Source organism: Panthera pardus, unplaced genomic scaffold (assembly GCF_024362965.1).
Source record: "Panthera pardus isolate Hobbes unplaced genomic scaffold, ASM2436296v1 HiC_scaffold_12, whole genome shotgun sequence".
Classification (NCBI taxonomy): domain Eukaryota; kingdom Metazoa; phylum Chordata; class Mammalia; order Carnivora; family Felidae; genus Panthera; species Panthera pardus.
Genome location: NW_026526677.1, coordinates 23,252,568 through 23,396,746, shown reverse-complemented (window position 1 = coordinate 23,396,746; position 144,179 = coordinate 23,252,568). Strand labels below are relative to the sequence as shown.

At 35.5% G+C, this 144,179-nt stretch overlaps 1 pseudogene; it reads right to left on the bottom strand.

Annotated features, from left to right (window-relative positions):
• Positions 1-40,186: 40,186 nt before the first annotated feature.
• Positions 40,187-94,018, bottom strand: LOC109245152 (60S ribosomal protein L28-like; annotated as a pseudogene).
• Positions 94,019-144,179: the final 50,161 nt, after the last annotated feature.

Genomic DNA, 144,179 nt, shown 5'->3' with positions numbered 1-144,179 from the left:
ACAAACTAGGCTCAATAAATGATTCCAATTTCATTTCCCATCTTTCTATAAATGAACAAACCCACAACACTAGTTAACATAAATTAAAAAAAAAATGTTTAGGCTTTCCTTTTAATTAAAAAAAAATGTTTAGGCCAGCAGCTTGAAAATTGGTAGTTGTGTTATAACCACAGGGCTTACATCCATCATATTTCTCCCACCTATTCACTAAGAAACTTTAGTCTCCCACATTTTTCAATCAACATAAAACATTCCCATGGCATCAACCTCATATCATTTCATAAGCCTAACTAGTTCTGGGCTCATACTTTGCTGAGGAATCAAGGAACAATATTTACTAGAACAAATGTTCTTCGTGCATAGAGCAACTGATTTACTGTTGGAAGTAGACATCCATCCACATTCTATCTCAGAAAGAGTAGGAGAAAAGAATATAAATTCGAAGGAATCAGCAGAAAGTACATGAGAGCCCAGAATCTTGGCAAGAGAGGCAGGAGATGGGTTGGAGAATAAATTTTCACATAGCACAAATTTGAGAATCTTTGAGTCACTCTCTTCTGCTTTCTCTAATTTTATTTCTGAAAGAATGGAGACTATGTGGGAAGTAAAACCTTGGCATCAAGAATAACTTATGAATCCCTCAGGGTACTATAGAAAAATTGACATTACAGCTATATTTGAAGTAAAAAGAAAATTAGGAAATGAATCACCTTGTATGATTATAGTGTATTCTGACAAATTTGCTCTTTTTTAGCTTTCTTCTGCATCATCACTTATTTTGATATCTATATCACATTTTTGCTGTAAGGTGCCCTACAAAAGAGCAAGGTGATTCAGGAATGAGAGATAAGATCACATAGCTGACTCTTTGAGGGACTTTAGAATTGGTAGTTTCATAAAAACTAGCTGGATAAGACCAATTAAGATCAAAAATACATTTGATATAAATGGTCAGTTTGAAGTACCATATGATCCAGTCGTGGTGTTCTTAGGTATATCTCCAGCTGATTTGAAAACATATGTCCTTATAAAACCTTGCACATGACTATTTAAAACAGCTGCTTTATTAATAATCCCAAACTGGAAACAACTAATATGCCCTTTAATGCACTAATGAATATACAAACTATAGTACACCCAAACATTTTTAAGCAATAAAACTAGAGAAGAGGAAAAATGTGTGTAACTTTACAGTCGTGAACTCTGGCAAACATTACCTCTTTCAGATGATCAAGGTCAGTATCAAAAGTGCTAAATCATGTTGAAAGCATGTAACTCTGATATGGTGTGATAAATATGGCATTTCACCTCTGTAGTCTTTCTACCAAAAACTCCACAACTTTAATATAGTCAGGAGAACAACATCAGACAAATTGCTTATTGAAAGGCATTCTAGAAAATACCTGAGTACTCCTTAAAACCGCCAAGGTCATCAAAAACAAGAAAAGTCTGAGAAACTGTCACAACCAAGAGGAGCCTTAGGAGACATGACAGCTGAATGTAATGTGTTCCTATCTTTGTGATTACTCATTAAAACTATTTGAACCTTGTGGCAAAATTACCTTTGTATCAAATCCATTTATTCTTTGTGTTTTTTTTTTTACTTCTTTTTTTAATTTTGGCAGCCTTGCCACATCTACTTTATTCTCTTTCTCTCTCTTTAATTCCATTATGCTTAACACATACTGCTGTATTACTTTCAAGTGCACAATATAGTGATTCAACAATTCTATATGTTGCTCAGTGCTCAAGATTCTCTGTTTCTTAAATTCCACGTATGCGTGAAATAATTTGGTATTCGTCTTTCTCTGACTTCTCTCACGTAGCATTATACCCTCTAGATCCATTTACGTTGTTGCAAATGGCAAGACTTCATTATGTTTTATGACTAATATTCCATTGTGTGGACATATGCACCACATCTTTTTTATCCATCCATCTATTGATGGACGCTTGGGTTGCTTCCATAATTTGGCTACAGTAAATACTGCAATAAACATAGGGCTGCATATATCTGTTCAAATTAGTGTCCTGTATGCTCTTGGCAAACACCCAATCATGTGGAAGTTCTGTTTTTAATTTTTTGAGGAATCACCACATTCTTTCCCACAGTGGTTGCACCACTTTGCATTCCCAACAGTAGGGAAGGTGGGTTCCTTTTTCTCCATGTGCTTACTTGTTTCTTCTGTTTTTGATTTTAGCCATTCTGGCAGGTATGAGATGATATCTCATTGTGGTTTTGATTTGCATTTCCCCTAATGCAAATCTGGTTTTTAAAAATTTTTTTTTAACGTTTATTTATTTTCAAGACAGAGAGAGACAGAGCATGAACAGGGGAGGAGCAGAGAGAGAGGGAGACACAGAATCTGAAACAGGCTCCAGGCTCTGAGCTGTCAGCACAGAGACCGACACGGGGCTCGAACTCACGGACCGTGAGATCATGACCTGAGCCGAAGTCGGATGCTTAACCGACCAAGCCACCCAGGCACCCCAAATCTGTTTATTCTTATGATCACAGACGCACAACAATTTGATGATTTTTGGCAATATTACCCATTTGTCCAAAATATTCTGATGTTATTTTTGTGTATCCTTTGTGATAGATTCAACCACAGGCACCTTTTTTTTTTTTTTTTAAACCTCTCTTTCCATGACCTTCTCTATTACTTTCCATTAAAAGGATGAAGGATAAATTGTAGGCCACTGAGATTTTGTTAGGAAGCAATGGTTAGCTGACACACCCTGTAAAAAAATCTATATATAAATAATTCAATATTATCCACTTTCCAACTTAAAAAGCTAATACTCTTTTCAGGGTTTTAGACTTGGAAAACACTGTCAAGGGTACAGGTTGTGGATTTGTAGTGACAGCCTCTATTCACAGGCTTTACATAAAACCTATGGTATTTTTTAGAAGGGCACTGCATCTTATTGTGTGAAATAAATCATCTTTAAAAAAGTAAATAAGAGCTCATATGTCCACTTGTACCTTCTTTTATGCAGATTAAAAAAAAACAAGTTTACAACCAAATAAGCCAAATTTTATAAAATATTTTTTTCATTTTGTGGGGAATCAAATGTTTATTATAGCCTTTCTGAAAGAAGTGGTATGCATTTCTATTTAGATTTCAAGTCAAAACATCCTTCTTTTTCTTTGCTTACCAATAATTTAAACTGCACTTAGCATGCAATCACTAGGTTGTTGTTTTATAAACTACATCATCATTTTGCTATACACTAAAATGCATAATTTTGGAAAATTACTGATTTAAATTTAATGAGAGAATAAAATATCATTCCTCTTTTCTCTTATTTTAACTAGCCCGTTTATATCTAATGATTTTCCAACATCTTTGTTTATATATTACCATATTTTCAGATTACGAATTGGCAAAAACCATTTTAGACCATCATTTTCAAATTTAATTTCTTTATTTGTTTGTATTTTTTAGCATTTGCTTTTTTATTTATTTATTTTTTTTATTTAAAAAAAATTTTTTTTAACGTTTATTTATTTTTGAGACAGAGAGAGACAGAGCATGAACGGGGGAGGGGCAGAGAGAGAGGGAGACACAGAATCGGAAGCAGGCTCCAGGCTCCAAGCCATCAGCCCAGAGCCTGATGCGGGGCTCGAACTCACCGACCGACCGTGAGATCGTGACCTGAGCTGAAGTCGGAGGCCCAACTGACCGAGCCACCCAGGCGCCCCAGCATTTGCTTTTTTAAAGGGATATTTTACTCCCCCTGAGACACCAAAATTTGCTGTGATCATGCTTTGTACCATGCTTGGTGATAAACAGTGTTTATACTGCTAGATAAAAAATAATGTCTGTTTTTGACCTTATCATTTGAACTTTAGAAAGTATCTAATTAGCTGAGAACCCTTTCCTTTCTTCTGAAATAAAGGGGAAATGTTTCATGTAACCTTTAGAGTCCTTATAGAATAAAACCATTAATAATCAATGTCCACATTTTAAATCATCACTTAAAAACTAGGGATGAAAAAGGTAAGAGCAAAAGCAGCGGAGACATTATGAGAATATGGAACAGAAATGGTTGATCAATAATTTAACTCTGTGGCTTAAATCTGTTTTATATATATGTGTAAAGACATATGCCATATATATATTTGTAAAAAATAGCCTCATTAGTTAATTTCTTGGAAACCTATTCTGATGGGGTAAATGTGTGGAGTGAGGAGAGGATCATAAAAACTGCTATTATGTGATGGAAAAGGGGAAAATATTGGATTTTCTCCAACTACCATCTGCTGTCAGTTTCAGCTTCATCTATAAAACATATTTAAACAGCTAGGCGATGTGAAGGTTATATGTAACTTTTCTGTTTGCAAACAGCATTCAGGGAAGACTGAGGTAGAGGCATTTAAAATGTAGTGATTCCAAAGTGTTCAAGAGAAATAATGGAACAATTGTAGAGAAAACCAGGCTTATTAACCTCTGTGTATGTCAGTTATTTATCCATAAAGTGGGGTGATGAAAATGGCAGTCTTTTAGTATTTCTTGGAGGCTTAAATGAGTTAAAATATGGGAAGGGCTTAGAAGAGCTCTTGTCAGGTAGTAAGTACATTACTATGTGTTGTCCTACTCTGTAGGGTAGCTTCACTCTCTAAGGAAGACAAACATGAAGTTCACTCTTGAGAGAAAAGCTAAAACCATACAATTTTCCCCGTAACTCAGAGTATTCTCTGCCTCAGTGGTAAATGTGAAGAAGTTAATACTACTCTACAGTGTAGAATACATATATCTACTTAAGCTATAAATGCCACCTTGCAATTACGTGAACAGTATTATAGTCTTATATACATCTTTCACAAATCTGGACTTGTTCTCCACAAAATTTGAAATCTTTTATATTTCTATGTAGCTGTAGTTTGCCGCATAAACATTGCCCATACATCTAGCTTTTTGCATTTCAAAACACTTAAAATGAACTCCTTTTCTAATTCTAAATAATAGTGATATAATATATAATTCTATATTATAGTTATATCCCAAAAGAGTAGAATGACAAAAATAATGAATGAAGATGTATTAGACAACTCATCACAATTCAAATTTAAGCCGAAGGACGTGTAAGAGACAATTTACTGGAGGCATTTTTTATAAGTTGTGTATGATTATAACATAAATAATGTTCTGGTCACCCAAAATTAACTCTCCATATTAGCTAAACATTGTATATATATTTTTTAAAGTGTAAGAATATTTAAATCTACCTTATATCAAACAAGAATTATTAATTTTAAAATAATTTTCCCTTCTTCCTATCAAATCTTGAGTAAGTCCGTTACCTCCTCAAGCATCACTTTACCTAGAAATTAAAGTTCTGTACAAGTTTAACGCTTTCTAGCTATGGGCTTCTTAGGTTTTATATACTCGTCATTTAAATTCACTATGTTAAGGTGTCAAAGTAAATAAATGAGAAGTAGATATTCACCTATATGCACAATCTTGGCATGCTTACTACTAATTGCTTGATTGGATTTCAAGTACACAAATAAAATTATTTTAACTTTGTAGCATTTTTGGTGGAATGAGACATTTAATAATTACCTTTCCCTGAAGAAGAGCATTATTTTACTCATCTATTTACCTTCCTATTCCTGTACAAAGACATGGTTTTACTAGTCCGTAAAGCTGTTGTTTCATAATATAGATGATTGCATAATATACTGTTGTTACAATAAATTGAGAGCTAATAAGTATTAGAATAGATATCTGTTATTTGTTCAGAGTAAGGAAACCTTTTTTTTTTTTTTAATCTCGGCTGCTATCTGCATCATCATGTGGATTTCTGTGTTAAATTGATTGAGCCACGAATGAGCACTTCCCTCAGCCTTCAGAATTGCAGATTATTAGATCTGAGGTTCAGAAATAATTGCTTTCAGAGAGAGAATTTAGTTTGTCATCTATTCAATTCCATATTTTTATGACAGCCTGTTTACTTTGGTTTAGAATCAAGATATCCTTATTACCTCCACCGTCACTGTTTGTCACTTAATGTGTCTGGCTGGGGATAAGGACTACCAAGAATGCAATAAAAAAGAAGAAAGCCTAAACCTCTGAGTTTATTGACCTACTCACTTTTCATAGATGAATGAGACAAGATCAAGTTCAGAAAATATGTGCAGTGAAGGGAGGACTGGGAAAATAAAGAGAAAAAAAAGATATTTCATTAGATTTTCAGAGACCATCATCTATGTAGAAGGAACAACAGAAAAAAAGATGTTTTGCCAATGGCATTTTGTGCACAGACAGTGAGGAAGGAACACCAATGCCACTCTGAAGCCTGGGGTATCATTTCTCAGGTAATGCTCCATGGATATGAGGGGACATTGCTTAGTACCCTCTGGCTTCAATGATGGGAATTATTTCTTAAGAAACGTGTGTCATTGATGACAAACTTGAACGTCATTGGCTTCGATCCAGCATTATTGCTCTACTCATTGTTCCCTGAATCTGCCAAGGTCTCTGGCCTCATATATCCATGCTTGGCATCTAAGTTGCATCAACTCACAAGAAGCAATTAAGAAATTGATCCAGCTACCCCAAGCCCCAAACAGATGAATTGTGTGTCAGACAAAGCAAATCACTTATTTACACTGACAAATAAACTTGTGTGATGAGTTAGAAAGAAGTGTCACTTACATAAACACACATTCTATCTGTGGCAGGAAAGCCTACTTTGAAGCAAATAGTAATAGAAACTTGGATTACAAGCAAGAGAGCTGGATGTATAGTTAGAACCAATGGTTGATATTAATCAAGAGTAAAATCAAATTGTTACCACCTGATATACCCTTGTTTCACCAATGATTCACTTGTTTTACCAAGCAACTTAGAATTAGGTGCCAGTACATCCTAAGTTGCCCATGAGAGTCCTGCTGTATATTTGTTTTCCTATAAAACATTCACTCTCAAATCTTTCCCAGTTTGGATGCTTAAAGTTTCATCTTTGTAGAGCTTTGTCAGTAATGTAATAAATGATACTCCTTATAATTATTTTTGTTTATATGGATGAGGGGATCCAAGCAAGCCTCTCATTTTTTTTTTCCAAAAGTGTCAGGATTATTGTCAAATATTTTGAGTTTTTCTGCATTAGTAGTTTTTTTTAGTCCTTTATCTTCTATAAAGAGAGAGACTGATGGGTCTCAGAAAGACACTAAATTTTAACCTACAACATGGAGATGACCTATGTTATTATTCTTTGCTTGAGACTCATACCTTATAACCTCTAACATCATAGGTATTTCATACATGAATATTGGCTGGTCAATTAAATCTTAAACATCCATCTGTTGACCATTTATGTCTCTATGGAAGGTGTTTCTTGTGAAATTTTCTTCTCCATCTACATTCTTAAGCTTGTCTTCTCAGTGTTATTTCTGCCTCTCTGTGTGCAAAAATATTTTCCCTAAGTATTTAGTCAGTAATTCCAATGTCTTGGGAACACCTCTTATTGTATATCTCATCGATATCTAAACTCAACATGCTCATATCAAATTATTTGATTTATATGAAGGACTTTCTCCATTACTTTTGAAAAATGTAAAAAATTACACAAGCTGGTTGTAGGGGTTTCCCTAAATGTATTGCAACAACAACAACAACAAAAAACTACAAAACAAAACAAAATAAAACTCAAGAAGCAGGGAAAGAAAGTAGGACTAATTAAATCAAGTAGAGTTGATATATTTGCATGAAATAGTTGGGGAGGCATAGGAGAAGAGGTAGTTTGCAGTGAAAGCTACCATGTTGTACTAATCTCACTGGGGTGGGGAGAAATTATGAGCTGTGGAACAAAAAAATATATAAAGAAGTGAAAACAAAACACACTAAAATAGGTAATTTAAGAAAATTAAGAGATTTGAATAAGTTTGAGAGTGTACCACAGCCCACAGAAAAGGAGCAAAGAACAGTTTACTAGATCTGTTGCATAAAATGATCAGACATCTAAGATAAAGAAAAATATTTTGTGCACCTGGATAAAATAATTACATTATTTTATATAAAAATGGTAGAATTGCCCATGAAGGACTTACAATAATTAATGTGTATGCACCAAATTTTATAGGCCAGTGTTTATATGTTAAAAAATAAACTATAACAATATAAGGAAAATAGAAACATAATATCTATCATATGATTTAATTAACCTCTTTCAGGTCATGATTGATCAAATGGACCAAAAATAAATATATAGGAGACCTAGGAAAATGATGGTTTCCTATAAACAGAATATATCATTTTTTAAGTATGCATGTGTTATTTATAAAAATCAATTCCATATATTAAGCAAGAAATAAAACTTTAAAACATTTCCAAACAATACCCATAAATATTTAGTGTCACTATTTAGTAAACTAAAAGCTAATAATAGAAAACTCCCCCAATATAGGTCCATGTAATTTTACACAACACTACCCAACCTTTAAAACATAGATAATTCTAAATATGTCCATTGCATAGTATAAAAAAATAATAAAAGAAACACAAAGAAACTTTTCAAAATAGTTACATTTAAGGTTTTAATTCATGCAAAACCTGTCATGAAGATCATACACACAGGGAAAATAAATAGAATTAAAGAAACACACCTATGGATAATAATGCAAAAGGCTAAAATAAATATTAAGAAACATAATTCAGTATCACAGTGAAGAAAAACAGATTGCCTTGTGAAATTACAGAAATGCGAAGATGGTTCAATGTAAATAAGTCCTTTAATACAGTTTATTGTTATTGTTATATGTCAAAAGCAAAAAATCATCTTAGAGAAAATTATGGTCATTTGCAGTAATATTCATATGACATTTGTTAAATTTAATTAATTATAATCAAGAATATTATACTGAAATGAAAACATATTGTTACAAGTTCTTAATAAATTAAGGATTAACTATTTACATATACCCATCATCAGACTTGATACTGTTTCCATGGAAACAATATAAATGGATTATTTATTTTATCCTATACCTAAACAGATTTCAACAGGAAAAGTTTTAAATATTTTATAAAGCTGCTAAGAATGAGTCAAATTTTGTACCGACATTAGGAAATTACTCAGAATATTGAGCAAATAGAGAGAGATGCAGAACCACTTATGCACGATATTCCCAATCACACATTTCAAAAAGCACTCAGTAGATATACTTAAGAATGATATTTGTAAACTTTGATATGTAGACTATTTCTGGACATATTCAAAGATTCAAGGTCACTGGTTTTTGAGGAGTAAGGGTAGGCACAGGACCTGAAACTAACCTTTTCTTTATACATCTTATCTCATGAAATTTTACCATGAGCACATGTTGCTTTATGTTACGTTATTCTTTATTTTTTCGTATGTGTAGGATAAACAAGTGGAAGAGAACTGTGAAAACGTAAAATGGCACAAGCTCTTATTTGAGTTTTTTCGTACAGTAAACATAGTCTCTGCTTCCAATATATACCAAGTTATCACAAAAACCACTCAGCTGAAGGTGGTACTTTCCAGAGTAATACAGAAAATGCATACCACATACATGCATACATACATACATGCATTTCATCTTCCGTCCCTTAGCCAGTTTACCAGTATGTATTATCGTTCAAGTATATGTGGTGAAATTCTCCTGAATTTGCATTTTCTCTTCATGAGACTATTTAAAACATTACTCCAAATTTAAAGGACCTGATTACAAAAGTCCAAGAATACACCCAAATTGGAACACAAGAATTACATTTAGAAATGCTTGAAACAGCAGGGTTTTGAAATAAATGAGAGAATATATTATCAGAAGAACAGAAACTGGAAAAAAAAAGTTTACTTTGAGTGCCATCAGATGCATAGCTGATAAGAGAAATTAGAGTTTAATGTGTCATCATTGCCATGTCGTGAGTAGGATGGAAAAGTGCTTTCTGTGTACTAGGACAACTGAAAGACTGAAACACTTGGAACAACACTTGGTAGCATCAGGGGTCATTAACAGCAAAAGCAGCTTCATTGTAAAAGGGGGAGATGAGTGGAACGAACACAGCAGGACTCCTTTTTTTCTTTCCGTTTTCCTCCTTTGTATACAAAAAGTAGAAAATCACATACACCTTCTTAAAAATAGTGAAAAAGAAAGAAAAATCACAACGATCTCCAAACACCTGTTTCTTTGATGTAACATTTTGTCCTGAGAATGATGACGTTCTGTTTCTAATCTCTTCCTTGACACTCAAAAGCTCTAAGGACATTATCATACTGAATCCCACAAAGGAAACCTCAGGTCTTTTTGCAAGTAAAGTGCTATATTTGTGAGGTATTTCTGTAGTAAAATTTTAATGTACATAAAACTAAGGTAGTAGCTCCCTTCCTTCCTCCCTCCATTCCTCCCTTCCTTCCTTCCCATGAGATCTTTAGTTTTAAGAATTTGATCAGAAACCTTCTCCCCTCCCACAACCTCTGCTATTTTATCACATGAAAATCAATGTTACAAATAAATGTAAACCATTATAAGGGAAATGCCTATTATATGTTTAAAAACTAGTTTAAAAAAATAAAGTGTTATTAAATGCAGGTATGTTTATTTCCCCCCAATATTAAAAACATCTTGACTCCATTTCCACTATTGAAAAAAAGCCCACTTTAATTGGCAAACAAAACCCTTCACATCCTGGCCCCACATATGTTTCTAGTATGCTCCTCATTTCTTCCCTACTTCCTATAAACAGAACTTTGTTGTGATTCCTTAACATGTTATGCTTTTTGCAAGCTGCTCCCTAGTCCTAGAATATCCTGATTCACTGTTTTCTGTCTGGCAAAGGCATGGTTATAGCTCAAGGCTCAAGGTCGAGTTAAAATACCACTCCGTGCACCAAAAAAAAAAAAAAAAAAAAAAAAGTCTCAAGGAGTAATTACTATCCTCCTTTTGACTGTCATGTAGTAATTTAGTAATCTGTATACAGTTATGCAAAAGTACTTAACACAGTGTGTTGATTTCTTGCACTGTTGGGTTGTCTGCTTCAGTGCATGGAGAGGCAATGTTCTAACTCAAAGCATAAAGGTTTTGTGGTTAAGGCAGACCTGTTCCAAATATTTATTAGCCACTTGCAGATTAGGTACCTTAGATCATTTAATCAACCATCTGTGAATTCTCTTTCTACCACTGTAAAATGATAATATAGTCAAATTCATGAGGTTGATATAAAGATTAAAAAACAATGTATGTAAAGTACTCAGGTTAGTGTTTAATTTTTCCAGTAAATTCTAGCTGTCTGATTATTTCCTTCTCGAGAAGAAGATACATGTTTTATTAATTTCTGCTCCTTGCCACAGAGTGAGTACATGATAAATATTGAATAAATACTGGCATGATGATATTTTGTTACAAGCCTGTTGCATTACTAGATGCTGGACACCAGAGACACCTGAATGTTTGCCGTTTGAACTCCTTTTATCCATTTGATTTTATGTTATGCTGAGTTGAGTTTCGTGACATCTCATACTGTGAATGAGGCAAGGTTTATGCCAAGATATACAATGTCAAAACACTGTTGCTCTCTTCAATTCCAATATTCCCCTAGCTTTTCTGACCTGAATTTAAAACAAACTGCAGAAAGGAAAATATCTAAAGAGCTCAGATACTCTGAATCCTTCTGCAAACAGCTTTTGTATCTTTCAATACCCGGAGTGAAGCAAAGTGAAAATGTTTTAGAAAATTGTATGCACTTTTCCATCACAATGGCGAAACTTTGGGTGGTGCCCGCATCATAGACTGTAAAGGTAGAAGCATAAAGTGGCCTCTCCATTTGACTAGCGCGTGTATATGGGTTAGAAAGCATATTTGGTACTACTAGTGATTTATAAGCTAAAATAACAAATAAGAAACAAATGCAAAAGATACAGTTAACTCAGTGAATTGCCGTCCTGAGAAGTAAGGCATATCAAAATTTCATTTGAACCCCCTCTTTATTCCTACTTTGAAAATCTTAATGTTGGATTCTTGCATTTTCTTTGCATTTCTGTTTTGTGTTGCTTTACCATAGAGGATTTTCCTCTCTTTAGGAAATTACTTAGTGACTTAAAGGTAAAATAGAAACATCATTTTGCTGGCAATTTGTCAATAGTATTTTAAATTCTGAGATATGAATTATACATTTATGCATGTACATGTGTGTATGTGCGGTGTGCATGGTGTGTATATGTGAATATATATATACATATATATTCACACACACATATATACACATACACACCCCACATATACATAAAAATCTGTGTGTTTATGTTGTATTATATATATGTATATATACATACACACATATATATGTATATATATATACACATATACATATATATACATATATACACATGTATATTATTATTATATACATGTGTATATACAGATGTATATACACATATATATATATGTGTGTGTACATATATATGTATATATATGTGTATATATACATACACACACATATATATACACATATATATACATATATATATACACACACACACATATATATATATATATATATATATATATATATATATATATATACATACACACACATGTCTGGGGTGTCTGGGTGGCTCAGTCGGTTGGGTGCCTGATTCTTAGTTTGGACTGAGGTCATGATCTCACAGTTCATGTGTTTGAGCCCCACATCAGGATCGTGGAGCCTGCTTGGGATTCTGTCTCCCTCTCTCTCTGCCCCTCCCCTGTTTGGTCTCTATCTCTCACTCAAGAATAAATAAGTAAACATTTTAAAATATTTTTAAAACGTCTTTCTGAGAATTTTACATTAACTACTGACTTTCATTTCTGTGTCACAGCTTATAATTTGTAGTAAAATACACATGAATATTCTGGTAAAATAGAAATGTGCTTAAGAAATACTGTGGTAAGACTATGGTCAACATGTTTCTCATTACTGTCTATTTGGTGCTGATGCATTGAAATATCTCTTGTAATTTTAGGGAAATAATTTAATTTAGTATCACCCCAATAATTATACATTTATGCACTTTGGGTAAATAACATGGCCAATACTTTAATTCTTGCCTAGTTTGGAGAATGCTTCCGTTTACCTTTGGCCATATTTACTGGTAAATATGCTTCCATTTTTCATGTTACACTTCAAGTGTTTGTCTTTCAAAGTCTGTGAAAGGAAAAAAATAAACAACAAAATATAACTGAAAGGATATGTGCACTCATTAAGTTTATGCCCCTTCTCCCCAACTCTTGGAGTCCTCTCCCTCTCCCCTTTTATCTTTACTTGTAGGCAAAGATAATGTAATGATTAATTGCATAGCCACTAGAGTCAGCCTGCCTGGGTTTGAATCTTACTTCTATCAATTTCTAACTTCATTCCTTAATATTGCTATTTAACCTGTAAGTAAGGATATTAATATCATTTACCTCAAGAGAATATTTAGGGGCCTGGAGTTACATGTTCACTGAATTTAGAACAGACCTATCTCATTGCAGGTATGCAGTATGTATACATCTTACAGGACTGTTCACATTAGCCTTATTTTGTTTCTTTACAATCTGAGTTCCTTCTCTCATTTAAGAAAGGCCTAGCATAGGATACTTAGTGATTGTGTATAAGAGAACAATACATAAGCATAACTGAGACACAGGCTTCTTAACAGAGGAGATATAAAATAAACATAAGATAAACATAATACTGCACAATAAACATTCAACCAGCTTTGAAAATTGGGAACATTGCCTAACTGTATTAGGGGGAAAAGAAAAATCTCATTATGACAAAGCAAATCTCTGCTAAATATTTAAATATAAAAAAATGCAAACATAAAAGAACTAGAAAATACAGAAAGAGATGGAGATATTTAATTAAATTGTGGTGAAATCTTTTCCAAACATACATGAAAAGTTCAAAGCATTTGCAAGCTTGACTATATTAAATATAAATCATCTGATTATAAAATTAATTACAAAGATAAAAGGCCAAAACTGGAGGCAGAGGCAAGCATACACAGAAAAGGTTTTCCATATATGAAAGCTCTTTTTTAAAAAAAGAAGCTGAAAATCCCAATAGATAAATAGACACAAATAAATTAGTCTGTTATAAAAGAAGATATACAAAAACCAGTAAGCCAGTGAAAGCATTTCCAACATCATCAAAAATCAAAGAAATGCCAATTAAATCTCTGAGAATTAAATCTCTGAGATAATATTTTTTCACATAAAACCGGCAAAGCTTTTCTTTTATGCAAAGTTTTTGTTTTTAATCTAGTTTTAGCAATAATATGGATGGGCCCATGGGCACATATGAAAGAATATCCTATTTTTAAGAATCTAGACAGGCAAAAATTTGGGGAGAGTAATTTAGCAACATATCAGTAAATTGAGAAATGTATATCCTTTCAAATGAACAAATTTCTTTCTGGGAATTTATTACAAGAAACTAATTAGAGATATGTACACAGTGGTGGCTGCAAGCTTGTTCATCAAAGCACTGTTGATAATAAAAGTTAGGAATGACAAATATCCAACAATGGATAAATAGTTCAATAAATAAATCTTTTTATGAGTCCATTAAAATAATGATGTAGGTAGGATATTATTGGCATGTGAAAATGTCCACAAAAGGGAGAAAGTATGTTGTAAACAGGGATATACAGAGTGCTTCTAAGTTAGTGAAAGTAAAAACGCATACACATAGAAATGGATTAGTAGAAACTGCATATAACAAGTAGTAGATAGGTTGGAAATATTTGTTTAGTTTTGATTGAAATTCTTTATTTTCCATTTTCCCTTGAAAGGACATTTATCATTTTGAAATCAGAATTTTCAAAAGTCTATGTTTGTCATGTTAGACCTAAAAGTGGTAGGCAACTGAACACATGGGAAAACATGTTGGTATGTAAGCCAGGAACACCTGAGTGTTAATAATAATTCTGCCACTTATTAGCATTGAGACACCGAATATTAACTTAACGTATGTGAACTTCAATAATAAAATTCACCCAAAATTTTCAACGGCCTTGCATAAAATATATCTGTTAGTTCACTCCTCCCTTCTTTTATTTACACAATAAATTAATTACCTCTGCAATGTTCACCCATGGGCAATAAATCTTTGTAAATATTGCCAGATGGACACTGGTCATGATGAGCACAATGTACAACATGTTCTAAATCTTGTCTGAGAGAAAATTATACATGTACGGAGTATCATAACATTTCAAATAAGACAGTTTGTAAAGCTGCTTATGGTTTTTGTTCTCTGTCTTACATTGCCCCTTATCATTTACTTTTGGCAGGATCTCACCTGGGAAAAATGCCATTTTTTTCAATGGATTTTTACTATTAATCTATCCCACTTCAGAAATTATATTTGCATTTGTGCATATATGTTATTTACATATGTGTGCATATATACATCTATTTATTCATTCCAGACTGAACAGACTTAGTTGACGTAAGCCATATGTAGTTCCAAATATTTCTAAGTATTTCGAGTGAAATATTCATACTAGACAAGCCTTTATAAAAGATTATTTTGCTAGGCAGAGTTCTTTCCAAAAATTTTTTCAGAAAGGAAAATGTATTTCAGTGAAGGCCTTTAGATTTGAATGATTTCCATCAGCCACAAAGACATATTCCTTATTTTGGAAGTAAACTTTGTCACAAATGTCAAAACTCTCTCTAGGTTTATGATTTCAATTTCCAATATAAAAATCTTTGTAGGGGGACACCTGGGTGGCTCAGTTGGTTAAGCGGCCAACTTTGGCTCAGGTCATGATCTCGCAGTTTGTGGTTTTGAGCCCTGCATCAGGCTCTGTGCTGACAGCTCAGAGCCTGGAGCCTGCTTCAGATTCTGTGTCTCCCTCTCTCTCTGCCCCTCCCCTGCTCCTGCTTTGTCTCTCTGTCTCAAAATTAAATAAACATTAATTTTTTTTAAAAAAAATCTTTGTACATGTAGCCTCTTCAAGCGGAAAATTTTGAAAATAAAACCTAATGTTTGTCCAGTATCCTGTTCTTCTGGAATTTTAATGCTTGACTTTTATTTCATGAGTTAATTATTGATTTCCTGATATAGACCAACTAAGTTCTCAGATCTTCTTCACCTAAATACTATTGAAGGTAATGTTTTATAGTCTATACTGAGTTGCAAAGTCAAATGCTTACATTGCATAGCAGGAAAATAAGTGGATGAATCAAAATGTTTTTTTTTCCTCCTGGGCAATTTAAATATTTGTGTGATATAGATAGACAGATATAAATGTTTAAAAAGGTGTGTGGGGAGAGTGATCAAAGGAGAATTGGAAAGAACATGTCTCTTTAAAGACTGTTAAGTTGACCCACTCTTGATCTTGGCTCAGGTCGTAATCTCACCCAGTTGCTGAGTTCCAGCCCCACTTTGGGCTCTGAGCTGATGGAGTGGAGCCTGCTTGGGATTCTGTCTCTGCTTCTCTCTGCCCCTCCCCTGCTTGTGTGTGTGTTCTCTCTCTCTCTCTCCCTCTCAAAATAAATAAAAGTAAAAAAATTTTTAAAAGGCTGTTAAATTGAAAAGTTTTATAGGGGCGCCTGGGTGGGTCAGTCAGTTGAGCATCTGACTTCTGCTCAGGTCATGATCTCAGTGTCTGTGGGTTCCAGCCCCGCATCAGGCTCTCTGCTGACTGCTCGGAGCCTGGAGCCTGCTTCAGACTCTGTGTCTCCCTCTCTCTCTCCCCCTCCCCTGCTCATACTCTGCCTCTATCTCGCTCTCTCAAAAATAAATAAACATTAAAAAAAAAAAAAAACTTAGGGGCAACTGCACAGTGCAGCCATTCTGGAAAACAGTGTGGAGGTTCCTCAAAAAATTAAAAATAGATTTCCCCTACGACCCAGCAATAGCACTGCTAGGAATTTACCCAAGGGATACAGGAATGCTGATGCATAGGGGCACTGGTACCGCAATGTTTATAGCAGCACTTTCAACAATAGCCAAATTATGGAAAGAGCCTAACTGTCCATCAACTGATGAATGGATAAAGAAGATGTGGTTTATATATACAATGGAATACTACTTGGCAACGAGAAAGAATGAAATCTGGCCATTTGCAGCAATGTGGATGGAACAGGAGGGTATTATGATGAGTGAAATAAGTCCATTGCCATGTTTTCCTCTGCTGGCAATTTTTAAATTGCTGAACGAAAACTAACAAAATACATGAACTCCAATAAGATCCTTAAAAACTATTCTTTAAAGATGACATTGCTTCACAAAAAAAATTCAGTGATACCTGGCTTCTTTATAAGTTCCAAATCCTTAGCTTTTAGATGAGCTTCATACAATCTGATCTTAATTTCTGAGCTACCACCCTTCACAGACTGAAGCATGAATTTGGCATCTTTGATTCTGAACCACTTACAATGTGCCCTTGGCTTCTGTTCTCAACCTCTCACACTGGAATTTTCCAAGTCAACGATTCTTGGAGTTTTCCTCTTTCTCAACTGTTTACTCCCACTGAGCCCAGACTTACATCATTGGTTCTCTGAGTCCTGTTATGAGCTTTTGTCCTGTATCATATATTATTTCCTTAACAACTAATATATAGTTGCTAAGCTGATCTTAAACTTGCCTCTCATTCATGGTCCTTTTATATCTTTAGAATTGAGTACAAATACCGTGTGACTCAGTGAAGCATATTGACTGGTCAGTCTCTAGACTCCTTATATGTGTATGGAGGGTGAACCAATCAGGTTCTGATGCTCCTGTAGTGTGTACAGAATTATGGTAACATGTCTTTTCTGGACCACTTGTTTGTGTCACATTGTCACACTCTCTCACATTTTGTATAAACACATGAATATGCTCCCTGTATAGAGTCTAGGCTCTTTGATGTCAGGAAACTTATCTAACACTTCTCACAATGGAATTCTCTCTCTCTCTCTCTCTCTCTCTCTCTCTCTCCATGTACACACACACACACACACACACACACACACACACACACACACCTGTAATAGCTTATTCATCTCTCCTATTCACCAGTTTTGTAAAAGATAGAGATATAAGGGGAAGGTAGAAAGTCAATAATTTTAAAGCATGGTGGAGTAAAAATGGGCAATATTTGGAATATAAATAGAATTAGCTTTCCATTCTTTTCTGTTTATAAGTTCAGTAACCTTGTACAAATTACCTAACTCCAGTAAATATCATCATTCTGATCACTGACGGGGGAGGGGGTGGTCTCTAATTAAAAAGCGTTGTTAAAATGAAACAATAAGGATGTTATCACCTTGAAAATCTATTTCAAGTATTCCTTGATTATGTACTTAGAACCTCAGTTTCCTGATATGTAAAATAAGGGACATCTGGGTGGCTCAGTGGTTAGGCATCGGACTTTGGCTCAGGTCATGATCTCATGGTTCGTGAGTTCAAGCCCTGCATCAGGCTCTGTGCTGGCAGCTCGGAGCCTGGAGCCTGCTTCCAATTCTGTGTCTCGCTCTCTCTGCCCCACCCCTGCTTGCCCTCAGTCTCTCTCTGACTCTCAAAAATGAATAAACATTAAACATTTTTTTAAATAATCTGTAAAACAAGCATAATATATGTCAAACCAATATGTGAAATAGGTAATTAGAATAATGCATATAATGCCCTCGGAATAGTCCCTGTTTAAGATGAAGGTATTTAATAAAACTTAATTCATTCTTCCCATATAGCAAAATCTTAAATCATTTTTTTTTTATTTTAGAGAGGCAGAGAGCATGAGCAGAGGAGAGGGGCAGAGGGAGAGAGAAAGGGAGAGATAGAGAAAATCTTAGGCAGGCTCCATACTCAGTATGGGGCTCAATCCCAAGACCATAAATCATGTTTATATCACAATGACAGATAGTTATTACAACTAAATTAGGTCTATTGTACAGGGTTTTTATTTTGCCCCCAAAGTCTCCTGGACTATTTTTACATTACAAAGATCTAAATAGGGTTGTTAACTGAAACTTCCTGGTTAAGTTAATTATTTTACCTATCTGTAAAGATGATACCTAAAAAAATAAAATTAAGCCTGGTTTGCTCCAAAATACCCACATATAATAGTGTGAAAATGAGGAATTCTCTCCATAGGTCTTCTTAAATTATATTCACAAAATACTTCATACATATTTATTAGAAAAAAATGTGAAAAAAAAGAAAAAAAGAGAAATATTTGGAGAATGACAGTTTATGAAATGTCAATTCTGGGTGTTAAATCATTTCATCATAAATTTCATTGCCCTAGTTCTGTGACTTTTCACTTCTTCTTGAATGTTACAAATCTCAGAAATGGGAAATTTTATGGGGTTTATAATGTTGGAAATATTTATCAGTACCATACTGGCCAAAAATAATTAAATAAAATCAATCTGTATTCACAGAACAAGATCCTTCATTTTACAGTCAACAATGCTGAAATTCTGAGAGATTTAATAGCTTTCTCAAGGTCATACAGATAGCAGATTTTGCATTAGTTTTTTTTTTTTCATTTTTTATATCCTCCCTGAAAAACATATTGAAATTGAAAATGGACAGTCAGATGTAAAATATCAATATATTATAACAGCAAAAATAATATCAATCACTATAGGATTAATAGAAACCTGTTTCAAGGAGAGCTGTCTTAATTGAGTGGATTATTTTATAAAATGTACCTAGGCATGAAGCAAGATATTTCTATTAATTTTGCAAACATTAATGGCTATTTATTTTAACGTCAACCTTGATCCATGTAGGATCTCAATCAAATAGGGATAATAACCTCACTCATTGAGAGTCAGTAGAGAACACACACACATACGCATACACATGCACCTGCCCCACTGCACATGGAAATATTCTTCACAACATGGAGGAAGTAATTATGCTATCCATGAATGTGAACTATTGTCTTCATAATAATGTCTTCCATACATGTGTAAAGTGTGTCAGAAGCCTCTTGCCTTCAGAAAGGATTGGGTCATAGGTACCTAGGTTTCAAACCATTACGTTTTCAAAATCCCTGCGTCTCCCATTATACAGTATCCCCTCTGTAAATAGATAACATAAGCCCATTGTCTTTTACTATGTTGGGCTTTGTGTATTCCTTCTCCCATATTCCAGCCCCTTTATTGGTTTACATACTGATTCTGTCCCAAGCTGTTCCCTACTCGTCCCATTAAATTTACTTTGGCAGCAACTATATTTCCACTTCATCCCTTCCCCATAAAAGTGGACTCTGGTTGATAAAACCGAAGAAAAGGATGAAATAGATATGGGGTTGTTTTAAAAATGAATTTGAGGGCTTAACAATCATGCTCAAGGCCACGCTTCTAGCAGCAAATCTGGAAACTACAGTCTAGCACTAAAGAGGAAGCAGTGAAGAAAAAAAATTTAAAAAAACAAAACAACAACAACAACAACAACAACAACAACAAAAATAAAAGAGGAAGCAGCATCCATTGCTGAAGGGCTGAGAACAGTCCCACTTTGGTCTGGCCCCTCTTCTGCTTCAAGAATGTGGCTTTGCAACTATGGTTACCATCCTCACAGAAAGAAAAAGCTTCTCACTCCTTCCTCCTCTGGTGTCACCCTCATAGGCCCCATGATTGTGCCCATCTGTAGGGATGCTGAAAAGCAGGGAGCGCACATTTCTCAGGGTGTGTGAGGAGATGGTCTTTGCCAACCAGTAGGATTCCCGGGAGGAGGAACTTCCCACCCACAGACTGGCTCTCAGATGTGAGCAGCCATACTGAGTGAAAATGTTTACCCCATATGTTATTCATTATTATTTTCAATTTTCTATGAACTAAAATATATTTTCTCTTAAATAATTTTAAAGTAGAGAAAATTAGAGAGATTAACATAATTAACACCCCATTACAAACCTACTCAACTTCATCAAAACTTAATTGTTTGCCTCTTTTATTTTTTTCCCCCATAAGAAATAGAAGTTGAAAGATGGTGGTAAGTTCTTGCTTGGAACTTGTCACTTAGCCCATTCTTTTTCTATTCTTTCTCTTTCCATCTTACTAATGTTCATATATGTCATTTTCATGCAGGTTTTTCTAGTTGTAGTGCGTGTGTATGTAACAGGTCAACAAAAGAAGGAGCCCAGGGGCCAAATGATCATGTGAACTTCTCAAACTATTCACCTCCATACTTATTTTCATAAAAGAAAAATAAACTATCTTGCACAGGGTACTGCAATTCTGAATTAATACAAAGTAGATATTTGACTTTAGTAGATATTACCAAATCCCTTTACATGGTGTCTATAAAATTTGCATTCCCTTCTTGTAGCTTAAGAGGGTTCCTGTCAGTATACTTTCTTGTCAACATTTAACGTTGTCAGACTTTTAATTTGTTCTGAGCTAATAGATAGGAAATAATATTCAATTTTTCTAAATTTTCTCTCTTTGATTACTAGTGTGGTTAAAGATTTTTTTTCCTAATTCTCTATATGATTTACTGTATGAATTGCCAGGTTATGTTCTTTGTCCTGTAAAGGTGAGCTGAGTATCTTTTCAGTATAGATTTATGAGACATATATAGTATGATTTTATATTAGAAAGTTTTTTTCTAACTTTAATGTAGAAAATTTCCCTCTATGTATCTCGCTTCTGTATACATTTCCCCACATCATATTCATTTTAAAAAATTGATATACCTGGGGCAGCTGGGTGGCTCAGTCATGTGTATGAGTCTTCTTTCAGCTCAAGTCATGATCTCAGACTTTGTGAGATCAAGCCCTGGGTAGGGCTCTGCACTGTCAGTGCAGAACCTGCTTGGGATTCTCTCTCTCCCTTTCTCTCCCTCTTGTCCCCCTCCCTGACTTGCTTTCTCTCAGAATAAATAAACTTAAAAAATAAAATCTGATATGCATAAACATATGTATGTATTTATATACATATATATTCCCACTCATTAACATGTGTACAGATATGTGTGTATATATACGTATTTATAAATATTTTAAAGTATATTTATTTTTTATTGAGGCATATCATTCCCCAGACTATTGGTTTGTGTGTAAGTTGAGGTAGGATTTAATACATTTTTTTTTCCAAAAGCCTCTTTCTCATAGTGCCATTTATTGAATAGTTTACTTATACCTCTGAATCTATTATATACCTAATTTCAATATGTTAGCGGATTTGTTCTTGAACTCTCCACCAAAATGGTTTATTTATCTGTTTTGACACCAATATTTTACCAGTTGATTTAATTACTGTAGATTTAAAATAAAATTGGTATTTGATAATTAGAGTGATCTAATTTCAAAATACTTTTCATTGCTTTGATTCTGTGTGTTTTCATAATGTTTTAAAGCCAAATTTCCAAAAAAATAAAATACTCTTGGAAATTGATTTGAATGCAAGGAATTTAAAGATATGCTTGGGAAAATGTCCTCTATTGTTTTGAATCTTCCCATTTATAAACATAATGTATCAAATTTGTTTAGGATCTCATTTGTACCATTCAAAAATGTTTTATAAAGTTTTCTCTATAAAGGTATATTTGATATTTGTTATACTTCTAGAAGCCCTGTTCTGTTTGTGGCTTTTATGGCTATTTTATTGAATATTATGGGTTTTTAAAAAAATTTTTTTAATGTTTATTTCTTTTTGAGACAGAGAGAGACAGAGTGTGAGCTGGGGAAGGGGCAGAAAGAGAGTGAGACACAGAATCTGAAGCAGGCTCCAGACCCTTAGCTATGAGCACAGAGCCCGACACAGGGCTCGAACTCACAAACCGTGAGATGTGACCTGAGCCGAAGTCGGACGATTAACCAACTGAGCCAGCCAGCCTCCCCGTTGAATATCATGTTTTCAAATAAGCTATTGCTGATTTGTAGAAAAAACATTTAATTTTTATATGAATCTATCATATAAAATCAGAATTTCTAGGCCAAATTGCTAATGTGGAACATATTTTTGTTATAGTGAATGAAAAATATTATCGTATATTATCCATCAGTATGAAATCTCAAACCTATATCAAAAAATATAACTGGAAAGCATACACAAAAATGACTATATGTGACTTAGTCTTGTTTTAAGATACAGAATGTTAAAAAATAATTACTGTTTATCAGTCAATTTGGATGTTGAGAAAGTTATTTTATGTGTGGTAATTTATAAAGTTTACATGCCATTTACAAGATGATGCAATAAATCATAGAGAGAGCCAGATTCATTTTCTTATAAAGAACACAGAGCCAAAACTTATAATGAAATATCAAAAAATTTTCTGAAATAAACTTGTTCACCAAGAGAAGTAATGATTTGGGTCTTAAAGAATATCGAGCAAAAAGGAAGGAATGAAACTTAGAGAAGTTTTTGTTGCTGTTTGGGAAGGAGATAGCATCAACAAGTAAGATGAATAAGGAGCAATTTCAGGCAAATGCCAGATATTGGGAAATAACGTGGATTTTTTAAAATCAGTTTTGGTCTAATATAGAGACTCTGTAGTAGAAAGGATTTCAGGGGAGGTAGTTTGGGCTTATAATGAATGCTATTATCTATTATCTATCTATCTATCTATCCATCATCTATCTATCTATCCATCTATCATCTATCTGTCATTTAATGACTCTCTGTTTTCACTCTTACATGAGCGTCTTTGAATGACACTAAAAAGAATCATTAGGCAAAATCAAGGATTCTCATTATATGTGACATATTTGTAGAATATATTTATCATTACATTGGCAAATCCCATAACTGTTTTTGAAGTTAAAAGTGTCTGGGGGATGAAGTCAAGACTGCATTATCACCATCTTATTGAAGATAACCCTTTGTGGTAGTGATAGCAATTGTGGGTGATTGGGTGGGGTTTTGGTTATGACTTAAAAGTTATCATTGAAAACATTCATATATTTATTTTTGCAACCCAAGAATTATATATTGATGTTTCATTATCCAAGACTTTTATGTAAACTTATGTGTGCCACAGCTTTAGTATTCTTGCCTTCAGGAATAGACAGTGCTTTTATGAATTCTCTGCCATTATTTGATATTTGTTGTAGGAGGATACAATATACAACTGATATTGATAATGATCATTTGATCTTTTAAATTGTATTTATATAATTGTTTTTTAGCTTACTATTTTTTTTAATGTTTATTTATTCTTGAGAGAGAAAGAGGCAGAGAATCTCAGGCAGGCCCTGTACTGTCAACATAGAGCCTGATACAGAGCTCAAGTACACGAACAGTGAGATCATGACCTGAGCTGAAATCAAGAGCTGGATGCCTAAACAATAGAACCACCCAGGCACTTCAAAGTTTATTATTTTTATTCAAAAATATTTTCATGTAGATTAAAGAGTCAAACAATAAAAATGATCTGATTTATAATGAGAAAAACACAGTCTCCTATTTCACATTCCCTATCCTTAATTTCGTTCCCCCATACTATTTCTTAATTTTTCTGGTTTAGGTATTATTGTGATGGTTAATTTTATGCGTCGTCTTGGCTAGGCCACATTACCCTGATATTTGGTCAACTGTTTTTTCTGGATGTTTCTGCGATGGTATTTGTTAGATGAAGTTAACATTTAGAGCAGTAGATTTTGTATAAAGCAGATCACCCTCCATAATACAGTGGGCCTCTTTCAATCAGTTGAAGGCCTTTGATCTCAACTCTTCCCTGGGTCTCCAGCCTGCTGGCTGGCCCATCTGCAGTGTTTAGACTTGTCAAACCTCCACATTTATGTGAATTAATTCTTTCAAATAAGTCTCTTTCACCCCACCCCCATCTCTCTACCTCTATCTATTTATGTACATGTATGCACATCCTGTTTATTCTATTTCTCTGGAAAATCTTGACTAATATGGATATTGCCTTCCAAATTTGGAAGATGAATCTCTACCTTTTCTTACCTTCTACCACTTCCTTTCTCCTCATCTTTGTAGTATAATCACATCCTAATTTTTACTTAAATCAATATTTTTTGTGAGTGCATTTTTAGAACTATATCATTATTGTTCACTGCTGTACCATATAATGAACCATAAACATGTCTTCATTCTAATACAACATTTTCTTTCTCCTAATGTTAATCACTGTCTCAGTTCTTCATTTGCATGCTTTTTTTTCCTAAGTGTTTTATTAATGCTACAGGACACTTCTCAATATGCTCATATACTACTCCCTCTGAAAACTAAATGTATTTATTACTGATTCTCTCGTCCTTGCCAGCCTAGTACCCCAGCTAATCTGAATCTCAGGTTTATAATTCCAGGTCTGGGCTACGTACAACTGATTGGTTAAGTCAGAGTCAATAATTCATGTTCTAGGTGCAAGAGGGGACTGGTAAGACAGAATTCTAGCTTTACAGCTTCTGTTGTAAGAGGAGGATTATGTTTCACCTGGCTGGGGATTTCCATAACACTGGAAGGGGCTTCACTTTCTGAGTGGACAAGTTGAATTGTAAATGGCTGCTGTATCCTGACACTGACTTACTGCTCGGCCTTGATTATCAACTGCATTCATTCATCAAGATTCATATACAGACACAGAATAGATAAGTGAAAAGAAATTGGGAAATTAGATTTTAATCCCATGTCTAATATTTATAGAGTAGGGATTGATCTAGATTGTTGTACATAATGAAAGATTGCTATTTCTAGTGAAAGTCGAGATCAGGTTTTGATTTTCACTTAGAAAGTCACCAGATAATTTCTTTTAATTATCAGTATTTTACAAGCTTTTTTTTTTAATGTTTATTTATTTTTGCGACAGAGAGAGACAGAGCATGAACGGCTGAGGGTCAGAGAGAGAGGGAGACACAGAATTTGAAACAGGCTCCAGGCTCTGAGCGGTCAGCACAGAGCCCGACGCGGGGCTCGACGCGGGGCTCGAACTCACGGAGCTCGAGATCATGATCTGAGCCGAAGTTGGACACTTAACTGACTGAGCCACCCAGGCGCCCCTTTTACAAGCTTTAAGATATAGGTTCTATCTCAAAAAATGAGGCCAAAACCTCAGAAAAATATCTTGAGATGGATTTTTGCTGTTTTGTCTTCAATTCCAGTAAGATATGGAAGGGGGAAATATTTGGACAAAATGAAGGAAATAATGAGGAGAATGGAATTAAAAGATTGATTTTTTTAATATTCAAACTGAAGGAGTTTTAAAAGTTTTGAGTTGAGTATTAGTAGATTCTAAAATATATACCACCGTAATGTACCTACCCATATTTTTAAGACATGGGAAGTCTTAAATTTCTCAGACTCTCATCCATAAGTGACTAAATGAGGCCGATGATAACAGTCTTAATTTAGGAGTAGGGAAAATGTTTTGGTCTCTGAGGAATGAGATTTTATTTATAATGTGTGCTTCATAATTCTAAATTGTTTCCAATGTAATTATTTTATGAGTAAAAGTTTTATTTCTTTATGATGTCAGCTGAAAGAACTGTCTGAAAATCAAAAGGGAAATTTTGGCATCATACTTACCAACACATTTTTTATTACATTGCATAATTTTTTAAACATATTTTTAATGTTTATTTATTTTTGAAGGAGAGAGAGACAGAGTGTGAGTGGGGGAGGGGCAGAGAGAGAGAGAGACATAGAATCTGAAGCAGGCCCCAGGCTCTAAGCTGTCAGCACAGAGCCCGACGTGGGTCTTGAACTCACAAACCACGAGATCATGACCTGAGCCACCCAGGCGCCCCTACATTGCATAATTTTAAGAAAATTCCCATTGGTAGTAAATAGACAAAAATTATAGATGTGTTGATTACCTTCAAGTTACCTATTAGTTATTTAAGAGTTAGATGTCAAATTGGAACTTTTTTACTCATGTTTTGAATACTGGATTGAAACAATTGAATGCTGGGAAAAGTCATATGTAGGAAATTAGTAAGGATGTAATTGATCACATACAACTCTTTTCCTTTGAAAAAACATGGAATGTGTTACAATATGAAACAATTTGTGTGTGTGTGAGTGTGGAATATACCTCAAACAAAATTGTTTTTAGAAAGAAAAATACCTTAATCACTAATTTATAAAAATAAATTATTGACTTGTAGAGTAGATTCATTTATTCATCCAACAAATATTTTGAATTTTAATTTTACATTGTGAAAAATGCATGCATGATACTCTGCTTACACTCTTTTTATCTAATATTATAATAAAAACATAATATATAATATGAGTTTAACTATCTCAGGTAATATTTTGAACAGGTGTTGCTTTTTTCCAACATAGAAGTCCTAATTCTTTTTTTCTGCAAAGGGAAATAAAGATATCCATAATAATCTGTCATAGATTTGGTGTGATTTGTATTCAATTTGGGAAGAAGTGTTCTATGACCAGGTAATATTTCCTATACCTGGGATACAAATTCAGATTGAAAGAGGAGCCCTATGCAGTGATGTTTTGTTAAACTCTAAGGTGATGTGGGCCATGGATTGCAGGTAAAGGACGACTGTTATGAAGTGATTTCCTGTAAGGAAAAGATCTTTGAGAAAACTACTTACATTCACTCAAGTATGTCAAAATATTACATAAATGCTGCACCTTGTATTGACAGCATCTGTTCCTTGTCCTGGCCTAAAGGGTGTCAAACTAGGTATAAATTCAAAAATGCAAATTTTATTGCTTCCTTTCAAAGCTAAATTTTCACATTATACCTCAAACCATGAATAAATTCTGCAGATTTACACTTTCTTCCCCTTCACCTCATCATCAGTCCTCTTTATTCATGAAAAATATGCTTGACTCTCCATGTATATATTCTTTTAATTTCCATCCTGCCAAAGGACTGAACAGAAGTATGTTTGTAATTCTAATACTGATGATGTTGATGATGGCAGTGATCACAGTGATGATAATGTTAAAGAAAATGATTTTGATAATAATGATTAACATGATGATGATGATGTTATTTTTTTCAAGTTTTTATTAAATTTCCAGTTAGTGAACATACAGTGTAATATGAGATTTAGGTATAGAATTTAGTGATTCATCACGTACATACGACACCCAGTGCTCGATGATGATATTATTTCTGATAGCAGTTCCAAGTTCTTACTCATTTCTGCATTGTTGATTGTAGGGAAGAAGAAGAAAACCATTAGTATTTTCAGACAATTATGGAGAATTAGTCTATCAGGAAGAAGACACTATCATAAATATACTTTATATCCATTCTTTCCATTTGCACTGCCAGCATTAATCTCTCTACTCATTGATTCATTCATTCATCTATTCAATACATGCTTATTAGGTATAACTAAGGTACTAGAATACCACAGAGAGCAAACATAGACACAGCTATTACCTCCATGGACCCTCAATCTAGTAGAATACATGAAGGTTAGTTCCATAAAACTAATTGAAAAATTGCAACTGTAATAAGTGCCATGATTGAAAGTGACATAATGCTACTACAGCGTATAAAAGAGGGCTTTGATATAAATTATGAGCAAGGAATTAATGAGCCTTAGGAGTTAAGGGAAGACAGGAAAAAAAAAAGTATCCCAGGAACAGCAGTCAAGAGAAGCACGATAAGAATATTAGTGATTGAAAGGCATTTTGTCTGAATTAGAGAAAGCTAGGGGAATGTGGTTCAAGATATAGCTAGAAAAATAGGTAGGACCATACCAAGCTGAATCCTGTTCTCTTGTGTTACATAAAAGGGGAAGTTTGATCAAAATATTTTAAGTTGGAGGATGCCCTGATAAGATTTGCATTTTGAAAAGGTCACTCTGACTTGGCTGCTGTCTGAAGGTAGTTGGAAGGGAGCATACTGACTGGATAACAAGTCATAGATTTAAAAGAAAAAAAAAAGTAACCTGGTATTTGGCATGGCCAATACTCTGTTTTAATAAGAAAGAAATGAATGTCTAAGAGATACAATAACTTTTATAATTAGTACCAGAACCTGATTTAAAAGAAACAGAATTTAGATTATTTGTTCTAAATATTTTTTCAGTGATACTCTGACATGTAGTTATTAAGTATTAGAGCCAAACTTGCTTAACTGTTTGTGCTCTTAGATCAATTTCTGTCACCTTTACTTTGCCGTTTCTTCCAGAGTTCTCATTCATTTTCAATACTTTTTGCTATTTTCTCTCTCCTGCCAAACAAATACATCATCTTGTAATTCTGAACTACAAAAAAATCTGTGATACCCTAAGGCTCTTCTCGCACATTTCCAATGATGTAATAACTTATTCATAAACATACTATTTTCCCAATAAATTGCATGTTTTCTGAGGGTAGAGGCAATAATTTGATCTGTTTTCCTTCCACTGATTCTGATTTGATGTCTTGTATGTAATGGGTGTGTCAACAAGGATATTACTTTGAAACCATTAATATTCTTTATGAATACATTACATTGTATTACCATATATTTCTGAAGAACATTTTGTCATTTAAGAATAACAAAAATATATAACCATAGTTTTATTCATGCGCATTTCACCAAGTACTAAGGCTGACATGGCGAAACTTGACAATCCTAGAGGGAAGAAGTAGGAACTGCCTTTTTACCAAGTCTTTCTTCGGGTCAGAAAGATTTGCCAACATGGTTGTGTATGTTTGTGACCATTTTGTAATTTTTATAATCCAGCCCCTAAAATCAATTATTCTGAAAGCCAAAATAGCTGTTTTAAAGGTGAGTAAAAAAATACTACAGACCTCCCTAAAACTCTTCAATAAATTCTCACTGCACTTAAAATACAGTCCAGACTCCTACTACATATGAAGTGATCCTATGTGATGAAGCCATGTGGGGGCCTCCCATCTCAGGTCCTTTCACTCTGCCCTCAGTCACTGTGCTCCAGCCACGACGTCTTTTCTCAACGCTTCAAATAGTGCAGGCTCACCTCAGCCTGGTGGCCTTTGCACTGGTTCTTTCCTGCTCTCAAGGTTTCTTCCTACACAGTCTCCTAGGTCTCATTTCTTATCACATAGATCTCAGCTGCAGCATAAGCCTCTCAGAGAGAACTTCTCTGACCATGTCTCCAGTACCACTCACCCTCTGTCACATCACACTGCTGTATATTCTCCCCAGGACTTCTCATGGTTTGACATTTTCATAGATACGCGCTTGCATATGATCTGTCTTCTATAACTACACGTTCCATGAAAACAGAAACTGTGTCTGTCTGGTTCACTATTTTATTTCTAGAAAACAGAATATCACCTGTCACTTGGAAAGTACTCAATAAATATTTGTTAGAAAAGAAAATAATTCAATGAGTAGCTAAAGAAATCATGCTATTTTTTTTTAAATGTTTATTTATTTTTGAGAGAGAGAAAGAGCGAGAGAGAGCAAGCGGGGGAGAGGCAGAGAGAGAAGGAGACACAGAATCCAAAGCAGGCTCCAGGCTCTGAGCTGTGAGTACCAGAGCCCAATGCGGGGCTCGAACCCATGAACCGTGAGATCATGACCTGAGCTGAAGTCGGATGCTTAACCGGCTGAGTAGCCCAGGCGCCCTGAAATCATGCTATTCTAAGGCTTCCTCTGGACCACTACCTCAAAGCAGCTATAGGCACAGGGTTCCAGATCTTTCTTTCATTGACAGAATTCATGACACCTATATTACCTTCCAATTTACTATGAGATGTGTTCAGAGAGAAACATAGAGAGTTTTATGGCATTGAGTGTAAAGAAAAAGAATCCAAGAACTTGGAATAATAACTGGTTTCCTTCATTGGGAGTTAAATTTAAACCAGTATGCTTTAGAAAATTGAACTCTTTGGTAAACCATGCCTTTATAGAACTACAGAGAGCAGCTATTAAAAATAATGTAAGCTTGTATATATTAGCAAGTGTAAAGTAAGAGGGATTGAGCGAATGAAACATTCAGAGAATAATTTAACTACCTGTTATACTATATTAAATTAATATATATTAGGTGTGATTCATCAGGACAGTTTAAAAAAAAAGTGGTGACCTGAAATTGTGTCAGAAATAAAATTAATTCTGACAATCTATTCATACTATTCTGATGATTTGGATCTCAAAGGAACCTCATACTATTCTAGCTGTACATTCACTAGACACCCAGCAAATAATCTTTACACACTGGGCTTCATTAACAGAACAATAGTAAATGTTTATATAACATTTATCATATCCCAGTTACTGTTATATGTACTTCACATATGTTAACAAGTGTGATCTTTATGATGGTCCTTCAGAGTGACTAATTATCCTACTTAATAGAGAAGACTAAGTAACTTGACCAAGATGAAACTTGTCAGAGCTAACATGTGAACATAAGCAGTCTGTCTATAGGTCCACACTCTTGATTACCGTACGATGCCACTTCTCACACAATCCTCTTCTGGCCGAAAAACAATTATGTGTGTGTCAATAGAGTCAAACGTAGCTAACAGAGCTGGGGAATGAAGTCACATATAATAAGTCTGAGCAGTGAGAAACTGAGAACTAAGAGGAATTACAGAAACTTTTAAATGATTCAAAAAAAATTTATTTGGATTCAAAGGGATTGTCTTAGCTTAGGCTGCTATATCAAAACACCAGAGAGGAGTGGATTAGAGTCAACAGAAATTTATTTCTCACAGTTCTGCAGGCCAGGAAGACCATGATCAAGGCAGCAGCACATTTGGCATCTGGTGAGGTGTCCTGGGGCCTCACATAAAAGAAGGGGGCAGGTAGCTCTCTGGAGTCTCTTTTACAAGAGCACTAATCTCATTCGTGAGGGCTGTAACCTCATGACCTAATTGCCTCTCAAAGGCTCTACCTCCAAACACCATTACATTGGAGATTAGGTCTCAACATATGAATTTTGGGGGAGACACATTCAGTCTGGTGAGGGAAAGATTTTGGTTGCTTTCTCTCCAGTTAATTTTGCCTGGTATAACCTAGAGTTGTAAGCAAATTTCTTAAATTCTGAAAAGGATAGTTTATAACTTTAGAATAACTAGTGGACTCTACTGTACCTGTTACCTTAGAAAAACTCCTTATTTGTGAATTCCAAATCGTTTTAGGTACATTACAGCAGTCTAAACACATTTCTGAAACTTACTTTTGACGAAACCACGTAGTCTGTTTTAGTTGCTTTTATACATATTTACAAATTCTTTGTCCATTAAAAAAAATTGCTTGGGGGTGCCTGGGTGGCTCAGTCAGTTAAGCATCCGACTTTGGCTCAGGTCATGATCTCACAGTGAGTTCGAGCCCCACGTCAGGCTCTGTGCTGACAGCTCAGAGCCTGGAACCTCCTCCAGATTCTGTGTCTCCCCCTCTCTCTGCCTCTCCCCTGCTCGTGCTCTGTCTCTCTCTCTCTCAAAAGTAAATAAACATAAGAAAAACTGCTTGTATTGAAGACATATTCAAAATTACATAGTGGCATATGAAATATATATATATATATATATATATATATATATATATATATATATATAAAGATAGTGGAGATAGGGGTACACGCCCCAGCTGTACTACCTACCACAAATAAAACTTTTTGCCAAAATGCTTCTTTTGGACTCATTTCCTTATTTTTACTCTTGTTTCCTTACTCATTTCCTTTACTTTTACAGCAAGAAGTATGCTTCCATTGCTTTTATCTGCTCAGTAGTTTTATGAGGGGATTTTCCCTCTATTCTTTTGATTCTGATTATTATTTTTTAATAAATATTTATTTGTTTGGAGAGAGAGACAGAGAGAGCATGAGGAGGGGAGGGGCAGAGAGAGGCGAAGAGAAAGAATCCCAAGAAATCTCCACTTAACAGACTGAACCACCCAGGCACCCCATCTGATGATTCTTATACTCTTGATATCCCCATATTTTACAACAAACAGACCTTATTAAGAGACAATCAAACATATAGACTCTGTCTGTCTGAATCTCTTTGCTAGGCATTTTATTCTATTAATACTTATTTATTTTTGAGAGAGAGAGTGTGAGCAGGGGAGGGGCAAAGAGAGAGGGAGACACAGAATCTGAAGCAGGATCCAGGCTCCAATGAAGCAGGATCCAGGCTCCAAGCTGTCAGCACAGAGTCTGATGTGAGACTTGAACTCACGAATGGTGAGATCATGACCTGAGCCAAAGTCGGACACTCAACTGACTGAGCCACACAGGCGCCCCTTTTATTTTTTTAATGTTTATATATTTTGAGAAAGAAAGAGAGAGAGAGAGAGAGAGAGAGAGAGTGTGTGTGTGTGTGTGTGTGTGTGAAAATGTGAGGAAGGAAGGGGGGAGAGAGAGAGACAGACAGAGAGAGACAGAGATCCCAAGCAGGTTCTATGCTCTCAGTACAGATTCCAACACAGGGATCGAACTCACAAACCATGAGATCATGACCTGAGCCAAAATCAAGAGTCAAATGCTTAATGGACTGAGCCACCCAGGTGCCCCTCTTTGCTAGGGATTTTAATCTTTTGGGATATACCCAGGGTAGGAAGGCAGCTGGAAATGGGTAGCACTATATATTAAGGTGTACTAATTCCCGATTCTTTAATCTCTGAAGTTGTGCTGTCTCCTGTCTTTACCAAAGATTGGGTGATTCCTCCACTATTGTGATTTAATCCACATCCTTTCAAAAAGTTGCTGTATGCATGCTCAAGTCAATAAAGTTCCTCTTCTACTTACTATCAAGGAAACTAAATGATACTTGGGAAATAATTCCTATTCTAATGATCATCAGAATTGTTAGCCTGGGCCATATGAATTGATAGCTATGAAAAGGATTAACTAGAAAATTCTACATAAGTAATCTTTACAGACCACCTAGACAATTTGCAGTACCCAGTGCAAAATGAAAATGCAGGCCTCTTGTTCAAAATTATTTAGACTTTCATATGATGACTGCCATTTTGCATTCCCCCAAATTCACATTAGATGCTTAATACCCAATGCAATCATAGTAGGAGATGCGACCTTTGGGAAGTGATTGGTGTACTGCCCACCTGAATTGGAATAATGCCCTTATAAAAGAGTCCCCAGACAGTTCCATTGCCCCTTCCTCTATGTGAGGACATGAGAAGTCGGTACCCCGAAGAGCGCCCTTATCCAATTATGTGGCACCCTGATCTTGGACTCTCAGCCTCCAGAACTGTGAGAAATAAATTTCAGTTTTTTATAAACTACTTAGTCTGTGGTATATTGTTACAGCAGCCCTATAAGACCAAAACAGTGACAACAGAGCATTAAACCAAGTATGGAGTCCACACATTGCATACCTGTGAAGCTGGCCCTTGCATACTTATTATAATGGACTTAAAATCCGATATTCCTGGGGCACCTAGGTGGCCCAGTGGGATAAGCATCCTACTCTTGGTTTGGGCTCAGGTCATTATCTCACAGTCTCATGAGCTCAAGCCCATATCGGGCTCTGAACTGACAGCGAGGAGCTTGTTTGGGATTCTCTCTCTCTTTCTCTGTCCCTCCGCCACTCACATGGTCTCTGTCTCTCTCAAATAAATAAATAATCTTTATAAATAAAATAAAATTAAATCAGGATGTTCCTTAGACATCCTGGTATTTTTTAAACCTAATGTCATTGTTAATACCTCTCTTCTTTCTTTATTAACTATTAACAAGAAATAAATGAAAAGGAATGTAATTCCAGTAATCCCAGGACTGGCAGTGGTATTTACTATGGGCAAACTATAATAAGACTAGAAAAAATTAGATGTATATTTTACTATCAATTAAGATAAATATAAATATTCTGATTATTGGACTGAAGACTAAGCTGTAGTATAATCTGTAAAAAGTTGTTAATATTTGTACCATGGAAATAATCTTTATTTTTGTAAAGTTTACCCGTTAGAATATTTGGATGCATTTCATTTACAATTATAAAGTAATGAGATAAATAATGCTAAAAGTATTTTTTTAATTTATGATTTCTTAATAACTAGCTGTATGATCCTGAAAAAGTTAAAATATTTTTGTACATCTTTTTTCTCATTCTCAAAAAACTTCAATTTTTCTTCTTTTATCTCACTGGGTCATGGTGAGCATAGAACATGAATTCCCTGAAAATGGGGACAAAACACACACAAATAAAGTAATAGCAATACTACTGCACTTATTAATATTGTCATTATATTATGTCACTTCCTAGCTATTAAATATCCAAGATGGAGCAGGCAAGCTAAACTTGTGGTATTTGAAGTTTTCTCTAAGGCACTTTTAATTAACTTAAAGAATAAGAGGGAAATTTTTTTGACTGATTTATAAGTTCTAAATAATGTGACATATCTTTCTGACCGAAGATTGTGTTTCGATCATGTGGCCCTATCCGTGGTGCCTAGCACAGTTTCAGACGTGTAGTACTTAGTATAATCTGTAAAACTTTGCCCTGTGGTGTCTCCATAATCTAACTTTAAGGTTAGATTCCCTTTGCTAAGGGAATGGGTTAATTTATTTTCAAATAGGTATTGATTCCTTCTGGCATATGATTTTAATAATCAAAGGACTTAATAACTTTGAGTTCCACTCACCATGCATGTTTCCCATTGTTACATTTTGATTTGCCAAGCTTTTGCCATTTCTCTGTTTCTGTATTCCTTGAAATGACAGTTTAAGCCTCCTAATTTTTCAAAGTATAGATAGTTATAAAAGAGCATTGCAGGTTCAAATTTTTCATATGTTGAGTTAACACCATTAGATACTGCCATGAAAGCAGGTGAATCGGCATAAATCATACAATCATACAGCTGGAAGAAAACTCCAAAGGTCACACAGTTAATTCTCTAGAATCCACATAGACTGCCTTGAAATTAACCTAGACAAATAGGTGTCTGTCCAAGAACGTAAAGGTCAAATGGCACCATGAATGTATGAACACCCATAGCCAAGTGGAGTATGAGGTGATTATTTTAGGTAATACAAGCACAATATCTTCTTATTAGTTTAATCATCTGAACATAGGAATATTTCCATTTATATAGTAGTGCTGTTAGCAGAAGAAAGTGATTGGAAGTCTGAAAGATGGTATTAGAAGGATTTTGTTGAAACTGAAAAAAGAAACTACATACAAAATGCCCGTATCAGTTATCTAACGCTATGTAACAAACCACCACGAAGCTTAATGACTTAAAACAATAATAACAATTTATTGCCCATGATTACAAAACTTGGGCAAGGCTCAGTGGGAATTGATCATCTTTACCCATATGGTGTTGACGGGAGCATGTTGACTTGGTTTGTAGGATACAAGAGAGGCTCTCTCACATGTCTGGCAAAACAGATAGGGATTGCTAGAACGCATGGAGAATGCTGAAATTCTGAAAAAGAAGAGTCTTAATTTTTTTTTTTTTACATGGAGACTTACTCTTCAAAGACAAAAATGGAAGATCCATATCTTTTAATAACCAGGGATATTGCTCATAGAGTGTCACATCTGCTGTATTTCGTTGATCAAGCAAGTCACAAGGCCAGTGGGCACTGCTAAGAGAGGTAGAATAAGTCTTGATATGAGAAAGGCAAGGATGTACAAGGAAGGATCAAATTTCTAGAAACAAATCTCAGTAAAATCTAGCATGATAAATCATGCCTCCTCCGGTGAGAAATATATCCACCCCCTGCAACACCTCCCCAAACACATCTCATCATAGGATCAGACTTGAAGTCCAGTATCTTTTGCTCTGCATCAGGGCTGACTTTGAATGGTACTTCCTGGGTTCAAGTCCAGTTCTTCTGGAGAATTGAACATTTAAAAGGCTGGTTATCAGGGCACCTGGGTGGCTCAGTTGGTTAAGTGTCAGACTCTTAGTTTCAGCTCAGGTCATGATCTCATGGTTTCGTGAGTTCAAGCCCCACATCGGGCTCTGTGCTGGAGCCTGCTTGGGATTCACTGTCTCTGTCTCTCTCAAAGTAAATAAATAAACTTAAAAAATAATTAAAAGGCTGACTATCTGCCCCTAGTATTATTCATGAGTCAGGGATGGGATAGTAGAGACTAGAAGGGAAGGGGAGAAAATAGGTACAAGCAGAGAGGAAGGCAAACCATAAGAGACTCTTAAATACAGAGAACAAACTGAGAGTGATGGACATTGAGAGGGCACTTGTTGGGATGAGCACTGGGTGTTGTATGTAAGCGATGAATCACGAGAATCTATCCCCCAAAACAAGAGCACACTGTATACACTGTATGTTAGCTAACTTGACAATAAATTATATATAAAAAAATAAAAATAAAGAGTGGAAGAATATGCATCACATAGCAGTCTCTGCTCTGTAGCTCTTCTGAAATCCAGCTGTTGCTTGCTTTCAGAGCCTCCTAATTACGCAGAGAAGGAAGGTCTTCTGAATAGAAACCGGTTCTGGCCTGTGAGAACACATTCACTGTCCCATGGCTAGCCTTGGCCCCTGGCTCTATCTTCTGAGCTATCAGCTTTGTTCTGAGAGGCCATTCCCTTATCATAAGAAATAACTATTTGTTGCTAACTTTTCTTCCTGATACTAAACACGTGGTGGCCAAAGCCTCTTTTCATTAGGAAATATATTAACCCCTATTAGCCCAAGTCTGTACATATTTCTAATAACTTTGTATTAAATTGATGTATGAAATTATAGTTCATTTTATTAGACAAAAGCCATACCCACAATGTCTTCAAGATAAGCCCTTCTCAACTTTTGGCTGCAAGCCATGGTTGTACTGGACATTGCCTTAATATTCTTAGAATAGTTTGTTTTGTTTTGGGTTTTTGTTTGTTTGTTTTTTTTTTTTTTTTCATGCTGGGGGAATACAGGATAAACCTCCTTAAGTCCTTCTGAGCTTTTAAAAAGAGGTCTTATAAAACACCCTGGATTTGATCTTTTAACTGGCAGTGCCCTGAATTTGATCTTTGCCTGAGGCTATTTTGACTTTGAGGCTGGGATTAGAAAAAAAAAATTGCAACCTGGAAAGTCCTCAGATAGGAATATTTCCTCTATATTTTGTTTCAAAATGGAATATTTTCTCCTTTAGCTCATCACCCATCTTCTATTTTATCATACCCAGTAAAGAAAGTCAACTGGTACTTTAGACATTCGGCCTGGGTACCTTCTTATTCAGATATATTTTCTACATTTTATGGTAACCCAGTCAGCACTTTTGCCAATTTTCCCATCAATGGAACAACACTGGTTTTCTTTCCTTCGGTCTTCTACCAACAGTGTCCTCACTGCCCATCCAGCCCAGGACCACTTGGTTATAAGCCAAGACAACTTATTTTAAGTTTCTGTCATGTAGCACGCCATTTCCACATATCAACAGCTATCCTATTTACATATTACTGAGTAAATAATCACTAAACACTTAGCTACTTGAAACAACCATAATTTTCTACTTCCCACAATTTTATAAGAAAGTAAGACTCTGATGGATACGTCTACTGCTCAATGTCGTGTTGGTTGTGGTCACTTAGCTATTTAGTGACTGCTGCATCTAGCTGGGAGCAAAGTTGATTCTGGAAGATCTCAGATAGTTTTAGTCACATACCCACTACTTTAGTAGGGGTAGATAGAATGTCTGCTATCAGACTGGGCCTGCCTGCATATTTTCTCTCATTATTCAGTAGTCTGATCTGAACGTCTTTGCACAGCAGCTAGATCCCAAAAAATTAAAGCAGAGGCTATTAGTCCTCTGGAGACATAAGTGTGGATTTGGTGGTACATCTTCTTCACTACATTCTATTGGCAAAAGACAGCCACAAGGCTAGCTCAGACTCTAGAGGAAGATACCACATCCATGTATCGATGGGACTGTGGTATGTATGGACATGTCAAGACTGAAGAAATTCTTCGAAGTTATGCTTAAACATAATCTATCACTTCCTAGGATAATTCTGGACCTATAGTGAGTGATTAATAAATGTCAGTGGTCTTTCATTGACACCCATCAGATGATGTATATGTTACTCCTTAATAATGAATGTATTTATTCAATAATAATTTGAAAAATGAAATGAATTTTACTCTCACTACAGTAATCTGGTTTTCAGTTTTAAATTTCTCCTTTTGTAAAAAATATTTTTTAAGTTTATTTATTTATTTATTTTTTGAGAGAGAGAGAGAGAGAGAGAGAGCGAGCAGGGGAAGGGCAGAGAGAGAGGGAGAGAGAGAATCCTAAGGAGGCTCCACACTTTCAGCAAAGAGCATGACACAGGGCTTCATCTCATGAACTGAGAAATCACGCCCTGAGCTGAAATCAAGAGTTGGACGCTTAACCAACTGAGCCACCAGGTGCCCCTTAAATTTCTCCTTTTTAAATAAAGAAGGAATATTTTCAGTGACAAATGATTTTGAGAGATCACGTAGTATCGTGACTACAATAGATTTGGCAACTCCAAGGTCATCGGTGCCCTTGTCTTTTTATATGTCCTGAAGACTTTTCCACTACATTGAGGATTACAAGAGGATGAGAGAGAGTAGAATCTGTGAATAAGAACTATTCAAACTTTACTGCTTAAAATATTATAGGATGTGGGGAAGAGAGAGATTGTCGTGAAGAGATGTGTTTCCACTACCTCAGCCTTATCTACTTCTATGTAAGGAATTTAAATTTAACAATTTAAAACTTATGTGAACTTCCCACGCTCTCTTTCTTCAATCTTTGATTGCATTGCTTGTTCCAGCCCATGAAAGTATGTGCTGTGTAGGTGAGATGCAGTCATCTAAGCAATGATGTAGGTGTGCTGAAGTCATCGTCTATATTTTCTATAGATACAAAGTGGAATATTAGATTAATATCATGTGGCCTGATTTTTACCCCCCCCCCCCGTTTTTTATACACAGATTTTTTTTTTTTTTTTTTTTTTTTTTTTTTTTTGCTTCTGAACAGTTCCCTTGGAGTATAGGACAAACAATTTCTAGCTAAGTGCATTCAGGAGTGTTGACATCTTATTTGTTCGGTGTCAGGCTTCAGAGAAGGAGTTTAAAAGGCCCTGGAAGCCCTGATGATTAGGAGACTCAGGTGACACATCGGCTGTGACATAAGCCGCCGTATGTGGTGTCACTGGCCAAGGCCACTGGGTTCTGGCAGAGCAGCCTCTACCACCGGCTGAGGAAAAGACATACTTTCATCTTCATGAGTGTGACAGACATGTCAGAGAGTCTTTTCAAAGCTCTGCGTTGGCCACGCTGAGAAAGAGCATTGAAATATGTTTGCAGCAATGAGGCGGAGAGCCCTCTGTCCCCCAAAATCTCTGCAGGGAGCAGCAAGAGAGCCTTGTGTTTTTGTCATTTCCCCATGTGCATCGCTCAGTCTACACAACGGTGTTCACAGAGTGAAGAGGAAAGAGAAGGGGCTGAAAGGGATCTGAGGGTAGGGGCCAGGGTAGTGACTCGTGCCAACTCCAGTCTTCAGTGAGTCCCACTCCCGCACAAAGATCAGAAGAAACTGAGAAAGATGGCAATAGACAGTGCAGTGCAGGTGATCGAAGAGCAAAGGCTGAACCCCATTCCCATAGAGCTGAGGGGAGCCAGAGAATGAGGCCGGAGGTACAGATCATCAGAGAGGAAGAAAAGTTTTACAAACTGGCCTCTGGGTTTCTACAAGTGACACGCTAAAGCCCAAAGGGAAGGCTCGATGAAGGGAGTGGTGAGAAACTTCTGGAATACAATGTGCAGTGACTGAGGAAAAAAAAAAAGAGAAAATTTTGGGAATGCTGAAAAATAAAATTGTGTGAAGGCTCTTAAACACTTCATTCAGGAGAAAAATCCATTAAGTTCTTTCTTCACATCAGACACTGTACTAAGTATAAAAAAAAGAAAGGCTCTAAATTTTGAGATAATCATTTTTCATATTGTAAAAATAGGCATACAAACAAATAATTAGGATTCAATGCCCAGAATACTAAAATACATAAAATTATAAACTATCTCCACCTTCCATCCACAGCATTGTCTCATTTTTTTTTTTCTTTTTACCAGATGAGACTCTATTTGCAAAGGTAAAAATGTCAGTAAGAAAATGAAATTTGGCCAGTATTTGTGAATTTTTATCTTCTAGTATGGGGAGATTTCAAACTTCCCTTTGTTTTTAATGTGCGGAAGAGTTGTTGGTAGTTCTGTCTTGTCCATGGAGTCTTTAATCTGGGACTGATTTTTTTTTTTTAATTGCCTATTTATGCTATACATTTCTACTCTTATAAATAACTCACTTCCACCAGGCCAATGTTTTTTTAGTTTGCATATAAATTTAATTCTGCTGTCCATGCTCTTGAATCTTCCTGAAGCTTTCCTCTCCATTCTTAGATCCAGTCTAATTTTAAAACATTTACAGTTAAAGGCACGAAGGAAAGAACATGGCAAGTTATATAATTATAATAATATTAGCATTTTTATTTACTATGTAATTTGCTGACAAATTCACATGAATCATCACGTCTAATATTTTCAGTAATTTGTAAGTTCAATACTACTTTTTTGTTTGTTGTTTGTATAAGGCATTATAAATTAGATGAAAGAAAGCAACTTGACCAATGTTAAAGGTTCAATAAAGGGCACATTAAATTTGGGGACCTATACACTATGTCATAAAATCTTACCTATTTTGCCAAGCTTAAAATTTTGTCACATAAAATCAAAAATATAGGAAAGGATTTTTTATACATTACAGAACAGTATTTGGGATTTATGAAAGATACTACGTGATGCTTGGAACAGCACAATTCAGGTCAGTGAAGAGAAGTAGTTTTGCCTTCTAAACCAACGTGTTTATTGAAGACAATAAGAACTATTAAAATAAAAATATATTAGGGGCACCTGGGTGGCTCAGTCGGTTGAGTGTCCGACTTTGGCTCAGGTCACGATCTCACTGCTTGTGAGTTCGAGTCCCATGTCAGGCTCTGTGCTGACAGTTCAGAGCCTGGAGCCTGCTTCAGATTCTGTCTCTGTGTCTCTCCCCCTCCCCTGCTCTCTCTCTCTCTCTCTCTCTCTCCGTCTGTCTCTCTCTCTGAAATATAAAATAAAACATAAAAGAATTATATTATATTTCGGCTTCCAGGAATATGGGGCAGACATATGTGTTCCAATTTCTCCCCCTGAATAATCTTTAGTTTTATTCCAATTAAAAGCCCTGGACGTTATATTAAAAAAAGAAAACAGAAAACAGAAAAAGAAAAGTAGAGATAAGAAAGACCAGCTAGAAACCCAAAAAGGACCCCAAAACAACGTGGTGGTGGTGAGTTCCTGGGTTTTCCTTTTGCCTCATATCACACACTTGGAGTTTAAAAAATTACCCACCTGGGAACACCAACGGACACAGATAATGCCCAACAAAAGCTTGCTCTCTCTAGCCAAAGGGCTAGGAAAGAATCTTTAGACCACCAATGCTCAACTTAGCCATACAGCACCAAAAGATCTGGCTCCACTCCTATGTCAGCAAGGCCTGAATGTATAGCCCATACTTGTACCTCTGTCAGGCTGTCAGCAGGCTCCCTCCTCCCCCACCAGGCTGGAGTCAGGGACAGCTAGGTGGGGAGCCTGCACTTTTATCCCTGCTGAGCAGTAACAGATCCCCACACTATACAATGCCAATGGAGTCCATATGGCAAACCTGGACTTGCACCTCGGCAAGCATCAACAAATCGGGCCTACCCCCAAGCGCTGTGTCAGTGTGGACCACATGTGGAGACAGTCTCCCACTCTGCTCAGCAGAGATGGAGAGCCATTCCCCTGCCCCGCCACCACCCCCGTGAGTGTCAGGAAGCTGTCTGGGGGAATCTAGACTTCTGTTTCCACCAGGCAATAATTCAGTGGGACCCCTACCTTTTGCCCTGCTAGGGCCATGTCAGAAAAAGCCAGTGACAGAGATGGCCTCAACATTTCCCTCGGCATGACCCAACTTGTGACAGGTTTCTTCCTGCCTCTAGGTCTCTGACCATCCTTTCCTTAGAGCATTTACTTGAGAAAAGTTGTAATTGCAAAATCTTCTTCTGCCCCTTTGAGATGTAATATTTTTAGAAGCTTCTTGCCAGTTTTTGTTTGTTTGTTTGTTTTGTTTGTTTATTCTCAATAATCTGGGCCAGTCATTCTCAACTTTGGGAGCCATCCCTTTGAAATCTACTCATCAAGGAAGACAGAGCTCCTATCCCCCAGTCTCTGTGGGTGGATAGAAATTTCACTTAGGTGGGTAGATGGGTACCTCACTCCAAATTGTACAGCAGTCTCCTATTAGAAAGATTCCAGGAAGTTTGCTTCACTTTTGTGTAAAGCTGAATAGTGAACACAAACTGCCTAAGATCCACCTCCAACCCAGCTCTTAAAGACTCCCTAGTCCTTCCTTTACTGCAGTTGAGTTTAGACTGTATTTTAGTCTGTCTCTTCTATTGCCTGTTTAACTTGGTGCAATTTTTGCTTTAACGCTGGCTCAAACAGGCTGTCTCATAACATACTACAGAAATGTTTAGGTTTTAAACAAAAATCACACGTTATACCGAGAGCCAGATGGATCTGAAGCGAATGGTAAAGAAGATAATCAATAAGTGCTAGCAACAAGATAATAGAAATATTAGAAGTTTCTGATAAATATTTTAAAGTAAGCATGATAAACAAAAATAGCGCTTCAATGGACAATTAGGACTGTGCTTGAAGCCAAAGGAAAAAAAAAAAAGGAAAGATTTAGCAAAGAAGTTGAAGTTATCAGCCAAGATCAATCAAAAGGAAATTTTAGAACTGAAAACAACAATAATCAAAATACAAATTCAGTGGATTGTCTCATCATCAGAATGGAGGTGTGGTATTTTTATATATTTAGAAACTTTGTGCTGTCTGTCTTTATTTTATTTGACCAAATGGTTGAAAGAGAAATACTATAATCGGCCTATGAAAGTAATTAGAGAATTTGTTAAAATAAAAATAAATTGTTCTGGTAGTCGGCCTCACCTGTATGAATTTGCTCCATTTAATTGGATTGATGAAGGTTTCTAATTTGGTAAAACTACCATTTTAGGTTTGTATAATTGCCATAATGTATTGGCAGGTTCTGTGTTAAGTATTTTATGTTTATCATTTTAATATTTCACAAAATATGGGGCACAAAAAATTGTTGTTACAGAAGATAATTAGATAGTCTATGGTCTTAACGTTAAATAACATTGTGTTACAGAGAGACAAAGATACTCCTCTTTGTTTTATCTCTGGCCTCCCTACTGCTCAGAAAGGACATATCTGTTGAATATCACAATTTCTTTACAATCTCTCTGTCTTTTTACAAATATAAAGCTTCAGGCTCAGAATCTTCGGCTGGCACAATATTTAGATACCTAGGTAGGAGTTTGTAGCATTGCTTTGTTTTCACAGTGTTTGCTTTATGGTTATCTGTTATTTATGAAAAACATCCTTGTTTTCCATTATAGTGGTGATATAAAATTTCCTTTTAAAAATACATTTAATGTTTTTTTGATTTTTCAATTTAAATGAAAATAATAATAAGAACACATACGAGATGAAAACAGCAAATGATAATGGCATTATGCTAATGCAGAATATTAATTATTACACATTAGTTCATTGGGTCTTCCATTAATTATGAGATTAATATCCCAGTTTCACAAGTGCAGGGACTGAAGCTAAGTGATTTATTCCAGGTTCCACAGATAGTTACAGTTAGATCTTACATAGTATACATTCAGCTCCTGGGTGAGTGCCCCTCCTTTAAAACAAATTAAGAAGTCACTCTTCTTCTCTATAGGAATTCTAGTCCAGGTTATGTGGTTCACTGTCTCCAGCGCTGATAAAATACTTGTGGAAATCTTAAGTTGTTTCCTCTAGCAAGAATATGCAATTTTTAGTAGTAAACACAACTGAGATTATTTAAAAAATGGAAATAAGTCATTATAATCTCTTTAAAGGATACCTCAGATGAACTTATTTTATTGATTTTTTTCAGTATATGATGTTTATTGTCAAATTGGTTTCCATACAACACACAGTGCTCATCCCAAAAGGTGCCCTCCTCAATACCCATCACCCACCCTCCCCTCCTTCCCACCCCCCATCAACCCTCAGTTTGTTCTCAGTTTTTAAGAGTCTCTTATGCTTTGGCTGTCTTCCACTGTAACCTCTTTTTTTCCTTCCCCTCCCCCATGAGTTTCTGTTAAGTTTCTCAGGATCCACATAAGAGTGAAACCATATGGTATCTGTCTTTCTCTGTATGGCTTATTTCACTTAGCATCACACTCTCCAGTTCCATCCACGTTGCTACAAAGGGCCATACTTCGTTCTTTCTCATTGCCACGTAGTACTCCATTGTGTATATAAACCACAATTTCTTAATCCATTCATCAGTTGATGGACATTTAGGCTCTTTCCATAATTTGGCTATTGTTGAGAGTGCTGCTATAAACATTGGGGTACAAGTGCCCCTATGCATCAGTACTCCTGTATCCCCTGGGTAAATTCCTAGCAGTGCTATTGCTGGGTCATAGGGTAGGTCTATTTTTAATTTTCTGAGGAACCTCCACACTGCTTTCCAGAGTGGCTGCACCAATTTGCATTCCCACCAACAGTGCAAGAGGGTTCCCGTTTCTCCACATCCTCTCCAGCATCTATAGTCTCCTGATTTGTTCATTTTGGACACTCTGACTGGAGTGAGGTGATATCTGAGTGTGGTTTTGATTTGTATTTCCCTGATGAGGAGCAACATTGAGCATCTTTTCCTGTGCCTGTTGGCCATCCGGATGTCTTCTTTAGAGAAGTGTCTATTCATGTTTTCTGCCCATTTCTTCACTGGGTTATTTGTTTTTTGGGTGTGGAGTTTGGTGAACTCTTTATAGATTTTGGACACTAGCCCTTTGTCCGATGTCATTTGCAAATATCTTTTCCCATTCCTTTGGTTACCTTTTAGTTTTGTTGGTTGTTTCCCTTGCTGTGCAGAAGTTTTTTTTTATTTTTATAAGGTCCCAGTAGTTCATTTTTGCTTTTAATTCCCTTGCCTTTGGGGATGTGTCAAGTAAGAAATTGCTACGGCTGAGGTCAGAGAGGTCTTTTCCTGCTTTCTCCTCTAGGGTTTTGATGGTTTCCTGTCTCACATTCAGGTCCTTTATCCATTTTGAGTTTATTTTTATGAATGGTGTGAGAAAGTGGTCTAGTTTCAACCTTCTGCATGTTGCTGTCCAGTTCTCCCAGCACCATTTGTTAAAGAGACTGTCTTTTTTCCATTGGATATTCTTTCCTGCTTTGTCAAAGATTAGTTGGTCATACATTTGTGGGTCTAGTTCTGGGGTTTCTATTTTATTCCATTGGTCGATGTGTCTATTTTTGTGCCAATACCATGCTGTCTTGATGATTACAGCTTTGTAGTAGAGGCTAAAGTCTAGGATTGTGATGCCTCCTGCTTTGGTCTTCTTCTTCAAAATTACTTTGGCTATTTGGGGCCTTTTGTGGTTCCATATGAATTTTAGGATTGCTTGTTCTAGTTTCGAGAAGAATGCTGGTGCAATTTTGATTGGGATTGCATTGAATGTGTAGATAGCTTTGAATAGTATTGACATTTTGACAATATTTATTCTTCCAATCCATGAGCACAGAATGTTTTTCCATTTCTTTATATCTTCTTTAATTTCCTTCATAAGCTTTCTATAGTTTTCAGCATACAGACCTTTTACAACTTTGGTTAGATTTATTCCTAGGTATTTATGCTTCTTGGTGCAATTGTGAATGGGATCAGTTTCTTTATTTGTCTTTCTGTTGCTTCATTGTTAGTGTATAAGAATGCAATTGATTTCTGTACATTGATTTTGTATCCTGCAACTTTGCGGAATTCATGTATCAGTTGTAGCAGACTTTTGGTGGAGTCTATCGGATTTTCCATGTATAATATCATGTCATCTGCAAAAAGCGAAAGCTTGACTTCATCTTTGCCAATTTTGATGCCTTTGATTTCCTTTTGTTGTGTGATTGCTGATGCTAGAACTTCCAACACTATGTTAAACAACAGCGGTGAGAGTGGACATCCCTGTCGTGTTCCTGATCTCAGGGAAAAAGCTCTCAATTTTCCCCCATTGACTATGATGTTAGCTGTGGGCTTTTCATAAATGGCTTTTATGATGTTTAAGTATGTTCCTTCTATCCTGACTTGCTCGAGGGTTTTTATTAAGAAAGGTTGCTGAATTTTGTCAAAGGCCTTTTCTGCGTCAATTGACAGGATCATATGGTTCTTATCTTTTCTTTTATTAATGTGATGTATCACATAGATTGATTTGCGAATGTTGAACCAGCCCTGCATCCCAGGAATGAATCCCACTTGATCATGGTGAATAATTCTTTTTATATGCTGTTGAATTCGATTTGCTAATATCTTATTGAGAATTTTTGCATCCATATTCATCAGGGATATTGGCCTGTAGTTCTCTTTTTTTACTGGGTCTCTGTCTGGTTTAGGAATCAAAGTAATACTGGCTTCATAGAATGAGTCTGCAAGTTTTCCTTCCCTTTCTATTTCTTGGAATAGCTTGAGAAGGATAGGTATTATCTCTGCTTTAAACGTCTGGTAGAACTCCCCTGGGAAGCCATCTGGTCCTGGACTCTTATTTGTTGGGAGATTTTTGATAACGGATTCAATTTCTTCACTGGTTATGGGTCTGTTCAAGCTTTCTATTTCCTCCTGATTGAGTTTTGGAAGGGTGTGGGTGTTTAAGAATTTGTCCATTTCTTCCAGGTTGTCCAATTTGTTGACATATAATTTTTCATAGTATTCCCTGATAACTGCTTGTATTTCTGAGGGATTGGTTGTAATAATTCCATTTCATTCATGATTTTATCTATTTCGGTCATCTCCCTTTTCTTTTTGAGAAGCCTGGCTAGAGGTTTATCAATTTTGTTTATTTTTTTCAAAAAACCAACTCTTGGTTTCGTTGATCTGCCCTACAGTTTTTTTTAGATTCTATATTGTTTATTTCTGCTCTGATCTTTATTATTTCTCTTCTTCTGCTGGATTTAGGCTGTCTTTGCTGTTCTGCTTCTATTTCCTTTAGGTGTGCTGTTAGATTTTGTATTTGGGATTTTTCTTGTTTCTTGAGATAGGCCTGGGTTGCAATGTATTTTCCTCTCAGGACTGCCTTCGCTGCATCCCAAAGCATTTGGATGGTTGTATTTTCATTTTCATTTGTTTCTGTATATTTTTTAATTTCTTCTCTAATTGCCTGGTTGACCCACTCATTCGATAGTAGGGTGTTCTTTAACCTCCATGCTTTTGGAGGTTTTCCAGACTTTCTCCTGTGGTTGATTTCAAGCTTCATAGCATTGTGGTCTGAAAGTATGCATGGTATGATTTCAATTCTTGGAAACTTATGAAGGGCTGTTTTGTGATCCAGTTTGTGATCTATCTTGGAGAATGTTCCATGTGCACTCGAGAAGAAAGTATATTCTGTTGCTATGGGATGCAGAGTTCTAAATATATCTGTCAAGTCCATCTGATCCAATGTATCATTCAGGGCCCTTGTTTCTTTATTGACCGTGTGTCTAGATGATCTATCCATTTCTGTAAGTGGAGTGTTAAAGTCCCCTGCAATTACCACATTCTTATCAATAAGGTTGCTTATGTTTGTGAGTAATTGTTTTATATATTTGGGGGCTCCTGTATTCGGCACATAGACATTTATAATTGTTAGCTCTTCCTAATGGATAGACCCTGTGATTATTTTATAATGTCCTTCTTCATCTCTTGTTACAGCCTTTAATTTAAAGTCTAGTTTGTCTGACATAAGTATGGCTACTCCAGCTTTCTTTTGACTCCCAGTGGCATGATAAATAGTTCTCCATCTCCTCACTCTCAATCTGAAGGTGTCCTCAGGTCTAAAATGAGTCTCTTGTAGACAGCAAATAGATGGGTCTTGTTTCTTTATCCATTCTGATACCCTATGTCTTTTGGTTGGCGCATTTAGTCCATTTACATTCAGTGTTATTATAGAAAGATATGGGTTTAGAGTCATTGTGATGTCCGTAGGTTTCATGCTTGTAGCGATGTCTCTGGTACTTTGTCTCACAGGATCCCCCTTAGGATCTCTTGTAGGGCTGGTTAGTGGTGAGGAATTCCTTCAGTTTTTGTTTGGGAAGACCTTTATCTCTCCTTCTATTCTACATGACAGACTTGCTGGATAAAGGATTCTCGGCTGCATATTTTTCCTGTTCATCACATTGATGATTTCCTGCCATTCCTTTCTGGCCTGCCAAGTTTCAGTAGAGAGATTGGTCACGAGTCTTATAGGTCTCCCTTTATGTGTTAGAGCACGTTTATCTCTAGCTGCCTTCAGAATTTTCTCTTTATCCTTGTATTTTGCCAGTTTCACTATGATATGTCGTGCAGAAGATCGATTCATGTTACATCTAAAGGGAGTTCTCTGTGCCTCTTGGATTTCAATGCCTTTTCCTTCCCCATATCAAGAAGTTCTCAACTATGATTTCTTCAAGTACCCCTTCAGCACCTTTCCCTCTCTCTTCCTCCTCTGGGATACCAATTATGCATATATTATTTCTCTTTAGTGCATCACTTAGTTCTCTAATTTTCCCCTCATACTCCTGGATTTTTTTATCTCTCTTTTTCTCAGCTTCTTCTTTTTCCATAATTTTATCTTCTAGTTCACCTATTCTCTCCTCTGCCTCTTCAATGTGAGCCGTAGTTGTCTCCATTTTATTTTGCAGCTCATTGATAGCATTCTTTAGCTTCTCCTGGCTGTTCCTTAGTCCCTTGATCTCTGTAGCAAGAGAATCTCTGCTGTCCTTTATACTGTTTTCAAGCCCAGCAATTAATTTTGTGACTATTATTCTAAATTCACTTTCTGTTATATTGTTTAAATCATTTTTGATCAGTTCGTTAGCTGTTGTTATTTCCTGGATGTTTTTCTGAGGGGAATTTTTCTGTTTTGTCATTTTGGATAGTCCCTGGAGTGGTGTGGGATTATGGGGCACTTCCCCTGTGCTGTCTTGAATAACTTGTGGGCAGGGCCGCAGTCAGACCTGATGTCTGCCCCCAGCCCACCGCTGGGGCCACAGTCAGACTGGTGTATGCCTTCTCTTCCCCTCTCCTAGGGGCGGGATTCACTGTGGTGTGGCGTGGCCCGTCTGGGCTACTTGCACACTGCCAGGCTTGTGGTGCTGGGAATCTTGCATATTAGCTGAGGTGGATTGGCAGGGTGCACAGGGGCAGGAAGGGTAGGCTCAGCTCGCTTTTCCTTCGTAGATCCCCTTCGGGAGGGGCCCTGCGGCACCGGGAGGGAGTCAGACCCGCCGGAGGAATGGATATGCAGAAGCACAGCGTTGGGTGTTTGCATGCTGCAAGCAGTTTCCCTGGCAGGAACTGGTTCCCTTTGGGATTTTGTCTGGGGGATGGGCGAGGGAGATGGCGCTGGTGAGCACCTTTGTTCCCCGCCAAGCTGAGGTCTGTCGTCTGGGGCTCAACAACTCTCCCTCCCGTTGTCCTCCAGTCCTCCCGTTCTCTGAGCAGAGCTGTTAGCTTATAACCTTCCAGATGTCAAGTCCCGCTTGCTGTTGGAACACACTCCGTCTGGCCCCTCCACTTTTGCAAGCCAGACTCAGGGGCTGTGCTTGGCCAGTGGGCCGCCCCTTCGCCCAGCTCCCTCCTGCCAGTGCATGGAGCACACACTGCCTCTCCGCCCTTCCTACCCTGTTCCGTGGGCCTCTCGTCTGCGCTTGGCTCTGGAGACTCTGTTCTGCTAGTCTTCTGGTGGTTTTCTGGGTTATTTAGGCAGGTGTAGGTGGAATCTAAGTGATCAGCAGGACGCACGGTGAGCCCAGCATCCTCCTACACCGCCATCTTCCCAGGATTCCTATTTTATTGATTATTACAACATGGATCATTTGTTGAAAAGCATGGCAGGCAAATAAGACAAGGGAGTCTTATGTTTCTCCTTTGGATGTCATCTATTTGTAAAGAACCTAACTCAAAAAAAAAAAAAAAAGGAAAAAGAAAATGAAGAACTATTAAATTAAAAGAGAAGCTGTAGGGGCGCCTGGGTGGCGCAGTCGGTTAAGCGTCCGACTTCAGCCAGGTCACGATCTCGCGGTACGTGAGTTCGAGCCCCGCGTCAGGCTCTGGGCTGATGGCTCAGAGCCTGGAGCCTGTTTCTGATTCTGTGTCTCCCTCTCTCTCTGTCCCTCCCCCGTTCATGCTCTGTCTCTCTCTGTCCCAAAAATAAATAAACGTTGAAAAAAAAAAAATTAAAAAAAAAAAAAAAAGAAGCTGTAAATTAAAACTTTGCATTTAATAAGTGTCTCAATGAAATGTACAAGATTGAAAAGCTCGGGCTGGATGGGTGGATGGGTTAGGAGAGAAAGCAAAAGAGTGTATTTGCATAAGTTTTACTCTAGAATTGAATTAAATGTTACAACTTCTCAAGATTCAGTGCAAAAATCACATATGTAGCTATGATCAGGGAATTGAAATAGATAGCTTTTATTATTCAAAGAAGTAGACTATGATATTAATCAAAAGAAACCAAAGAGAATCCATTTCACTTATTTGATGAGCATATTTGGACAGATTTTAATGTACACAATGGAGACAACTATAGAAAAAAAATCTCAGTTCCTTCTTTCCTGACTCTATTGATGCATAAATCATTTTTGGTTGAGATATTCATTTAAGATATTAAAGCCTTTACATTTTTTTATAAAGTTGTAGAATTCTATGTAAAAGGATGTTTCTAATGGACTGACTTTTATCAAACTTCCAAATCCTATTTTCTGAAACTAGTCTTTTGGACCCTTTTTTAGAAAGTCATATAGACAAAATAAAAATGCAAAAAAAAAAAGGTATCTGTAATACATATTTCATCAACATTTTTTTAGATTTCTTGCTTTAAAATGACAAAAAACTGGAGTGCCTGGGTGGCTCAGTCGGTTAAACGTCTGACTTCAGTTCAGGTCACATTATCACAGTTTGTGGGTACAAGCCCTGTGTCGGGCTATGTGCTGACAGCTCAGAGCCTGGAGCCTGCTTCAGGTTCTGTGTTTCCCTCTCTCTTCCCCTACCCCTATCAAAAATAAGTAAATATTAAAAAAAAATTTTAAATGACAAAAAGCTCTGCCCAGATGATGAAAATAACTAGCCTATTGCCCCAAAAGGACAGAGAAAGAAAGACAGTTAGTCATTAGATTTCAGTAACTAGAGTAAAGATTTCCCGAATTTTTACTCTTTTGAACTCTGGTGATGGACTTAGGATGCATACTATATTATTAACTTCTGAACATATAGACTAAAACAGGCATGGGTTACAGCTTTGGGTAAATTTATTTATATATTTTTTAATGTTTATTTTTGAGAGAGGGAGAGAGATTGTGAGCAGGGGAGGGGCAGAGAGAGGGAGAGACACAGAATCTGAAACAGGCTCCAGGCTCTGAGCTGTCAGCACAGAGCCCCACACGGGGCTCGAACTCAGGAACAGCGAGATCATGACCTGAACTGAAGTTGGCTGCTTAACCGACTGAGCCACCCAGACACCCAGCTTTGGGTAAGTTTAGTAAATTAGTAAAACCCATCTGAAGTCATTGGCCAGTATAGTGGATCCACTTTACTTAGAAGTCCGTATTAATAATTGCTTTGGACATAATGTCAAATCCCATCTATATAATGTGAGACTCATAAATATGAGACTCCATGGCCTTAAAATCAAATTAATGTTGACTACTGACACTCTATAAATCTTTAGACAATTCTAGAACAACTATAAGCTCAAGGTGTTTATATTGTTTTTAATTATTACAAAATGATTTATTTTGTAACGATTAATTGTACTGTCAAGATAAAAAGCAGTTCTGCTAAAATGAAAAATTGCAACTGATTGGTAAAAACATCAGAAGAAATTCTAGAAGATACCTCAGTCCATAGATGTGCTCATAGCCACACAAAGAAGATTGGGATGCACTGCTGACACCTTGCGTTCAAGTTGCCGCAATCAGATTCATTATTTTCCCCCCTTTCTGCCCCCTTCCTTGGTTAATTTCTTTGCTATCTTTTTAGTCACCAATGTATAAACTTTGAACTCCTTCCTCCTCTTCACTAAGTTCTGGTCATTAAGTTCTATGGTTTTACCTCTGAAATGCCTCTTGACTCAGTCTTCTCCGTTCCCTGTTTATTTCCTTGATTCAGAGCTTTACTGAGCTATCGCATTATGCTACCAACTGGTCTTCCAATCTCTCTAGCCTCCCAAGGTACTTTAGGAACCTTTGATTTTTTTGTACTTTTCAAGATCAAAATCTAACTTTTTGATGGTACCATTAAGGTCCTTCCTTGCCTCAGTATTGTTATTACTAATGGGTAAAACTAAGGCTTTAGGGTCATACAGACCTGGATACAGATTTCATCATTATCACTTTCTGTGTGTTTTGCTCAAACAGGTTTCTTAACTTTCCTAAGAATAGTTTCCATATCAATAAGTTAGTAATGATAAGAGCAATAATAATTTACAACACCTAGAATTTTTGTGAGGGTTAAATTTGTTATAGTCTACTACAAGTGCTCAATGTGTGATAAGCATTCAACATGTTAGTTTTCATTTTTGTCTCTCATCATTTTAGCCACCGTGCCGATTACTTGCTATGCTGTTTTCAGATTCCATCTATCTGCTTGGGCTTCTCTATCTGATGAACTCCTACTTGCTCTTCAAAGCTCTATTTAAATGCTACTTCTTCCGTGAAGATTTCATTGGCTGAACTGAATTAATCACTCTCTCTTCTGAGAGTCACATTTGCGTGAGTTTAATGTGTTTAGCTGACTAGTAGAGATGTGTAAACAATTGAAGTCTATTATGCTCCCACAGCAAACTTTGTGATAAAGATATGATGCCTCTGATTTTCAGAAATAATTTCAGTATAAGCAACTACATGGAGAAGGCATGTGTGTGTTTTAAGAGACCACACCCCCAAATGTTTCCACTACCTTAATTATGGTGAATCCTTCTGAGAAGCGCTGATCTGCTCTGTGGTGTAACCTATGTACAGGATTAAATGTTTGATGATGTCAGACAACATTTCAGAACAAAGTAAGGATAGAATTAGAATGGGGATTTTAGACACATAAGAAAAATGTTCTTATTAATAGCCAAATTTAGGGCAAATCAGCCAAATTTCACCCCAATATGAATAAATTGGAAGACTTACACATTACATTAAAATCATTGGTATACGTAGTCAGTTTGAATCATTAGGCCAGAAACACAAATAAGCTGTCTTAGCCACATCTTTATTTACTTATTTTTTTCACTCACATCTTTAATTCAAAATTCTTCCTATCACCATTCAACAATGATAAACAATTTTAAGTTTTGCATCTGTCCTGATAAGGCACATATGTCTTGGGACACCAAAAGAGTCATTTTTCCCATGAAGTAGTATGGAGAATCTCTGATTTGATCTGTAATTGATTAGAGGGACTCAGATTATGATTCAACAAGGCAGACAGTGAGAGATGAACTGCATGAAATCTAGCCCTAGGCACAGATTTATACCACAGAAGGCTACGATTTTACCTTTTAAATATTTCCAGGGAATCTTACCTAGAGTTAAATAAAATAACTGAATTACCATAAAAACATGCACTATTTTCCAGCTTCTTTATAAAATCCTCCAAAAAGTATTGGAAGCTATGAAATAAAGCATCATTTGAAGCAGAGTTGTCTTGGTTACAGATGAAAAAAGAAATGCTCAGAAACATATGTCATAAATGGTAAAACTGTTCATCAGCAAACAATTTATTGTCTGCATTAAAAGATATTATACATTGATAAGGGATAAGTTGCAATATGGAATAACCTTGCAGTAATAACATCATCGTTTAACACATTTATGTGTTATATGACCTGAGTTGAAGTCAGATGTTTAACCAACTGAACCACTGAGGCACCTGTGTAGTTACCACTTTGTTTTCAAAAACATTGTGATTACATATGTATGAATCTTAAAGTATTTTTTAACTTGTTTTAGATCTTTATACAAATGACATCAAACTATAGTCTGTAAACTGGGACTTTTTTCCTCAAAAGTATCTTTATAAGATTTTTGTTATTGTTTTGGGTTGTAGTTCACTTTTCATGATAATATTCCATGAAATAATTTGCCATAATTTACCATTACATTTTGCTTACAGTTTTTAAGTTTGTTATTTCAAGTATTTGCTTTAATAAACTGTCCTTCTAAGAACTGTCCAGTGCATGTTCCTTGGTGCTCATATGCCAGAATTTCTCTAAAATAAATGTATAAGACATCGGTGGCTTATAGGATATATTACCACCTGATTTAACAAGAGATTGTCAAATTATTTTCCAAACTGTCCTTGCTTACCTATCATCCACATTGCAAAAGAGTTCCCTTTGATTTACAATGTGAAGTATTTTTTTTTTTATTCTTTCATTTCCTTCATGGTGCATTGTGATGAAAATCTTCATATAATTGGATTTATCAATCTTTTTTTTTTTGTGATTAGCTTTTATTCTCTATTGTTAAAGAAATGAATTTGTTACCACACTTCCGGGGTGCCTGGGGTGGCTCAGTCCGTTAAGTGGCTGCCTTCAGCTCAGGTCATGATCTCGCAGATTGTGAGTTTGAATGCCACCTGTGCTAACAGCTCAGAGCCTTGAGCCTGCTTCAGATCCTGTCTCCCTTGATCTCTTCCCCTCCCCTACTCACAATCTGTCTCTGTCTCTCTCCCTCTCTCTCAAAAATAAACAAAACATTAAAAAAAGTTCAAAAATAATTTCTTTTTGTCTTTAACTTTTAATAGATTTTCTGTGATGACCCAAGGTGTGGTTTTCTTTGCTTATATTTTGCTGGGCATTCAGAATTGTTATAAATCCCTAGCATGGCATTTCATCAGTGTTGAAAAGTCTGTCATTTTTTTCTTTAAATGTTGTTCAGCCTCTTCTCTTTTTCTTTAGTTTCTCTCTCAAAATGAATAGACTTAAAAAAAATTATCTGAATTGCCATAAATACCCATTCACATGTCTTAGAACAATTATCTTCAATAGTCTTGTATACATATGCATTATCCCTTATTATTAACAATTTGCAATAGGGTGATACGTTTGTTAAAGTTGATGAGCCAACTTTGATACATTGTTATTAACTAAAGTCCGTAGTTTGCATTAAGGTTCACTCATTGTGTTGTACGTTCTATAGATTGTGACAAATGTTTAATGACATCTATCTACCATTATAGTATCGTGCAGGATAAATTCACTGCCCTATAAGCCCCTATGCTCCACCTAGTGATTCTTCCCTCTTTGTTCCTGAACTCTGGGCAACCACTGATCTTTTTTACTGTATCTATAGTTTTGCCTTTTCTAGAATGTCGTATAGTTAGAATCCTACAATATGTAACCTTTGCAGATTGGCTTCATTCACTTAGCAACATGCATTAGGGTTACAACCATGACTTTCATTCCACCATCTCATTTTTTTTTAATTGCTGAATAATATTCCACTGTAAGGATATACCACAGTTTGTTTATCCATTTGCCTACTGATAGACATCTTGGTTGCTTCCATGTTTTGGCAGCTATGAATAAAGCTGTTAAAAACATTAGAATGTCAGTTTTTGTGTACATAGGTTTTCAACTAATTTAAGTAAATGCCAAGTAAGCATGATTGCTGGATAAAAACATTAGAATGTCAGTTTTTGTGTACATAGGTTTTCAACTAATTTAGGTAAATGCCAAGTAAGCATGATTGCTGGATCATATGGTAAGAGTTTGTTCAGTTTGTTAAAAAAAAATGCCAAGCTGTCATCCAAAATGGCTGAACTGTTTTGCATTCCCATGAACAGTGAATGAGAGTTCTTGTTTCACAATCTTACCAACATTTGGTGTTTTCAGTGTTTTGGATTCTGGCCATTCTAACAGGTGTGTAGTGGTATATTGTTGTTTTAATTTGCAATTCCCTAATGATATATGATGTTGAGCTTTTTTCATACGTGTATGCCATCTGTATGACTTCTTTGATGAGGTATCTATTCAGAACTTTGGTGAATTTTTAATTTTTTAGTTAGATTGCTTGTTTACTTCTTGTTGGGATTTAAGACTTCTTTGCATGTTTTTGGTGCCAATCCTTTATCAGATTTGTGGTTTGCTAATACTTTCTCTCAGTCTGTGGCTCATGTTTTAATTCTCTTAAAGTATGATTTTTTAATCACATAAATGGATTTTATCATTGTTATCATTTTATATCAATCACTATTTATGTCTGTGTTTACCTTTTTAGTAACCATTCATTCTTTCCCTTTGGACTGTCCTGTGATTATTTTTTTATTTACCTTTTCTCTTGAAATGAATTCTTTAGACTCCATTGTCAAAAAGTCAGTTTGTGGTAATCTGTCTAAATTTTGCTTATCTGAAAATGATTTTTTTTGCCCGACTTCTCCTTTTTAAATGTATTGATTTGAAGCCATTACCAACATGAATGAGCTATTCTGAATTTCTTTGTCCAAGATCCTAGATACAACTGTTTTTAAAGATTCATGTTACCTCATTTTTCTGTCTCCTAAATCTCATGTGCGTTCTTCTCACTGGTTAAATATAATCTAGAACTGTCTGGGGAAGGTAATTCTTTAAAACATAGTCTTTGTGGGGCGCCTGGGTGGCTCAGTCGGTTGAGCGGCCGACTTCGGCTCAGGTCATGATCTTGCGATCCGTGAGTTCGAGCCCCGCGTCGGGCTCTGTGCTGACAGCTCAGAGCCTGGAGCCTGTTTCAGATTCTGTGTCTCCCTCTCTCTGACCCTCCCCCATTCATGCTCTGTCTCTCTCTGTCTCAAAAATAAATAAACGTTAAAAAAAAAAATTAAAAAAAAAAACAAAAAACAAAAAAAAAAAAAACATAGTCTTTGTTGTTCCTGTGCCATGCCAAAGAAACTTAGACTAAGCAAAAGATAGGGTATCATGTAAACTCACACATGTAAGGATAAGCCTCACTGAGAGGTGACATTTGAGCAAAGCTTTGAGTGATATAAAGAAAAAGAATTAAGCTGTCTGGTGAAAGAGCATTCCAGGCATTGTGCAAGGACCCTGAGATGAGAGCATTCTTAGTATGTTCTAACAGAAGCCAAGAAGTCATGATGGTTGGAACAGAGTAGGCAAGGGTGAGAGTAGCATCAGACATGTTCAAAGAGATCATGGGAACCACATCTTCTAGAGTCTTGTATGCTTTATTTTGTTTCTTACTCTTAGTAAGATGGGAACCCAATGGGAGATTTTGAGCAAAGGAGAGACCTCACTGAAATAATAAAGTTGATTTTCCTTAATTTGTAAACAGAAATTCATCTTCACATAGGCTGTAAGAATAAGATGTCAGAAAACAATTCTAACAGTCAAAGCATGAGTTAAAGGCTTTGATAAACAAAAAGATAAATATTTAACATGTTGAAGTCTATTTGGATTATATTTCCACTCAGTAAACAACATATAGGCTCACGTGTGGTCTATATGTGTACCATGCTGACTTGCTGTAATAAATGATAAGAACGATGAGAAAGATGATGATGCTAATAATATACCAAGTGTCACTACTATCACATACTAGTTACTTATTTCCTGCTATATATATATTAATATCTATATCTATACCCATATCTATATCATCTATATCTATATCTAATCTATATCTACATCTATATCCATTTATCCTCTATCCATGCCTTTATAATGAGTGCAATTGGCTTATAATAATAAATCAGTAACCAGCCTGCCATGGTAAATAATAATCTCATATATCACAAACACGCACATATTTAATTTAAGAGCATAAATGTGACATATACACTTTCAAATATGATGTAATAAAGTAACATATCCTATAGGTGGTGGACTTAGAATAAGACAGTCTGCATCCTGCTTCCTGAGTTACTTGTGATTACAATAAATTTCCTTCATTTACCTACTTCAACATGCTCCACATATTACTTTTCCCCTTGAGATTATGACTCTACATTATATAGGCCAAATAAGATTCTTTTAAGAAACACTGGAAATCTCATCAGCATATTTACATACTCATCACAGAGGATTTGCTACATTGCCTAAAGTTTTAAAAATAATGCATACTACTTAGCTAATACAGTCTGAAAGCTTTGTATTTCTATATAGTCAGTTTCATTTTAATAGCATTCCATTTATGGAATGGAATTAAATAAGTACAAATTGTCTAAAAGTTCAAGAATAAAATACTATTTAAGGGAAATAGAATTTTAGTAACAATTTCAGCTATATTGAGCCAACATTAATCTGATTGCTAAAAAATTATTCTTAGAATTTTTTTGTAATTAGATAAAACTTTCTAATTCCAACACTCTCAGAAGAAGAAATTGCTCCTATGTAATTTTGAGAAGTATTGTAACTATTTTATAGTTTTCTGTAATTAAAAAAAAAATGAGAAGGGTATCTAGAGAAGATATGTTTCTTTACATCTAAATATTTGATGGCACATATTTATTAAGTAATAATATCTACCACATTGTCTATCCTCTATTGAATCACTCATGATTGATATCAATAACTTGTTTAGTATAGGCCATAATTTCTGTTTTTTTGGTAGTGATAAACGATAGACTGATAAGAGAAAGGCTATTTACAAGTTTTGGTATCTCATTACAGTTAGTTGATAACACCTTGTTATGGTATTAAGGCAGTTACTAAACATCAATAGGAGCTGGGCCCCTTAGAACCTTTTTTTTAAGTTTATTTATTTATTCTGAGAGAGAGAGAGAGAGCACCCGAACAGGGGAAGTTGCTCCCCTAGGAGCAGCTGAAGCTTCCTCTGTGTCTCTGTTCCTCTGGTCATTAACTACCAATAGAGAGAAAAAAAAAGACTAGAAGAAATGAAATAACTGTATTATTAACAACAAATAAAATCTACCTCGATATTAATTAAATTAAAATGCTACCTAAAACATTACTTGATAGGCTGAATTTTAGTTCTTACGTTTATTGATGATTGTGTGGATATGTATACATGGCACTAAGAAAATTTTGCATTGATTCATTATGACTCTTATAGGTGAGTATCAGAATGAAACATTTAAACATGTTTAGCATTGAACCGGGCCTTATAGAATGTAGATTATGAATAAATATATGCTGAATGAAGAAATTTAAAAATATAAAAGTTTGACTTTAAATACTAAGACTTTTGAACAAACTTTTATAAGCATTTACAGCACCCAATGTAATAAACAAGATTGATGTGGCTTTCATATATGTATTGAAATTTCACAATTTTTACAATTCTGTGAGTGGGATTTATGAATCCTGTATTTATAATAAAAGAAACTGAGACTTGTAGAATTAAGGAGATTTTAGTTAAGGGTATTTAATATCTATTCTTTGAAAATCAGTTTTTTTGGGGGCACCTGGGTGGCTCAATCGGTAGAGCATCCAACTTCGGCTTAGGTCATGATCTTGCAGTTCATGAGTTTGAGACCCACGTCAGGCTCTGTGCTGACAACTCAGAGCCTGGAGCCTGCTTCATATTCTTAGTGTGTGTGTGTGTCTCTCTCTGCCCCTTCCCCACTCACTCTCTGTCTCTCTCTGTCTTTCAAAAATAAATACATGTTAATAAAATTTAAAAAAAAAGAAAGTAAGTTTGTTTAGAAACCAGTATGAAAGCCAAACTAGGGAAGTAACTTATATAGGGACGTATCTTCTTATAGTCAAGCTGTAAAATGGACTTTAAGGATATCTGGGTATTTTTGAAATATAGGTTCAACTTGTTAAATTTCTGAACATACCGAATTACCAAAAATTCATTTATCTATTGTCTATGATACCATTTTTGTTTCTAAAACTCAGAGTAGAAAAATATCATGCATCGTGAACATTTCTTATAAATCTAGACATTTCCTCATGGCTTTCAAGTCAATCACAGACCTGGCCTAACCTTCTAAGTCACTGAACTTGAGAGATTATGACCCAAGGAAGCCTCGCTCTGTGAAGACATCAAAAAAAAAGAAACTTTTGAAGAAAATTGGAATTTAGTTACTTGATCTTCATGAGATTGAGATCTAATCCTTTCCTTTGCCAGAGTCAATGGGCAGTTGTCTAAACTCCAACTTATTTTTGGAGTGATATATAGCAGAGATGTGAAACCCCATGAAAAGATGTTTTAAAAGACACAGAACTGAAACTTCATATCCAAAAAGAAGATGCTATTGTCATTTTATCACTGCCTAAACTCAACTTTATAAAGGCAAAGAGGACACCAGTAGACTATTATAACATCAGGTATTGGAAACTATTTCTCTAATGATGCCAATAAAATTAGGCCAAAAACATACATATAATAATCATTTTCAAGTAAGTACATGACAATTAAGTTCAAAATGACTTTGACTTTATAATAATACATACATATAGAAGACCTTGAATAGTACATTTAAATAGCACCAGAAATAATATAAGTACTGGTATAAGGAGAATTGTCTTTGAAACTTGATGGGTTTTGATAGTGATAAAAACACACTAGTTAATAATTTCAAGTCTATATATTCCAGGCTCTGTGAATCATTATTTCATAGAAACCTCAGGCAAATCCCATATGGCAGGTATTTTGCCATATGGCAGGTAATATTTCCATGCCCCATTCATAAATGAGTATAATAAGGGTGAGAGAGATGTTTAAAATTGCCCAAGTTCTCAGAGTCTATAACAGAGGTAGTGCTGGAACCAGATCTCACAGAAGGGCCCAAGTTCTTAACTATGCCACTATAAAATAATACCTCATATATAAGTATCTTATTTATTATTTGTTTCAGCTATATTAACTTCAAAAATTGATACATGTAATATTTTTTACAGAGATCATTTCCTTGCCAATTTTTTTTAAGTCATAAAATAATCAATATAAAAGAAATTTAGTTTGCGGTGGGGGGAGGAAAGTAATTGACAGGAGATAAGGGATATAAAAAAATACAAAATCCAAGGCAACTAAGTATTCAATATTTAAATATTTATATTTACACTAAAAAAATGTATATACAAAGAATACATCAGGTCATGAGATCATGACCTGATCTGAAATCAGGAGTCTGACATTTTAACAGGTTGAGCCACCCAAGTGCCCCACAATGACCTATTTTATATGGAAATGCGAAGTTTATTTGTTCCCAAAGTATTGAACCAATGGTCTGAATATTTAATACAAGACTGCCCTCCCCCCAAACAATGAAGTATAAAAGCAGAAAGATTGGCCATAGGATAATTTATATTGATTATCTTCATGAAACATAAACTTGAGTTTTGCATGTATACCAAGTGTTAGAAACCATAATAAATCTCATTATAAAGAATATAGTCAACTCATCCATGTATATGATGCTGATTATGCAGCAAATCTACCACACTCTTTAAAATTATGGACATTCATTACCTGGGTTCTGACATAAGCCTTTTGTCAAAACGTCAACTAGTTACATTATATAAGCATAAATTGAATGACTATTTATCCACACACTCTAAAGAGGAAGGAGGCAAAGATTTTATCATTCCTTATTATAGACCTTGTCCACCATTGGTGTCTGTTGTGTGATCATCTATTCTATTAATGATCCTACACGTTTCCATCAGAGTCAATTGGATGAATAACTAACTACTGTTTAAACAAGGTCATTCCCCACTACGGAGTGCCTTAGCCTCATTAATGATAATGGGAGGGAGGGCAGCTGGCCTGCATCAGCATGAAATAGGCTTAGTAGGAAACATTCAAAGATCAACAAGAAAATTACAGCTTTTTAAAAGTTATTATTAAAGAACTCATTCTCTCTAAGAAGGAAAAGTCAAAGCAATTAAATGGCCTGTTTTTATTGGCTATCAAAATATACATATTCACTGGATGGTACCACATTTGAAAGTTCAAAATAAATAGCGTGGCCCTTTTATTTTTATTGCTGCCTGTGTGATACATGGGAAGGAAGAAATGGTTCCTTCCCCTCCATCTTCCAACCCTATTTATGTTTTTGCTTTTTAATTCAAGGTTGTATATTTTGAGTCTTAAGATACTATTAAACTTGGGTGAGCTTTGTTTCTGGCCTAAGGCTCTTCCATGTTAAGTGTTTTATTTTTAAGTCTGGATGTGAACTGAACAGACACAGATGGGGGTTAATGGATTGCAAGTCCTCATTGTGTGAAACTAAAAGCTTCTTTTAATAAGGTGCCTATTAAACATTTGCCAGTTGCTGCATGTTTATGATAATTCAATCTAGCTGAATGTTAATTTTACCTTAGAAGATTGAAGCACTAGTTCTCAAACAAAATACGTTAGAATCACCTGGGGTGCTTGTTCTACTTCTGGGGCTCAAGCTCAGCGATTTTGATTTTTAGTGGGGCCTGAGATCAAGAAAACTTAAAGTACCTCAGAGGAGGACTACATTTTGAGAAATACTGGTTTAAACTTAGAGTTGTTAATTTCCATGGTGTATTTAGTGAAATCAAGAATGGCTAATAGTTTCATTTTTTTTAAGATCTAATTTCTCACATCACCTTCCTTTTCTTGTCCCCTCCCAAACTTTATTTTTTATAATGTGTTTGCCAACAGAAGACAAGTATTGCTAAACTTAGCTAATTTTTGCTAGGAAAAAAAAAATCATAGTCCTGATAAAAATCAACAAAGCAATAAAGTCACACATAATATTTTGAAAGAAATGACGTTCACAGGTTTTGCCTCATAAAGTTCAGCCTAAAGCATCTTTTTTTAACAAGACGTAAAATTGGATTCTTAATTATCCAGGTGTTCATTTTCCTTTCTTATATTATCATGCATACATAGGTAGCCTGCTCTTATAGTTTCTAATAAAAATTAGTCATTTCTAATAATTAGAAAAATTTTAGGCAATTCCAGAACCCTGGTTCTGTCACTTACTAACGTATCTTATTTATTTAACTTTTAATCAATTCTTTCAAAAAATAGTTTATAATAGCTCTTATAGGATTGCTGTTACTCTAGCTGAGCTATTGTATGTAAAACATTTAGCACAATTACTAGCACATGTGAAATACTCAGCACCACCTTGAATTAATAGTATTGTCATCTTCCTAATTATTAGTAAAATATGCTTTTGTGATTATAATGAAACTGTTTATAATACATAGATCATTTAAAGGAACTAAACATTTTCCCTTAATATAATAAGAGATTTCTTTTTTACCGAATGATCCATCTGCTGTAAAACAGGTGTGTGTGCTGCTTTTAGATCCAAACGAGGGTGAATAAGGCAATGACAGATCAATGCATAAACCAATGGCATTCTAACATGACAGTTAAATAGGTTCAAGACAAACAATTTTGTGTTGTCAGGGTTGTCTTTATAGTAAATTCAAAAATGACTGTGGAAACAATGAATTCTGCATTTGTATTACTTAAGATGTAACATGATGAAGGCAGAGTAAGAATGTAAGAGACTATAGTGTCCAAGAATGATACAATGTAGTAGAATGGTCTGTTCCTATTGAAATTTGTACCTGTTACAGAATGGAGGCTGTTGGACCAAGTAACTAAAAAGCACAACTGGCTTTCAAGTGATACTTGTAGCAATTTGAAAAGAAATCAAAAGTGAATCAGAAATTATTGAAAACAAGAAGATTCAAACTATTCACTTTGGAAAAGATTAAAAGCCAAGAGAACACTACTAGAAATGCCATCAAGTAAAGTGACCTTTCCTAGTAGTCAACACAAATTAAACTAGAAACGGAATCAAGAGGATATTTACTTTGAAACTTGCTATTTCAATTTTCTTCCTTGATCTTGTGGTTGATACAAGTACTCAAACAGGTACACACACGGCATTTGTCGTTGTCTCTTTTCTTGAGTACCCTTAGACACACATGGACTTTTAGAAATGCAATGTGCTGCCATCATTTGTAAATATCATTTTTGAATACTTTAGCCAGTGGAAAAAGTGGACAATGCATTATAGTCTCATCTAATACATTCTCACCGCAGACCTGTAATTCAGCCACTTCCCTAGAAAGCCTACTTATGTATGGTGGGGGAAAAAAACATCCTTAAGTGTTAAAAAATAATGGCGATTTTGCAAAGGGTAATTTAGAGAACAAACAGAACACTTAAAGGAGGAAGGGCTCTATGACCAAATAGTTCATCATAGAGCCCAACTAAGCCTGATGAGGAATAGCTGTCCATTCCTCCCTACTGTTCCAGAGGAGCAGCATTTTAACTGAAAGATGCATCTGGACAAGAGGTTCTCAGACACTGGTACCCAGAAGAATCTCCACAGGAGCATCTTGAAAATACAGAGATTCTAAGCTTGTGTGTCTGTGTAGGCATCTGACAATCCAAAATTTAACCAATATCCCCGGGGAATTCTGATGGCTGTGATCCATACTTAGGAAATTATGTAGGAAAGCTTTTGGTGTGTGAGCAACAGCCAGGCAGCTCATAGACTAATAGACCCCATTCTGCTGTCACTTCTCAAGCCTGTAGAGCTCACTATTCTTCATGATTACTATCTGTGTACCTCTTCACGGACATAGATGACCACAGGGTTGTAAGTCATCTTCCTTGCTTCACCATCTATTCTAGGCAATCTAAGCTGCAAGATTACCTGTGGGTCCAATCATCTCCTTCATCTCCCAAGCTGGGAATTCCAGTTATATTAGCATAAGCATAATTTACACAACAAGATGTAAACTTAGGTCCAATGACTAAAGAATTACTCTGCACCATATTTGTTAAGAAATGCTATTTTTGAGGGCCATGAAAAGAGGTTGGAGATGGGCATGAGGGGAATGTCAGTAAATAAGGAAGAAGAGAAGAATCACTAAAATGCATTGGCTGCTTATTTTTTGCCAGGTACTGCATTAAGATATTTATATACTTTCATCCTAAGAAAAACTCAGTTAGGTTGTCTCTATATTTATATGAGTACATATATATGTAATATATGTATAGTATTACACATTAAACATTATTTTATTTTATATTATAATATTAGAAGTAAAGGTATAAAGCTTAGACTGATAAAATAATTTTATAGGGAACAAGCTAAGATGCAGGAAAACAGAAATTTGAAGTCAGGTTAGTCTGCCTGATTTTATAAAAAGTATGAGAGTCTGAAAAGGAAGCATAAAATAAAAGAAATCTTATCAAATTCTAAGGAGATAGATTTTAGTCTCCACAACAGAGAAATTGGTTTAACTACAGCACAGAGAATAAAATTGAAAATGTATTACAGCAAAAGAGATTCGGCTTTAACATTAAAATCGTATATTTTGGAATCTTGTACCTATAAACATGGTGCTGGAAATCTAGAATAATGATACTCTTTGATATTTTACCTATACTTACTGGTATATTTTGGAATGAGATGCAACCCTCCCAAAACCTTTATAGAGAAGCATCTTTCAGGCTGCATGATGAAATTTCACTTTCAAGTAAGAAAGAAGATAAGGCAGTGAAACTCAAAGCATATCTAACCACTGTTCAGATCCTTCCATAAAGCCAGAAAAAGCAGGGTGGTTCCAAAGCTAGTGTAGAATTGCTCCATAATCTAGCTCAGAGAGAATTCAGCTTTATAGAAAATACTTTCAGAATCTCCTTGTGAATTTCCTTGCCAACTCCAGAACCCAAGAAGCCCAGCCTTAATGACATTTCCTTGATATATTTTCCTTCTTTCTCAAGGTCAGCAATGTTGAACTCAGTCAAACCCAAGACAGAAGAAGAATGCATACAATATGTGATGTTTGTTAATTGCTTCTTTTCTGATTTGATTGAAGTGTAATTTTACATAAAATGAGTCATTAAATAGTGCAATTTTAATCTTCTTAAATTTAAAAATTTACTTGGAATTTTTCCTGGCATCTCTGACAACCAAGGTTAAGCATTATTAACGTATTTTTCCTATCTCATACATACACATTGTGTTATACTGTTTAATTGTACAGTGTGTTGTGTTAGAAATTGAAAATCAACTAAAGGGAGTAATGGTGAATTTATTTTTAATTATTTTTTTATCAAAATGATGATTCACTGTAGTTTAGGTAAGATAATGATGCTTTTGTCTGATGATAGACATAATCATAATGTAAACCAAAGTAAAAACAAGAGAGAGCTTGAATAATCTAAGTAATACTATATTAAAATGTCAATAATTGGAATGATAATTATGAGTATAAAATGCTTCTCTAGATTATCAATGATATAATAAGTCAAAGTAAAAGTACCACTAATATCAGCATAATATAGCACAGTAAACTCTAATAGAAAAATGCAGACTTTAGCCTTAGTTACAATTTCTCACTACGGACTGCTAATACCAGGTTCTCATTAATAGTCATGACACAAACAGTCTGCAGTTCCAAGTTTTTAAAAGACACATTTGCTCCATTTTCCCTTTTGGCAAATAATACTCTCTGACACAACTTCTAGTCTTTCTAGTTCTTTCTTCTTTGCATACTTGACTTTTTCTTTGCAAATAACTTTCTTCTTTCCACTTTTTTCTCACTCAAGCAAATCAATAGCTCTAGTTTTTTTGACTGGTCTAATTAAATTGACATAAGACAGATTATCAGTAGACAAACTAATTTTATAGGTATGGGAGATTATAGAAATATGAAACTCAAAGAAGAGACCAAAGCAGGCAGCTTGTATACCTTTTAGACAAATGAACAAAAACTCTGTGAAGAATTGGTAACACAAAGAAGTTTGGGCTTGGATTAGTAACTTAGTGACGAAGTTGCAAGATTTGTTCATACAGCCTTCTTAGTTCTAAAGTCTCTATCTCTGGTGATAAGGATGTCTCTCTACCTCCTGGGAGGATCCCTTTCACATGGGGGGGGGGTTATTTCCTGCCTTCAGGGGGGCGGCAAAGGAGGTTCAAAGTGGTGTTGTTTCACCCGCTCTTTCCTTAGTAACTGCAATTCAAATAACCAGTAAGCCAGAGTGATATATTTTGGGGTGGCATATTCTGCTCTCTCTCACTTAATATTTCTGCTTCTTATTTAAGAGGGATTTGAGGAGGACAGATAGAGAGTATATTCTGATAATTTGGGGGTCTGATTTGCACATAAATCACAAAAGTTAAAAGAGATGGGGAAGAAGGGATCACTGTCAGATTGGCTGGAGAATAGAGGACAGATACCAATTTCCTCCTTTTCCAACTTGAATTCTTGGCCCGGTAATTTGTTGTCAGAACTTTGGTAGTGTCAGTTACAGGCAGAACATAAATCTATAAAACTGTGTCATGAAGTACTTTGGTCATGCAAAACAGAATGCAATCTGATGCTTTTTATTGATAATCCCAGTTTCTCCACAGTAGTGATACTTCCTGCATAAAACAAATTTACCTAGGACAGGGCTTATGACTCATAAAGATTCTAAGAACCAGCCCAGCAGTAAGCTTGAAAGATCTGATGAATATACAACAGTACAGACAGCTGTGTACCAGGTAATTGTTTTAACTTTTGAACTACTGAGACTACTACTACTAATAATAAATGAAATCATTCCTACATCAAAATAGTGGGCATCGATTTCACCAAAAGACTTCAGAGGTTTGATAAGTCAATTCCCTGCCCTAGGTATGTGAGGTAGCTCTGACTATGATTTCAATGGGATACTTAAAAGATATTCAAAGTTAGGGGCACCTGGGTGGCTCAGTCAATTAATCATGTGACTCTTGATTTCAGCTCAGTTCATGATCTTGTGGTTTGTAGGATGAAGCCCTTCTGTGCTGTCGGTGTGGAGCCTGTTTGGGATTCTCTCTCTCCCTCTCTCTCTGCCCCTCTCCTGCTCGCGCTCTTTATCTCAAAATAAATAAAGAAACTTAAAAGGTATTCAAAGTTATTTATAAATGACAAAAGATATAGGGGCACCTGGGTGGCTGAGTCGGTTAAGCGGCTGACTTCAGCTCAGGTCATGATCTTGTGGTCCATGAGTTCGAGCCCCACGTTGGGCTCTGTGCTGACAGCTTGGAGACTGGAGCCTGCTTCTGTGGTTCCCTCTCTCTCTGCCCCTTCCCCATTCATGCTCTGTCTCTCTCTCCCTTTCAAAAATGAATAAATGTTTTAAAAAAATTTAAATGACAAAAGATATCAAGTCCCACTTACAAATACTTTCTCATTTCATAGTTTATTTGTCCTTAAGGAAATTAGAAGGACTGCCCTCCCACAGCTTACCCATAACTGAAATATTCAAATATCACACTGTCTTTGTTCAGGACTAATGTTATTATTATTGGACAACTCTTTGGCTGCAAATGGCTAGTAGAAGAACAACCTATTTAACAGTTGTCAGTCATCCCTATTTTCTGGTAGACTTCCGAATTAAATCAAGCAGAAAACATTTATAGAAAGCCTACAGTGGCATTACTCTTAATATATCAGTAAAACTAATGGACTCAATACAGGGCAACAGGGGATGACAAACAAAATAAATACCACAAAATAGGGACATATTAAATACTAATGGAATTCACATATTTATTTTGCTTGAAAATGAGAGAGAAGAAAAGATTGGGGTGCAAATTCAGTGAGTGACTTTTTGAATGCTTAGCAAGTTAAAATATGAAATGAGAAAATGAGAATTTGGCTCTGAGAGGGAGCAGCAGAATCATTTTAGCTCTCTGGACACTGCTTAGTGAGAACAGGACTTGGTAAGGCCTGGGTATTTGTTTTTTGTCTTTCTCATAGAGGAGGGCAGAGCCATATTAAGCCAGGAAAATCAAAGTCCTGGATGATGTTATGAAGCAAAGCTTCTCCATCTGCCCAAACAAGAAAATGAAAAACATTTATTCTAAATCTATCCATTCCTTTTCTTTCCCCCATGAAATCATGATGATTGCCTCATCAAAATGTCTAAAAAATGTATTTTCAATTAATTTCTTAGAAGCTTATAAGCAGATTGACAATGGTATTTCTCCTCTTTATCCCTTTTATTACCTTTTCTTTTGACAATAATAATACGACAATGTAAAAAATAATAGACAATTTTTCAATGTTATATATAAGAAACTGTAGATATTATATGTGTTAACTTGTTTAATTTTCACAATAATCCTATGAGGGAGATACTCTTACCATCTTCCTTTTACATATGAGAAAATTAAGTCACAGAGTTTGGATAAATTTTCAATGGTCATTCAGTTTTAAAAAGAATGGCGCTAGAAACCAGATAGCTAGATTCAAAATCTTAGCTCTTATATTTTTAAACTCCTTTATTTATAAATTGAATTACTGGGTATTTGTTGACCTTCTCTGTCAAAGGAGTCATTCCAATGTAAAAGACTGGTATAAAATCATTTTATGCATTGGGTTTACATGATCCAAAGATAAGACACCTGTAAGGCATTGAGACGTCTAAATATTCATCCTGATATAAAAGTAGAATTTCTCTGTGTTACTCCAGAAACCAGAGTACAACAACTAGTAAACTGAGTGGCAAGAAGGTTAGTGATGAAACACTAATGAATAGTGTTCCCAGGAAGGACATGCCTTGTCTCAAAGCTGTGAGTTACTTTTCACTGGACTTATTTAAAAATAATACGACTGTCTGGCAAAGACTTTGAGTAAAGGATTATCAGCCAAAGGAAAAATAGGACTGAATATTCATAATACTGATTCCATAAATTGTAACTTTTAATTGTTAACTGATCTTCTATAAGTGGACAGATACTATCAACCATACGTATACACCACTCTCAGCTTTGCACCAGATAAAGGGAACTTGATCTTGGCTGATTCAGTTGTGTTTTCCTCCCCTGGACTATACATATATTTGGAATAGTTTCTCTCTGGAAGTTGGATTTAGTTAAGGTTTCATCTTTTCTTTTTTTTACTAATATCTATGCTTTCTATTTAAAGATGTATTTCTTTAGTCTTACACTATCTGTATGTGTGAGAGATAATAATCTATAATCCTATATTAATGTATGCAGGATTCATTTAGATAATTCAGAATGTCTTAATTAAAACACCAATAGATTGAAATTTCCATCCTTGAGTTTTATATGTATTTGGAAAAGTAATGTTTGCACCATTGCCCAATTCATCATAATATGTTTTAATACAAAGACATTTTTCTAGCATTTCGTGTGCCTTGAATATGGCAGATATCAAAAGAGCTTAAACTTATCATTGCTGAACTTACACATGCACCAAAATAACTTTTTTACCATCAGTCTCAGCCGAAAGCCCAAGGTTTATTTCCATTTATTTCTTTAACTGATAAACATATAGTTGCATGTGGCATATCAATGTTCCCATATGAGATCTTTTTTCACTATATATAAACATGGGATAATTGAAGAATAAGTGTTGAAAACATATATACTCATTATTATTCTCATTTTGTAATATAGGGTGATTGTTGATTTGTTCTGTCTCTGAATAGTATGTAGTCTCAGAGCACACATAATGACATGAAGGGATTATATAATATTTTAAACCCACGGGAAGTCAGTGACACAAGAAGATAGCTTTCATTATCTTATTGAACGTTTAATATCTGCTGTAATAAATTTTATAAATTATTTATTTATTTATGAACAGGCATTTCTATCATGGTCAAAAGATAAAGTGGAGACAGTAACATAATTCACATATTTGTTTTTCAGAGTGCCTACCTTCCTGTTTTAAAAAATTATTAGCTTCCTTTGAAAAATCTCATTAAATTATAACCATAAAGTACAAGGAAAGCACAACCCATCAGTAAAGTCATTTGAACTTTGCCCTGATCTCCACATGTGTTATTGACCACTCAAACCACAGAAGTCTATTTTCCAACCAAAGGTTGAAGGCAAGTGAAAGAAAGGATAAGGGCGGCAAAGAGTACTGAAGAGGAGTTCTACTTTTCTCTAGATCTTTCGAAATATGAACTGTGTTCAATGTTTAAAAGTTAGGTGGATGGGGGCACTTGCCACAATAGCAGCATCTACAGCAGCAATAGCACGTTATTGCCCTTAATTTTCTTTTTCTCTAGCAGGAGAGTCAAGTTCACTTGTTAACCTCCTCCTCATCCATCTTTCCCCGGCTATGAATTATAGAGCTTCAGTTATTTCAGCAAATAAGTTTCATCTCATTATTGAAGAGATGTATAGTATATATCTATATTCTCAGAGATTTCAAGTAGCCATACTTTTTTTTTTAACTAAAATACCTTTTCACAAAAGGAAAGTTTATTTCATTCTAATGTCTTTTGTCAGCTTGATCTGATCAATTAAAAAAAATTAGTGGCCAAAAATAATCAATCCTTGTTTAGGACTTTAAAATAGAAATGCATATGAATCATAACTATGTAGTTCCATTGCCCAGTCTTACCAGCTCATGTGAATTCTCTATTAACTTTTATATAATTATTTGTGTGGCATTATCATGCCATCGTAAATAAATGATTTATATAGTTTAAATTATGGTCTCTTAATAAAAAGAAAATGGATAACTTGTGGATGACAGGGTTTCCTTTAAAATTTTTTAAATGCACATTTCAATTTTTAATAAATGGCTCTGTTTGTTCATGTATCTTGGCCTAAGCATTTATCAAGCTTCTTTCAGTGAAATTTAATAAATTTGTGATAAGCCTTATTGAGTGTGTGAGATTTTAGCTCTATTTATCACACTAAGTCCAGGTGAAGTCTCAAGTAAAAATGGTTTCTTGGGGTGTAGAACTTTCATTGTCAAAGAGCTTTTCAACAAATTGGTTCAAAAGTACTTGCCTTTGTGCATAAACTTTTTTATGTTAGTGGTGATGTGCACAATATCTGTCTACTTACAACATGTTTCAATTTAATATTTTGTATTCTCCAATCAATGGACCAGGTAAAGGACTTAGATATTTGCTTTGAGAAACAACCCTAAAAAAAAATCAATCAAAGAGTACTAACATTTAATAACATTAAAAAGCCATGAGACTTTTCTCAGCCTGGTCACCACAAGGAAATCTTTAGTTTCTTAGAACTCAGTAAGAAGAAGCTTGCAAAAGAGGCAAATTCCTCAGTCCTCCTTAGTGGATTCTCCCTAATGTTTGTCCACAAAACCACAGCAGGGGATTTCTATCTTGGTTCTACAGAATATAACTTATGGCATTAAAACCATTCTGTTAAACAGGTAAAATTTCTAGCGCCATTCATAAGCACCTTTATTTTTATTTCCCATCATTCTTTAAAATCAGTTTAGTGAGGCTGGTTCTTCCCTTGACCCTAGATGTGAAATCAGCAATCGCATTCAAATTATGGGCCATATTTATGTAACTATATCTCAAATCATTAATTACCAAATGCAGCTTCATGTAGTAATCAAATCTCAGAAATTTTCTTTTTGTTTTCCCTCAACTCAGGCCTAGTGTAGATGGAAAGTCTGCCTTGTCCACTGAAGCTTATAATTTGGAAGCTTATAATTGGGAGTACTATGACCTGAATGTCTGTGTTTCCCCCGCATTCATATGTAAAAATCTTAATGCCCAGTATGCTGGCTTTAGGAGGTAGAACCCTTGAGGGTGATGAGGTCATGAGAGTGGAACCCTCAAGAATGCTTTTGATCCTACAGAACTCTGTAGCCCCTTCCACCATGTGAAGACACAATGAGAAGGCACCAGGTATGAACAAGGAAGAAGTCCTTCACCACAAGGCAACCATGCTGGAATCTTGATCTTAAATTTTCCAGCTTTCAGAACTGCAAGAAATACATTTCTGTTGTTTATAAGCTACCTAGTGTGTGGTATTTTGTAGCCTGAAGACTAAACGGGATAGTAAGGGAGAAGTTATTAACCCTTGTTCTGTGTGAAAAGCTACCTTTGCCATACTGCTCTCTAGATATTTAAAGTCGACTTTCCCTCATGAAGTCTTTCATGGTTTCTTCAGAACCCTCATCATGGTTTAGGATCTCTAACCTCTCAGATGGCTAAGGTGGATGAATCTCTATTCCATCTTGTCACAATCTCCTCGTTTGGCCCAAGGTTTCCCCCGATGCTTGCTTAGTTTTATTTGCCAATCTACAGTCATTCTCTGAGAAAGCCTAAGGTGGTTCTAAAGTAATCTTGTCTCTCACAAAGGTACATTTTTTATCCATGAAAAACTATTGTATCCTCTCCCCTAAGAAGTTGCTCACTGAGGCAGCAATCTTCCCTTTGCTCCACCATTGGAGTGGTTAGCCGGCCAGTTACTTATCCTCAGTCCCTTGCTCCCTCAGAAGTCTAGATATCAATTGAAATTGTTGCACTGTTCGTTGAATAAACTCACTGCATTTTAACAAAAACTTGAGTTTAGCAAGAAGGATGGGGACTCCATTGGATGGTAAGGCTAAATACTCTAATAACTCTCTCCAAAGAGTGAAAACATTTTTGTTCAAAACCCTCTAAATCGGGAGGTTTAAGAGTCTCATAAATTTTAATTTTTTTCAACAACGACTTTTCCATCCCTGTGTTTGGTTTAGCATCTCCATTTGAGTGTGGTATCTCTTGTTTGTGATCCTTTGGTAGATGTTTCCTTTTTATCATCATAGAACATTATGCACTGATGGTAAAGATGCATTCTTTTGCTTTATCCAGGTAATAGGTTGATTGTGTTCTGCTAGAAGATGTACTGAAGTCTTAACCCCTGGTGCCTGTGAATGTGAACGTATTTGGATTACATGTTATTGTGCATGTAACTGAGTTGATGTCATACTAGAATAGGTGGGTCCTTAATCCAATATGAATGAGTTCCCTATAAGAGATGAGACACAGAGACAGACACACACAGAGAAGAGATCACCACTGCACAGAGGGAAGACAGCCATGTGGCAGTGGAGGCAGAGGTTGGAGCCTTGGCGCTCCAAGCAGGAAATGCCTAGGATTGCCAATGGGAAGGCAAGAATTAGGCGAGAGAGCATGGCTCTGCCCACTTTTTGATTTTGAACTTCTAACTTCCAGAAGTATATTCTAAGCCACCCAGTTTGTGGTAGTGTGTTGTAATGTACCATGAATCTAACACACTCCTCTTAACTAAACACTTAACGTATACATAAACCAGTGACACCATCACTGCAACCTCAGCGATATGCCCAAACTCATCAAGATGCACATGTGAAATGTGTGTAATAGTTTGTATACCTGTTATACCTCAAAGCTAAAAAGATTGAAAAAATTAATATATGTTATTATAGTTCTTCTAGAGTACTGTGCTACTGGCATTGAAATTTTGTATTCAGTCATGTGTTAGCCAATTATGAAGAGTGAGACTTGAAAGAAACATATGTCCATCACTCTGATACCTGACTCGAAAGCTGGATATGCTAATTGCTTGAAAATTTGGACAACACTTCAAGTGGAAAGTGAATTATTTAATTTTTCTTTTTGGTGTGAGATGGTATGATATATACGGCATTATTTTTAGAAAGTAAATGTATGGGAGGATGGACCTCTGTAATTGTTTATGAGTTAGAGAATAGAATGTGAGGTCATCATCTATTTTTGCCCACCTGAGACTCCTCCTTTCTTTCAAGGAAAAGCATTCTAATTATACTTTAGATAACTGATTTGCCATTTTTTCACTCTACGTATATCTTGCACTAGGCCCATTCTATTTTGAATTCATAGGGTAGGAACATGACCCTAGGCCTGGCTAATCAGAGAACCGTATCTCTGTGCTATAGAAATAGATTAAGAAATAACCACAGATATGAAGTTGGGAGATTGCATACCTTCAGACAATACTGAGGATATTAGCTGGAAGTGGTATTCTCTCAATTCTCAAGTTGCTAAGCTGTTGGGATGTAAATAATGGTGGCAAGCTTTGTATTTCCACAAATGGGGTTAATGTAGAAAACTATCACTGAGAAATAGTAAAGACAATGTCCTGATAGCAATGTTCAAACTTAAGATTCAATTATGCCTGAAAGCTCATATTTCTGACCTATAAGGCCAAAACCACATATGTTTTGTTTTGCCTCTCCTTCTGTAACTATGGGTGAGCTCTTTATCTTCCCATCTCTGGTGAACCTCTACATGTGTACACCATCATGTGATGGGGAACAATGTCTTGATTGTTGCTTGATAGACTCTGAGTTAATTCTACAAATGGTTTAGCTTTAAAGTCCAGTGGACTGGGAGTCATAGTTTGTTTTCAAGCATCTCCTTCAGATTAACAAGGAATCCTCTGTAAGCTTTTCTTAAGTTAGAATTAAGAGAATTTTTAATATTAAATTTTAATAGAATTATTTTCTAAATAAAGGGAACATATGCCACAATTTTCATAATGATACTCATATACATATTCTTTAATAATTTTTTTCAATATATGAAATTTATTGTCAAATTGGTTTCCATACAACACCCAGTGCTCATCCCAAAAGGTGCCTTCCTCAATACCCTTCACCCACCCTCCCCTCCCTCCCACCCCCCATCAACCCTCAGTTTGTTCTCAGTTTTTAAGAGTCTTTTATGCTTTGGCTCTCTCCCACTCTAACCTCTTTTTTTTTTTCCTTCCCCTCCTCCATGGGTTTCTGTTAAGTTTCTCAGGATCCACTTAAGAGTGAAAACATATGGTATCTGTCTTTCTCTGTATGGTTTATTTCACTTAGCATCACACTCTCCAGTTCCATCCACGTTGCTACAAAGGGCCATATTTCGTTCTTTCTCATTGCCATGTAGTACTCCATTGTGTATATAAACCACAATTTCTTTATCCATTCATCAGTTGATGGACATTTAGGCTCTTTCCATAATTTGGCTATTGTTGAGAGTACTGCTATAAACATTGGGGTACAAGTGCCCCTGTGCATCAGTACTCCTGTATCCCTTGGGTAAATTCCTAGCAGTGCTACTGCTGGGTCATAGGGTAGGTCTATTTTTAATTTTCTGAGGAACCTCCACACTGCTTTCCAGAGCGGCTGCACCAGTTTGCATTCCCACCAACAGTACAAGAGGGTTCCCGTTTCTCCACATCCTCTCCAGCATCTATAGTCTCCTGATTTGTTCATTTTAGCCACTCTGACTGGCATGAGGTGATATCTGAGTGTGGTTTTGATTTGTATTTCCCTGATAAGGAGCGACGTTGAGCATCTTTTCATGTGCCTGTTGGCCATCCGGATGTCTTCTTTAGAGAAGTGTCTATTCATGTTTTCCGCCCATTTCTTCACTGGGTTATTTGTTTTTCGGGTGTGGAGTTTGGTGAGTTCTTTATAGATTTTGGATACTAGCCCTTTGTCCGATGTCATTTGCAAATATCTTTTCCCATTCTGTTGGTTGCCTTTTAGTTTTGTTGGTTGTTTCCTTTGCTGTGCAGAAGCTTTTTATCTTCATAAGGTCCCAGTAGTTCATTTTTGCTTTTAATTCCCTTGCCTTTGGGGATGTGTCGAGTAAGAGATTGCTACGGCTGAGGTCAGAGAGGTCTTTTCCTGCTTTCTCCTCTAGGGTTTTGATGGTTTCCTGTCTCACATTCAGGTCCTTTATCCATTTTGAGTTTATTTTTGTGAATGGTGTGAGAAAGTGGTCTAGTTTCAACCTTCTGCATGTGGCTGTCCAGTTCTCCCAGCACCATTTGTTAAAGAGACTGTCTTTTTTCCATCGGATATTCTTTCCTGCTTTGTCAAAGATTAGTTGGCCATACGTTTGTGGGTCTAGTTCTGGGGTTTCTATTCTATTCCATTGGTCTATGTGTCTGTTTTTGTGCCATTTAATAATTTTGAAATACCTAACACGTTACCTACATATTTTAATGTAAAATTCACATAATCTCTCTAATAGTTTTTATGTATTCTACATAATTTACTACTTTCATTTTGTTTGTGTACTGAAATACAATGAGAGCAATGTCAGATTATCTCAATGCATGAATTTATTCACATATCTTAACTATTTTTAGTATACATGAAAGTATTCATTCAAACAAAGATTTATTGAAGGAATAAATTTTAAAGACTTTCAACCTCAAAAGCAGGAGGCGCACATATAAATAAACCAGATGTCAGAGAAATAATTATTTCTTTAGAATTGCAGTTACAGACACAAGCACACTCACATTTTCAAAGAAAAATACCTTAGGCTATTTTTCCTATCTTTACTACTCAGAATTTTTTTTAAAAATCTTAAGCAAATGAAGTTTTCTGTTACCTTTAAAATATGGACATAAAGTTAATAGAGTACAAATAGTGCGACTGAAAAGCATATAACTGTATACACTAAAATTACAGATTTTAAAAAAAAAATTTAATGTTTATTTATTTTTTTAGATTGAGAGAGAGAGAGAGAGAGAGAACAGGGGAGGGAGACACAGAATCCAAAGCAGGCTCCAGGCTCTGAGGTAGCACAGAGCCCAACGCAGGGCTCAAACTCACAAACCATGAGATCATGACCTGAGCCGAAGTCAGATGCTTAACCAACTGAGCCACCCAGGAACCCCAAAATTACAGACTTTTTTACATAGTGTATGTGAACTTTAAAAATACCGCTTACCAGAGAAAGAGGATGTAACAACAGAAGTACAATGTTTACATATCAATATTTCAATGGCAGTGGCACATGATTTATTTAGAATGTTTAATTTTATTCTTTTAATTTTTCTTACTCTTATTGAAATCATTAGGCAGCAGCTACCTGCATGTCTTTTAATTATTTTTGTAAGGCATATTTGTGCCTGCTCAATTGTACATACATTCCCAAAGTCAAATTTATTGTTGGCTTTAGATATTTGTTAGCAAGAAAGTCAATAAAAGTTGTACAGTCAAATTATAATGTTTATAGTCTAGAATGAAAAAGTCAGACATAATAAAAGTTATGCCATGGCTTTGTTTTTAAGATATAGATTTTTCTGATGCTTATAAGATATTTGGAGAATATTGCTGCAAAATTAAATAAGCCATAACAGGTCGATATTTAAGGTAAATAGCCTTAAATCATTTGGCATAATTGGGTTTTAAGAACAGTAAAAATAATTAGATTTAGAATGCTTAGGTACTTGGCTATTTAAAAGTCTGGCCCTAGTACAGCTAGGCATTTTACTTTATAACTCCCAAAGTGGAAAGAACTTAAATTCTTTGCTTTTATTTAGCTTGGTACACTTCATTCAAATAATTTATTTGAGTACATGGGGAAAATTGGCTCAATCCATTGACAAAATTAAGACATGTTTTGGGCATTTGGAACCAAGAAGAATGTAAGAAACTAATGATTGTGCTTTTGAAAGTAAAAGTATGAACTCCTCAAAATCGCTGACAAGTACTCCTTAAACACTACGGCGATTATCTTTGTATAACACTAGAAATTCAACTGAGTTCAACTAAGAAAATAGGTATTGAGTAATTCATTTAGTTCCAAGGTTTTATTGTGTTTGATGTGTAACCTTGTAATAACTAAATACAGTTAGTACCTTGAGTATTTGCCTGGCATTTAGTTACGGACTTTATGTATGTTCTCACCCTTCACAACATTATTTGGAGATGGACACATTATTTTCTCTCTCTGCAATGCATTCAGCCTTTGGTGAAATTAGAAGACAGTGAAGAGCTGAGGCAAGATTTGAAATCAGAAAAACTATTCTTTTCTTAAAATTAAGTATTTTTAAAGTTTATTTATTATTTTGAGACAGAGCAAGTGGGGAGAGGAGCAGAGAGAGAGGGAGAGAGAGAATTTCAAGCTGGCTCTGCACTGTCAGTGCAAAGCCTGATGTAGGGCTTGAGCTCATGGAACCATGAGCTCAGACCTAAGGCCAAAGTCGGATGCTTAACCAACTGAGCCACCAAGTCTCCCCAAGAAAACTGTGTTCTTAATAACTGTCTTTAATCACTATCTTGTAATATCATTCATCTTTTATATTACATTTAATATTGTAAATAATATAGATTTTTCCCCTGACTTCAAGAAATATGTTATACATTTGAAGAAACAACAAATATAGTCTTATTAGGGTGCTTGGCAAAAATCTGCTATTTTATGATATGAAAAGGGGAACAAACCTGGAGAGCAGGGGCTCCCCTCTCCACAAAATGATTTGCCCCACAAGATGCAAAGGACTGCCTAGAGTGAATAATGAGTAGTTCATTAGAACTTATTCTCCTGGTAAAGTAGATTGCCAAATTCACCTCTGGAAGGAGGTTGAATGAAACTAGTCAAAGATTGTATCTCAATTCTTCAACTTTATAGCACTTCTTTCTTCTTCTTTCCAAGCCCCTTCTGCTTTAACATAGTTCTAAGTAGCATAGAGGTAATGAGAAAAAGTCATGGTAAACCTGAGATAGAAAATGGAATGGAAGAATGGAAGAAGAGTCAGAGAGCAGGAAGCAGGCATAGCAATAGCACATTATGAATCAGGAAATGTTTATGGTAAAACCATTCAGCTTGATACATGATTCTGGTTGTCCTACTACAGATTATTTAAAAAAAAAAAGTCATTCCAAAGTATCTGAATGCTACTTTTCAACTGAACACTATTTTAAAGAAAACATTGGGAATTCTTTTTAAGCATAACTTTATCATAAGCAAATGTCCAGCTTCCATTTCATAGTCATAATATACACACAGAAAATAAGTAACTTATTCTAGACTCTATTACTCATTTTCATGGGCAAGTGCCCAATTTTACAAGAAATAGTCTCTAACAGGTGAAAAGAACATTTTTATAAGATAGTAGAGAGAAAATAATTTATTAGAAGTATAAATTTATTAGAGGTATATTTTAGAGGTATGTAGAGGCTGGCCATCTTGAATATAAGCTAGATATTTAATGCCAAATTGTTGTCATCAAATAATTTTTACCTATCACCAGAAAGTTCAGAGGCTGACATTTTACACCACCATGTGGAAATGTCACAGAAATCTCAACATATTTCAGAAGGTAAATTTGAGGACCTTAGTTTCAGCTATCACATGAAGGACAATGCTATCAACTGACTGCTCCCGCATAAAGGCATATGCTGAAGCTCTAACCCCCCTATTAGAAGGTGGGTCCTGCTATAGATGATTAGGTCAGGAATGGGATTAGTGGCCTTATAAACAGAACCTGGAGAGCTCCCTTCTCCCGTCCTCCATATGAAGACACTATGAGAAGATGGTCGTCTATGAACCAGGGAGCAAGTTCTTACCAGGTACCAAATTTCCTGCAACTTAACCTCACATGTGCCAGTCTCCAAAAGTGTTTATGTTTTTGTTGTTTATAAGTCACCCAGTTTTTGGTATTCTGTTGTAGCAGCCCAAATGGACGAAGACAGTGACTTGGTTTGTGGGTTTCCACTACTAAACTGGTTTTAAACCCCCGAGGTAACTTGGATTTAATAAATAGTGTTCACAAATCCATATGGTCTATAAGAGTTATAGGTTTCATATTAAAATTTTAGTTCCAGAAATGATGTATTTCTTGTAAGAAAAAAATGGCTTGTATGAATCAAATTGGTATTTGATAATGATTAAGTGAGAAATTTATCAATCTTATGTAATGCTTAGAATAAAATGCTGACCTGTTTACAGATCTTCTAAAGCAATAAAACGATGAGCTCTCCTTCAAAAAACTTCGGAAGACCCCACAAAGCATATTGTGTTATGCTTTCTATAGCATCTGGATAGCCTGTGTCAACCTCAGTGTCCTCAGTATAAGTAATGGAAAACTTAGTGTGTGGGCAAAATCTTATAGGACTAGGCTATAAATCTTGATATAACTATTACAACACTGGCTACCAGAAAGGTCCCCATATCGTTGGCCAGATGCCTTTCCAAGTATATCTTAATTATTCCCTGTGAATCACTGTCTGTCGTAGTCAGCACTGATATTATTAAGTTTATTTTTGAAAAGCAAATGATATTTTAGGGCCTCAAAATATTGGCCATTTTTTTTTAATGTTTATTTATTTTTGACAGAGACAGAGACAGAGCATGAGCAGGGGAGTGGCAGAATGAGAAGGAGACACAGAATCCGAAGCAGGCTCCAGGCTCTGAGCTATTAGCACAGATTGTGACCTGAGCCGAAGTCAGACGCTTAACCGACTGAGCCACCGAGGTGCCCCGAAATATTGGCCATTTTTATTTTTTCTTACCCTTAGAGAAAAAAATCATTTTTCTCTACCTTGAACACTCCTTTGTCAGACAAATTTTTTACCATTTTAAATTAAAATTCTAATATAGATCATGAAAATTATGGAACATCTCATAACTTTGTGAGAACCACAATGTCTTTAATACACTGAGACCCTTTTTTTTTGCATTGGTTCTCAGAATATCATTATGTTTTTCCAGAACAACCTAAAGTAATACTCTCCACAAACAAAATATTCCCTTCTGATTTTTCCCCTAACCTCTTCTACTTAAATCCAAAATCCATTTAATATAGTATCTTAGCTGACTTTTAAAAGGGATATGTAAAGTCTAATATATTTTCTGTCATCAGAGTCAAATTCAAATGACTCAGAATTTCAAGTGTAAAACTGGGACAGATGCTATCTCAAATACACTTGATATACACTTCAAGTACCCCAATATATAGTATTTTCTGTTATATTCACAATTATTACAATTAAAAAGGAACTTCCTTCTCTCTCTCTCATATATTCATATACATATATGAGAGAGATAATATATGCCCAAACCTTAAAAAACAAGAAGAAAAAAATGAAATATAGTGAGCTCTACTACTCCAAAGTGATTTTAACCTACATCCTCTTATTTGCCTTCATAAAAACCCTATATATTAGGCATTACCATACACATTTTATGGATTGAAAAATTATACCAACATACGGGTAATTAATTAAGCAACAGAGGTAGGATTCAAATTCTGGTCAAATTATTGATCTTTCAACTCTAGAAGGTTAGGTGACTGGAAATATTGCACTCAATGAATGAACAATGAGCTCAAGTCACGAGCAGAGGGAAATGATAATTCCACATAGAACATCAGAAAATAGCTTTTGGAACAGTCAGTATCTTTTCCAAATTTTGAAGGAAGAATATAATTTTGATAAGCAAAATATACACAAAGGTTAAGTAAATGGTATGGGAATAAAAACGAAAACCCAACATGTCAATTCTTTAGAGTGAGTCCTATGTGGTATAATGTACCCTTGACTGAAGTATAAGTGATCGAGTCAATAGAAGTAGGTGAGGTAGGGCCGCTTCATGGACCCCTCTACTGTGAAGGGGTTTGAGGGCTGGAAAAGAGAGTTCAAAATTATTGTCTAAGCAATCATGGAAGGATTTTCGTTGGAGGTGATATAAACATATTCAGAAATATCCATCCCTTGTGTCTTTTTTTATGTTAGGGAGAGTTCTCCGGCACACTGATTGCCCCATGGGTAACAAGGATTTGACTTTTTACAAAGTTGAAATGGGTGGATTATTGCAGCTAGTCTATTCACACTGGAGATTGTATTACCGCCCCCCCCACCGCCATGCCTACCCTTGAAACCCCACCCTACTCTACCTTCAGAGTCTGCAGCTATAATGATTGGGTTTGCTCTATAAATTCAGACTTTCTATTAAGTGGGCTATTCAAGGGGGTAGGCTTATAGCAGTTATAAACACATTTGACTACATGTATAAATCCATACTCTTTGAAAAATTGTGTGAGTATTGAGGTTGGCTTTCATATTGTCATTAGTCTCTCTCCTCTGTCTTAACTTTCAGTTTATTCCAAACCCTGGCAGGGAAAAGGTTGTTTTCTACTTCTCTTCATATCTCCAATGATTTGAATTGCTTATCTTAGGGAGTTAATCCTGCCAGGAGAATGGAACATAGTTTAAAATATAAATAAATGATGGATAGTGAGATCATATGGAAGGCTACTGCCCTAAGTAGCTGTGAGGGTATAGAGTAATTAAAAGTTATGAAACACAATAAGAAGTTGAATCAACAAGCATTTATATAAACAATCACATTTAAAAAAAGGAAGAATCAACTGCATTGAAATAAACAATATGCCTTTATAATTTATGAAGGTGCCCCAAATCTTTAACCCACTGGGGCCTGAATCCAGAGTTTTCTGAGTCATTGAAATGGGCTTTAATGAAAAAAAAAAAAAAAAGGCAAGGGGTTTTTGGTATGTTTTGCTTTCCTTATAGGCAAAGAGACTTTGAAAAGATGGGTAAAGTCACCCACCTGGAATATTGTTGCAATTTGAGTTTGAATATCAAGTAATACTATTTAGGCACTATCTACCATATGTCTGGAAAAATATTTTTACAAATAATTGGAGTAATTTGTCCAAAAACATTTTGGTGGATAATTCAAAACTTAGTCCTTACACACATTTTATCTGAATCAAGACATCAAGGAAAACACAAAAAATAATTAGATTAATTAATGCCTTACATTTCATATATATTACTCTTCTGAAATTGATATTAAAAGTATCCCCTTTTTACAAGGACATTCAGTGAAGTTCATTACTTTTGTTATGTGGGTAGGACATTATGAAAGTGTGATTAAACGGAGAGGTTCCAAACAGAAATGGAATTAAATTCTATTTGGTCTGTGGTGCTGAGACTTTCTGTGTGATTGCAACTAATCACAAAATGAGGCAATATTATTGCCATATTAAAGGTAGTGAAAGAGGCTAAGAGTTATTAAGTGAATTGCCCAAGTTCACAAGCTACTCTCAAATCTAGATGGGCACAAAGTAGTGACTAGTTAGATGAGTGATCGGATCACAGCAGGCATTTCATTTCTCTATTTCTCTCATCTGTTAATATTACATAACATTCAATTTTGTCTGAAACTTTTGGCAAATTATGTCAGAAAGATGAGACTGTAGAGCTCTATCAACTTGCCTCTTCTAGAATTATGGAACTACTATAATCTGCCTAGATTTTGAAGCCAATTTTCAGTGATAATTCATAATCATGAGAACCACATTAGAGATCATTTATTTTTCTTATGCCAACAATATCTCTTCTCTCTGAAATCATAAACTTCAGAGATGAAAAGGACATTATAGATTCTCTAAGCCTACTGCTAATCAAATATTTAACTTCCCCAAAATATTCCTGTTCTTCCCGCCAGCGCTGAAAACATAACAACCTGAAGAATCCGCGCCATAGTTTTCAGTTAAATTTTTACTGAAACTCCTGCTGCAGCCCTACTCACATGCATCTTTGCAATCTATCAGCCAGAGAGGCCAGACAGGGCAATTCAGGACCAAAAAATACAATCCAGAAGAACTTTCTGACTGCGTGGAGACTGACAAGTTCACCGTGGAAGGTCCTGAAGGACAGTGACATAGGGAGGCACATACAGCATATATGCCTGAAAGGCAAATCTATATCAGATCAGCTTTAAAAAATTGGCAAAATACAATAGCTATCACCTGGCACTGAGACAGAATGTAAGACAGCTATGTATGAGCAGGGCTGGCTACATGAGTTGCAGGCTGCAGCCCAAAATGAAAACACAGGGCCCCTTGTTCAAAACAAAAAGTACTGGGGCCCCTGGGTGGCTCAGTCAGTTGAGCCTCCAACTTCAGCTCAGGTCATGATCTCACAGTCCGTGAGTTTGAGCCCCGTGTGGGGCTCTGTGCTGACAGCTCAGAGCCTGGAGCCTGCTTCAGATTCTGTGTCTCCCTTTCTTTCTGCTCCTCCCTCACTCATGCTCTGTTTTCTCTTTCTCAAAAATAAATAAATAAACATTAAAAAATAAAAAAAAAAGAAAAGTGCTGTAAAGACACTGAAATATAAAGCTTTTTCTTTCTTCAGTAGTCTGTCTCTTGACTTCTCAGGGTATTTTAATTTGCTGTTTAATGTTGTTCTAAGTAAATAATATTTAATATTATTAGTATTACTCTTTATAGTGTGTAGTGTTCATTTTAAATACAAATATAAGAGCATTTAACTCATTTGTGAAAATACCAAAATGACACAATTTCCATTTTATAACTCATTCCTGGAGGGTGCCTCTAGCCACTCCAGAGCTAACACGTCCACATTACACACTGGGAGGTTCGACAAAGGGAAAGAGGTTTTTGGCCAGGCACTGAGCCATCCCAAGGGATGCTGCCCTGGGTATGGGAATACCAGGATATGAGAACCCTCACAGCCACCCCTGCTACCCAACCCATGACTGAAGGCACCTGCTAGGACTCCCACTGCACTGTGGGACTCCCACAACTGGGCTTAGAGCGGGCTCTAGAGAATTTAAGCTGGCCGTCCTCCTTCCCACTGTCCCACCCACTCTCAACGTGTGGCCTCTGGCTGCCCACTGGATGTTCCAGGAATTGTCTCCAGTGGCTAGAGGTGACTGTCACCAGCCTGACCCAGAGACACTCCAAGTTCAGGTGCCCAACTCTGGACTGTGATCCAGGTCTTCTGAGTTTCTCTTATACTCAGGCCCCCACTGAGGTGTGAAGAGTGGTGGTAGAATGTAGGCTCCATCCCCCCATCACCCCAACTGAATAAGAGAAGCGTTGTTGCCCAGGTAGAGGGAAGAGGCAACAGCAAGCAGTGTCTGGGGTGCCAGAGAGTAGGGGCTGGGCAACTGAAAATCTGCATGGGTGGCCAAAAGACAGGACTATACATGAACGGAGACTCCATACCTCCCTCTCCCCCTTCAACCATGTTTGCTTGTGCCATGGAGATTCACTATCAAAACACAAAGTCAAAAATAACATTTCAACACAGTGACAACAGGGCATTAAACCAAGCACATGGGCCTTCTGAACTTGTGGCCCTGTGCCACTGCAATGCTCCCATGCTCTTGAATCCAGCCTTGGATATAGTCAGGTAATGTTTGATGTTTACCCTTATATAAGCAAGTCAGGTCAAGGTCCTGGCAAATGTCAGGGACCAAGGCTGAGAAATCAGACACCAGGGGGTCCTGGATGGCTCAGTTGATTAAGTATCTGACTCTTGATTTTGGCTCAGGTTCTAATCTCACAGTTTGTGAGATCAAGCCCCTTGTTGGGCTGTGCACTGATGGCCCAGAAGTCTGCTTGGGATTCTCTCTCTCCCTCTCTCTCTGCCCCTCCTCCATTCTCTTTTAAAATAAATAAACATTAAAAAATTTTTAAAAAATCAGACACCAGAAACTATACATTTATGGAAAGATCTACTTCTTCTCTCACTATTTCTAAATGTGTCATTAATATCTGAGTCAAATCACTTGTCATATTTATTCTTTCCTTAGTCTATTATAGGTTTGGGTACCAGAATACAATTGCCAGAGCTGGGTTCACAAATGTATATAAACATAATCACCTCTCCTGTTTTAAATACTCAACTCTGCCTATTTAGCTGGTGGCTATTTATCAAAACAATTTGCTAAGTAAATTGATTTTTTATACAGTTTTCACAAGGAATATTTAACCACTTTAAAATATAGACTGTCTGCAAGCCTGCGAATACAAATATAGTACAATATGTAAGTTAATTAAAATTTTTTTCATTACTTATTCACAATAGTGGTTTTAGTTGGCCACATTTAATTTCTTTTATATATTTTTTAGCCTACAATTTAGAAATTTCATGAAAATGTAGGCAACAATAATATACTTTATTATGATTATATTCATTTTCTTGTATATAAATTCACAAAATAAAAAAATGCCTCAAATTTAATTATTTGCCCCTAACAAGGTGAATTATCAAATGTCAAATGAAACTAATAAACACAGGCCTTTGAGATCACAAAACCACATACAAACCTGAATTGCATTTTCATACAAAAAGTTAATTATTTTCTGTTGACACTGATAGCATATTCCCTCAGCTACTTCAAAGTGTTGTTAAAAATCAGACGCTGTCACAACTCTGCATTTGACAAACAAAAGATGCGTGAATACAGATTCAAGAGAGGAGAATAAACCACAGTGCAGGAACTTATTTTTAACACCAGAGACAAATGACAGAGAGAGCTTTGATCTTGTATAGGCATGAATGAGGCTTTGAGAAAGTTAACTCCCTCTGCCTAATTGAATGCCAAAGGTCACTGTCACGCTCAGACAACCCCACTACATAGTCCCTCTTCTGGGCATGTTGACTTTTATCTAGGAATGACTTCAGTGACTTTCCCATATGCAAGTTACACATTTTAGTTTGTTGAATATTAGTTTAGATGTCTCAAGGACTTAGGCTAAATTGCCTTTTTTCTGTTTATCACTGTAATAGTTTTTCCTGGTGCGATACCATTCATGTTATCTTTTAATTTCTTAGTGCCACAGGGTACAAGTTGTCTGTGATTGCATGTGTCATGAATACCTCAAACAAAAAGATTGTGCCTTGGAACAAGGGTCTCGAAGAAACTTTAGTTCCAGCCTCATTCCATTTAACAGAGATGAGCTTAAGGCTTAAAAATTTGGAGCACTATTTCAATTGGAAATGCAAATGACCATTTTCAGCATCGTATCAATGAAAGGAAATATAAAATATCGAAAGGAGCTTGCCTGGCGATGATGGGTCTTACAGAAATATACAATAAAATGAACATATTATTCCAAATGAACATTAAACCCTTGTGTGAAGTGATTTGATATGAAAAAAAAATGCTGGATGTCACATAGTCCTTTACTCTGTAATTCTGTAATGGAAAGCAATGGGGCATCAATTTGTTTTTACTTTATTTTTAATCTATAAAAAGTATTGATTTCCTCTTTAAAAAAAAGAAAAAACGGCATCATTTTCTAGAAAATTCGTCAGCAGTTTTACAAACACAACATTTTATTTATTTCTTTTCTCTAAAAATATATATCCAAGTTTCAAAAATATCTTAATTTTACTATATTTATATTTAAATCATAATTTTTATAAATTATTAGAACAAAATATCTATGTCTGTAGATGATGTTCTTTTTTTTTTTTTTTTTTAATTTTTTTTTTTTTTTTTCAACGTTTATTTATTTTTGGGACAGAGAGAGACAGAGCATGAACGGGGGAGGGGCAGAGAGAGAGGGAGACACAGAATCCGAAACAGGCTCCAGGCTCTGAGCCATCAGCCCAGAGCCTGATGCGGGGCTCGAACTCACGGACCGTGAGATCGTGACCTGGCTGAAGTCGGACGCTTAACCGACTGCGCCACCCAGGCGCCCTGATGATGTTCTTCTACCCTGAATGGGACATTGTATCATATCCAGTAATGGATTTTCCATTGCAAACTTGCTGATGAATATTTGGGTTTTCAAATGGTCATTCTAACATGTAATTTTCAAACAATTAAGAGTTTGCTAATTAGATCCACTTTGCCTAAGCTCTAAGGAAGCTGGATGAAAAACACAATTCAGGGGTGCCTGAGTGGCTCAGTTGGTTGAGCGTCTGACTTCAGCTCAGGTCATGATCTCACGGTTTGTGGGTTCGAGCCCTGCATCGGGCTCTGTGCTGACAGCACAGAGCCTGGAGTCTGCTTTGGATTCTGTGTCTCCCTCTCTCTATGGCCCTTCCCACTTGCGCTCTGTCTGTGTCTCTCTCTCTCTCTCAAAAAAAAAAATAAAATAAACATTAAAAAAAAAAAGAAAAACACAATTCATTCCTAATAGTGCTATTATATAATACAGCACATGTATTTGAATTAAAAAAAAAAAAACATAAGATATTTTACATACTAGTTGATAATCAGATTAAAGTTAGTTATAATGGCATTCAAAGAAACAGATTATTGAAGGATGGAATAGTTGAAGAGGCATTCAAGGATCAGGTTATAATTTGAAATTTTAAGAAGGACAGAATTGAATGGGCATTCCAAGTGAATTTGCTTTATGACCAACTATCGGTAATACAAGTGCACATGGTAATTAAAGAATAAATAAGCAGACCCAGTTCGGTGAAATTAACGATATTGTAAAGCCGAAATTCAGCAAAGGAAATGATTGAAGTAGTTCAGGTGGATAAAACAAAAGTGATCGCAGAGAAGCATGGAGAATTGAAGACTGTGTGTCCCATCCAAATGAAACCACGCAACATAATTTGAAGAGCCTTGTGGGAATTCGGACCAGACGTGCGAAACTTCTGATAACTGTATTAGAGCTAAAATACGGGCGGTTATAGGAAATCCTTTAGAATTTAAATTCTGGGAGTTAATTTTTAAAACTTACAGTCAAAGCTGACCATTTTATTGGGCAAGATCTTACATGGCGCCCACCCCGCAATTTGTAATCTCACTTGTATATGGTAAGTGAAAGAGGTATTTGTGCATAAAACCAAGTAACCATCACCCAGTCAAGATGTACAATTTCTAATACCCTAGAGCATTCCCTTGCAACGTTTCACAATTAGTGTCACGCCCCTTCCACAAGGACATAACTATTCTGACTTACATCAATAACGATTGGCTTTGCCATGTTAGCAGTGTTGCTCTTTGTTTATTCTTGTCCTGGAGTTTACAGTGTGACTTCACAGTGATATATTTATCCATTCTTTTCATGAGTATCAAGATTCTTATTTATGAGTGGGAGATGGTACTTAGACAATTAATATCAACATTCATATAAAAAGTAAGCAAGCAATCATTTTCATAGAAACATGGTAAATGTAAGATAACAAGGAGAGATTCATGCTATCATGATGTAGGCAAATATTAAAAAAAACTCTAATGATTGAAAAGTATGTAATTAACGTGAACCAACACAGATCAACAAATCAGAATATAAAGCTCAGGGGAGGATCCTAGAACATAGAAAATTCAATGTACAACTTAGTCTCCCAATCGGTAGGAAAAAGATTATTCCATAAATGATTTTGGAAGAAGTGAGTAGCCATAAATATATCCATGAATAAAGTTGGTTATAAAACTCATCCTTTGTAAAAGAATAAATTCCAAGCAGCACAAGATGGAAATTGTATATTTAATGTATTTTCTAACAACAGCAATAACAATAAACACCCTACAACCAGGAAGACATAAGTAGACATTTCAAAGAAAAGGAAATACACACGGTTTGTATATCTATATCTATCTGATTAACTACTATAATAAGACAAATGCAATTATCTTTCTCTTATCAGATTTGAAGAATTCAAGGAGTTTGATACCACAGTGAACTGATGAGCATATGAAAATGAGACATTATTAGAAGGTAAATTTAGATATATTTGTCAAAATCCAAAACATACACAATTTTCACCCAGTAATTTTTCTTCCTAAAATCTTATAGATTTAAAATCTGAAATAATAAAATGTAAAATATTTTTTCCTTCCTTACTGTTTGCAATAAATTCTGAAAGACCTAAATACTCATGAATAGGACACTGGCTAAATAAGTTACAATCTATCCATAAAACAGACTATAATGTTAGAGAACATAATGAGAAAGTTCTGCATGCACCAATCCGAATATTCTCTAAGATACATGATTAAATAAAAACCCTGGAATATTCTCTAATATACATGATTAAATAAAAACTAAGGAGAATGATAATGTATCTAATAAGTTTCCATTTGTATAAAAAGAGAAAATGATACACATTTGATTTTATATGCATAAATACTCTGGAAGAATACAAGAAATTTCAAATAACATTGACTAACTCTAGCAAAGGAATATGAGTTTCTTGGGGTCAAGGAGAAAAATTTTCACATGTGTTTTTGTATACTTCACATTTTGAATCATATGAATGGGTTACTTTAAAAAATTAGGTAATTATTTTTTATAAGGAGAATGTCATAATAAAGGTTTATAAACTATAAAGCACTATGCAAATGTAGGAATTTATTTCATATTATATTGCCTTTAGGCACCACCTAGCTATGAAACTTTTTAAATGATTAGGCAATAGAAATTTTAAATTACATTTATTATAGAAACTATAAATGCTCATTTGCTCATTGCAAGAAATGTGGGAAGACATAAGGCTAATAACTTTAATATACAAAGAACTCTCTGCAAATTGCCAAAAACAATTCAAACATATAAAAAGGCAATTTTTAAAGGGGGAAATTCAAGTGAATAATAAACGTATGAACAGATATTCAACCCCACTACTAGACAAGATAATAAATATTTCAGCAATGATATAATTCTTTGCACCCTTTAAAATGACAACAGTTGTAAAGATTAATAACATTGAGTACCAATAATTATAAGTACGCCATGAAACAGGTAGTCTCATGAATTACTGGTGGAAGTTTGAACTGCTGTTACTTATTAGGAAACCGAACTAAGCTGGGCCAAAAGAAGTTTTCTTTCTGTTTTCTTTCTTTCTTTCTCTCTTTTCTTTCTTTCTCTCTTTTCTTTCTTTCTTTCTTTCTTTCTTTCTTTCTTTCTTTCTTTCTTCCTTTCTCTTTCTTTTTCCCTCCCTCCCTTCCTTTCTTCTTTCCTTTCTTCCTTCCTTCCCTCCTTTCTTGTTTTCTTGTTGTTGAAGAGGTAATATATTCACATAACTGACATAATTTAAAATTCAAAAGACAGAAGGGATGGAGAGTGAAAAGTCTCCCATAAAATAGTGCCCTCCCATTCTTCTTTCTGAAGGCAACTAATGGCATCATTGCCTTTTAAATTTTTCCAGAGGTATATGTATGTATATGTGTGCATATATGTATACAAATATACATATATGCCTATATATACATCTATACTATTGATGTATCATATATTCATGTATATAACATTAAGTCTCTTCTACTTATGATAGCATATTGCATACATCGGCTACAATTTTCTTTTCTTCACCTATTGACATCAGGTTTTTGGGTGGTGGTGGTGTGGAGGTGACTGCCTATTCCAATGTATGAAAGTACCATAATTTATTTGCTATTGTTTTTGTGAAAATCTGTTTCTTTACAGCTACTGTTTTGAGCAACATCACAGTGAATAAATGTACACATACTTAATTTCAAAAAGGAAAAAGGGAGAAAGCAAACTTTCACATTGGAAAAGAGATCAGGAACATAAACTCAGATAAATACAAAAAACAAGAATTATAGGATAATTCTTTGCTCAATTTACATTAACAGATTTTAATACTTTAAATATTGATATACTGGAATATGTAACATCCTGAGGCTGACCCAATATAGAAAAATCTATACAAACAATTACTATAAGAATATCTAAAAATGGTATTTTAAAAATTCCCTATTACCTTCATTCACTATTTCAACTTTCAAATTTATTCTCTGCCAAAATTTAAAAAAATGCCTGAAAGATTTCATGAGAGAATGCTTACAAGTTTTTCAATGAATGGATAACTCTGAATTTACTTAATACATTCCAAGGAGCAGTAAAGAAAGCAATGCTCCCAAATTATTGTTGTGGCGTCAGCAGAATAGTAACTGCACGGCCTAACTTTAACAGTGTGAATTAATATGATACTGAAAGCAGAATTGTAATACCATTCATCTGGTTATTAAACAGTATTATAGGGCATTGCATGTAAATACTGTGCATATAGTTTGGTATATTAAAATATGCCCGGAAAGAGTTTCCAGCAATTCATGATAATAAGTACCTACATTAAAAGAACTTAGAGAAAAAAAGGAGCGATGGTTTTATTTGCAATGTTTCATTTATTTAAAAATGATTTGAAATATACAAATAGTTCAATGTCTAAATACAAAGCCACCAAAAAAATGTGCATGTATATCCACTGTAAACATATTACAAGAATAGTCCTAGTTGCATCATGGTTAAAAAAAAGTAAATAAAACACAACTCAAAACAACCTATATGTCTACCAAAGGAAAATGATTACACATTTTATTATACTTAATATGGAATAATTATACAGCAATAATACAGCAATTATACAGCAATTAAATAATTGTATATTATTAAATGAATGTATGCACTGGTATACACAACATAGATGAATTCCACAAACTGTTTTGGGGGGGTGGAGATTGTTTGTTTTTGAGGTGGTTGTTATCTTCATTGGTTTGGAGGTGGGGAGCAGGTGCTCAGGAGGTCTTGGTGGGGCAGGATGCATCCCTTTCAGCATCACAGTCTTCTGGCTGGGTGGGATGGGGCTGGCTCTATGAACTGCCGCCACATGCGGATCTGGGCTGCGCTTGTTCTTGTGGATCGTGTCCCGGTTGCTGCTGAGGGCGGCCTTGGCGTTCTTGTAATGGCGGTCCAACCTGTAGGAGGTGGCAGGCTTTCTCTGGCCAGATCGCCACTTCTTGACCACCACCACACTTTAGCCTTCAGCCGCAGGCTCCATGCCCACAGCCTTGAGGTGAATCAGCCTATTATAGCAGAAGGGTTATTGGGCTCCACGCTGTGTATCTGCTCGTTCCCCTCGATCAGATAGTTGAAGCAGTTGTGCAGGACCATCCATTGTAGCTGTGCGGACATGGCTGCTGCTCGTCTCACTAGGGTAGCTGGAAGCAGAATGAGCCCCAAATGTATTTTTGATGAAAAAAGGCCAGTATAAAGTAATATGAAATGTAGGATTCCATTTACATAAAATTTACAACAGGCAAACATATCTCTGGTGTTAGTAGTCAGTTGTTAACCTCAGCAGGGTGTATCTTGACAGAAGGGGACAGAGTGGGTAATGTAGTATTGCTGGATCTAGGTTCTGCTTACACACAAGTGAACATAGTTTGTCAGAATTCATTAGGCTATACTCATGTTTTATGTTCTATTCTGTGTGCAACTTACGTGTCAATATAAAATATACCTTCACTAGACTGACCTGAAGCAAATATGCAAACTAGTAGATGTTAAATGTGAATGGCAGAATCACAGGTGTGTATATTATTTTTGTAATAGTGTCTAACTTTATATTAAATAAATTACTTTTATTTTCATCTATGAAGCATTGACTACTGCCGGCATTTTCCTCTCACTGTAATCATGTAGCAGCAGAATAAAATGTATGAAGCAACTAGTTTTAGACATTAGATGGTAGGTACTGAATTTCTCTGATGCTTGGAATAAGGGAAACATTTAAAGTAAGCCCTGAAATTGTTCCAGCTTCCTGCATAGAATGAGTTTCCAGATCACAGTGCAGGGAGTGAGATTCCCCAAAGACTCCAGAGGTCTCAATGACTTACGCGGTTGGTATTTGGGAAGGGAGAAGGGGCTCAAATTCATGATGTTGAATGCAGATGAAGTCAGAAAAGTGGAAGGCTGAGAGAGAGAGAGAGAGACCCACAGATCTTCCAAGAACTCTGTTAAATTTTTGGCTAAGTATTGAACAGCACATACAAGTAAGGAACAACCCCAAAATACATTAAAGAACCAGAGGAAAGCAATAGCCTAGACAATTCCCAGGACTCACACAAGGGGAGAAATAGTTCATGTTTCTATCAACCAGAGTGGATAGACTTCAAGATAAATATATATAACTGTATTAATAATACATTAAATATCCAATATACCAGGGGTGCCTGGGTGGCTCAGTCAGTTAAGCATCTGACTTCAGCTCAGGTCACGATCTTATGATTTGTGAGTTCAAGCCCCGCGTCAGGCTCTGTGCTGTCAGTTCACAGCCTGGAGCTTGCTTCGGATTCTGTGTCTCCCTCTCTCTCTTCCCCTCCCCCACTCACATTCTGTCTCTCTCCATCTTTCAAAAAATGAATAAATGTTTAAAAAATTTGTAAATAAAAAAAATATCCAATATATCAGTGTATTTAATGTTCACAAGTATTTCACTTTACCATCGGGTCTACAGTGGAATTAGAATGAAGACTATTCTGGACTCACCATAATAAAGCTTAAATACAAGTCTAGAGTAATCAAACTGATCTTTAAGTAACTTAACTGTGTGTCAGAACAAACTCATCCACTCTTTAAAGGCATACAACAATATACACTTAATGTAAACATTTAACTAAAAGTTTCAAGCCATACAAAGAAGCTGCGGAATGTGATGCATAATGAAGAGAAATATAAATCAATAGAAACAGACGAGAAATGATAAGAATGATGGAACTAGAGGGCTATAACGTCAAAATAGTTATTTTAAGCCTAAGAATATACTCAAGGACTTAAAGGAAAACATGAAATTCGTCAAGGAAAATGTTGGAGCTATAGAACTAGAAATTATAGTGTTAAAAGTCTATCTCTTAAGTGAAAAATACACTGAAGAGAATTAGCAGAAAATTGAAAGCTATATAAAACGATCAATATAGTTGAAAATAGTAACAAAATTATTTAAAAAACACAGAGAAAAATATTTAAAAATAATAAACAGAATAATGAGCTGTACAACATTTTTCACTATAATATATGAGTGATTTTGTTTCAGAAGGTGCAAAAGGTGGGGAATATATGAGAAAATAATAACAGAAAGTTTTCCAAATTTTAAGTTATATCCAAATCCCTAACATAAGAAAACCCTACAAAAAGAGACATTATTATCAAATTGCTGAAAAACAGTAATTAAAAGAAACTTTAAAACTAATAAGACCAAAAAGATACCTCACATGTAGAAGAAGAAATATAATAACAGTGGATTTGTTTACAGAAACTATAGAGGTGAGAAGTCAATGAATGGCATTTTTAAGTGTCACACAAAGGGGACAAAGTTTGTTTAGATTTCTGTACCCAGCAGAAATACTCTTCAAAATTTAAGGAAAAATAAAGATCTTTAAAAACTAGCAAAAGCTGAGAGGATCAATATTTTCTCATATGCATTGTAAAAAATAGTAATGGAGGCTTTTTTTGTTTTGTTTTTTGGCAAAAAGTATATCAAATAGAAATATTTATCTTCTCTTCTTATAATATGTACTATATGAAGTATTAGAACATAATAAGAATTAAAGCAAGTTTGTTTAAATACATACTTTTATCTATATATGTATGAATTATGAAATTGTATTAAATCTTTTTTTAATGTTTATTTATATTTGAGACAGAGAGAAAGAGAGTGTGTGTGTGTGAGTGGGGGAAAGGTAGAGAGAGACAGAGACAGAATCTGAAGCAGGCCCCAGGCTCTGGGCTATTAGCCCAGAGCCCTACGCAGGGCTCAAACTCAGAAACCTTGAGATCATGACCTGAGCCTAAGTCAGATGCTTAACCGACTAGGCCTCCCAGGCTCAAAACTGTATTAAATCTTAAAAGGATCTGAATGGTAACATTTATATAATAGTTGAAATAGTACTTTATATAGAGTAAATAAATGGGATGGATAAAATGAATGAATTGTTGAATTGGAATATCAGATTGAAGAATTTTTTGGGGGGAGGAAGTAGGAAATAATACAGGATATAGCATATAAAATATTAACAGGCAATCAAATCTAAAAATATTTGTCGATGTCAGTACCCAAAAAATAAGGCCAAGAAGGAATGAAATGAGGAGAACACAAAGCACAGGTAAATAGACATAAATTAAAAAGGAAGAAGGAACTCATTGAAATTTTTCACTGAGAGTCAAACAGGACAAATAAAGTGATGCCTGTGCAAACATATTTTACAGTGGCTTAAAAGAACAGAGGAGAAAATGTTAAAACTTCCAGAGAAAAGACCAAGCTCCCTAAAAATATATGACATTCGTATTGATACCGGATGTCTTGACCACAGTAATAGCTACAATATGAAGTTTAAAAAACTTAAAACTATTAATGACAAAAGGCATTGAACAAAGAATGCAATATCCGGTCAGATTTTCATTAAAATGTGGGATATATTAGAAACCGTACACAATACACATGGTCTTTAAGGTGTGCCAAAAAAATAAAGGCCTTTTGTGAGCAGATCAGTGGCTGCCTAGGGCTAGGGGAATGGGATGGACCTGGGCTTGGGAAGTGATGCACTGGAAGAACATTTTCTGGGTGATGTAAATATTCTGGTGGTGGATACTTGGATATATACCTCAGCCAAATCACACTTCCAGAGATGACAAACACTCTAGGTTCTTCCCACATAAATAATAAGAAAAAGACAGTGATGAAAATGGAAACTGTAGATTGAAAGAGAATTAATCTTATCCTTATTGTTAATGATCAAGACTCACCTATATCTTTACATGAGGGAAGAAAATACAAGGAGATGAGGTCATGGTCACTATAAAAGTCAGGATAGTGAGTAATGTTGGAAGGAAGGTCAAACCTGTGGTTGAGACAGGGCACATTGAGACACTTCTAAGGTGGCTGAAATTCCAGTTCTTGACCGGGTGCTTATTACAAGGGAGGTAAGAGGGTGAGAGAGACAGCATGGAGCCCAACATGGGGCTGGATCTCACAACCCTGAGATCATGACCTGAGCCGAAATCAAGAGTAGGATATGCTTAATGGACTGAGCCACCCAGGTGCCCTGTTAATACTTTCCAATAACAAAATTAAAATTACTGATTCAAAAATCAATATTGACACAGAAACTTGCATAAATACCACACAGATAATTTTACAAGCTTTTTAAGAAATATTCAAATCTTATATAAGGTAGGCTAAATGGTTTTGAAAAAACATGATCAACCCTCCTCATTATATAAGGGTATTGAAATTTTGCCTACCAGCAAGGGTAGACAGCTTGGTTATGTCTCTCCTACCTTAGTAAAAAGATTTCCTATATGAGTTAACACATGCAGATTGCCTAGGGAGCAAGGACCTGCTTGGAACAACATTTTTATTTTAAAAAGATAAAATCCAGAAATGATCTACTACCAACTATGATTTGGTGGGGTAAATCCTAAATTCCTGAGAAAAAAGAGACAAGAAAAAGAGAAAAAAAGTAACATTTAGTGAGGATCTAACATGTGCCAGGAATTTTATATCCATTACTGCATTTTCCCATTCTTCATGGTCAATGCTAATATTACTAACCCATTTTACAGTGAGGAAACAGGCTCAGAGAAGTTAAATATCCTACTTATTACCATATAGACAATTAGTTTAATAGAGGAAGCTTGAACCTATATATGAATATTGTATCTTTTTAGTTCCTAATCCAATTGACATTGTTATTGGATTTTAAACTTGAAAGAGTTATTCATTCACGGGTTAAATTATTAATTTGCCAAGAATTTATAAAGAACCTACTATCATAGCTCAGAATGCAAGTTTCTAGTTTAAAGCAAACACTCCATTCAGTGAAAGCAGTATTTTTTTTCCAAAGGCATAAACATTGCTACGTTAAGAGCTTTTATATGTGTCTAAAGGAATAAAGCCTCCCATTTCTAAGCAACCCATTAGTATTTGCGATTAATTAGCGTGAAGAATAATGAGGTGACTGAGACCAGAGTACCCTTGCTTTAATTGATTGCCTGAGTTCCTGGATTAATAAAATCCAATTATTTTCTTATGTAATTGGCACAAAGTTTATTTGTATTTCCTTTTTAATAAGTTTGCTAATGGTATAAGAAAGTAAACAAAACAAACTAATCGTAAATGAATACCAAGTTCAATTAAATCTCCAGGCCTGACCAAATATCCCTGTATACAGATTAGTTCAAAATCCTTATTTATCTGTAAAACACACACCAAGTTAATGGCCCCTTCTATCCTGACTTGTGTGTTGAAGTGGGAGCAAGAAAGCATTATAGCTTTTAAATAGAAGTGAAAGATCATAGCTCTCTGGAATTACAAAAAGGCCAATCAGAGGGAAATCTCTAGTGTTTCAGAGACTGAACTTTAACTGAGACACTAAAAGAGTCGTTTCCATGACACTGATTTTAAGATGTCTCTCAAGTGACTCTAATGGTGCCTTCCGCAATCCTTTGCCAAATCAGCCCCTGTTCCTGCTGTGACTTACTTGTCCTCATTGTCAGATTTGCATACCCCCAGTCCTGCCTGGTTTGGGCTTATGTCCTCTTGTATGCACACTCTAGACTCAAGTTTGAGTATTTCCAGACCACTTAGGACTGGACCACCAAACATATGCCTGGAATCATCTGAGTTGGGGTGAGCCTTGGGCAACTCCGTGCTCAGTGAGATTCATTCCTCAGTTCATCATTATTTGGCTTCTGGAGTTTTACCTTACTGAATCTTTATTTCCACTGTTTTAAAAGAAATTGTTCCTTAACCTCAAGATCTTTGGTTGAGGCTTAAAAAAATTTTTTTGAGTACCTTACAAGATATCTAAGAACTGGGGAGCGCCTGGGTGGCTTAGTCGGTTAAGCGTCCAACTGTGGCTCAAGTCATGATCTCACGGTTCGTGAGTTTGAGCCCTGCAGTGGGCTCTGTGCTGACAGCTCAGGGCCTGGAGCCTGCTTCAGATTCCGTGTCTCCCTCTCTCTGCCTCTTCACCACTCACACTCTGTATCTCTCACACTGTCTCTCAAAAATAAATAAACATTAAAGAAAAACACTTAAAAAAAAAGAACTCTAAGACAGAATGCTAGATAGTATAGGCACTCCGAGTCTAGTAGAATCTTAAAAAAAGTTGGTGAAAAATATACATTTGCTTTTTTTTAGTATATGTGCTGCCGAAGCGAGCACTACATTTGCTTTTTTTTAAATTTAATGGATTGATATAGTAACTGTATTTGAGAATTATGCCTAATGTGACTGTAGTTTTAAACATCATTCATGCTGATGACTCATCTGTGCATAGCTTTAGCTCTCACCTCCCCCCAAAAGTTTAGGCTTATATGCATGACTATCTGCATGATGTCTCTACTTTGATAACATCCACAGCCAAGCTTCTCATTATCCCCCAAATCCTAATGACTTCCATATCCTTTCCATCTCTGGTAGTGGTCACTTCTACATCGTAGGTGCTTAGACCAAAAATTTTGAAGGCAGTTCTTCTCCTCTCCTCTGTCATCCAATCTTTCAGTCAATACTGTCAATTCTCCCTTAAAATAAATCCAGACTTGGGCAATCTCTTGCCATCTCTGCCACTATGGTGCTGGTCCAAAGCTCCAATCCACCATCCAACCTCATCTAAAGTATTGCAATAGTCTCTCTGCTTCCTCCCTCTCTGCCTACATTCTATTCTCAATAAAACAGGCAGAATGAGATTGTTAAAACTTACATCTGGTCATGTCACAAAAATCTGCAACTGCCTTTGCTTTCACTCAGAGTGAAAGGCACCGTCTTTACAGTGGTTTATGAAGCCAACATATGCTCTTCCCTATCACTCTGGTTTCATCCCCTTCTTTGCATAACTTCACTGGCTTCAGTTTTGGAGACTGCATTTACTGCTTTCCTGTTTTATTATTTTTTTTTAAGTTTATTTGTTTATTTTGAGAGGGAGACAGAGCAGGGTTGGGGCAGAGAGAGGGAGACACAATCCCAAACAGGCTGTGTGCTGTCAGTACAGAGCCCAATGTGGAGCTTGAACCCACAAACCATGAGATCATGAGCTGAGCCAAAATCAAGAGTTGGACGCTTAATCAACTGAGCCATCCAGGCACCCCTTACTGCTTTCTTGATTAGTTGAAACATTCACTGAAATCCTAATTTATCTGTATAGTGTCCTCACTTCCTTTACATTTTTAGTTAAATGTCCCCTCCCCAGTGTCTTTCTTTTATCATCCTACTTAAAATATTATAGACAGTAGCACCTGGATGGCTCAGTTGCTTAAGAGTCCAACTCGACCCAGCTCACAATCTCATGGTTTGTGAGTTTAAGCCCCACATCAGGCTCTCTGCTGTCAGCATGAAGCCCACTTTGGGTAGTCTGTCTGCCTCTCTCTCTCTTCCCTTCCCTGCTCATGCTCCCTCTGTCTCTCTCTCTCAAAAATAAATAATAAAGCATTTTAAAATAATAAAAATATTATAATAAATTATGGAAAGAGCTCAAATGTGTCCATCGACTGACGAATGGATAAGGAAGGCACACACACACACACACACACACACACACGCAATGGAATACTACTCTGTGATCAAAAATGATGAAATGTTGCCATTTGCAACAATGTGGTTGGAACCTGAGTGTATTATGCTAAGTGAAATAAGACAACCAGAGAAAGATAAGTATCGTATGATATCACTCATATATGCAACTTAAGAAGCAAAACTGATATGAACATAGGCGAAGGGAAGGAAAAATAAAATAAAAACAGAGAGGAAGGCAAACCATAAGAGACTCTTAGATTTAGAGAACAGACTCTGGGTTTGTGGTAGGGTGTTAGATGGGGGGTGGGCTAAATGGGTGATGGGTATTAAGGAAGGTACCTGTTGGGATGAGCACTGAGTGTTACATGAATCACTACATACTACTACTGAAACCACTTTACACTATATGTTAACTAACTTGGATTTAAATAAAATTTAAAAATAAAATAAAATAAAATAAATAAAATATTATCCCCTAATGCTCCTCATTCTCCTTCCCTGCTTTATATTATTTACTACAATATTATCATGATCTAAGGAGTACATTATGTATTTCATTTATATATTTTATTTTCTGTTTTTCTCCCCTAAAATATTAATTATGAGAGACAAGTGATTTTGTTTCCAGCTATATCCCCTGTACCTACATAGATCCTGTCACATTTAAATTGCTCAAAAATTATCTGTTGAGTAAATGGCTGAATAGGACTATAGTGGACAGATACTGTTACTATTCTCCATATTCTGCCAGTGACAGGACTGGACATCCATTCTTTTCCCCATGTATCTTTGTATGGTGTTCTTTCACTTTGGTGGTAAGGTGAGGAGCGTTGCCCTTCCTTAACTAAGGACTCAACCATGTAATTTGTTTTGGTCAATGGGCTTTTAGGAAACACAGTACAAGTACAGCACCTGAACAGTCACATAGGCATCTTGCCAGTACCTCTTCTGTCACATGAGAACATACCTCAAGCAAACCAACCAAATCCAACTGAGATCAGTAACACTGTTCAGCTGTGCTGTACTTTATTATAGTAAATTATAGTATAGTACTTTATTTTTATAGTATTTTTAGTATTATAGTATATTATAGTAATTATTTTATTTTTTTATATTATGGTAATGTACTTTAGCATAGATTTCAGGATATAATCATTCTCTTCTCCCATAAGCTATTCATTTATTACTTGATTCTGTTTTCAATCTTTTTTAAAATAGAGGTTTTTTCCCTGTTTTACATTAATTTATTTCATTTTTTTAATAAATAGGAGTTATGTAAATTAACAATGATAACAATTATTATAATACTGTACTCAGTAAAATTTATATGTTGATACTGCAACATAAGGCTTATTAATCTTTAATTAATCTAATGGGGCCCATGTTCTAGCCTATATAATATTAAGAGGGTAAGTTCTGTCATCTATTTTCTGTGTCTTCATAGCTTAGATCTGAGCCGACTAGTAAGATGGAGCTCTGAAGTGAAACTAAATATTTTACTGACGCTTAAATCATTAATTTTTAAACTGATTTCTATATCATGGTAGTTAAATTAGTTCCTATGACAATTCACGTAATAAAACATAAAGTTACTTGCTGAAATAATAAATTCTGAAATGAATAATAAATTATAATATGAAGATTCTAAGTCACTTTTAGTCTCTATTCTTTTATCTGAAAAGAGTTGCAAAATTTCCCCAAAATACTAGTTTAAAATAACAGGTGGTCAAATGTTTCTAAAATGTTCATGTTAGCCTTTAATTTACATAATTCATTTACAGCAGGAATTACTCTTCATATACAAATCTCTCTCTGTCTCTCACTTTCTCACTGTCTGTCTCTTCTCTGTCTCACACACAATGCACACAAATTCACTGAGCAGAATATTAATTTTTGAAATTCTCTTTTTGTCTATGTTCAATTATTCCAAAGTATCCTGAATCAATCTTAAGAGCATACACAGAATCATTCTTGACTATGAGTAGATCTATCATTTCATTCATTATATCAGCAGGCTGAGTCTGGTAAGTATAGTATAAAATTCATTCAGGAATTAAAAGTAAAATTAAACCCAAGGATTGAAAAGAAAAAAAAAATAATGAAGTGAGTAACAAATCATTTTGTTGAGTTTTTCCAGTTTATTAATAGAACTTATTTACTCATTACCCATTTTTCAATTCAATTGAAGTTTTGTGAAAGGAAAGTCAAGTGAAAAATTCACTTTGTTTCTAAAGCTTGATAAAGTTTGGACAGGTCCTTTCGAGAAACGAGAGGGAATAAGATCAGAACTGAAAAATCGAACTGGAAATAGAATTAATCACTGAAGTATGGTAACCAGATATAAAACACAGATATCTAGATAAATCAAGTGAACTTGGCCTTGGTGCAAATTGGTAGAAGATAAGTGATGTTAAAGGATTCAAATTACCAGTGATGTCCTAACTTTCAAGGGCTCTCTTTGTGACCCCAAGCAATTTCTCTTTGGATCAGGATCTCAACCAATGGTTGAGGTTAAAGTGTACATGATCCAAAATATATTCCACAGAATTTCAGTGTTCTACCCCAGTTTCTTGGACTTATGGAAGAAATGCAGTCCTCATGGGAGACTGGACTCTAAAAGGGAAAATAAGATCTTATGAGATACAGAAGTTTGATTAGATGGAAAAGAACAACATGATTGGGAAGGACAGGTTGTGATAGGATTGGCATGAGTTGGCTCCTGTTCTTCATCAGTGCTTCTCTTTAACTTGTTTTGTCAGTGAATATTTAATGAGCATCTTCATTGTACTCAAATCTAGTATGCAAGGTTGAACAACATGTCCAGCGTAAGTGTGGTACCTACTGGAGGAAGATAGTCAAAGAATTAGGTAATTTTAATAGAATGTGACATATACTGTTTCTCCATAAGAGCAGTACCATTTGTATTAGACCCCTTCTACTGTCAGGTGGAAACCCCTACAGGGCTCTCCAGATCCATGAGCAGAATTTGCTCAGGAACTGGTTAGAATAGAGCTAATCTTGCAATGGTTTCATTTACTAGCTTGGGTAAGTTGCTAACTGATTTAATCTTGGATTATCCTATTTATACAATGAGTAACAGCATTAAGTATGTCACTGAACTTAGTGATACTAAGTAACACTGCTTTGAGAGAGATTAGTAGAGTGCCTGGCATTCCTAATTATGGCATAGTTATTAGGGTTACTATTTCCAATACTCTTATAATTAGCTATAATTGAACAAAACTAAGGAGAGAGGCATTAGTGTACAACATAAAATACTGTACATGAACAGTATACAAAATCTGGAAGGTAAGAGTTAAAATCTCAGGAAGAGTTTACCATAATTCATATGAATGTCTTTCATGCTGAAAAGCAAAACTAATATTCTTTATAGCCTGATCACAAAAACATCAATAAGCATTTTACCAGAGATTCGCATCCTTTCTAGCCTTATTTAACTCTAGATTGCATGAATTACGCAAGTTACCCCAACCTCTTTTCCCTCATGAATAAATTCATTCCCTATTTAACTTTGCTTCACATGATACAGCATATTACATTTTGGAAATATGAGGTTCCAGAAGTGTCACACAAATATAGAGCTCTAATGCTTTCTGATCACTCAAAACCCATGGTTAAAAAAATAATAATCCTAAATAGAGATGGACTGATAGTATGCTAGGAGATATTGCTGCTGCTCAGTTTAATAAAATATGATTGACATGCTTAGATTTATCATGGGAAGGATCACATTTTTATAACAATCCAAAATGACATGGAGCAAAATTTGCTGCCAGTGAGTGGAATGAGAAACACAATGCTCTGTGCTCTGTAGCAGAGCATTAGCAACCCAGTATTGAAACAGACAATGCTTGTTTGTTCAGGGACCTCACACCTTCCTTCATGAGTGTGGCTCCCAGGACCTGTCTCTATTATCTAAGCACCTTCACACACTGCTTTGCACTGTGCTCTCCCCCTATTACAACATTTGCTGGGAGGCCGATTGTTCTTATTCCTAAAAGCTTTCAACTCGGCCAGTTGATTTTCAGAAAGATGACAGAGGGTTGAAATTCCCAAATGCTGGGAAGCATTTCGATAGGATCTAGTGTGGAATGGAAAGGCAAGGTCTTCTTTTCCCCTTTTAGCATTTATGTTAAGCATCATTCTCTTTGACTAAAGGAAATGAGAATTTAAAAGGGAAAAACACACACATGTTCACAGAAACATTATTCATAATAGTCCAAAAGTGGGAAAAAAACACGAAATTTTCATCAATGGATGCATGAATAAATAAAATGTAGTACATGCCTACAATGGAATGTCATTAAGCAGTAAAAACACATGAAGCGTTGGTACATGCTATGACATGGATGAACCTTGAGAACTTGCTAAGCGAAATAAGCCAGTCATGAAAGACCACATATTGTATAATTATATTTTTATGAAATGTCCAAAATAAACTGATCTATGCGGACAAGAATAGATTAATAGTTGCCAAAGGCTGGAAGTGGGAGTGGAGTAAAAACACAGAGTGACTGCTAATGAGTATGGGTATTTGAGAGTGAGGAGGAGTAATAAAAAATGTTCTTAAATTGATTATGGTGATGGTGGGGCAACTCTATGACTATCCTAAAAGGCATTGAATTTAAATAGTTAATTCTATGGTAAATGAATTATAGCTCAAGAAAGCTCTTATTTAAAAAAGACATTCATAATGAGAGCTAGCCCTATTGAATTTTTGTGAGGGTAAAAAAGGGCATATAAGATGCAACACCACATCTGATAGACATAGAGCAAATGACGTAGGACTTTTTACTTCTTCCCTAACTGCCCAGGGTGTTTCCATACAGAGTCCAAGAAAGCAGTGGTTATAGTTTCTTAAAGCCCTGTAAACTCAGATTCCAGGCTTATGTTGAATTGCGTATGGTTATACAACTAGCACGTAATGGAAATTAATCTTCAATTACTTTTTCTGACCACATGTTATCTACTCTTTCCACTACACCCCAGTAAACGAGCTCCAACACAACCTATTTTTTTCATCACTTAGGATTTTCTTAAAGTCCTAAAGTCTGCTTTTTATATTGATAATAGTAATAGTAATAATATTTCAATTTTCCTTTATAGCATATATTATTTCTGAAAGTACGTACATCATCTTTTATATTTTCTCCTATTTTCCTCTAATTAGATTTTACTTTAATAAGCCAATTGTAACTATTATAATTTTACTGTTTTATCTTCATGCTACTCTTAAAATTCAATTTCTATAGTAAAGAGGCATTCAAGATTATTCTGCATTCTTAAATTAAAACAACCATTTTTTTACAGGTAGGATATTGCTTTTTAGAGCATGTTAAATTTGGTAAGGCTTGGTGGGAGATTGAAAGCTTTATGAGGTTTCATTAGTTTGATTGCATTATCTAGTTTCTTCTTTGCTTAAAATTCTTCAGTTTCATGCTCCTCATAAATTACATGTTAATGTTATACATTTTTACATTCTAAACTGCATCTGAAGACATCAATACTATTTGGGATCAATTAATATGAAAATTGTATTATTGGTGTTTTTATGTCTATTATTTAAAGAGTATTATTTTTGAGGCTAGTATCAGGCTTTGGCAAGAGGAAATCATAAAATTTAAATTATAGTGTTCATAAGTTAAAATACACTAGTTGCTCAGGGAAAGCACGCTTAGTCCTGGTTATATGCCAGGAAGAAATCTCAATTGTGGACTCTCAGAGAGAGAGAATTGTGTAAAACACCGAGCATCCTTTTAAGTCAAATCTTCAGCAAATTTTTATCTTATTTCTGAAGATAGGTCTTTGAAATCATGTAAAGTCACACACAACTTTTTCAATTTGATTCTTTAGGTGACAAGAGGATATGGTGCTAAGCATTAATGACTTGACGATTTCAGGATAGATTCTCAACGCATGCCCTTCAGTATAGTAGCCACTAGCCACATGTGGCTATTTAAATTAAAATTGACTAAAATTGAAAACTCTATGTCTCAGCCCGAGTAGCCACATTTCAAGTGCTAATGGTGATTGTGTTGAACAGAATTATAAAACACTTTTGTCGTTACAGTTTTATTGGACAGCATGCCTTGATTATATAGACTAGTCATTTTCTCCGCCCCTGGATTCAGTGTTCTTTTGAAAATGCAATGAAATCTGATCCAAAAGAACAAATAGATTGAGATTCTGCCGCCTTCCAGCAACCATCCATAATATAGTTTACTAAGTTGAGTTTTGGAAACTGTTGCTTAAATGTTATTTTTCTTGAAGATTATTAGAAGTTCAGCTACTTAATGTGGCAATCTAAAGACAAAGGCATAACTGAAAGAAAAAAGTCAATTACAGATTATGAATGACATCATCCCCTAAAAACTAAAGAACTGCACAGAAGCTACTTAAATTCTACTGAAGAGGTGATGATAGTAATTATAACAATAACAAAATTGAGAATTACAGTATCAAGTACGATCACATATATCACCTCATTTAATCTTCAAAAATCCTATGTGTCAGGCACTACTCTTTTTTTAATTTTTTTAAATATTTATTTATTTTTGAGACAGAGAGAGACACAGCATGAACGGGGGAGGGTCAGAGAGAGAGGGAGACACAGAATCTGAAACAGGCTCCAGGTTCTGAGCCATCAGCACAGAGCCCGACATGGGGCTCGAACCCAAGACCGCGAGATCATGACCTGAGCCAAAGTCCGACGCTTAACCGACTGAGCCACCCAGGCACCCCTGTCAGGCACTACTCTTGTACCAAGTTGAGAGAAAAAGAATAAAAAGACCCTCCAACAAAAGGGGTTAAGTAAATTGCGAAAGATAATTCATACTTTGTAAGAGATGAATCAAGGATTATACTCACTTCTCTTTGATTCAGTTCAGATTTAAGGTTTGTTAGATACAGAAAAGGTGATGAGCAGAGCTCCCTTAAGTCACAATAACAAAAATTTTATTATGAAAATGTGAAGGCAGATATAACCATGTGCCCAACTTGCTTGTTAAAAGAAAAATAAATACTTGTAAGTCACCTTTGTACACTTAGCTTGAAATTCTTTCCCTTCCTAGAATACAAAAAACTAACCAAAAAACTTGTAACAAGAAACAAACCTATGTTACTAAATGATTGTCTAGAACGTTGTACGAATATTTTTCCATTGAAATTATGAGTCACAAGCCATCTGTTTCCCTGCAATTTTGCTTTTAGTATATTTGCCATGATATCCTTTCTTTTTTATGTAAATTAATTGAGAAATGCAAACACATATTTGGACCTTAATATCTCTGGGAATTTTTAAAAGACATATCTAAACGTTGTACTTTAAATTCTTGTATGTCAAATGGGGATGGCGGTGGTGGTTAGTGAATCTGTTCTTTTAGAATTGTCGGGGATAGAGAAAGTTGAATCAGATGGCATGTGTGAAGGTGTCATGCAAGAATCTAAAGCATTACGTTTCGATTGGTATGATTTATAATTCTTGCTCTTTTTTTTCCAGTTCACTTTGCTGAACTGCCCAAAATGCAATGATGTAAGAAGTTGAAATAATGTATCCTAAGAGTCTATTATTCATTCTTTTTTTAAACAGCCAATATATTCTACAGTTCACAACCAAATTCACCACAGAATAGCACCAAACAGATCTGTGTTAGCACTCAATTCATACACACACACACACACACACACACATGCACACACACACACACACACACACTTCTCCATATAATTCATTCATTTGGGTATATATACTTCTAAGTAAATGTTCAGCCAACAAATCTAACCAATCTGACAATAGCTTGATAGCTAAGAATCACTAAGAAGTTTATGCTTTTCCTGATTTTTATTATACTAAGAATTCAGGCTAGATTTACCTATAAAGATGGAAGTAAAGTACTTTTTAGTGCTTTAAATATACCTTTTTCATTCCACGAAATACCTCATTAGGGTCTTAAAACACTCAGTATTTGACTAAGCATATATAAGTTATAAGAACAAGAGATTTTTATTTTCAACCACTGACATCTTTCTAGATCACTCTAAAATAATAAGCTTAACCACCTCCAGAACTTTCTTCCTATCTGAATAACTTAAAGACCAGATTTTCAGGTGGCTTGACATAGTAAAAAAAGCACTGATAAAGTTATGAGACAGAACACCTGAATTTAAGTACCATTTTGGCTCTAGATTTGTTTCAGAATGACTGTTTTCTCATCTATAATTGGGGCTATGATACCTTCCTCAAAAGGCTGTTTTGTGGTTGGAGGGAGATGAGGTATATGAAAGAACTCTACAAATGTAATGAATTACAATTATCATTTTCATTAATGCAATGTTTGGCAAAGCGAAATAGAAATAGCATGACTGATTAGCTTCTGAAAGGGACTCAGCACCCATATGACCTGCACTTCTTTTCTTCTTTTTTATTTTTAAAGGTTCCAGAGCCCACTGTAATATTTCTTTTAACTGCCACATATGTGGTAGAATTTTCTTTCAAAATTTAATGAAAAATTAGCTTTTTACCATCTTCAGCAAATTGTCTTTTTTTAAGCTAAAAAATGTTTTAATGTTTATTTATTTTTGAGGGGGGGGTGGGAGGGGCAGAGAGAGAGGGAGACTCAGAATCTGAAGCAGGTTCCAGGCTCTGAGCTGTCAGCACAGAGCCGGATGCGGGGCTCCTTCAAGCTGTGAGATCATGACCTGAGCCGAAGTCAGATGCTTAACCAACTGAGCCACCCAGGCACTCCAGAAAATTGTCTTTAATTGTTGTTTTCTGTTTTCTTGATTGAGTGACATTTGTGACTTTTGAGAGTCTTCAATGTACTGGAAGCCAAAGTTATTAATGCGGTTGACTCTTCAAATGATAAACTAATTCATTCCTCACGTGTGGGGTCTCTCTCTAACTTTGTTATTCTATTCCACAATGGCTAGCATACAGGACATTCAATGAACACCATTCAATAACAACTCAGATATAGACGGGAGTGTGGAAAAGGACACATTTCAATTAACGAGTTTTCTTCCTCTGAGTCTGAAAGTTAAGACCAATCCCAGAATTAAAGAAAATGATGTAAGAGAAAGAAGTTTAAACTAATTGGCAGAAAGCCTGGCAAAAAATGTGGTAACCGTGAGGCGAAATTGAAATTAATATTAGCTGTATAAAATCACAATCATAATTTCCTGTGTGGTAAAAAGCAAGGTAAGAATTAAAACATATGGCAACAGTTATCTGTAAGGAGGGGAGTTTATGGGGCGACTGGGTGGCTCAGTCAGTTGAGCGTCAGACTTCAGCTCAGGTTGTGGTCTCACAGTCTGTGAGTTCGAGTGCCGCGTGAGGCTCTGTGCTGACAGCGCAGGGCCTGGAGCCTGTTTCAGATTCTGTGTCTCCCTCTCTCTCTGCCCCTCCCCCGCTCATGCTCTATCTCTCTCACTCTCAAAAATGAGTAAACGTTAAAGAAAAAAATATATAAGGAGGGGAGTTTATAGTGGTGTCTGCGGTTCTTCTTTGGTAGAGGGAGAGGGTAAAATGATTGAGTACACTTGTATTTTGATAAGGAAGTATGCACATTATAATTTCTCAGATAACCAATAGAATATATTTACTCTATATAGTATGTAGGAATAAAATGAATTATAAAAATGTTTAATCAACCCAAAAGAAGGCAAAAAGGAGAGAAAAAGAAATATAGAACGTGCAAGATATATAAAAAAGCAGAATATATGATGACATGTATCAAAAGCATGTGATGTGTTAACTGTAAACAGATGAAATTCTCTGATTAAAGTAAAAAGATTATCACAAAGCAAACTCCGCCTATATGCCATTTTCAAGAGGCAAAGATAAAATACATACACACATTTTTAAGTTAAATAAAGTTATAACTTAACCCAGGAAATGATAAATGAAATAATCTTGGAATCATTTTATTAATGTTAAATAAAATAATATTCAGAGAATAGGACACTACTCTAAATAAAGAGGGTCAATGTATAATGATGTGTTTTAAATTTACTAAGAATATATTATAATTTAAAAACAAATATACTATCTGGTGATATAGTCTCTGGCTATTTTTAAAGAAGATTAAATGAAAATATATTTTTAAATTGACAAAATATATTCATAATGAGTGATTTTTCATGTTTATCTCTATAACTGACATAACAAGCAATGAATATAAGTATAAATTTATAACTGACTAAGAAACCCAGCCAAGATACAGAAGATTTCAACAGCATAATTAACATATAATCTTAACACACACACACACACACACACACACACACACACACTGCATCCAGCACATATATATACTAGGATGTTAAGAATAACAAACTAACAGATTTAGCTTACTGAACTTTTTAGAAAATAATTTACATAAAATAAATACTATCTGTTATTGTTATGGTTTAAAAATACTCCTAGGAACAGTTGTCTACCTACTTCTCTAAACTTTTCTCTTGCCATTCATGCATTGATTTAAATATTCAAGTAGATTTTTATAAACCTTATAGCTTCCTGCGATCACATTCGGTTTCATGCTCCTCTGACTTTGTCATTTCAGATCTTTCTGCCTGAAATATTCCAGGTTATTTCTACTCTTGTACATACTGTATTATGATTCAGCTTTATGAAAATAACTTCTCTTTTTTGTCCCTTTTAATCAGGATTCCCTATACCAATACAGGTGACTGTAGAAATGCCCTTTCAATACCTAATTTACCTGATAAGTCTGACTATTGCTTCAATAGTGATAGTTTCTTAAAGTTGTTACTCCAGTGCATAAAACTATGTTCTTTTTTTAAATTGCTTCTCTCCCTATGCTGAATTTCTATCTTTATTACCCACCTTGATCCCAAATTTAGAAACCTTTGCTAATTCCCACACTAAAAATTTAATTTCTATTGCCTAGATTCTTCCTTGTCCTCACATCGGAACCCACCCTTCTTTTTAAATCAAATACCTATGATTATATTAATCATATTAATCATTTATTCTTTATCTTTCCTCTTAGAGCTCAACAAGTTAGCTTTCTTCCAAGATGCAAACAGTTCCCCAAATGATGCCTCCTACTTGAAGTTAGCTCTGATTATTTGGAAGATTCACCAAACTAACTATATTCTGCCTTCCTATAAACAAACCCAAGAATGCAGGTGTACTTTCTTGCCACATATATGAAACTATGTTTAGTGTATATTTATAACATGAACAAATTATATGACTTAGGTTGCACATTTATAGAAAAAAAATCAACATTCTTTAAAGAGTCCTTTAAATATTATCCACTACCTATGAAATCATTCAGCAATGTTGGTAGATTTTGTGTGCCAACTGTTTCTCCAATATTCACTGCTTCTGTTTTCTCAAGAAAAGAATACTGTGGTAATCCCTATGCTTATATTATTATACTGCTTACCTTATACACTTATGCATACTTTGAACTCTACAATTTGAAAACAAGGTGGAGGTGAAATTTCTGTGAGGTTGAAGATATTGCAAAGGTATCTTTGAGTCTATAAGATAAAAGAAACATTCATTTTGATCTATCAAAGGTAATTACTTCTCTTCAGTTTAAGTGCATTGAAATTGTTGGGAACATTTTATTATTATCCTTAAGTAGGAAATTATACTCTGAAATGCCAGGTTTTAAATATTTAATTTTAGAAATAATGCCAGCTCCTATGTCCCTGTTAACATAGAACAGAGAAAATCAATAGCTCCTCGCAGGGTGATATGTCACCTAAGAAAGGTTATCTTTATGATGAAACTGTGCCAAATGTATTAACTAATTTTCTTATTATTCTGGACCAAAAACATAATTAGGTTCACAAACCTATGGCAGTTGGTGTGGCTTTAATTTCGTTACTCTCAAATGGAAGTTGAGAGGACTACATATTGAATTGATTTTGCTAAGATATGTAAAATAACTGTGGCTCTTCATTTACACATTCACTATTAAACCTCTTTCTTCCCGTGACTTCTTCATCACAGTAAAGATGAACTATGCCCACTCACTTGCTCAAACCAAAAACCCAAGGGTCACCTTCAGTTCTTCATTTCGTCTCACATACCAAATTCAGTCCAGTAGTAAGTTGCTGGTTCCACTTCCTGATACATACTGTATCTCATAGCTCCTTTCCATGCTCATGGCAGGCTAGCGTCCTCTCCCAGCCCATTACAGTAGACTCTCGACTGCACTTCCTGAGCTTCTCTTACCCTCATGTAATAGTTAACTTTATATATAGATAAACCACCAAATGCTTCAGACTACAATCCTCTAATGATTTCTTAATGCACTCAAGATATAATTAAAAACTCCTTATCAAAGCCAACAAAAGACTTCATATGGCATAGGTGTTGCCCCTGTACTGGACCTCGTTCTGTCAACCCCTCAGTAACAACCAGCCCTGTCACACTGGTGTTCTTTCCATTTCTTGAACATGTACATACATCTCATTCTCATACTTGCTCTTCCTGTTCTGCCTAAAGAGAGTGCTTTCGTCCCAGATATTCTCTTTGCTATTTCCCCCCAAATGTTAATGCTTCAGAGAATTCTTCCCCAGTTACTTTTCTAAAGTAAGCTGCAAAACCACAGAGAACAATTTCTTTATCATCTTGTTTCATTTTATACATAGTATATGTGACTGTTTATTGTGCACATCTCTTCTGCTAGAATTCTTGCTTGTCTCATGCACCACTTTGTCTGGAAGCTAGGGATAATGACCTGTGTGCGACAGAACATCAACCACTTTTTTAATGAACAAAATCCACTTTTTTTGATAAAGGTTATAATTTAATTTGATTTTTAATAGAAAGTACAGGTACAACGTAAAAACTATGATTCTGAAAATCCTTAAAAATGTGAAATCTCAATTCATACACCCCCAAGATGAAAATTTATAAATATTTGACTTTCTTACCATAAGGGTAATAGACTCTTGGATGTTACTGCTGCCTTGAAACTTTAATTCCATTTCTGTTAGGTGGTGAAGAAAATCATCATACAGTGTGGAGCATATCACTTGACTAGATTTGCAAGTGGTTAAACCTAAAACCTAAAAGTGGCAGAAAGCCTAATTATGTAGAACATGGTGAAAACAGATGCTCACTAACATATAATAGATTGCATACACTGTCACAATTCATTGCAGCTGAGAGCATCTGAATGACAAGACTTGGCTCTTTTGGAGGCCTGGCACATGAGGACAAACAGGATTGTGGGTTGCCTCTCTTAGGGTTGCAAGATGAGTGATTACAGTCCAAAAGTTCTGGTTCCCAGTTCTCACTACTAATGCTGAGTTCTTATGACACTGGAAATGTTCAGTGTTACAAAGGAAGAGCCAAATTGCCAAAAGGAATCATATATTTTCTAGCAAATCCTGTGAAAATAAAAAAAAAAAAAAACCTGAGAGAGACCATGTAGAGAAAAACTTTATATTACATGATCACCTGAACCCTGAAGAGACTCAATTCAGTTTTCTAAGCTCTGTTGATGAAGAATTTATACACACACCAAAATGCACTCATTTAATATACTGTTGACCCTTGAACAATATGTTTGAAGGCCATGGGTCCATTATAGGTGGCTTTAAAAAAAATAAATATAGTATAGTACTGTAAATATATTTTCCTCATTATTGTCTTAATAACATTTTATTTTCTCTATCTTACTTTATTGTAAGAATACAGTATATACTACCTATGACATACAAAATATGTATTACTCAACCATTTATGTCATTGGTAGGGCTTGAATTCAACAGTAGACTATTAGTAGTTAAATTTGGGGGGAGGCAAAACTTATATGTGGATTTTTTGATGTTATGAGGAGCCTGCACCACTAAGTTCTGTGTTGTTCAAGGGTGGACCGTATACATCTTGATGAGTTTGGACACATGCAAACACCAATGAACCATCACCACGATCAATGTATTAAACCTTCAAAATTTTCCGTGTGTGTGTGTGTGTGTGTGTGTGTGTGTGTTTGGTGGCAAGAACATTTAACATGAGATCTATTCTTTCAACATTATTTTCCAGCTTGATGGGGATATTATTGACATAACATGTAAATGTAGATGTGATGACTCAATACATTGCAAAATTATGACCACAGTAAAGTTTAGTTAACACTCCACATACTTACCCTTCCTATTTGTGGTGATAAAACTTAAGATTAACTCTCTTAACAATTTTCAAGTGTATAATATTGTATTGTTAATTATAGTAATCTTACTATTACATCCTCAAAATTTATTCATCTTATAGCTGAAAGTTTGTATCCTTTGACCAACATCTCCCAATTTCACCCAGCTCCCAGCTTCTGGCAATCACCATTTTACTCTATTTCTATGAACTCAGTTTTTTTAGATTCCACATATAAGTGAGAACATAACATATCTGTCTTTTATGTCTGACTTTTTTACTTACCATAATATCCTCAAGGTTCATACATGTTTTTGGAAAAGGCAGAATTTTCTTCCTTTTATGGCTGAATAATATTCATATATATGATATTATGTATGATATAATATATGTATTATATGATATTTTTGTTATACACTCATCCTTTAATGAACACTTAGTTGTTTCCATGCCATGGCTATAGTAAATAATGCTGCAGTGAACATGGGGGTGCAGATATCACCTAGACATAGCGATTTGACTTCCTCTGGATATGTACTTAGAAATGGGATTGCTGGATCATATGGCAGTTCTATTTTTAATATTTTTGAAGAAACACCATACTTTTTTCCATAGTATCTGTACCAATTTCCATTCTCACCAACATTGTGCAAAACTCTAGACACAGATTAAAGTGCACCATAATGTATTGTTAACTATAGGTACTATGTGGTATAGCAGATCTCTAGAACTTATTTGTCTTGTGCAACAGAAACTTTACATCCATTGAACAATAATTCTCCATTTCCTGTTGTTCTCAGCATCTGCCAACCACTGTTCAAATTTCTGCTTCTATAAGTTTGACGATTTTAGAGACCTCATATAAGGGCAATCATGCAGTATATGTTCTTATGTGATTAGCTTATTTACTTAGCATAATGTAATATCTTCAGGGTTCATCCATGCCACAAATGTCAGGATTTCCTTTTTATAAAGGCTGAATAATATTCCATTGTATATATATATATATATTACCACATTTTCTTTATCCATTCATCTGTCAACTGACCTTTGGATTATTTCCATATCTTGGCTTTTGTGAAAATTGCTGCAATGAACATGGGGGTGCAGATATCTCTTTGAGATCCATATTTCAATTCTTTTGGATGTATATCCAGAAGTAGGATTGCTGGAGTATATTGTAGTTCTATTTTTAATTTTTTGAGGAAACTCCATACTGTTTTCCATACTGGCTGCAGCATTTTACATCCATTCTACATGCCCATCAATAGTATATAAGGATTCCTTTTTTTCTACATCATACTAATATTTCTTTTTTTATAATAGTCATCTTAATAGGTGTGAATTGATATTTCAGTGTGGCTTTGATCTGTGTTTCTTTGATGCTTATGATGCTTATGATGATGATTGTATGTCTTTGGAGAAAGGTCTATATAAGTCCTTTGTCCATCAAATCAGGGGTGTTTTTTTGTTTAGAGAGAGAATGAGCAAGTGAGTCGGGGGGGGGGCAGAGAGAAAGAATGAAAGAATCTCAAGTAGAATCCATTCTCAGTGTGGAGTCCAACATGGGGCTCCATCCCACAATCCTTTGATCATGACCTGAGCTGAAAGCAAGAGTCAGATGCTCAAGCGAATGAGCCACCCCGGCACCTCCATCAAATTAGTTTTAAGTCAAGCCAGAACTAGCCTCAATTACCCAGTCCTCTCTTTATAATATTCTCACATTTTCCCAATATGCCATACACTGATTTCTTTGAAAGAAACTTAATTTTTAAAATTTAGCCACAAAAATGCTGAAAATAAATTATGTGATCCATATATAATTGGCTCATCATATATTACACTGCTGCTATAAAAAATGGCTCTAATATGCCTTCTCATGTTCAAATTTGCATACAGTAAAACAAACTAACAAAAAGGTAAACTCATTAGAATATAAGTTCCATCAGTGCTGATACATTAATTACCAAGACCAAAGATTTCTTTTTTTCTTTCTCCCCTTCTTCCCATTCCTCCATCCTGGTGTGAATAGGTTATAAAGAAAGTTGTATTTTTTTTTTTTTTTTTTGTAAAAGCAATAGAAGTTCGGAGAAGAGATTACACACTGGTGTTGGGGCACTGGAGGGTAATTAGATATTAATCAGCAAATTTTGGTATTGATGTAAGTTGGAGAAGCAAGATGTAGGTAGAGCAGTTTGACCACTGTGAAGCCATCCAGGGGAAATAGTGCTAAGCTCAGAGCGCTGAAGAATCATCTTGTTATGTGGGATTTAAGCAAATAAGGGAGGAAAAGATCATTCCACAGGGGATTATTTGCATATTCTCTTGAAGCCTGTATAACAGTGAGAGAATGGGCAGTGCATATCTAGTGATCTGTATGGAGGACACCTCCAGCAGCATTTTTAAAATTGGAAATTACAGCATTTAACCCAAGCTAGTTTATTAAAGAAAACGTATTGATTCATTCTATGAAACAAGTCTAGAGTTATCCTAACGTCAGGAAAAGCAGATGTCAGATTTTATTTTCTTACTTCAGTTTCATCTGTAAAATGGAAAAGAAATATTAGCATTTATTCATATGCCCGTTATGAAAACTGTGAATTTGCATATTTAATGTACTCATGAAAATGCTTATTACAAAGTATTACCTATAATTCTTTTTTATTAACAAAAATATTTGTAAAAACCTACAGAATAATTTGTGCATGCTCCGGTTTTCTTTCAGGAGAGAATTGACTAGTGAGGAAACCAAACATTTCAATGAAACTAAAGTAAAATGATTTCAACACAATTAAACAGGAACATTTTGAGTGAAAAAATCAGCAAAATATTTAATAATTATTCTGTCTTCCAGGGATAGGATCCTCCTCTCTTGTTAATAGTGTTAAGAGGAATTATCGCTCACTGTAATTTTTAAACCTGAAACACATTAAAGCATTCATTTTAATTTATGCCCCCTTCTTTAATATTCAAAATTATTGGTATTTCCAAATATGTGGGCAAAGAATGTGAATAAAATAGATGAGCAGGACATATTTCCTAAAACTCTCATGGTAGTATCTTACATGGTATGTTCAACAAACAACAATCAAATAACACAAGCAGTAAGTCTGGCAAATGTTAAAGCATATGCTCAAGCCACAGGCTGTAAGACTCAGTCAAGTGTAAAATCCCTTAACCTTCAGCCTTCCTTGCCCCAAACGCAACACCTCCCTTACACTGTTACCCGAATTCCCCTCCTTCCTTTTCATTCAAAGGAGAGTGTTTTCTCTCTGCCTGACCAAGTTGGAGTCTCCACATGTGCACTGATTCTAATCCCCTCTCAGTCTCAATAAATAAATAAATAAATACCCCCCCAAAAAACAGACAAAACAAAACAAAACAAAAACCCAAAAACAAAAACAAACAAAAAACACACACTCAACCTCTCTTCTCTTTCCCTTTGTCATGTGACTATAAATTCTACCTCTCCATGTGCCTTTTTGCCTTCTGCTAATCATTATATTAATTAATGATTAACTTTCTGATATTTAAACCTGTCCCTTCACCCTGCCTTTATTGAGGTCATGTCATTTGTCTCTGGCAACTTGATCAATCTAAATACCTCGCTAGATAGCTCATACTCAGTAGCTCCTAAGGGTTCATTCCTCCTTCTTCACTGCAACCAGATTACCATTTTCTTCATGTCAACATATATATTCTGACCGTGGACAATTTGGCTAGCATCTAGCCTTAGTTGTTTTTTGTTGTTGTTGTTGTTTTTTTAATGATGTTTTTTATTTTAATTCCAATATAGTTAACAGTTAATTTCAGTTAATAATTAATTTCAGATATGCAGTACAGTGATTCAATTCTATACATTACTCAATTCTCTAGTCTTAGATTTGCCATTTGCAAAGAGAAATGTCACACTTGCTTTTTAGGGTTATTGTGCAGATTTAATGAAATAACATAAATGAATTTTAATGTACAATACCTGGCACATAAGAAGCATGCCAATAAATCTTCATTAATTAATAATAATGACACATTTACTGAATAAATTAAAGTTGTTCCCATGAAATTTTTGCCAATAGAATGTAAGCAGAAAACTAGACATGGGAAATTGATAAGGCATGAAGGTGAGCATATTTTCAGGAATGAGTGTTTGCTTCGTGGTGGTGATCCTGGGGAGACTCTTATTTCAGTAGATTGACATTTTATGAATGTCTTCAAATTTTCACCTGCAGCAGACTAGTACCTGTCAATCAAAGATTCATGTTTCCTTATTTTTTTCAAACACATGTTTCTGAGAACATCTACCCAAGCTGAGGCTACATTTAGTACACTTAGGGGATGGCTTTGAACCAATTTGTCCCCCAAACATTATGAGTTAACATGTGTGTGTTTCCTGAACTGGCATAATTAAGAATTAGATAAGCCTCCTTTCACCCTCTCTGTCCCTTTACATTGCTGCCTAGAAGAGCCCCATTATGAAGGTACCTGGCTTCTTGAATAATGTGGAACATCTGGCATATACCAACATCTGGGGGTTGTGTAAGGGGAGATAAACTCCTACTGTATTAAATCTACAGAGATTTTTGGATGTGTCTGAGTTACCATAACGGATACATCTTCTGACCTTTTTGTGAGAACATCCACGTTTTTGTGAATTCAGGTACAAGAAGGTTTCTCTCTTTGGGCAGTAAACATGACATTGATATTTTTATCTCAATTTACCAACTTCACATAGAACCAATGGCTCTTAGATAAATTATTGAATCACTCTTTAAAATGATACACCGACATTATCTATACAATCTTAGATATTTGGACAATTAAAGGGAGCAATCCTGATTTCTCTTAACTTTATTTTCTAGGAAATATTGAATTCATATTTTGTCTAAACAAGGCCACTGTTAAGGAGCAGAGACTGAGTGTTACTTTTAGAAGAACAGAGGGACACAGAATCAGATGTAGGCTCCAGGCTCTGAGCTGTCAGCACAAAGCCCGACCCCGGGCTTGAACTCACAAGCCACAAGATCATGACCTGAGCCGAAGTTGGATGCTTAACTGACTGAGCCACCCAGGCGCCCCAAAGCCAGAAATTGAAATGGTAGATATATGCTAGTCCACGGAAAACTCATCCAAATTGTCAAGGAGTGCAGTGAGCGTAGAACAGCAGACCATATAGTGGTTCATTAGCTTCTGTTTTCTCCAGGATATTCCTATTGGTGATAGAAAGATGTTGTAAATCCCTTTTAAAAATAATGAGAAAGATGCAAATGAATATCATTTTCAAAATAAACAAGTGCAAAATATAAGCTATGTTAGTGTGCATTTCACAGATTGAGTGTTTATGTTTGATTATGCCATCAGGTAAGGAAAATAACTTTTTTTCTGAAGTTGGGAGAATGGCATAGGACTCATGGTCCCATATGTCATGTTATTTTTTCTTTATTATAATGTAGAAAAGTTGTCCATATAATTGAACTCTGTCAATTTACTTTGGTACCTTGTGTTTATTGGGTGATTACTATTTTAAAAAACAATGAAGAGCTCTATGCTTGCTTTATAGTAATGGGTTTTCTACAAAATACTTTCTGGAATGGAAAGAAACAGATGAGAATAAAATCAACTTATTTTATCCATAATGTTTTTTTTTAACAGACCCTATGAACCTAGGAAAAGGGGCTTCCTTATATTCCATCTGGGTAATGCATTTATGTGTTCTTTTCACTAGCATTTTGAGTTTTTCTCTATATTCTCATCATGAGACAATTACCCTATTGTTTGCTAATTTTGATTTTTCCATGATTGGCAACATTTATACAGTAATTATCCATGTATATGGTTGCTTTTCATATCTCAAAGATAGTTAATAACATGTCTAGAAATCATATAGAATGATTAATTTATCAGGACATTGTCTTAATAGGTGATATTTTGAAAAATCTCATATGTCTATGTAAATAAAAATGTTATGGAGCAGGTAATGGATCACTTTGCTACAGTTTGTATCATTATAGGATTTACTATTAGTGAAAATACCAAAATAAGCCAGGACACAATAATATAAAGTAGAGAATAGAAAAAATAAAATGATGAAACAAACAATTACCACATTTATCATATATGGAAAACTGATGTATATAATTTAGAGATTTTTTTTAATTAAATATGCAGGGGCACCTGGGTGGCTCAGTCAGTTAAGCGTCTGACCTCGGCTCCGGTCAAAATCTTGTGGTTCGTGAGTTGGAGCCCCACATCTGGCTCTGTGCTGACAGCTGGAAGCCTGGAGCCTGCTTCGGATTCTGTGTCTCCCTCTCTCTTTCCCCCTCCACTGCTCTTGCTGTGTGTCAAACATAAATAAACATTAAAAATTTTTAAATTAAATACGCAATTATTATGGGAAGCAGAGCTACATATAAAACCCAATTTAATGGTAAACAGAAAGTAAAATTTTAAATTTGATTTGCTTTTATTAAGCTTAATAGGGTATTTCAAAATCTCATTAGCACATCTATCATTTTTTTTGGCCTAAAAGTATGCTGTATGTTTTGTGTTCATTAATTTCTCAAGCACTTTGACTGACTGATGAATTGATTCATGCACACATTGAGGTCTAGACACATTAAAATTAGAATGTAAGTTTAGATCTAGGCTTCAGTTTAGAGGAAATACAGAAGAAAAGGAAAGAGTCAGCACCTTTAAAACCAATGGGACAATTACAAAATATGGGACGTTCTACAAAAATAATTAATACGGTAGCTGATATAAGTCAATGTCAATTTTAAAAGTAGGAACTGTTCTAAAATAAACCAAAAAAATAATTTTGAGCATCTTGATTGGGGAATGGTGGGAAAAAAAAGATTTTAAAAAGACACTTGAGATATAATCTGTAATATTTAAGTATTTCAATTCCACTATAGAGGTCATTAGAGAATTATTGCTATCATCCTTCATTGCGATAACATTATTTTATTTATGTGAAATAGCATTCTTATTTTTCAAAGACATATACTGAAGTATTTAGGAAAGAAGTGCTGTGTCCACAACTTACTTTGAAGTGGCTCAGCAAAATACACACATACACACACGCACACACATATGTGTGCACAATATACATACACGGAACAAAATTATAGCAAGATATGCAATATTGTTGAATCTAGACGGTGGAAATGTGGGTACATTATTCTACTATCCTTTTATTCACCATATTTTTGAAAATTGTTATAAAATCTTGAAAAAGTATAAAGCCCCTGCTTAGAAGTTGGAACTAGAAAGTTGAAAAGGGGAAAGACTCTGTGTCAAGTAATTCATAGAGCACATGCCAAATTCATACTCAAAGTGTTTGCAACAGTCATTCTTAACCTTTTAAGGTAAATTCCGAAATTCTACACTAGTATAATATTGTACCTGAACTTTTCAAGATCTCTCCTGGCACATGGTGCAATGGTAAGCTAATCCATGTGACTGCCACTGACCTCTCTAAAGGTCAGGAGCTCCCCAGACTCTTACATTTTTAATGATCTTATTTCCATTTGCATTCATTGTTCTAGATAAAATTATCAGAAAACATAGCTTTATGAACTTTTTAGAACCTGAACTAAATGAAGTCCCCTTAATTTGGGGTATCTTAGTTACATTCTCTTGGGCTCCATCTTGGTCTATTGATTTTTAGATGCTTTCTACAATAGGAATATTATTACTATAAAATATTTTAGTGGACAGAAATATAGATGCAAGTGAACACTTTTTTTCCCAAAGTTATTATTTATATACTCTTTGAAGAGAGTCATATCTCTATGGTATTAAGTGAGTTTCTATACAGTGCGAATGTTAGAAACAGGATTGAAGATCAGGCAAAATTTTGAAAGTAAAGATGTAGAATCAAAAGTTACAGTCAGCCAAAAAGAAAATCATTATGAAATCTCTTATGAAGGTATTTAAATATAACTATAATCAATTAATATAGGTATTCATATCAATATAAATATAATTAAAAGTACAACTTTATTGGTTAATGATTGAGATGGCATATTATTAGTTTTATATATTTATGATAAAAAACAGAGACAAATAAATACAAAATTATGTAATCATGGAGCAAATGGAATAAATGGAATTTAACAAATGGAAGAGTAAATAAAATCCATCCTAAAATAGCCATAACTACTAAAACAATTATACCACTCATAGTCATGGATGAATTCCAAGATTCAATTTGTTTTTCTTTGCAATATTTCAAAGCTTAACTGTAATCAAATAGCTAATTGATTTTAAGGACTTTTTTCCTTCAGTTTTCACACCAGTTTATCAATACTAAATTATTCAATTAGTATTTCAAAATACTTGACTCATGCAGAACATATATAAAGGAGAGTGTGAGTTTAATCCATTTTCTGTTAGAAGATTTTGTTGGAAAAGCCTCATTGTTTTCAGTCACATTTTCATAATGGAAATTGGTTCCTGTCCCTAATCTGACTTAATGGAAAGGAAGATCAAGTTCTTGACATATCTGATAGGATATCAACACAATTTGCTGGAACACTTGCCACTTGATGATGAAACTGTCAGGACTGTACTAATGAGAAAGGGATGCTTTGATTAGATGCCTTGTTGAATGTTAATTATGCAGTTAGGAAAATAGAGAGTTTATATTCTGACATGAAATTCCTAGTAGAATAAAATGGATTCATAAAAGACCAGGAAGTCAAGCTAAAACAAAGTACCCTTTATCTTATATATTGACCAAATAAACATCCTCACTATGACCTTGAAAATTCATATAATATTCTGGTATTAATAGACAGCATCCATCCAGATTCCAGGATACAATGCTCAGGAGGATAAGTTTTAGTAATGTTGGTTCCATGTTCTAAGAGAAGCAGTTGCAAGATAGTGTGGAGTGAGAGATAAGCAATTAAGGTGAAATATCCAGCAACTATGTTACATAAGAAATACATAAAATATTGTGATATGTTTTGTTTAAACAAATATATGTTAGCCATCTTCAAACTCTTGAAACTATCATGTGGAAGAGAGACGAGGTTTATTCCTACCGGTTAAATTTGCAAACATGACTCGAACCACAAATGTAGCTATCCAACTATGGAAAGAATAATGTCTAAAGAAGAAGTGTCTAAAGAATAGTGTCTAAAAAAGAGATTCTATGTTAGCACAGCTTCCATTAAGTTAGGTCCCATTTCTTTGAATTTGATTTTCTATAAATTTGCCAAAATTAATAATTTCATCTTCTGTAAGTTACAATAAGATTGACATATACTATTAAAGTACTTTGGAAGTAAGTTATTTGACTGTTAGCTTCAAGGGAGTATTATTATATATTTATCAGAAATTCTGTATTTGGTTCCACTCAGAAATTTCCCATTGACCAATTACAACCATTTTATCTATCAGGAACTAATCCAGTTTCCTACTGGTTGAAGTACCATAAAGTAGGAGATAGTAATAAGACCATTTTTTATTTTATAATCATTCAAGGAGGACAATAAGATTGCATCTGCTGAAAAACAGAGGCAATTTTCTAGTTAATTTAATTTGCAAACCACTTTTACTTGACATTTCAGGCAACTTGGGAAAAAGCTATTTTATTTTCAATTTTACTTGTAGAAACATGAAGTCACTTGAATATTGCACCTTTACTTTGCAAGTGAAGCTTTAATCAACTTGGATAATTTGATAATATTGTGCCTACATAGAGAGATTTTTGCATGCATGCCTGTGAATGTTTTATTCTTGTCACTCTTGGTAATGTCTGAAATCTGAAGGACTATGCAATAATCCCCATATAATATCTTCATGTACACCAACTGCAGCAGTTCCATTTATATATTCCACAAACACTAATTATTTTCATAGAATGCACTTAATTAACTCCATCCCACAGCAGAAATCTCATCTAGAGGAGATGATGAAACTCAGTTAATTGCAATCTGAGAGAGTATGTGCCTTAAACAGGTGCAACCTCCTGCATCTATTTTGTGACTCTGTTTATGAATAAACATAAATTTTAGGATATCATGTTTAGTCTCGTTCTATCTTGTTCTACACACAAATGATAATTTATGGGTGTTTTCATCCAAGTCTTTGGTACCTGGTGTTAGGTTATTATTAGAAAAATAAGTAAAATTAAATCATGTTGCATAACCTACAAGAGGTATTTATAGGTGTTTTAATTTAGGCAAATTCCCTATCAGTGTCTGCTTTTAACTTAGAATGAAAAAAAAATCAAATCAGTCTACTCTAAAGTCATGGCTGGTGAATTGTTATTGCTTAATACATTTGGCAAATGTTTCTAAATTCTTTACAGTATAGGACATTAGAAGAAATTGAAATCATTCTTCCATAGGGAGTTGGAAGCATTTTAAATGCTTTTCAACATCTATAAACTCTATAACTTATCAATTTTATAGTATATTCAATATTTTGACCTTACAGCATGTGCCTTCTAGAGCAGAGCCTATCAACAACCTTATTTAATTTTGTGCATAAGTGAAAAAAGAAAGAATATGATACATAATATATATTCTGTAACGTTGTGAATAAATAGCTTACTTACTGGCCCTTCAACAGTCTCAGAAATTACACTATTATTTGTGGCTTCCATATGTAATTTAAAAAATAAGCAAACAACCAAAGCAAAGTACAAACCTACCAAAACAAAAGCAAAGCAAACCAACAACACACATAGATACACACACACACACACACACACACACACACACACACACACACAAATAAGTACCAGTAAGTCCAATAAAATCTTGATATTCCCCATGAAGATATATTAGAATAGTTTTAAAATTTAGAACTATTTTCAAAATTTATGTTTTGCAGCCTTTGCTTTGTTGACTCCATGGCGTGTGTTAGCCTACATGGTAGATAGAATTCAAAAATAGCTCCCAAATTCCTTGTCCCCTGGGTCCATGTCACATAAATATGATGGATTTTATTTGTATGATTAGATTATGTGATATGACACACTTAACAGATTATCCAAGTGATCTTTGTCTAATCACCAGTCTTTTAGAAAGCAGGGGTTTTTCTTCTAACCATAACCCTAAACCTAACCCTGTGGAGGGGTCTCTGAACTGTAGGATACCAGGCACATACTCTCACCCTGGCCCTAATCTTAACCCTAATCCTAACTCTGGACATGACCCTAACCGCAGATCTCAGACAAAAAAACATATTTTACACACACACACACACACACACACACACTCATGCGGAATATTAGCCATAAAAAATTGAAATCTTGCCATTTGTAATTACATGGATGGAGCTAGAGAGCAATTATTCTGTTAAGCAAAATAAGTCAAAGACCGTATAATTTCATTCATATGTGGAATTTAAGAAACAAAACAAATGAGCAAAGGAAGACAAGAAAGACAGAGGCAAACCAAGAAACAGACTATTAACTTTAAAGAGCAAGCTGATGGTTATTAGAAGGGAGGTGGGTGGGAGATGGGTGTAATAGGTGACAGGGATTAAGGAGTGCACTTATTGGGAAGAGCACAGGGTGTTTTTGTGGAAGTGTGGAATAAGTATATTGTACACCTGAAAATAATATTACATTGTATGTCAGTTAACTGAAATGTAAATAAAAACTTAAAAAAAGAGAGAGAGAAATAAAGAAAGCAGAAAGTTTTCTCTGACAGGTAGAAGCAGAATAAGAAGTTGGAGATTCAGTGCATGAGGATTCAATATGCCATTGCTGGTTAGAGATGTTGGGAGTCATGTCAGACAGAATGTGGGTGGTCTCTAGGAGTTGAGAGCAGCCAGTGGCCAATAGTTATGAATTAAATGGAGAGCTCAGTCCTATAACTGTGAGGAACTGAATTCTTCCAACATCAAGAATACACTGAGGATCAGATTTTCCCCAGAGCTTCCAGGTCAGAAGTCAATATGGTCAACATCTTGATTTGAGCCGGAGACTCTAGACATTGAACCCAGTTAAGTCCACTAGACTTCTGACCTACAGAGCTCTGAGCACAAATACAGATTTCTTTTAAGAGACATAAAGTTTGTACCAGAAAAAAAAAGTTATAAAAATCACAGAAAAAAAAAATTGAATACAATTAATATTACCAAACCTCAGAGTGTCTGCTGCTAAGGTCCAAGGCATTAGTTTTTCAACTTATTTTATTAGCATTATTCACTTTTGAGGTGAAAAATCTGACATGTACCCTCAATATATATAATAAATAAATATGTATCACTCTAGTTGAATTGAGACAAGTTTGCCTGGATTAAGGCAGGTTCTGTTCAATATCAATTTAACACAAATATTTCACTACTATTACATGCCAAGCCATATTTTATTCCATATTCCCAATGCATAGTTGGTATTCTGTACAATATTCTTAAAAGTTCAGGTAATAAATGTTAATGAAAAAAATAACATAAAGTAATATGACAAGGGATGATTAGCATTTCACATACATGAGACATCTAAAAAACCAAACAAATGAATAAACAAACAAACAAACAAAAAGCAGAATCAGACATGTAAGTACAGAGAACAAACTGATGGTGGCCAGAGGGAAGGGTGGGGATGAGCAAAATGGGTGAAGAGGAGTGGGAGATACAGGCTTCGGGTTATGGTATGAATTAGTCATGAGAATAAAAGTTACAGCATAGGGAATATAGTCAATGGCATTGTAATAGCATTGTATGTGATATATGGCAACTACACTTGTGATGAACAAGGGTAACATATAGAGCTGTTGAATCACTATGCTGTATACCTGAAACTAATGTAATATTGTGTGTCAATGATACTCAAATTAAAAAAGAAGAATTGGCATTTAGAAGGACCACTTTTGATGGAAGGTTAAGGAAAGCCTGGGAGTGAAAGTAATATTTCAGCTGAAATCTAAGTGTTGAGATGAAGCAACCAGGAAAATCTGGTGGTGGCGCATTCTAAGTAACCTTTTGTTCATCACTAGGAGATTCCCACTACAAGAAATAATTATAGGCAATAGTTAAGAACTATGTGTTTTTCTCCAGACCCAAACACCATTAAGATCACAGAATGATTTATCATTGACTATTACACTGCCCTCCTGTGCCCATGCATACTGTCACTCTCTCAGTGTTCTCACTGGTTCAGCAGGAAAGGAGTATACAGGACAGTTGGCAACTGGAAGCGTGGTTATGGTCAGCACGTAATTTTCCATTGCTCAACATGGAGAATGGACAAGTAGGGTCACACCGAGGAACTCTAAATGGGGTCATACAGACAAATGGCAGCTCTGATAAGACTAATACAAAAAGAGGAGTGCCATCTCACTGAACACACCATAAAAATGTATTTTCCTATGCCCCCATTACACTTGAGGAAAAGTAAATCACGCTAATCATTATGAGATTTTAGTGTGATTTCATCAGTTTTAGAGAAATAGGGCTGGACTCCTGTCTTATTCACTTAGCTCTTTCAATCTAGTTAGGACATCATCATCCTAGAGGACGTCACCATCCATATGAAATTCCATAACACATTATGCTACTGGGTAGAGAAGGAAGGTTTAATAGAATTTCCCCTTTGACTCTCCTTTGCAGAGTTTACTCTCTGCGACTCTTTGTATAAATGCGTATTATGTAATTTTCATCATAGTTACTGATTTATACAACTGACCCCTACCCCCACATGACCGTGCATGTTTCCAAGGCAAAGTCAGTGTCAGTTGGGTTTGTACCAGCATCCGAATAGCAATCTAACAATACATGTTTGTTAAATGAATAAAACTAATTTATGTTGTAGTGTTATTAGCTGATGACAGTTCTTTATGTTAATGCTTTCAGAGCAGTGGGGACTGGCATAAAGTTGGCCTTTAATACAAAAGTGTAGGCTGAATGAAGATAATGTAGACAAATATGAATCTTGTGGGGTTTTCCTACCAAGTTTGTCTGAAAAATATAGAGAAATATTTCTTTCTACATGTGTAGGTAGGGAAGGGTGATACGGGAATGGTGTGTAAGCCAGAAATAGGAATTGAAATAATTGCTCATGTGGTATTTGACACAGAAACATGCTGTACACAAACAGGTATCTATGCGTGGCTATGCGTAAAGACCATGTCTCTGTGTATATTTGTAACAAGAAGTACTATATTTCATTTCTAATCCCAAAGTATGTACACTGAGCCATATTTACTGTAGGTCTTAACGGAGCCTATTTTAACCAATCGCTAGTTGGAACTGGGAAGGAGGTGGTGGGAGCGATTCAGAAATAGGCAACTATTTCAAATCTATTTAGAACAAGGTACATGTAGAAATAGTGGAAGGTGGTCAGGGATTCTTTGTCTTATTTTTAGGCAGTGCAGGAAAGATCTCAGGTGCCCTTACTAGATACAGGAAAGAGGAGCCGAATGCTTTCTAAACACAGGATGTAAATCATAAACTCTGTAATGTTTGCTCTTAAAGCATTTGTTTTCCATATAAATAAGGCATCATGCATTTCTTTCTAGTTTTTCATTTTTATTTGAAATATCTCCTGTTTGTGCTGTTTGCCAAATGTTAGCCTCTCAAACTTTCAGTACTTGATAGTCCCTCCAAGGGGATTTCTTGCAGAATAATCCACTAATACTAATGCCAAGGGAAAAGTAATGCCTGTGTCAAAACTATAGAACAAAATACAATTAAGTGAGACAGTCTGTATATTATAAAATGAGAAATAGATTTTTTCATTATTTTAAACCTTCTCTATTTCAAAGCAGGATTTATTAGCCACTGTTTTATTTTCTGTGAGGTCTACAGACCGCCATGGATCAATGAGAAAATAGACATTGGCTTCAGTATCATCAATTTTGCCTACATGTTGGCATTCTTAAATTCTCATCAGTACTAGATTGTTTTAATTAAAAACAAACAAAAAAAATCAGAGCATCACATGTAATTTGCACACATTTGGATTTTTCTCTTAGAAATACATTTTTAGATCCTGAAACACAATACACGCCCATACTAGAAAATGTGAAACACATAGAAAAGTGTGATGAGTCACAGAGTAGGCAAGTAAGTAGCAATATACAAACTTGGACAGGAAATATGCCATCTCTTTATGTATTTTAAAGTAATGACTACCTTCACAACTCAGCACACTGACTAAAACTTAACCTTTCCCCCTGGGTTGCACTATAGTTTTGGAGACCTTTCATAAAATGAAACGGGAGTGATTATGGCACATTGTAATCTGTCCACACAAGTTACCTTAGTGTCCCATAGGAAGGGTCAATTTAGGTCAGCCATTTGGTGTTGGTTCTCTGAACTAATTGAACAAAATAATTTTTTATACGGCTGCTTCTTGTCCTTATTGAGACCAGCCATTTTTCCAGGAGGCTCACCTATCATTGAAAGGCAGCCAGCTAACCGGTCTTGCTATGCAACCTATTCTGTCTTCACCACTTCTGATGCTTCAAATCATTAATTGTCCTCTTCAAGTTGGAAGACCCTTTTCTCTCCCTTCTTTCGGGTCTCTTTTTTTACCCCACCTGCTTCACTCTTATTCTTCAACTGATCTCAATAGGCCATTAATACAAATATTACAAATTGTTTTCCTTCCAAATTAAGGAAAAACTTGACCTGAAACTATTACTACTTCAACAAAGAAAACAAAAACAATTAAAACAGTTATAGTTTCATATTAAAATAGATGGGCCATTCAAATCCTACAACACTGTCTGACTTGTATGTCAACAAAAACATTATCTTTTCTTTTCAATATTTGCTGCCTGAATCATGTCATGAATGGGACCTTCATGAAGGAGGGACCTGATCTGTGAATCATATGGGCTCCTTTAGGATGATAAAAAACCCCATTTAAAGGAGCACGTCTTTGTGGATAGTATTCTCCCCAGGCTACTCAGATCTTTTGTCTTGAGTTCTACATGAGTATTTTTGCCTCCATCTTCTTGAGTATTGATTCTTCTGGGTGATTTTTCTCCTTCTCCATCCTAGCTCCATTTCCGGGGAAGTTAAAATTTTAGCACAAGCTGAATGTACTATAGTTGTGGTTATGGCTCTGATCTGTATTATGTTTTGGGATGTGTAATATGGGCTGGTTCTCAAGTTTCCTGTTGGAGCTTCATCATCCTTGGCATCATTTTCTTCTTTCAAACTCTGGGACATACAGACTCAGGTGACATCTTGGCTTACATTTGGCATAATAGAGAAATGAGCAGTGGGAAGCTGTTATATCCCTGTTCAGTTTCCTTCAGTACGTGATACAGTTTCCTTCAGTAGGTGATACTTCCTATTTCTACCATTTCGTGGCTTTCAACTGTCAGATGATAAAAAAACAAAACAAAATAAAACAAAACTCTGGTGCCAGCAAAGTTTAGGCTCTTGTGGAAACTGAGGGATTCCTCTTTTTGGCTTATCTGTGCTTCCTAAACCCCCAACTTCTCTGTCATCTGAACTAACATTTGTGTGTTCTCTCCATTAAATTGTCATAAAAGCTCAATTATCAATATAAGAAATATGTTAGCAATTAATACTCCTGTATAAAATTTATAACCACCCATGGGAAAACATGATAAACAGCTCGATATCCTTCTAGTGTTTATATATTTAACATAATCAGATAAAATTGATAAATTTCTGTGTAATTTTATATTTATTTTTATCAATTAACAGTGCAACAGAGGGTGCAAACCAAAATCTGAATTTTTCTAAGAAGAAGATTGGTTAGCAGAGTATTTTAAAAAATAAATTAATTCTCAATATTTAAAAAATAAGAGTTTCAGATGTGTGTGGTTTTTTTCCTTAAAAAAGGGAATTAGCAACACTGGATCTGAATTTGAGTCTTAGAATACTCAGCAGTAATAACGTAGGGATGGCAGGTCCTTCTAGTTGGAGCACATGTCATGAGCTCTTAGTTTATCTCAGTCCCCAGCTGTGATTTCCATTCACTTACTTTATTTTCCTGTCCCACAGAGTTGTTTGTGATTTCTGTTACTCACAGGTTTCTATAAAATGAATGTACGATTATGTCCCAAATCATTCTCTATTTTTATATATGTAAGGGAGTGATTTGCAGTTTGGGTTGGGGGATTTTGCCTTGCCAGGGAACATCTGACATGGCTGGAGACATTGTTGCTTGTGCAAATGTTGGGGATTGGTGGATGATTATATTAGAATCTAGAGGTTAGAAACCAAAGTTGCTGCTGCTGGACATCCGGTGAAGTATAAGAGACACCACAACAAGGGATAATCCACCTCAAACAGTTGTACTGTTGTTGAAAATCCTAAATATAGACATTGTACCTCTACTGATTGAACTTTTAAAAGTATTAAAGTGGATTTCTATAAAGGTCAAAGGGTATGGGTAGATTTTATGTAATTGGTGGACATTGTCAAATTTCTCTCAAGAAAGATTTTTCCAATAAACACTGTTTTAAATTTATAGTTATTGATTTAATAAGAAAAGTCATAAATAAATACAAGATAGAGTGTAGCAGAATTTGGGTAAAAAAAGTCTTGGGTACATAATCTTGCCTTGATGTACTTGGAGCACAAGAATGTCTTTGAAGTAGAAACTTTTCCTGTACCTTCTTTACAGTGTTGAGGACACACTTCAAGTTCAATAAATATTTAATCACGATAATGGGACATTTTGAGGCGGCCTGCTAGAAAAACATTAGAGTAAGCAGTTCAGTGTTAATTAGCATTCATGGCCATTAACAATGCCTGGGGACTACACATAAGCTGAGAAGTTATGACATACTTTAAAAAGTAATTTGAAAATAATATTAAAAGACTTCCTTTTCTGTTAGCTTTTTTCCTCCTATTTAATTTTTTTTTACCTAATAAAGTTCTGAATGTTCTAGAAGGAGATTTAAGAATTCAAATTATCAGAGATAAAATTTCAAGGGTATCTACTTTACAAAACTAAGGAAATTGAAGGCTAGAGAGAGACATTTCAGGTTGACTCATTACGATAGCCCAAACTCTGATGTAGGCTCAAATGAATAGAAATTAAACTCAAATGGGGTGAGGTATGTCCCAGTGTAGGAGACATTGAATGAAGCAAATGCCTGGTGTGAAGAGTCAGAGCCCCAGCAAAGTGAGGGGGTTGTAAGGAAGGGGGCAGGCAGGGGCTCTGCATAACATGCTGAAGCCCAAACAGGTTGCAGGGGAGGAGTCTTAGGAAGGGGGGTCAGGTTAGAAAGGCATCCATGAAAGTGTGGAATAGTGGTGGGCATGGCCTGTTATATGTGCCATAGCTGAGGTGGGGTGAGGTAGGTACTGTGCATGGGGACAGTGATAGCTGGCTGGCACAGAATTTCAGTTCCATCACAGCTGGGGCACACATATTTGGGTGGGTCGTAGTGGCAGCTGCAACCCAGCACAGTGAGTCGTATGCAAGGGTGTGAGATGCTGGAATTCAGTGAGTCTAGAGGGCTCACCTGTGGTGAAGGGAACGGTACATGGTCAGAAGATCACAGAGATGGCAGATGGTTCACATATAGGGAGATTAACTGAATAAGTAAATATGCTAAGGATAATAGAAGCTGATTTTCTGGTTGCCATGGGACGAATTTGCAAATATGTGAAGGGGGAAAACTACAGCATATCCTATATGGGAGATTGAAATAGGAAGTTATCAGTGTAGTTCAAAGGTTGCCGTATAAATAGATAGACATTAAAATTAATTCAGATGCATGTGTGTGATGCATGTTCACTGAGAGAGTCTTAGAGCAGCAACACCTCAGTAGCTGTGAGCAAACCTATCCCCCAGATCTCAGTTTCTAAATTTTGTTTCTCCACTGAAAGTAATGAAACTATTTGAAGACATGGTAAATTACAGGGCCGGTATAAAAAAAATACAAAATGATCCTTGAATAACTGCATCATGCCAGAGAGGAAGGAAATGCTGAAAGAATGATGGGTATGGGTGAAGAGTTATTCCCTGGCCAAAATGGAGACAATCTAAAATACTATTAAATAATAATAGTAACTGGTTATGAAGCACTGAATAAAATAGGAATTCATGTGTCCATGCTGGTAAAAATACATAAATGAATAAATGATAAAACATGGAGAAAAGAGTTTTTCCTTAGGGTAAAATGCCATCTAATAAAAGTGAAAAGAATGATTGATTTATAATCAAAATTTGACAGCTATCAAAGTAATAATTCAGCCAAGTATTGTCAATGGATGCTAAAATAAGAGGATAGAAGTTTGATAAGATATTAGATATTTACATAATCATAAAAGACCTCCCCAGAAAATACTTATTAATTACAATAGTGAAAAAAGTACTTTTTCTGAGAAGAAACACTAAAAGGGTTTCTTATTCAAGTACTAACATTTAATAGGCGAAAAAATAAATGGAATTTGGGACAAATCAAAATCATATGCCACATGGCAACATAAAATGATACTAACCTGAATCTCATCATGGAGAAATATTAGACAAACTAAATTGATGGCTGTTTTACAAAATAACTAGTCCATAATTTTAAAAATTAACTCCTGAAAATCAAGGAAGATTAAGGAATTCCAGATTGGAATAGATAAAAAGGATATGACATCTAAATGTGACACATTTTGAATAGATTGTTTTGCTGTAATGGAGATTATTGAAAGAATGGGTAAATTTGAAATAATTCTTTGAATTATCTGATATCACTTTGGTTTCCACTTTATATCAATGGTACAATATCATTATATAGGAGATATTCTTGACACTATATATGGCATATTGGCAACTTACATTCAAATAGTTCAGGGCAAATAATTATTTTATTATTCTTGCAACTTTTTGTGGGTTTGAAACTATTTTGAAATATAGAAAACTTAATACTTTTAAGTTTATCTTTATTTTGAGAGAGAGTGGAGGAGGCGCAGTGAGAGAGGGAGAGAGAGAATCCCAAGCTGGCTCTGTGTTGTTAGTGAAGAGCCCAACATGGGGCTTGAACTCACCATGGGATCGTGACCTGAGATGAAATCAAGAGTCGGTTGCTTAACTGACTGAGCCACCCAGGTGCCCCAATATTTTCTTTTTTTAAATATAATTTAAATTTCTTCAGCATATCATGCTAAGAAATGTGACTGGCAAAAATAATACCTCTTATGATTATATTCTTTCACTTAGTAATATTCATTCAAAGTTACTCCATGTCTTTTCATGGCTTGATTGTTCATTTCTTTTTAGTGATGCATAATATTCTGTTGTCTTGGATATACCACAATTTATTTATCAATTCACCTACAAGGATATCTTGGTTGCTTCCAATTAGGCAAGTAGACATAAGGCTGCTATGAATATCCATGTGCAGATTTTTGTGTGGACATGTTTTCAACTCCTTTGGAGAAATACCAAGGTGTAGGATTTCTGGATCATACAGTAAGAATACGTACTGTTTTCCAAAGTGGCTGCACCATTTTGCATTCTCATCAGCAAGGAATAAGAGTCCCTGCTGCTCCACATACTTGTCAGCATTTGGTATTCTTAGTTTTCTGTATTTTAGCCACTCTAATGGGTATGTGGTAATATCTTATTGTATTTCTTATTTTAAAAACCACATTAAGGGTGCCTAGGTCCTCAGTTGGTTGAGTGGCCAACTCTTAATTTTGGCTTCAGTCATGATCTCACGGCTGTGAGATTGAGACCCACATCAGGCTCCATGCTGAACATGAAGACTGTTTAAGATTTTCTCTTTCTCCTTCCCTCCCTCTTTCTCTCTCTCTCTCCCTCTCTCTCTCTCTCTCTCTCTCTCTCTCTCAAATGAAAAAAAAAAAAAACCAAACAGGGGCACCTGAGTGGCTCAGTTGTTTAAGCATCCCACTTCAGCTTAGTTCATGATCTCACAGTTTGTGAGTTTAAGCCCCATATCAGGCTCTAGGCTGACAGCTCAGAGCCTGGAACCTGCTTCAGACTCTCTCTCCCTCTCTCTCTCTCTCTCTCTCTCTCTCTCTTTCTGCCCCTCCCCTGCTTGTGCTCTGTCTTTCAAAAATAAATAAATAAATATTTTTAAAAATTCTTAAAATAAACAAGCAAACCCACATTCATAGGCACTTAAAGCACCACAAATGATGTGCAATGTTTTCCAAGGGGGAAAAAAATGAAACAAGGTCAAAAGTGATTGCACATAAATGCTAAAATGTATAGCATTATAAAGAGATACTATCTGCTAGTTATAGATTTTTTAAAAATACTAATAAAAATACCTGAAATTCTTTAACAACAGGGAAATAAAATGGAGGGATTTAAACACAAATGTTTATGTTGGAATCATGCTGAAAAGCAGGATGAACGCTTACCCAAAATTTGGTTCAGATATTGAGACTAATTGTTAAGGAATGAAAAGCAGCAATTGCCCATTGGTGACAATGCCTTCCATAAAATATATGAACTCCACCTTTGTTGACTCACTTAATCTTAAGGTAACCAATGAGTTTGGAAGAGGGCTAAACTACAAGACCACAGCATCTGACAAGAGAATAAGGACAGGAGAGGCCTCCCCCTCCTGCAAGTGGTATATACCAAAGGGCCTATATTTGGATCCATCCTGTAGCAAGAAGGTCTTTGTCATCTTACCGAGTCTGTGGGGTGCTTCTTTCATGACCCAAGCAAGGCAATAAGCAACTGAGTACAGAATATCACAGGCTCAGGGCTTGTGACAGTCTCTGTTTTTAGGAGAACCTAGTTTTGTGGTTAACAATTGCTCCTTTAATGATGTATATAGCACAGGGCTGAAGAGGGTAATTTCTTGCATCAGAAATCCATGGCCAACTTATGGATGTCATGGATGGTCCTGAGATTCCAAGAGACATGAGATGTTATTGTTAAAGCATGGGCCGTTAATGCAGTGCCTATTGTATTGTAGTTTGGATTTCTGGAGACTTTTGTTGGGGGAAGACCCATTCAAAGTGGGCCAATTTGCAAGTCACCGTGCAAGTAGGCTTTAGTCAGATTTGTAAATGAGGAATATGTTGCCCTCCAAATCAGAGAGATTCTTTAAAAAAGTTGTAGTGTTGACCAAGTCAATAGGTGTTCTTTGGCAGTGCCAAGGACGGAGCAGCCCTCAAGTTATCAAGTAATTAGCAGGCATTTAACTGTAAGGGTCTTGCATGATGTGTGGGGCAAGAGCTTATTCCTATTTTTGAGCTCCTCATCAGTATGCATATGTCCTGAATGAGTAGTGCCAAGTGAGTAAAGACACCTTTCTCTTCAGAGGAGAAATCACCAATGTAATGTCACACCTATGCTCCTGGAGAAAGTTGTATGCAGTCAAGGTCTTGACTACAAAGACTGAACAAGCCTGCTGAGGTACCCATAAGTAGACAGGTGAAAATGTAGTAACTCCCTTTGGAGATGAAGACAAACTGGCCAAGAGGTTTTGAACTAGGCATGAAATAGAACATATTAGCTGAATCTATAACAGAAAACACAGTTTGGTTTCTGATTATGTGGAGTCAGTAATTTCTATAATATTGCGTAAGGAGGACTTAATGAGTAGAACGATAGCATTCAATGTGCTAAAATGCATGAGCCAATAACCTTCATGTTCTTAATTAATACTGGGACTCAAATTGCAGTTATAAGTTGGGAATCCACTAAATTTTTCTACGGTCAAAGATTTTATTACTGCTTTCACAGATTTTAAGTTTAACATTAAAAATGTTTTTAACCTAAGCATAATCAGAGCGCTAAAGTATTAATTTGATTCTCTTTCCACTAGCCCCCTTGAAATTTGGTTTTGATGCCAAGCCCAATAACACTACACACATACCAAGACAATATTAAATATTTAATTTTTAATATTTAATTAATATTAAATATTAAATATTTAATATTTAATTTAATAACAATATTAAACTTTATTATTTAACATAATTGAGGGTTTCTAGGGAGAACGAGGCAGGTTTCCAAAGACGTTCCAAAACTGACTGGAAACAGCAGGTGCAGGTGACTGGCTTGATGCTGTTATTGTGTTTAGGTGTGGAGATGTTTTGAGGATTCTCACATAGGCAGGTACTTCCAAATTGCATCTCTTGCCAATGCTAGAGTCTTTCTTACCAGCTTGCCTAGATGTGGGACAGAATAAGAGAGAAGGGTGAGGCTCAATGCTGTAAGTAGTCAAATACCAAGAAATGGAGTCCATCTCTTTAATGTAGTAAAATAAATGTCCTATTGAATATTTTCTTTTAAAACAGTAGTTTACATTTTCTATTGTGAATTCATCAAATCACAAGAACAATATAATGAGTTTATTGTCAGATTACAGGAAACAGCAGTGCTCTCTGAAACATCTGGAACAAACTTCTAATTTTATGGATGAAAAAAAGGCTTCTGGTGCTTAATGTATTTCTCAAAGGGTAAGTTCAGCGAACATTTCACAGAGTACTGGTCAATATATCTAGGCAGGAGTCTAGAAGCTTTTGTTGAACTCAATTCTTGTCCTCAGGTACTTATAATCTAGAAAAGGAGACAGACCAATAAACAAAACAAAATAAAGCTGTTCAAACAGAAAAAGATAATGAAGTCATATACACTTGCTATTTGAGCAGAGAAGAGAGAATTCTGGATTAACAAACATGGTCAAAACATGGTTCATAGGAAAGGAAACATTCATGATGTAACTTTCATGAGTAGAAGCCTTTGAACCATGACTTCTACCTTTGGTAGAGGCTACATTATATATAAATCTTCCTTCATTCTCAATATGAGAGAAGGAAGGCAATTATAAAATATTTCTCTGGCATATAGTGCAAACTCTCAGTTCTCAGTGATCTCTTTTGTCCCTTGTCTTTGAAATTCTTTAGTATAGCCAGGCATGAAAAATGGTAGTTTTAAATCTTCTGACTTGAATTCCCACAGATAATGTGATTATTCTCTGTTGAAATCTATTTATATGAAAAACCACAACAATATTAAGTCAACCTGTATACTTTTCTTAATAAAAGAAGTGTTTATTTTCTTATATTTGCATAATAGGTATACATAATGTGATATGATTTAAAATTTTAAAAGATGTTCTGTGTGCGTGTCTGTGCACAAGAGTTATAACATTTACCTAAAGAAGAAGAATATTTGGTTCATAAACCCACAAATATTTCATAAAGTTGTCAGTGATGGATTTTTGTTTGTTTTGGTTATAGTTCCATATGGGTAACATGTGGTGGGATTTTAATCTGAAATTATGAGCTACCTCTACTAATTCTTACTAAGTTATTGAGAAAAAGTTCTCAGTGTCAGAATTTTATCACCTGTCTTCCTACATATTCCTTTATTAACTAATCTTACTAATAAACAATAACAATAACAGGTGTAGAAAGTAATTTAAAGACATTTATTTATCACTCTGTATGTGCTAAACAACGTCCTACAAAGTGACAATGAGCTGGAGTACAAGACAGTCACCATCCCTTTTCCTCATGGAACTTCTATAGCATACAAAAACTAAAACATACTACCAATGTGTACAAAGAAAAGAGTAAAAGTTATGTTTTGTTATAAATCAAAATAGGCTTAAGTCAGCAACTTTTAGTTTTTTAACTAAAACTAAAATCGTTTTAGGATTTTTCAAATTTTTAGTTGTATATTTAAAATTTTTGAAAGAAATGAAGCTTTCAATTGCAGAAACTTAACTGAAGGATACATTATTTCTAATCCAAAAGAAAATTAGTAGAATGCAACTCCTAATTCAGTTACCTATAAGTAAATTACTTAGTCCTCATTAAGAAGTTTCTGAGTACTTCCTCTTATCTCCTAAACACATTTTTCAGATTAAGTGTCTGTACTTTTGCACAAAACCAGGAAAAGGAGTAAAGTAGAAATGTGTACTTGTTATCTATGGCCCATGAAAAAGCAATACCCCAACATTTATTGGCTTAAAACAATAAGTTTTTATTATCTCACAGTTTTCTGTGGGTTTGGAATCCAGTTGCTCCTTACTGAGTGTTTCTTACTTAATTCTCTCATTAAATTATGGTCAATTTGTTGGCTGGGACATTAATCATCTCAAGACTTAACTGGAGATAAAAATATGCTTCCAGGCTCCCTCACATGTTTGTTGGCAAATATCAGAAGATCTGCTTCCAAACTCATTAACTTCATGTTTCCATGGGCTATCTCACAACATGGCAGCTAGTTTCCTGCAGAGCTAGTCATCCAGGAAAGAGCAAGATTAGAGTGGCCAACAAGGACATCACAGTCTTTTTATAGCCTAGCCTCAGAAATAGCATACCATCACATCTCCCATATTCTACTCAGTAGAAGAAAGTCCAACCTACATTAAAGAGGAGGGAATTACATATGCACATAAATACAAGGTGGTGGAGATCACTGAAGATTAATTATAGACTGCAACGTGCCCTCTTGCCTTCAATAATTCATGTCCAGCACACAGGAAACATACACTCACCTCCTCCCGAGTTCCCCGTAGTCTCATAGTATTACAGTTGAAAACCTATAATGTCATCATCCAAATCAGGTATAGGTATGGATGAGACTCCTTAGCTATGGTTCTTTAAGTACAGTTCCTCATGTGTGACCTCGCTTTAATTGTAGATATGGGATAATAAATACATAATTATTTACTTCATAAGCACCTAATCTCCAGTAGCCAGATAGCATAGGAAAACCTCTGTGGATACTCCTGTTCCAAAGGGGTAAAAGGGAACTGTTTTAGGGATACCCAGGACTCGTTTTCATCAGGTAGGTAAGACACTCAGACATGGAAATGAGTGTCATGAAGAGAAAAGTTTATACTCACAGTTCCCTAGAAACAAGAGGCACAGCACACTTTATCAGGAAGCACGGGAGTAAGTCAAAGGCAGACAGGACAAAAAAAATTGGTGGGCTAAAGCCTTTATTGTGGTTTCTGTGGGAAGAAAGGAGTGGGGTAGGGTATGTAGGCTCAGTGGCTTGTTTGAAGAATTTTAGCAGGTTCTGAGTTGTATGGGCTGACCCTAGTTGTATGGTAACTGACCCTGGGGTGATTAGCTCAAAGGAATAGCAGCCCAGAGTGTAAGAGCCCTATAATCTAAGTGTTTGGTGAATGAGTTCTGGATTAGTTGCCTTGCATTTGAAATGTGCATTCAGAGGCAAGTTGTTTATTATCTCTAGGAAATGGCTAACCCTGAGGGGCAATTCTCTAGACTCAGTAGGCCCCCAGAAGTCAAAGTATCAGAATATAGAAAATAAAAAGACATGTTAATAGTGAGATAAAATGGGGCATTGGTCCGTAGCAGTTCTGAAATCGAGTTTGGCGATCACAGGAACGTTCTTGATTATTATTAATGACTGAGAATACCTCATGGCTCTTCACTTTCCCTTCCTTGGTCTTGTTTTTTTGTTTTTTTGTTTTTTTTTTTTACCTCAGAATTAGCTTTTCTTTTTCAAAGTAACACATATTTGCAGCTCAGCAACTTTCTCATCCTCAATTCTGCCATGGTATTGTGTGGTCAAAAGGCCTCTTCTCAATCAGTATCACCTCTATGCTCATTAGTCAAAGCAGATGATGTTTCTGCATTAGGCAAAGTCATACCCATAAATCCCTGGGAGAGAAGCACGGATCTATTTGGGGTTCATCCTGGGAGAGCCCTTAAGAGTCCTTAAGCTTTCTACTTCTCAATTGTTTGACAAGAGGATCCTGGAGGCACACCTTTAATCTTTTCAAAGGGCCTGTTGTGTGACTGAATATACAGAGACATGACCTTTGATCTTTCAGAAGTATTATAAAACATTTACAGTAATACCCTTGGATTCATCTTTTGACCAAGTTTTCCTGGCAGTAGAGTGGATTTTATGTCTGCTTAAAAGCTATTTCTTAATTTTAGTATCGCTGGCCATCTGGAAAGGTTGAGGATTTATAAAACCATCAAATCTTGGCTCCTTCTTGTTTAACAGTCCTTATTTCCATTTATCTATTTTTTTTCTTGTGTTTTACTATAGCAGCTAAAAGAAACAGTTGTGGCACCTTTAATACTTTGCTTAGAAGTCTCCTTAGTTAAATCACCCCCTTTGGGTATACTCTCTACTTTCCACATAACTGCAGGCAATATCGTTGCTACATTTCTGTCTTTATATAACAATCGCCTATTCTTTGCTTGCTTTTGAGCCTTAGATTCAGCATCCTCAAAGTGCACATTTCTACTATAAATCTACTTAATGAAATTTTAGCTTTGCCTACCAAGTTAACTGCAATCCTTTTCACATCTTTGTACTTCCTGGTTCCAAAGTTATTCTTACTTTTTCAGATATTTATTATAATGACATCTGTCTCCTGGAACCAAAATCTGTATTAGTTATCAATTTTTTGTGTAACAAATTACTCCCATATTTAGTGGCTTAAAATTAAAAAAAAATTAAAAACTCATAGTTTCTGTGGTTAAGTACCTGGGTGCGAGTTTCTGAGTGTCTGTGACTCAAGCTTTCTGCTGTGGTTGCAATCAAGCTGTTGGCTGAGGTACAGTCATCTCAAGCCACAACTGGGGCTGAAGGATCTGTCTCCAACTTTCCCATTAGGCTACTGGCAGTCTTCAGAAGATCTGCTTCCAAACTCATTCATGTGGACCTCTACACAGGGCTGCCTCGTGACATGACAGTCAGCTTCCCCAGAACAATCAAAGAGAGACAGAGTGTTCAAGAAGAAAGCCATTATCTTTTTATAACTGAATATCAGCAGAGACATCCAATCACTTCTTCCTTTGTCTATTTATCAGATATGACCAAGTAAGTACAGGCAAGGGAAGGGTATTACAAATGTATGTAGACACCAGGAAGCAGGGGTCACTGAGGATCACTGTAAGAGTTTCCAACCAATACAAATTTTCCTAATGATATGTATATATGTAGATCTAGACCCTATCTGAGCATATTCTACCAATTTCTACAGACTTGGGAGAACTGTCCTTCATAATGGACATTTACATATTTGTCAATATGAATATGTGAGGTAATTGTTTCTCCAATGACCTCCCAATGAAAAAGAAGTGGTTAAGTCAAAAGGAAAGATTAGGAATTGCTGCTGCTCTCACCACCTTAATTGGTGGCAAAAGCAGTATTCAAATAAGGAATGTGATATCACAGGCTTCACTAAAATGATACAGGATTTAAGACAATTAAATATCCTGTCTCTAACTCTCTGCAGAGAATCCTCTTTATTATCTCTCTCTCTCTCTCTTTTTAAATTTATTTATTTTGAGAGAGAGAGAGAGAGAGAAAATACACATGCGAATGAGCAGGGGAGGGGCAGAGAGAGGGAGAGAGAGAATCTCAAGATGCTGAGCCTGAAGCAGGGCTTAATCTCAAGAACTGTGAGACCATGACTTGGGTGAAAATCAAGGGTCCAACATTTAAAAACTGAGCTCCCACCCACCCCTCCTGGAGCTCCTATTGTCTCTTTTTGATAAACAGTAATCCCCTCCTTAACCTTGGTTTTGCTTTCCAGTTGTAGTCACCAGGGGCTAATTGTGGTCCCTAGTGGTGATCCTCCTTCTAACAAATCATCAGAAGATCAATATCAGCCTAATGCATCATCCCACATCATCACAAGAAGAGTGAGTACAGTAAGATACTTAGAGAGAGAGAGAGAGAGAGAGAAAGAGAGGGGCACCTGGGTGGCTCAGTGGGTTAAGTGTGCAACTTCGGCTCAGGTCAT